This window comes from Neolamprologus multifasciatus, chromosome 4 (assembly GCF_963576455.1).
Source record: "Neolamprologus multifasciatus chromosome 4, fNeoMul1.2, whole genome shotgun sequence".
Taxonomy (NCBI): domain Eukaryota; kingdom Metazoa; phylum Chordata; class Actinopteri; order Cichliformes; family Cichlidae; genus Neolamprologus; species Neolamprologus multifasciatus.
The window spans coordinates 24,271,234-24,415,412 of record NC_140442.1 but is presented as its reverse complement, the minus strand read 5'-3'; the positions used below and the strand labels follow the sequence as shown (position 1 = coordinate 24,415,412).

At 41.8% G+C, this 144,179-nt stretch overlaps 5 protein-coding genes and 3 long non-coding RNA genes across 21 annotated transcripts; 3 read left to right on the top strand and 5 right to left on the bottom strand.

Moving 5' to 3' along the window:
• Window positions 1–31,339: 31,339 nt before the first annotated feature.
• Window positions 31,340–33,545, top strand: pde6hb (phosphodiesterase 6H, cGMP-specific, cone, gamma, paralog b). Its single transcript, XM_085157840.1, has 3 exons — window positions 31,340–31,462; window positions 32,376–32,533; window positions 32,622–33,545. Exons 2-3 carry the CDS (start codon window positions 32,391–32,393, stop codon window positions 32,737–32,739), a joined length of 261 nt encoding a protein of 86 aa, XP_085013966.1. The 5' UTR covers window positions 31,340–31,462; window positions 32,376–32,390; the 3' UTR covers window positions 32,740–33,545.
• On the bottom strand, window positions 33,216–95,651 carry LOC146520551 (RNA binding protein fox-1 homolog 2-like). 12 transcript variants are annotated; one of them, XM_085157805.1, is made up of 14 exons: window positions 94,550–95,649; window positions 83,861–83,911; window positions 69,854–70,057; window positions 67,667–67,840; window positions 67,222–67,275; window positions 66,883–66,975; window positions 56,720–56,807; window positions 55,652–55,708; window positions 55,186–55,336; window positions 54,042–54,084; window positions 49,939–50,039; window positions 48,919–48,994; window positions 47,854–47,937; window positions 33,216–47,197 (listed from the first exon to the last, which is right to left on the bottom strand). In XM_085157805.1, the coding sequence occupies exons 1-13, from the start codon at window positions 94,802–94,804 to the stop codon at window positions 47,902–47,904; spliced, it is 1,383 nt and encodes a 460-aa protein (XP_085013931.1). In that variant the 5' UTR covers window positions 94,805–95,649; the 3' UTR covers window positions 33,216–47,197; window positions 47,854–47,901. The 12 variants fall into 12 exon arrangements, with proteins under 12 accessions (XP_085013931.1, XP_085013933.1, XP_085013934.1 ...); XM_085157807.1 differs by lacking the exon at window positions 47,854–47,937 and having other exon boundaries at window positions 94,550–94,760; window positions 94,863–95,648; XM_085157808.1 differs by lacking the exon at window positions 47,854–47,937 and having other exon boundaries at window positions 94,550–94,760; window positions 95,380–95,648.
• Window positions 38,142–47,485, top strand: LOC146520552 (retinoic acid-induced protein 3). Its single transcript, XM_085157815.1, has 3 exons — window positions 38,142–39,261; window positions 40,181–40,236; window positions 40,379–47,485. Exons 1-3 carry the CDS (start codon window positions 38,142–38,144, stop codon window positions 40,466–40,468), a joined length of 1,266 nt encoding a protein of 421 aa, XP_085013941.1. The 3' UTR covers window positions 40,469–47,485.
• Window positions 95,652–99,734: 4,083 nt separating the features above from the next.
• On the bottom strand, window positions 99,735–111,399 carry LOC146520550 (dynein axonemal intermediate chain 2-like). 2 transcript variants are annotated; one of them, XM_085157501.1, is made up of 4 exons: window positions 111,191–111,399; window positions 108,875–109,036; window positions 106,993–107,114; window positions 99,735–99,976 (listed from the first exon to the last, which is right to left on the bottom strand). In XM_085157501.1, exons 1-3 carry the CDS (start codon window positions 111,371–111,373, stop codon window positions 107,010–107,012), a joined length of 450 nt encoding a protein of 149 aa, XP_085013627.1. In that variant the 5' UTR covers window positions 111,374–111,399; the 3' UTR covers window positions 99,735–99,976; window positions 106,993–107,009. The 2 variants fall into 2 exon arrangements, with proteins under 2 accessions (XP_085013627.1, XP_085013626.1); XM_085157500.1 differs by having other exon boundaries at window positions 99,736–99,973.
• A 1,290-nt stretch (window positions 111,400–112,689) lies between these two features.
• On the bottom strand, window positions 112,690–143,322 carry LOC146520546 (uncharacterized). Its single transcript, XR_014873778.1, has 2 exons — window positions 143,018–143,322; window positions 112,690–114,190 (listed from the first exon to the last, which is right to left on the bottom strand). It is a non-coding gene; the product is annotated as an uncharacterized LOC146520546 (long non-coding RNA).
• On the top strand, window positions 126,199–128,047 carry LOC146520549 (uncharacterized). Its single transcript, XR_014873630.1, has 3 exons — window positions 126,199–126,338; window positions 126,595–126,711; window positions 127,956–128,047. It is a non-coding gene; the product is annotated as an uncharacterized LOC146520549 (long non-coding RNA).
• Window positions 130,818–140,347, bottom strand: LOC146520547 (dynein axonemal intermediate chain 2-like). Of its 2 annotated transcripts, XR_014873865.1 has the most exons (4): window positions 140,152–140,347; window positions 137,836–137,997; window positions 135,549–136,075; window positions 130,818–130,877 (listed from the first exon to the last, which is right to left on the bottom strand). XR_014873865.1 is itself a non-coding variant. In XM_085157955.1 (3 exons), exons 1-3 carry the CDS (start codon window positions 140,332–140,334, stop codon window positions 135,971–135,973), a joined length of 450 nt encoding a protein of 149 aa, XP_085014081.1. In that variant the 5' UTR covers window positions 140,335–140,347; the 3' UTR covers window positions 135,456–135,970. The 2 variants fall into 2 exon arrangements, 1 of the variants encoding a protein (XP_085014081.1); XM_085157955.1 differs by lacking the exon at window positions 130,818–130,877 and having other exon boundaries at window positions 135,456–136,075.
• Window positions 139,627–140,017, bottom strand: LOC146520548 (uncharacterized). The gene is made up of 2 exons (XR_014873579.1): window positions 139,759–140,017; window positions 139,627–139,694 (listed from the first exon to the last, which is right to left on the bottom strand). It is a non-coding gene; the product is annotated as an uncharacterized LOC146520548 (long non-coding RNA).
• Window positions 143,323–144,179: the final 857 nt, after the last annotated feature.

Genomic DNA, 144,179 nt, shown 5'->3' with positions numbered 1-144,179 from the left:
CCATCAGAAGGAGAACATGTCACAGCTCTGGGTTAGTGCGAGAGTGTAAGGTATCACACATAAATTTAGAAGAAGTTAAAGACCCTGAGTTTTAAGAAAACATAATTAACTGTGTTTTTGTCTTCAGCCCCTGTCTAAGAATGCTATGGATGTTCCCTTTCATTGTTATGAAAACGGTGCAAAGCATTTTGCTGAAAAAGGACACCAACACAGATTTGCCAAAACTGCAGTTTCTCAAATGCCCACTTGACGGTGGCTCCAGTGTTAAAATGCTAACCTTCACTGCAGAAAAAAGCATGTTCATGAAAACATGTCTTGGTCTCTATATTCAGTTTTACCCTGCTAACAAGTGTGCATTAATTTATTTTATATATCGCCTGTTTTAATATTGTTAAAACTCAAGTTTTGCATCATTATATTCAGTCACTCAAACAGACTTGTATATAAAAGATGGACAACTGTGCCGTGACCCACTGGTTTTGAACTCTGGATTTTGAAGGTTCTCTTCCCATCACGATGTTGGAGTTTTGAAGACAGAAATTCCATATTTGAAAACTGGAATGTTTGGGGGTGTCAAATTCATAGGCTGCATCCTCCTGAGGACCCAGTCTTCACCGTGTATGTGAGCCAAAAGCCGGGTTGGCTGGAAGTGAGCGGCTGTGAAAATGGACGGTCTAGCATTCAGTTTTGCGTTACCAGCTGTCTCACTGGAGTTTAATAAACTCAGCTGCCTGCTCCTTGCTATCTAAAATATAACAGGAAAGTGGCGTAATACTTGATCATCTCACAGTTCTGTTTAATCAGTTTTCTGTTTGACATTTATTCAGCTGTGATCTCAGCCAAACCGATTTACTCTTGAGCAAATAAAACACTGAAAAAAAGCCAAACAATGACATTTTTAAGGTATCGGAGTGACTTATATATCATGTTTAACCTGAGTAGCAAAAGAGGTCTGAAAACAATGTGCCGGGAGTTCGCTGTTCTAGCTATCGAGCTGGTGGGTAACAGACATCTCCAAAAACGTCAGAGCACTTTTGCAAATATGTGATGTCTTGATAAATCGAACAGATATTTGACGTTTACACATCGACATTCTCGCCTGAAATATCTTAAAAGTTTATTTTGTGACCCAGAAAGAGTAATAAGAGTAATATTAAAACTAAGTAGCTGCCGCCATTGTTGGAAACTGGAATTGGCTGGCCCACGCTATGAATTCTGGGATATGGTGGGCTACGAAGGATACACCCGACCCAGCCTTTGAATCTGGGGAAAAGGAGGACGCAATTGTTGACTGCATTTGAAGGAGTCTAGGAATTTGGAGAGCCTTTGTTGCATTGCTGTGACGTAATCAGCCTACAAATGAGGCCTCAGGACGATGCAGCCTATGAATTTGGACACCCCCTTCGTGTATTAGCTAATGCTAGCAAGCTAGGTTAGCATGCTGCATGTCGCACAGATGTAAACAAATTGTTGCTATGTAACAGATGAATGAAGCACTTTCACTCATCAAAACTAACACACAATAATCTGTGATGGTCTGCATCATGCAGTCAGCCATGATACTAAACACAGTCGTGACAAAGAGATTCAGTTCAGCGATTAGCTGAGGTGCAGCTTAGCACCACTGATTAGCTCTATCTTTAAACACTGGGAGACTTGTCCGTCCAAATAGCTGCGACCCTAAATCCAGAATCCAAATAGATGAATCAGTTGTTGTGAAGGAGCAAACTATCCACACAGGTAAACCTTTTTTGTAGGCTGAAAACAAGATTATTAATTTTCTAAAGTTGGACATTTTCACATGGGAGTCAATTGGATTTGACTCATTTTAGGGATCAGAAGCTTTTTTTTGGCACTTCTGCAATTACTTTATTTTTCAGCCACACAGGCAGCCACTTGACTGGACCTATCCACTGGGCTTGTGGTATTGGCACCTTTTGGAGTATTTTTAATGCAATTATCTGGTAAAGAATGTGGCCTACTGTGAGGATAATTACACTAGCAGCCCATCCGAAAAGCTGTTGCTTCAGTTTCAGTGGGTGAAAATTTAGTATTTAAGTATTTTATAGCAGTTTGTTTGAACACGCCAAACTAATCAGTAGGTATCTTTGTTAATTTGATGTACCTGTACAGCTCGCAGTGCCGCTTCTAACCAGCCTTTTTGTCTGGCTCCAAAAAGACACCAAGGGCCAATGGAGACCACTAGCTAATGGGTGACTTCACTGTGGCATCACATTGCATCTTTTATATAGTGTATGATCATATAGTTAACACCTGCTCAAGTTCAGCTCAGGTGTATTTAAAGCAGGAGCAAGATTTAAATTGATATATAGTGGGCTGGCCAATCTATTAAGAACGGATCATATCTACCGAAGCATGCGTGCATAAGTCGCACTTCATCAGACAGCTCTCCAAAGGCACCAACATTAAAGTTAACATTGCAGTTACACAATACCCCTATAGTGCCTATCTGAGAGTTATGTAACACCACCATCACATTTGACTCAGCCAGAGCTCTCTGTGAATAGCTGAGGTAGAATCCGCCTTCACCAATGATAAACAAATCCAAACAGGAGGTCAGCCTATGCCAGGAACCAGTGCGGCTCAGACAGACAGATAAACATTAAGATAGACATAACGATAGAGATAAGAAGAGGAAGGGTGCTTGGGTTCAAAAAGCAGAAAGAGAGAAACTGAGTCAGATGGTGCAGGGACAGAGAAAGCACATGTTGCTGTGGTTGGATGTTTTTGGCACTTCGTCTGCAGACACATTCAGTGATGTGGTCATATTAGGCTGTTAACTGTGGAACCGCTGAGCTGCTGCTCCGATCTCTTTCCAAAGAGAGGGGAACAAAAGTGAATGAGAGGGATTTCTCCATAGTCTCCATATTTTTAGTTGTTTGCATGTTAAGAGGGGGATTTGGAGATTTTGGAGGTTTGCTAGTTAACAGCTCTAAATTTGCTCTTAAATTTGGAGACGGGCAAAAGGGGATCAGATGGGTGATTGAGATGAGGCGGAGAGGAAAAAAGCTGTCAGATGTTCTCTGTTTTATTCCAGTCATGCTACCCCAGTGTTTTCTCTCTGACAATTGATAATCCTTTGATAATCTTGTGGTACATTTCCCTCTTCTTATCTCACTCTCTTTTCTGCAAGTTCCTGTCCTGACCTGTCACCTCCTTGGTCACACCATGGCACAACAACAACAACATCAACAACAAAACACACACTATCTATCTCCAGAGAAATATTTAAATTGCACGTTAGGAGAGCCAGAATCATGTTTTTGTAAGCAGCGAAGTGTGCCAGAGTCCCAGACGCACAAAAACTGGAAAAACAGGATGGGAGTCAACTGGTGGGACTGGTGCATGACTGCTGTGAGTAACACGGTTCACCTGTATGGCACATCTGTGCTTGAACTGGCGATAGATGGAATTAAATGTGGTTTTAATGAAATCGAGTAGGAGGGAGACACAGAACAAGCTTGAGGGAGGAAAATTACTGCATCAGACTCAGTTGATTCTGAACATATGATAGCAAGAGACATGTCTGTGCAAGGCGTGCAGGAAACTGGTGGGAGGAAGGAGGAAAGAATGAAAGCTCGGCCGAAGGAAATTGAAATGAAAAAAAAAATAGATTAAATGAAAGAATGAGCGTGGAGTTCTGAATTAAGAGAAGGCCACAAATGTGTACGCTAACCAGTCATGTCTGCATAAACACATATTGTAACCTAATTGGGCAGGGTTGCATTTCCCTCAGTGGGCGAGCAGGTGAACCTCAGGCTGCTCTGCGGCTCGTTCGGTCAGAGCGGGCAGAGCGCAGGCAAACACTCGCTCCATATTTTTGTTCCTGCTATTTTTACCCTTTCCTTCCTTAACGGGCATTGCTGTGATTCACTTTACGTTCTGTTTGAAAACAGTAGACACATTAAGGAGTGAGTGACTCACATTGAGTCAATGAAAACATCATGTGATGTAAGCTCATTCCCCGGCCCTACCCGTGGGATGGCCAAGGGATCCGGCCAGACTGGATGAAGGACAGACATTAGTCAGGGCTGTCCTCCTCTGATGGCTGTGAATTTTGCCATGTGAATGTCAACAAAACTTTCAACGGATTTATTGATGTTGCATAATACCGACATCCAGCAGGGCACACACATCTTCAGGTGCGTCAGTTTTTACTGATGATATTATATCTCAGAATCACAACATATTTACAACATATTTACAAAATACAGTGCACATATACAGTTCAGGATCCTGACCCAGCCTCAGAGATCTTGATCCACCAGCATGCCCTGCCTCTATATGCGGCAAAAAAAGAAGAAGTCATTAATATAATATTTTCCTTGCAGCACTGACTGAATTTAGGTTTAGTACATTGCTGTCATAAAAAATAGGGGAATCCCAAAGCAATAAAAAATACAGAAAAATAAGGCACTGGTGGAGAAAGCTGACTTCTTAAAGTCATAGGATAGTCATAGTGCTGGCTGGTTTTTCAGCTTTTTTGGAAAAGCCCTTGCATGTTTTGGTGCATCTGAATGTCTGTATGGAGAGTAAAGTAGCAGGTTATGATGGGTGGGTGTGTGTGTGTGTGTGTGTGTGTTTGTTTTAAAGGACTTACTCCTGCCTTTCCATTACTATACATTCAGTGGGCACTTCATTAGGTACACTTTGCAGGTAGAGGTTGGACCCACTTTGGCTTCAGTCGGACAGCTGTGATTATAAAGGGATGGACATAACAAGCCTGAGGGGGGCTGTGGTGATGGCACTATGGGGTTCAAAGTGTGACAAGTAAACATTCTCCTCATCATTATGTCACCTCCAGGCTGAACCACAAGGCAGGCTGGATCCATGCTTTCATGTCGTTTGTGCAAAATGACTCCATCCGAATGTTCATCACACCAGGCAGGTTACAACCTGCTTATTGTCCAATTTTGGTGTGCCTTTTTTGAATTATAGCCTCAGTTTCTTGTTCTTAGGTGGCAGGAGCATCACCCAGGGTGGCCTTCTGCTGCTGTAGCTCATCTGCCCTCGAGGTTCAAAAGGCCTAAATGCACTGAGTTGTTGCCATGTGACTGGCTGATTAGCCCTTACCCTCCATGCAACAGCCCTGCTCCCCTCCTGAAAGCTGAAGTAGAAAAACTATATAAACCAGCTGCTTTCTTGAACCTCTGTCAGCGTGCTTCATGGGATATTTACAGTAGACTGCTGTTTTTACTCATATTAATGCTTAACAAAGAACCAAATGAGCATATTCCCCTAAATGTCTTTGAATTTCACCTTTGCATCTCTAAAAATTACACATCCGCTAAAAAGCTAATCATATGTTCTGACTTTCCTTTCCTGCACCTGCCTATATCTATGATGCCAACCAGTGCTAATGATGAAGACAGTGTAATCGAAGATGTATGATGCCTTTCTCTGTCTAAATCAGTATTTAAGGTGGGCTTCAGGGTTGCAAACTGCAAATGAGGCATTATATTTATGCTCTCATAATCAGGATGTCCTTCTGTCAAACACTGGAATCACAGTTGAACTCCAAAACAAAAATCATGTTTCCTGCTTCAAGCTAAAGGGTGGAGAAATGAGAGACAGCATGGGGAATGCTGGTGTCCTAGCTCTTGCTCTTCATCTCCTGTAACCTCTCTTATTGCAGGCAGATCCCATAAGTACACACAACTCCACTTAGGAAATAGTTTACCTTGATACCAGAGCATAGCATCAGGTTGAGTCCTGCATAATTTGGGCTTTAATCTCTGGTGAGGAGTCGGTTTCACAGATAGTTGCATAACATAACACTTGGGAAAAAAGGCTATATGTTAGCTTTGGTGTTACATTTATTGCACACAGGCTAAATTGTTTAAATAAGTCTTGTTAATAAAGGGGGTCAAATAAGGACACTTTGCTGCATGCTTGTGTGCATCTAACTGTGTGGGAGCGCATGTTTCTGTTTCTGCATAGCTGTGCATCGTCTGGGTCTATTTCTCATAAGAGCACCATCCAGCTTTTTCCCTTTTATGTGCTGTTTACTTTAGTATCCCACTCCACCAGAGACACACACTCTGCCGTGGAGCCAAGTCCAACAAACAGACCTGCAGGGTTTGTGACCAGCATCCACCCAGCCTGCGAAGAAGTTCACACGTAAATCCACCGAACGACAGACACCACAAAGCGATCGCAGACTGTGGCTCTGTAAACAATGTGAGAGAATGCCATGAGCATTTTGCCCTAAGCCCATGGAGGAATTTTCTCAACCAAGATGAGACAGTGATTGTTATGCATGACCACAAACGCCCTAACTGCAACAATCTGCTCGGTATCTCTTAAGTAACAAGCAACTGCTCTTGTCTCATCTTTCTGCCTCTTTCCTCCTGCTTCTACCTGCCTTTCTTGCAGTCACACATTCCACTTCTCTTACACACTTTTCTTATCAGGTTGTCTGCCTTTTTTTTTTTTTTTAGAAAAATGTCAAACGGTCCCAGTTGCCACTGTTGCCCTGCATCCTTCCCTCTTGGCTCTGTGTTCCTGCTAATTATCCAAAGCTGAATTCTTGGACTGTACATTGGTACATGGGGGTTCTTTACACATGACCTTCAAGCTGTCCCCATCAATCAAAGTATATAACTATGCAGAAACATTCATATGAAATGTTTGGGAATGTTTGTTGGCCTAGAGACCTGTTGGTGATCCCTGGACAACCTCCCGTTGTTAGGGAAAAATGGGTTCCCGACTTGGTTGGTGAGTGATTGCTCGCTGTCTCAGGGTGAAAACATCATCATCATCATCATCAACTTTATTTATAAAGCACTTTAAAAACAACCACAGCTGACACAAAGTGCTGTACATTGGAACTGTAAAATAAAATTACATAAGATATAAGTAAAAACCAAATAAAATAAGAGTGAAATCATTAAATAACTACTTCAATTAAAAGAGAAACTAAGTCTCGCTGAGGTTAAAAGCCAAGGAATAAAAGTGGGTTTTAAGACGTGATTTAAAAGTCACAGTCACAAAAAGGTGCAGTTGCTTTTGTTGCTAGCAGACTGCTGCAGATATTTATTCATTTTAATGCACCACATAGACTATTTATTGTATTTTTTCGAACTAAGTTGGCTATTGCAGAAACGCTCAAACAGAGCTTCAGAAACCAGTGGATGGTTTCAAAGTAGTTACAGCCGTCTTTTACATTTGTTTCAAAACATACAACTTCTACTCTGAAAGGAAACGTCTCGGGTTCTGGTTTGCATCACGCTCTTCACAGTTTTACTACAGCTAAGTGAATTTTTGCTGCGTGTTTACAGACATGTTGGTATCTTCCAGGTAAATTATGATGGTGGCGATCTGCTACTCACCAAAGCAGTTGCAATTAGGTTTTTGGTACAGCACCATGTATGCAACCACTTTACATAGAAACAGCAAGCAACATCCCATAACCACTTGCCAAGGTAATGGTTACAGACTGGTCTCTAGACCTGCGTTACTGGGACTAACGTGCTTTTTAGGTGATCACAGATCAATCTCTATAATTAATCGCTGTTGCCTGTGTTCATGTGACGGCACCATACTACCATAGCAATTTGTTATCTTGCTTGCTTCTGTTGCTGTACTTTTTCTTTTATTCACCCTCTGATATTTCAGCTTCATTTAATCGCCTGATTTTGTTAGGCATGCTCTCTCATTCTCCTCGCCAGTAACTTTGTGTCTGCTCTCTTTATCTGTCCTTTTCACCCCAGCTTTCTATCTTTTCTCTTTCCCTTCGTGGCAGCAAGGCTCGGTTACTGTAATCACATGCATGCAGCCACTAACACAACAGGCCAAGCAGTAAACTGGTACTTCGTCTGCAAAGGACTTGTGACACGCATGCAGCTACTGGCACAAAGGGTCGAGGACCCATAGCTGGACTAATAACAGCTCCTTAAAACCAGAGTTTTTGTGATTTCAGATGCCGATTTAACTTGCTGCGCTTCAAAATGTTCTCATTCACCAAAGTAAGCAAATTGCAGAGTGTGTACTTTGGACTTTTACATTGTTAGAGGGCAGCTTCCTGTGAAGCACTTAAATAAATCCTTGGGATTTTTTAAAAATTATTATTATTTTTAATTGAAATAAATTGAAATAAATCATGACATCACAATGAGCCACAGATGTCTGAGTTTGGTGCCATCTGGCAAAGGTTAGTGTGCTCACAATCACAGTGAACTAATCTGGTAAACATGAGCTAGCAATCTAAAGTAATCCAGAGAGAGATTGTTCTAGCAAGCAGTGCCAAACCCACAAGCTCATCATTTTTCTGTCTGCGATAGGATAAGGGGGGAAAGTAATTTGTTCTAATAAACTGTTAACAAAAAAGCCTCTAAAAGTTTTATTTCCACCATCAAAGCTTAATGTACAAATATTCACCATGGATGTGTCAGGAGTCAGGATGTCTAGCATTACAAAATTACCTTCAAGCAGGGTCAGAGGTCTGAAATACGAAGCAAGAATAGGGGCTTGGCAAGGTAACTTCAGGTTTGACCCTGAGCTTTCAGCATTATGAAAGTAGTGAAAGATTATACTTCATCTTGGTAACTCATATGGCAGACCTAACTTGCTGCAGAGCTGATATATTTCATATAAGAGATCAGCCATTCTTGGAAGATCCCCCAGCAGGAGGGTCTAAAGCAGAGGTGGGCATATATCAGCCTCTGATACTCAACTAATCAAAGTGATGTCATGACAAAAATGATTGACCAACAAAACAAATTTCTCCTTCATTTATGTCAAACAAAGCTGTATGTCCCGTGTTTCACGGTTAGTATCATGGTTGCTAGGCAACCTGAACAGCGCGACGAAGCATATACCGTCCCATTTCACACGCCTCTCACTTCCGCACTTCTCGTACTTATAGTACGCACAGTACGTAGTACGCGTAGTGCGCGTACTTCAAGCGTGCAGACCCTGAAATGGGACACAGCCGTTGAGGAGGTAATTTAGCCATTTGAATCAGCTGTGTTGGATCAAGGACACATCGAAAACTTGCAGGACACCGGCCCTCGAGGCCCTGGAGTTGCCCACCCCTGAGTTAGAAAAACAGTGTGAGGAATGGCTGTTTGGGAAGTAGGGCTGTGGGCAGGGCCGTGCAGAGAGGTTTAAAGAGGCGGGTGCTCAAAGTTAAAAAGGGGCACATTGAGCCAGGCTGAATAACAACAACACACATTCATTAAGAATCTAATGTGGGCAACAAGGCAAAGAAAACGTAGCCGATGTTTTACCTGATGGGTACAATGTTGCTGTTGAGGGGTTGCTGTGGATACTGCTGGAGGGCAGGGCTGTGTTGATCTGAGACTGTAGACATTAAAAAGTCCATAGGAGAGATGGTAGCTGATTAAACAAGTGTCATGAGATAATAACAAAATGCAAAGATTGGTGACAGCGCTTGGAACCATAAGGACACAAAAACTGTGAGAAATAAACTCGGCTCTGCCTGTGAATCACTCTTTGCTTCTCTTCTTCCTTCCATCCCATCATTTCATATATCACTCTCCACTTGCTGTCTATCTGAGAACAAGGCACAACTTGCTATTGCAATAAACTATAATTTAATTATCCACACTTAACAACTCTTGCACTTAATCTATAATAAAATTATGACAGAAAAATGTTATAGCCCTGCCTTTAGTAGCCTCACACAGCTCCTACTGTTTCCTCCTCGTGTCCTTACCAGACATGTCTGGACAATGTTATATCATGAGTAATTTTTTTTTTTTTAAATCCATCTAAATAAAACACACACATGCACGCACACACAGGGACATTTTAGACCTTCTTCAGAATACTGTATATACTATGGGCATCACGGTGCTGATCCAGAATCCTTACATTATTATTTATTACTAGAGCTACAATAATAAAGCAATGAGGAGGGGGCAGTAATAAATATGAAATAATGTATTTATGATGATTCCATTTGTTTCACTATCCACTCTGTGCAGGGGCAAAGCTTATTAAACTGTAGATACAATAATTTTACTGCTGTAAAATCCAAATTTTGTCTTATGTAAAATATAAATCTAATATAATCTGCTTCTTAATGTATGTTCTTTAAAATACAGCGTGTGTTTTTAAATATATTATAATTATAATAATGCATAATTATGTGGACATGCATATTAGACCGTTTTTTAGTGAAATATAATCCCTCCAGAAAGGCAGGAAAAGCCCGGAAACTTACTTTAAAACTAAATATGTTCCCTAAAACGGTGACAGAGCTACAGACCCATGACAGCCTTACACAGGTAGCCAGCAGCTATGACCAGCACTACTTGTGCAGTTAATAAAAGGACAGGTAATGTTTGTCGCGCTGTTGCACACACAGCACGCTCGTTTGTTTCAGTTCGTCAGTTGCAACAAGACAACTTACCAACGTGTCCGTAATAAGCTAATACTCCTGTGTGCTACACACTACAGTGTACGCTGTACACCTACTTACTGGTTTTGTCGCATCAGTCTGTGTCTCTGAGTTAATTTGTGTTTCTCCTACAGCACCGCAAAAAATGCGCGTGCTCTTTGTGAGCTCGTTCCCGGCTCGTAACCAGCGCGTTCTGCCGTCAAGGGCGATCATTGGTTAAATGTGATCATGTGACTGATGCAAGCCAGATCCTTTTATTTAGCAAAACTGTGATTAATAGTCAAATATTATTGTTGAGGGGCACAGACAGGACTCCGCACGCACACACACATTAAAAAAATAAATAAATAATTTTTTTTAAAAAGTTGCCTCAACAAAAGGGCACTTTGGGCACCCATCAGGAAAGGGGCGGGTGCTCAAACCCCTCTAGCCCCCCCCTCTGCACGTGCCTGGCTGTGGGGGTCACAGCATAAACTCAAAATGCAACTTTATAGCTGTCAGATGAGAAAATAAACAAAGTCCAAAACACAACCTGAAAGCAAAAACCACCGAACCTGGAGCAGGTGAGCACACAGCACTGAGGGACAACACGACACGGAGACAGTTTATACACAAGATAATGAGGCTATGGGGAAAACAGGTGGAAGACACAGCAGGAACAAATCAGGGATAACAAAACAAGGGGAAGTTAAATAAAATACAAACCACAAGAGACCGCCAAAATAAAACTACTAATCAACTGCACCAAAACAAAGACTTAACAGACAAATTTAACATGGAAAGAGAGACAGACAACCAATCGCGAGCACAAGGAAATCCAAACAACATTAAGGGAAAACCATGAACATAAACTACTTCCCAAAACCCCAAAAGGTATAATCAACTCTCAAATCTCTGAATCCAAGACTGAGGGACCATAATAGAGATTTGTAGGAGGAGCTTTGGTGCAAGCAAGTTTTAATTTTTAAAAAATCTTTAATAGATACATTATGTTTAAACAGCAAATCTTTCTCTTTCCTTGCATTTAAGAGGCTGCAGCTGAAAGAACAAGACAAAAGTGATGTTATGCACATCAAATGACAGAACTTGTTCATTTAACATGCAGATCAGAGCAGATCCATTTACTTCATGTTCTAACAAAAGAGCTGCAACTGACAACTCTGTTAACACAGTCACAGCACTGGCAGTAGTAGTGCTTGGTTTAATTTGACCTGCTCATTTTTCAAATTTTTTATATTATTTTTTATTATGATTTGAATTTCTTTGTAAAAAGTGCCACTGTGCTGCCTTTAGATTTATCCGTGTCTGTGATTGGTCACATGCTGTCAACGCCTCCTCTTTCACACGAATGCAGTCGCAGCTTCATAGATCAGGAAACTCTGGGTTGAATTATTGACTTGAGAACAACCTTCGTGTGGCTGCTGAGCCAGATTACTGATATTAAGGTAAAGTCAGGAAAGGACGATACACACTGAGTGTGTAGCACTTGCTTTGTACTGCAGAAGTTGCAGGGGAAAAAAATGCAGCTCCTCCTGCAGCCACTTGAGGCCGGATCCAAAAGTGAGCTCAGTCCCCACAGACTCGACCAACTTTAGAGATGAAATTAACATGTTTGCACCATGTTATTAAAATCTGATTTGGGTTTCTACAGCTCATTTATTTCATTATAACATTTCATTATATGAGGGTGATTTTTAAAAAAAAGGAAAACAAAATACAAATTTAAACTTCATTAAGGCTTTAAGTTTTGTATTTTTAGTGGTGGAGGGCTTTGAGTGAAGGGAGGGTGCTCACTGTGCCGCTGGCTACCCGTCTGGCTTGAACTCAGTTAAACTTAAAGCACAGAAGTGGAACTTTTTAATGTGAATCAATCCGCAATAAAGTTATGTGACACATATGTCTGAGCTTTTCTGATGTAAAGAGAAAATGAATGGAAAACATTCATTTTTGAAAACTGGGATCGTAGTCAACATGAGCAATATTTGTCTATCTAACTATTCACATTGCTACAAGATGAGTCATGAGGTCCATACCCCTGGTTTCCTGTTTAGGTAGCACTCTCCGGTCTCTCTGAGCTGTGGCTGAATGTTAGGCTTCTTTTATAATAAACACCAACATGGGTGGACGGTGTGCACTTCACTTTATTTACTCTGTCCGAGGCACATGCAGTGTTCAGTACTCAGCCAAACCATAAACAGCAGCATGTAGAAACCAAACTTTTGCAAGAAGCTTTAACACGGAGCTGAAATGTTGCACATAAAATGATAAAGTGCCATAACTGATAATAAAATAATCACCCCTGATGCATCTATCAGCGTGTGGGTGATAGTAAAAAAAAGTACTTGGGGTCTTGTAGCCTTAAGAAGAGAATACACTTTCATAAGCACCAGTCCATTTACCATTTACAGTGCCACAGTACATATTATAATCCATATCAATGCACAGTTTTATCTATGCATGTATTTATAAGTAAAGTAAGCATAGCTCAGGTTTTAGCAGAAGATCCCCCGTGCACTGTTTACAAAGTGTAGATATTATTGTGCAGAAGAGTGCAAGTTCAGCTTGTCCACAAAACCACTTTATTTATTCATAGCTGACTGTGGTATGCATGAAAAATGTATAATGCTGAGCTTTGACCAAAAATGCAGCAGTGAGAAACTTTAGTAATCTGTCCTCTTTAACCTCCCCTGAAACTAGAAGTGGTTTTCACCTGCCTGCTGTGCTGAACGGAGGGACTCTCTGAGTGAAGTCCATACGCCTCCTACTGGTGGAAGAGAGTAATTACCGGTACACGAATGTGACTCTTATCTTCCTGTGTATTTTCAGAGCACATAAATAAAACAGATGTAATACAGAGAGCTAGCTGATTGAACTGCAGCTGAGTGAGTGAGCTCAGAGACTTTCTTCATTCTCACCTGCTGGTTCTGCAAATCCTCAGTTAAACCTTTATTTACTTATTGTGTCTCCAGTATTTCTTTTAAAATAAGGAAGCCACCAAGTGATCACCACGAGAATATTTATTTTAGACTGATTTGTGTGAGTGCTGCAAAAACCCAGTTCCCACACAGTGGCAATATGGACGTTTCTCCTTCTGAATTGTCTTCTGAGACTATTCCTCAGAGTCTTTGCATGTCTCTAGACTTTTATGCTATTAGACTCAATGAGTGCCTCGGTGTTAGTCTGTCTCCCCGGAGCTTTCCTGACCTCCGCCTGACTGCCTGAGAGCTGCCTGAGAGCTGCCTGCTAGTAATGAGATATTAGCACTGACAGCGGTATCTGGGGTGGGGTGGAAAGTGCTATTCCCTCTTCTGTTTTCTCTTCTCTTGGAGCACCATTGCAAAAAATTTTTACCTCTCCCTCTCAAAGGCAATCGCAGCATCTCTTTCTCATCTTTTCCTTTACACTTCTTTTCTTTGTTCAGTCTTTCCTTTGCTTCTCACAATATATTCTTTTTTCCCCTCATCCTTCTGCGTATTGCTGCAATTTGAGTGAAGATGAGGTTCTAATCTATATGTAACCTGTACATACTGGAGCAAAAAATGTGTCTGGCTCTTTGATGTGTGGTGTAAATATGCAAATAAATGTCCCCAGTGGACACATTTGTGGAATAGAGTAACACAGGATGGATGGCCTGATGTAAAAGGTCCCGGCATTTTAAAAATAATTTAATATTAGATTCTAGGAGTTGCATTTTTCACTTTCAATCAATAAATGGAAAATTAACCCTTTCATGCATAGTGGTCACTACAGTGGACAGCGATTTAAATGCTGTCTTCTTGTATTTGTGTCAATGTTGATAGTGTACTTGCACATAAACCACTACATTGGACTCTGATGTGTCACTCCATACCCTGCCACCCACTGGTCGTTTAATGTTACTGTAGATGTATGATGTGTTTCATTGTAATTATTGTTATTTAACCCTGTCATGCATGAATTATGACAACCTCAATCAGGATTTTTTTAAGTATTTTTATTCATCTTTAGGCATGAAAAGCTGAATAAAAATACTTAAGAAAAAAGTCCTGATTGAGGTTGTCGTAATTCATGCATGACAGAGTAACAAACACCATATGGGCAAACACCATATAAGTATTCGGACACATAAACATTACACCTGCAGCAGGTTTTATGACACCCTCACTCCACTGGTATTAATATAGATATGCTCTCCGTTCACGTTGCAGCTATAAAAGCTTCTACTCTTCTCAGAAGTCTTTCTACTAGATTTCCGAGTGCGGCTCCCCCCCATCCCCTCCCCTCCCCCCGATTCATCCAATCTCAGTTCTATTTCCTCACAAAGATCTTTGATGGAGCTGAGGTCAAGACTGTGTCAAGTTCTTCCATCAGCCTCATCCAATCTTTGTATTTCTACCCCATATTGAACCGGCGATTTTTCACATGTAAGGCAAATTTTTTAACCACCTTTAGGTTTTTTTAAAAAAAATATATAGTGCTAATATTGTTTTTGTGATTTCTTTCAGTCACATTAATCATGCCATGATAATGTAGTACTGTGACATGCCAGCTATAATAAATATCACAAAGAAATCCTTCAGAGCGTTTCAAGTTAAACGGTTTTATTAGCCATACTATATGTAAATGTAACGTTAAGGTATCCTCAGCTGTAATAAGAAGGGTAATTGATAGAAAATACCTGGCTGGATTTGGTTTTCAGATAGGATCCCCACTTTAAACAGCTTTATGACTTGACAACAAGAGATCTTAGCTGCTGAGTTAGAGAAGGACCATACCAAATGTGCTTTTCAGGGTCACTGGGTTTATTTTCCTGCAGCTCTGTTTTATAGCCACAGCATGGAGTTGATTTTATAATCTTGCAGCAGTTCACAACATATAGACTCTATAATGCGTATACCTCAGCCTCCTGGGTTTTAATTACTGCCTAAAAGCAACCATCACGGCCATCACATTGTTGCAGATTCGGTTAAGTATTAATGAGTACATTACAACACTGTGGGTTGGAAATGGGATGTTTAGCTAGCCGGGGGGCGAATACGGCCTTGCGCACACATGGGCCTGAATAATAAAAGTGAACAGATTGTGAATTTATGGGCTACAACTGAAGACATAAACATATAAATACTCTTCAGTCTCGTTCATTAGCACTGCATCAAGCTATGTGGCAGAAAGCAGCACTGTAAGCCATCCAAACGTGCACGGTTGTTGAGCATTCATGTGTGACCGAGAGCAAGAAGGCAGATGCAAGCTCATGCATGCAAACATGTGTGGAAATGATTATTAATGAATCAGACATCTGCTTACTCACGAACCCCCCTCAAAAAAAAAAAACTCCATATTTTTTTTCTATTCAATAAAAAAAAAGTGGCTTTAATAAATTCCTTTTCACTCCAACCCAGAAATGAGTGCCGCATTCATCAGGGCTGCAGGCAAAGAGGAAACACAGGAAGCATGTGATGTAAAACGAAGCCGCAGGAAAACAGCTCTTCACATTGTGTGTGATAAACTCGACCACGTGACGCTGCAGAATGTAAAATCACGTCAGCTCAGAGGGCTAATTTCCCCTCCGTTGGACTGCCATAGTAGTGTGAAGGCTCTGAACACTTGCTACACTGAGTGACCCCTGTTCAACTCGCCTCTGCTACTTTCATCTCTTATTCTACATTCAAACACACACAATCCATTTTCTGTCTGTTCTGCCCTTTTGCTCCCACCTTGCCCCCCTTCTCTCGGTTGCTTTCTGTAGCGCGTGAATTGATTTTCCAGGCAGTGTTGATCTTCGGTTTGAGATGTGTGTGATATGCAGGCAGTGAGGAATCCAATTACAGCAAAGGCATTCGTTCTCCTGATGTGCTGGGCCTCCTAACACACAGAGACACACGGTTTCCTTGAATGCAGCCCTTATATTTCTGCTGGGTGCAATGTGTGCATACTGAAATCGACTCACATGGTGTCTGCATTTCCTTAAAAAAAATCATGTGTTTGTGCTGAGGTATGGTAGCTTACATACACACTGTAACAGACTGCTTGGTGATGTTCTTATGCTGAATCTAACCAAGGGACAGCCGCGGGGGCTGAAAAATTAAGGCAATGGCCAAAATGGACATAGCTGTTCCACCTAATCTTATTTTATAATCAGGGTAGAGATCAGCCACATATGAAGTACAAAGGTGGAGGAGGAGAGAACTCAAAAGCCATGGAGGCACACGTTCATTTGTAATTGTACTTTCAGACTCCAAATATCAAGGTTCATACCTTTGTTTTATGGTCTGAGAATTGGTCGCCTTCACCAAAGAAACTCCATCTCCTGAATTGAAGTCACATTAAGATGTTAATAAACTTGCATTTATTCCTGATATTGTCACAATTACTTATTTTCAGCAGATTAGACATCCAACCCTCCTCCTCCTGGGAGTCAGCTAAGCAACAACAGCTGGTTATAAGCTACCATGCATTACGCTCAAGTGTTCTAATAGTCCTAAAACTGATGAACAGTTTGATTGCATTCGTGATTTCGTCAACATCTCACCTTAGTATTGTTGTTGTGGATGAAAAGTGAGCTTCACTGATTCATCGACTCGTATCGGACTCCTTTTACAACGTGTTTTAAGCCTCTTCCAGAGTAAAAAAATGTACCTAATTAGCTCGACTTGGTTTTTAGGGTGGTAGTACCTTTTAGTACCTACCTACCCTAACCCGTCTGAGTAAATCCAAAAATGTGACGTCAGCAGAGTGCATGCCACGGATTGCCCAGTCAGTGTCGTCACTCAATGAATCACGAGAGTGACTCCAGTTTGGCAAAAACTGTTATTGCCTGTTATTCAGTCTGTAATTACCTCAACATCATCTATTGTTGTTTTGTTGTTGAATAAAGTCAAGTCGAGCCGAGTAGGTACTAATGGAAAAGAGGCTATATTAACATCTGAGGTAAACAGCCCACACTCACTACAGATGAATGCTGACCACAGTCCTTTGTCCCACAGAGGACACCATAGGTAGGATTATGCATTTGAATTGGGAGAGGAAAAAAACACAGAACTCAGTTGGCTGCAGTCAACAAAATACTGACATCGAGTAGTGAGATTTTACACACGTTAAACCTCCATTCTTTTTTAATGGCCACCAGGGTGTGCAAACACACTCACAGTCCCCATATAACCTCCAAAAGTTGGTTCTGTTCATCTGGACCTAGCGTTTTGTGGGAGAAACATTTCGTCACTCATCCAGGTGACTTCTTCAGTCTCAGCTGACTGCAGGTTTCCCCAAATCTTATAAACAGTACATTTGCATAATGACTGAAACCAGCCCACTGAAGGGACAATGGGGTGGTAGGTCAGTTCCTTAATCTTAATTATGCAAATTCTCATGACCATTGATCAACAACCACTGATCAAAACCCACTAATCAATGGCCGTGAGTACCATTCACAGAGAGTTGGGGAATGGCTGCAATCGCAGCATTGTAAGATGGCGAAAGATGTACCCTTAGGCCCCCTCCTCGATTCAGAGATGGTCTTTCTCTTTTCACGTAAATGGCCTCCTTGACTCCGTGCTCAAACCAGCGTTCCTCCCTGAGGATTTACTTTCCTGGATGATTGAGAATGCATCAAGAAGTCCCCATAGAAGTTTACGGGATAACAGCTCTCTGACTTGACCCTTAACGTTTGGTGCTGACTTTATGGGCACAGTTGCTCCTTTTGCATCAGACTGGAAAAACACATTAAACCTTTGGAAAAGTTTAGTCATATTTCTCTATATGGACAAAAGTACTCAACTTACTACACAGAGTTGGCTTTTACAAATTGTGTGCCAGGTATTTGGTACCCAGGTCTGTATCTTTACATGACAGAGTTTCTAAAAGAAGAATGGGAGGAGTTTTCCGTTATCAGGCCCCTTCCCAGTTTGGATTCAGGTGACAGACACCCACTATACTTTTAAGACTCGGGTCAAAATGTGTTTATATACCACTGCAGCATGCATGCAATTTAAATTTTTTGTCTTCTCACTCCTATTGTCTTCACTCCTTGTGTTTTCTCCTATTTCCCTGTGCTCGCTTTCTCTTTTCTTTTTGTTCGATTGTTGCAGTTTTCTCCAGTAAGCAGTGGCATCTTTATCTTACACTATACAGTTCCTTGAGGCAACTGTTGGTGTGATTTGGCACTACCTGAACCTGAATTGAATTGAACACATCACACTAGGCATTGTAAGTAACAGTTTCCTGCTGGTAAATCTGGGTGCCAGCATTTTCCTGTAATTTAACCGTGTATAGGTGTGTGTTAGTGTGTGTCAGTGTGTGTGTGTGTTCCTGTTGCTGGGTTGCTTTAGCATCAGTAGCCTCTGTTAATTACCACTAATACTAATTTCCATTGCTTCTGAGCCACTAGAGGCGTCATCCACCTACACTGTCCTGTCCTCTGTCATGACAACGTCATGCTCTCCCATTTGGTGACATCCAATTAGCCTCTCCCTCTGAGGAGAAAATGCTCCAATCTAATAAGCGTCCTTTCTTAATACCAGTGGAAGCCTTAAAGCCCAGATTACAGCCCAGCTCCCTCTGTTAGTCCCTCCCCTTTCAAACCTACTGCGCCTCACTGTCACTGTTTTTGTCTCTCTATCTGGACCTCTCGCTTGTTTCTCTACGCTAACTCTGAGGAGTTGGCTCAACTAATATCACGTACGTGGGCATCCTGACGTGTGAAGGAAGATTTGTTTTTTTCCTTTTGCTTTTCAGAAGGATGAAAAAAGCAAATGTTTCCCAAATCAGGTTGGGTGTCTTCTTAGCTCATGTGGTTATCTGTCTTTTGCAGGATTCACATCAAATTTTGTTCTTAGGACTCATGTGCACAGTGCAGATGTGAAGCATAACATATAAATGGGCTTATATGCTTCTCACTACAGCTGAGTTACTCTGCTGTGCCCAGAGGGAGTAATCAATTAAAATGTAAGTAATGAGGAAATAAGATGAAATATTAGGCATTCAACATGGATATAGAGTGATGAAAAATGGCACAGGAGGCTGAAAAGCTTTTGAAGAAGACAAATGAAACAGGACGTTGGTATGTGCTCGTAAATTAAGGCCCGTCCATCAGTAACTGAAGCATTTCTTTAATTCCTGTTTCTTCTGCTGTAATAATGATTTCAGATTTCAAATAAAGAAGACGTCAGTGTAAAACTCAACATTTCTTCAATTTTGCATGCTCGCCCCGTTCTCCCACTCTGTTTCCTCCTGAATGAAACTGCAGCTTTCTGCAGTGTCATGTTGTTTTGCAGGTTGTATGTGCAGTTCAGTGAAAATGTATTTGGCTCCCTCAGTATTTCTTAGTTTTATGTTTGTCGTAGTTAAATGTTTCAGGTCATCAAACAAATTCTAACATTAGGCAAAAATAACACAAGTAAATATAAAATGCAGTTTTTACATGATGAGCTCATTATTTAAGGGAAAAATGAATTCAATCCTGCCTGGCTCTGCTTTCTAAACCTAATAACTAGTTGTTATTGAGGCGAGCATGTTTCCCATCAACGTGGAGGAATTTTGGCTCAGTCTTCTTTGCAGAATTGTTTTATTTAATTCACACTTGGAAGGTTTTCTAGCATGAACGTCCTGTTTAAGGTCATGCCAAAGCACCTCAATACTATTGAGTCCAGACGTTGACTGGACCACTCATCAAAAGCAATTTAAAGGTGGACTTGCTGGTTTGTTTCAGAACAAAGTCCTGCTGCATAACCCAAATACACTTGAGCAGTACACAAACTAATTGTCAGACATTCTCCTTCAGCATTTTCTGGTAGAGAGCAGAATTCATGGCTCCATCATTTACAGGAAGTCGTCCTGAAGAAGCAAAGCATCCTCAGTCCATCGCACTACCACCACCACGTTTCACTGTCGGTATGATGATCTTGTCATTAATTGTTCTTTATACTGTGTTCTCAGAATATCTTTGTAAAGTTTGCTTTCAAGACAAATTACACGGGTTTGCATAGGGCTGTTGTTGTGATGGCATGATATGGCTTCATACAGTATTGATCCACTTGTAGAGTACCCCTTAGAAAGGTCACAAATTAACAGAAAGTTGGTCTTATTGTCGTTATCAGATACAATATTGGAAAGGCATCAGTATCTATAAAATAGATAAAAAGCCATCACATGGCTACGACTTTTTATGCCATTGATATTTGCTGTAACTCACCTGAAGGTACCTGAAGTATTTTATAGATACTTGTTGTACCTTTATCAGATCAAATAAAACTGTAAAGCATGCACATGTATCTGTGAATTCCTTTCTCATAAAGATGTTATAACATTTAAGAGAAGTGAACAAAGCAAAATGTCATCTTTTTACAGCACCACTGCAGTATTTTCTCTTTTCTGTCAATTATTTCCAATTCATCTGACATCAAAGCCGAGGTCCTGTCTGCACTCGTTTCCTCTGCTCGTAGAGTGTGTGATACTCTGTGTTCAGTTTCTGCCAGTAATTTGCTTTTCCTTCACCAAGATTGCATCCAATCATCCTCAGTGTCAGATCTCACAGTGAGGGCCTGCACACGGAGAAAAAATATTAACCATTAATGTGTGAATGGCTTTTGAAGCAACAGTAATGCAGAGGAAAATAATCATAAACACATGAAATCAACTATTCATCCTTTTTTTCTTGCGCTCTATTGTAAGTAACAAACTGGAGGTCCTGCTTCAGAAAGCAGGAATCAACACATTTTATTGCAACATGAATCTTAATGTTTATTCATCTGTTTTACATTCTGCTTTTTCCCTAATGGCTGCAGGATAGCCAAGTCCTCTGCCCTTTTTCTTCCCTAAATGTTTTCATTACTGCCTCAGATAAAATATGGCACATTAATTGCAGCTCCACATACTTGCTCCTGCACGTGTCAGAGCTGCTAAGCCTGGCAGACAGAAATAACAGGAGTTTATGACAGGAAGGACCTTGACTCAGCTGTGAACTGTTCTGGATTTATGCACCGTCATTCCAATTTTAAGACTCACTGAAGGAGGAAAACAAGGAGACTTCTCTCATTGTGTTTACGATGCATGGGCACCAGAGAGTCAAAGGAAACACTGATTTTCCCCATAAGCCGGAAACACCATGCACCAATTTATAAACAACAAATTTCAGTATGTTGATGTCATAAAATCATAAAACTGCTTCATGGAGTAAAGCCTTTTTTCTTCACACAAATAGAAGTCATTCTGTTACCTGCAGCCTGTCTCATTTAATTGAGTCGATGAAAAAGGCCAAAGATACTGCAGTGTGACAGGCGTAAAATAACATTTTTGTGGCAACAAGGTGCAAAAAGCTATGAATGGTGTGCAATGGACAACAGGAAGACAAAAGAAGAAGTGTCAGGCCTAAAAAACTACCAACAGCAGATGAGCAGTGTTTGAAATTCATATTCCAAAGGCCCAATAATGGCCCTTCAGTTGGTCCATCTACTGTTCACTGAAGTCTCATCAGAAATGATCTGAATGGAAGGCAAGGAGAGAAGAAAGACTACATGACAAGAAAACCGCCTAAGAGTTCAGGCTGGAGGCTGGTGCTGAAGATTAAAGGTGGTCCTACCAAATATTGACTTTCAAGCTAGTCAGAATTGTACAAACTGTACAAACCATGTATGTTTGCACCCAACTCCCTTTTGTTTTTAGCAGAATATAAATAGATGAGGGCTTACTAAAGAGTTTCGTACTTCATTTGTACAAAGGAGAAATGGAAAACTTCAGGAATAGTTCTGGAAAATGTTTTCAGAAAGCTCTCATGACGACAAACCGATGTAAGCCCGAGTAATGAGATTCAGGTCAATCTGCCCATTAGAGATTTCTTCACAGTCTCCAATTAGTTCAGTACAGTGGCTTCTTAAAGCGTTACATAAGAGTGACACACAATGGAAACTTCTCAGTATCCTTGGAATAGACTCTAACAATCAACAGGTCGAACTCTGTGCTAAGTAGTGAAATAAAACCCGTGAATGTTCACTGAAAAAGCAGAAACGAAGATCTGAAAATGGCCCTAAGTGATCAAAATACAGGGAGAGAGCACGCAGACCGAAACATAAGTACAGACAAGTTGACATTAAAATACTTTGACTTGCAAAGGACACTGAAATATTCTTTGAACGTTTATCCGGGAGGAGATACTCAGCAGTTGGAGTCATTTAAATGGAAATATGAAAAGAAACTGATAATTATGCAGAAAGGAATTCATTTATTCACTATAGGCAATTCTTTGTACTAAAGAAATTTCTTTTTTGCAATGAACGTTTTAAAAAAAAAGAAGCTAAAACTGGAGGGATTCTGCTTCAAAGCTTATAGGAGCATAGCAGATAGAAAATTCAAATGCACGATGTGTTTGCATAAAAGAAAAGTCCTTGGTTGTGTTTTAAATGAATTACTGTAAGCCAAGCCGTGGAATTTTAATCTATAAAGAGCTGGAGACTGAACTGGAATTAAATGAATTATGCAAAAAACACAGGAGCAAGCACATTTGAAAACATTTTAATAAGTAATAATAAAACAAAGTGACCCTTTTCATGAATAATCCAACCAATGGCACATGTGAAAGCAGCACCAAAATGATAAACGTGGCGATAGGTAAAGAAAACACAAAGGTTGATGAGAATAAATGAAAACAAGAGAACAGAGGGAATAGATTTCAGTGTACGGAAGATATCAAAGGTGTGACAAATAAAACTGAATAACATGAATAAAATTAAACGGAAACACAATAAGGAAAAAAAAAACAGAGAAAGTAATTTCAAAAGAGAAAAGAGTGATAAGCACCGCTGGTTTCAGGTTGCAGAAAAATAATTGATTAACAGTTGGAATCAATCAAATTAAAAACTGAAATCAAACTTACTGCACATGTAAGTACCAACATCGAGGTTTTGCAAAGATATAATACAGAGATAATAAAGTTGAAGTCCAGGATTGTATGCATACTCTCATAGGACTGGTGTTTCACAGTGTTTTGCACAACCATTTCTGCAAAAGAAATGAACTTTAGCAACCTATATCAGTTGATGGTTGCATGCAGGAAGGTTATAATATCCCATAAAATAAGTAATGGCTCAGCCACCCCTACAACCCCCCCCCCCCCCCCCCCCCCCCAAAAAAAAAAAGAAAAGAAAAAAGTCAGGATTGCCCACCCGCCAGATACAAGTGATCCAGTCAGAATGTGTGAACACTGTGCAGCGGTATTGAGGTCAGAGGGCGCTGCTGCTGTCAATAATCAGCGTGAGCGAGTGCTGAGATGGGATTAAAAAGTGGTGCATGTGTAAAGTAGGTTATACTGAATCGGTTGCGCATTGCCGCCTTGGCTTGCTCTACAAGTGTCAACACCAATCCTGTGACCTCATATTCACCAGTAAACCACGGCCTCAGCTCTTTGCCCTTTTTCACATGAGCTCATGCTTGTTATGATGCGGTTCACGCACAAGTCTGTTATTTATCATGGAGAACTATTACACACAAGTTTAAACCTATTTTTCTATCTCTCCCCTTCAGGGCTTAAACGGCTGCTCTTTACACTTTCTGTTTTCGAGGCCAGTGAGGACATGTTTTTATAATAAAAGAAAAAACTTTTTGAATGAGCTGCTCCTGTGCTCTGTCACACCTTATGCCTGCGATGATACAAGCTCAGAGTACTTGATGAGCCTCTTTTTTGAGATGAGCCTTAGATTGCTCTACCTTTAAGGTTTTTAAAAAATCTAAATGGACGTACGGTGGCCCTGAAAGGTCAAATGCACTGCACCGTAGAAAAATGCTGCAAAAGCACACAAAACCTAAAGGAAGTGTGATTTGGGGAGACAATAATGTGACAGCCCAGCTATTTTTTAAAGGCACATATTCCACACAGCCTTTACTTCAGTGTCTTGATGACATTAGGGTTGGATGTCTCTTAATCTTTTAAAATTCAATGACAAAAAGACCGAGGTGATGGTTTTTGGTAGCCCCACTAAGACCCCTAATGTGTATTTAGATTCCTTGGCCCAGTATGTTAAGCCAACTGTCAAAAACGTGGGAGTCAAAGTGGACTGTGATCTGAAGCTTGACAGTCAGATTGAGGCAGCTGCTAAAATAAAGCCAATTCTTTCACGGCAGCACTTTGAGACAGTGATCCACGTCTTTGCTAGCACTCGGCTGGATTATTGTAATGCACTTCATACAGGGGTCAGTGCTTCATACATTACTCATTTACAGAGGGTGCAAAATGCTGCAGCTCATCTTTAAACTGGCACTCGAAAGGTTGAGCAGATTTCTCCTATTTTAGCTTCACTTCACTGGCTGTCTATTCCTTTTAGGATTCATTTAAAAACTCTTTTATTTGCTTTTAGAGCCCCCCTAGGGCCTAGCCCCATCTTATCCTTCTGAGCTGCTGCAGCGTTATACTCCCACCCGCTCTCTCAAGTCAGCTGATCAGCTGCTGAATGTACCCAGGACTGAGCGTAAACTTAGAGGAGATGAAGCTTTTGCTGCTGCAGCTTCAAAACTGTGGAACGATCTCTTCAGGCTTCTTCCCTACCTGTTTTTAAATCACTCCTGAACCCACCTCTTTACCCTGGCCTTTGACACCGTGTGAGATGTTGGTGTTAGTTTGGTTGTTTTAAGTAGATTCTATGCTGTTTTATCTTGTTTTTTTAATATAGGGCTGTTTTATTTTTTATGTTTTATGTGTTTTATTTATTTATTTTTGCTGTTTTCTTTTATTCTATTGTTTTTAACTTATTTTCTGTACAGCACTTTGGTCCTGTGCTGGGTATTTTAAAGTCCTTTATAAAGAAAATCGGATTTTTTTCTTCCTTACAATACACTCGGTTTCTTTTAAGTGCGTCTCAGTGTGATCTTTCACAGCTGTTCCGTCACGTATTGTGTAATCAAAAAGACATCAAAATATATAGTGAGATTTGTTTTTGTCTTCAATTGTGTTTTATTTAAATTCTATTGTGTTTTGTGTGTTTTTTCAGAATTTTTGTATTTGCTGGTATTTTCTTAATTTGCAGCGTGTTTGACCTTTCAAGGCCACCGTATGGATGGGTAAAAAAAACCCAAACCCCCAAATAAAAACATATTTAAAAAACACTGTATAATAATTGTTATGAAGGAAATTACTTTTTGTATCTATGAAGGCATTTTTACTTCCAGCGACTGACTCGCGTTTGGAGCCAGCCTCTTGTTGCCAGTCAATGAACTGAAGCTTCTGCACTTCAAGGTCGCTGTTTCTTAAATCTTACAGTTGGGTGTCAGTAGCTGCATTGCTGAGTGGGTTCTTGGAACATTTTTTAACTCTCCACATAAAATTCTGCAGATTTAACTTTCTCCATCTATCTGTAACCACAAAACTAAACCATAGCTGCCAACCAAGGCCGGATATATTTCAGCCACTAGCAGACAGAGAGAGTTGACTGGAAGCCAAATGAATGTTAATATAGAGTCTCTTCCCTATTTCTTTAATTCTGTCTTTTAAAATAACTCATATTAAAAATAATATTTGGGTTTTTTTTAGTGTAGAGGTGGTTCAAACTGTTTTGTTTTTTTTTGTCTGGAATTTAAACATAGAAATATGTCCTGGACACAAAGTGTAAGTTCAGCATTTCAGTGGCATTCAGACTGTGGTTTATTCCCGTCTAGACATTTTTGATTGGAATAGTTTGCCTGGAATAGTTACTCGGAGCTTTCTGTGTGGTGGGAACCAAACCTCCATAGATCCCAAAGATCACATGTACTGTACATCTGCGCTGTGTACATCCAAACTCGAGGCAGCCGAACACACACGGGAATTCAGAAGGATCATGAAAGAGCTGACCTGTCTGCTGAAGCCATAAATTTGACAACCTTTAAAACGCTGCCTGTAAAGTTTAACGCACTGCAAAGACACACACACAAGTATTGAGTCATAATGCTGCCCCAGAACTACTTTTCAGTTCCAAGCCTGTATGCTAATTTAATTAGTAGTCTCGGTATTAAGTGTTAGCAGTGAGTATTAGCATACAGACAAGAAAAGTGTGGACACTTGACACACTGACCTGTAAAAGAAATCAAAACTGTAGCTGCTCTGCGGTTCAGTCTGGGTCACTGTTATTGCCTTTAACTGAGGAGTGGCTTGTTAATACCTGCCCTGATAATATAACGAGGTCACAGGTAAACAAGCTTAGATAAATTAGCTGTACTCACAGCAAGGCAAGTGAAGAGCTGGTTACCAAATTATTTAACTTTGTGTGGAGAACAGGGATCACACCAACAAAATGGACATTAGGAATAATTAAACTTGTATAGAAAATCACAGAGGAATTGCACTCCTTATGTCTTTTGTTTATTTATGTAAATAATCAGTGTCTGACTTCTACTTTAACCACAGTGGGTTTTCTGGGAGAGCAGGCTGGTTACTCAACAATCTTTGTTTTACATAATGTAACTGGTTTGTATGTGCACTGTAAGAATGACTGCACTGTGCTTTTATTTATTACAAAAAGAGCTTTTAATTGAGTGGAAATAGGTTTATTAATAGGTTGTGTATAATTTATAAATAACAAAATACGTGATTGTCCGAATCACAATAAATGGTTTCATTAAGGTGATGATTTTATCACCTTTGCTTTCTGGAATTATTTAAAATATACAATAAGTGGACATCATAAGGGGCTGTCATTGCTGGCTGAGGAATTTAGAGTGGACACGAGTGATGGTGGTGTGGAGGTCTATCTAAGACTCTTTGGGCTTCTGTATGCAGATGATACGGTTTCATATTTTGAAGCTTTTCATGTTAAATTTCTGAAGAAGTTAAATAAAAAGTCTTTAAATTAGGAAACAAACCTGATCGCTCAACACAGTGTCAAGTTATTATTTATCCTAAAAGTTGGAAAGTTCCCATGATACAGCAGCCAACAGTAGGTAAATTAAAACTTTATTTGTATAGGACCTTTCAAGATAAACATCACAAGTGCAACAAAATACCAGAGCATGAAAAAAGAGAAAAAAACAAAACATTTATGAGAAATAAATAAGTATTATTTCTCATATTTTAACCTATTTTTAGCAAATTAGGTTATTAAAAAATAAAACAGAATAAACAAATCAAATCAAAATGTGGAATGAAAAACTGTGAAAAATTAAAAAGAAAAAAGTGACAAAAAAATCATCATCATTAAATACAAATATAAAAAGTAGAAGAAGACCTTTTAAAAGGTGGAATGGCATAAGGAAATCAACAAAAAAAAATCTAAATAAAATAAATACAGTTTGAAAAGCAATAAAAATAAAAAACAAAAATTAATCAACACCACAGAAGCAGATGTGTAATTCAAGCAAATCAAGTCCCTGGTAAAATAAAATAACTACCAAATTATCACTAAGAATAACCGAAGGGCAATGAAAAGAAACATCCAATACATGCACTGAATGTATGTGTAAAAAGTGTCTCAAAAGGGGGAATATTTTAAAGAATATTAGAATATTACAGAGTCTTTGATCAGTCCTTCAGAGGATCTAAAAGAGCTAACGTGGAGCAATGGAGGTGTGAAATGCATGGCTTCATAGACACATGAAAAGACCCCAAAATCAATCTTTAATGTCCTAAATGAAACAAACCACCTGTAGAGTAAGATCCACACTTACATTACACAGCACAGAAGTGCAGTCTGTGGTAAAGAGGCCAGGTCTGTCCTCCTTCCCTTCTACACCCTACATACATTTAAAGAGGCTTAGCCATTATCGTGTCCTCCTTTAGGAGCAGGTGCATGCATTGGTGCAACTGATCATTGCACAGGATGTGATCACCCCCATATTCAGACTATTTAAAAAAAATCCTGAGAGTGCCGTAAAGGGCACTCTCAGGATTTTTTTTTAAATAGTCTGAATACTAAATCTATTCTTTAATAATTTTTAAATCCAATCTTTAATAACTATGAGTAACTATTAATATTGAAAATGTGTCTGAGCTCTTTATTTACAAATGAAGGACAGTGTAATCTATAATCTTTTAATACATGAAATCTCTGTCTGTCTGTGAGTTAACTCATCAGTAGCTGAGCAATCAAATCTGGCACACCAATACACCTCACCCCCCTGGTTCTTATCTAGATGTAATGTCATAGTGTTGCAGAGCAACTAGAGACTAAAATGACCCATTTGTAGTTTTTGCGACTGTAAAAGTTTATAAAAGCCTCATATCACTTTAATTTCACCGCAATAACATCTAATTTTAATCTACAAATGTACACACCAGGTTTATAGTATCCATATTAGATTACATCATTTGACACATTTGTGAAATAAAAAAACCCTGTATACCTGCATATGTGCAAAAGTATTTGGATTTCAAACCATGTGAAACAGTCCAGACCACAAAAATCTGCTTTTTTCCAGCATTTTTGTGAGGTGCTTGTTATTAATATGTTCAGGTAAACTATAAGGCCTATGTTTCTCAGGGTGAGTAAGTATAACAGCTTGCTAATAGCATTCAACAGCCCAAACAATACTGTAGCATTAGTATTAAATGACTAGTGTTATTAATAACAGGCATATGATAAAAGATGAAGGCGTTAGCGAGAGAATGAGCGAGTGCCACTGTTCGCATAAAATTCCATTAATTGTTGATTTGAGGTAATCCATACAAAAGAACATATTGTCAATATTTTAGCATGCCTCAAGACTTCATAAATCATGTTCTCATTTCTTATTGAGAGCTCCTCTGGTTCCTCTGTAAGAGCACAGGATGAAAGGCTGGTCTGCTGAGCCGGCTCTCAGTTTACATGTTAAAATATACTTTTGCCTGCTCCATCAACCCTGTGAGGTTCATATTTGTGATTTGTTATGATGACTGAGACGACACCCTGATCTTCTGAGCTCAGTCAAAAACTGGTAACAACCGCACCTTTATTTCATGTTTAGGCTGATGTGACTCCACCGATAGGTTAAACTAGTAAACATACCTCCTTCACAACCCGACCACCTCAGAACTGCATCCTTGTTATTTATCTTATAGACGTTCAGCTTTATGTGTATTTGTGTAGCTTAAATGGTGCCATTTTGGCTCAGTTGTGTGAAGCGTGCACATTTTTCCCATGTCATGTTTGCTGTGATTAACAGAATCCTAGAAACATCTTTGAAATATTTCTGTAATAATCTACAGAAGGACCTGAACTCGTCAGAACGGCTTACAACAGGAGAATTTAAGTCCATTTTAAAGAATCAACAAGGTAGTTCTCCTGATCAGTGCGACTGCTCTTAAACACATCTTGATGACTGCTTATGATCTGGATGTTGTGTTCACTGTCCTGTATTGTGTATAGTTGTATCTTTGTTACAATTTCTACTGCCCTCTTTTCCAGGTCTCTCTCTTTTTTCCTTTTCTTAATGAAAAGATTTTCAGTTAAATCAGACTTTTACTTGTTTTTGGATAAATATAGGAGTGTATGTCTGTGTGGTTAAATTTGCAGTAAATGCCTCTTGATTTTATGTTAAATTAGCAGAAATTAGACGATTATGTTTTGAGTCAGCGTTATGTGGTTGAGTTGTGTCTTTCTCTTATTTTATCCCGCTTCCAAGCAGTCTAATCTGGGATCCGACCTTTAGATCAACACTTTCCACACACAGCCCGTATGGAAAAGACAGAGAAAGTTTTGCTCTCCCTCAAACAGTAAATATTTATATGTTATATAAGTCTCTCAAGACTTACACCTCTTGTGTTATGATTTATTCATGCAAGTTTTTTCTCATGTGAAAGTTTTCATGAGCAAATCTAAAGTATTAAATCCACTGTGGACGTTCTTTTCCAGATGAGTGAGGCTGAATTAATAAAGCGGACCATTTAAATGTTAATGGCTTAGAGAAGTGTCGATTAAGAATTGCAGTTTTTCCTGTCATTTTCCTCCCTTGGGATATTGGAATTTTAAAAAAAGCTATCAGGTAGCCACCCAGCGAGGCTCAGTTTAACATTTCCTCTTATTTCATCTCCACTCCGTAGAAGAAAATATTCAGAAGCATGAAGTCGAAGGTTGCTCATCTTGCTCTTCATCGAGTTCTAGATTTTTTTTATGTTCATTAAAAAGAACGGGACTGGCAGGAGGGAGGTCTTTTGGTTTTTTTTATTGGTGTTAATGAGTTCATTTACTGTTCAAGTGGACCTCCCACGCTGCTGCAGGTCTCTGAGAGTGAAGCTGCCAAACTCACGCTGTGAAGGTTCGGACCGAAACGGTTGTGTAGTTAACGCTGATTCCAGGAATACCTGTTAGACCAAACATGGCTACAGAAACTTCACGTGTAAACATGTTGTCATTTTCCAGGCTGCAAATGTGACATTATCAAATTCCCACTATAAAACTGAAATGCACTTTTATTTTTTTTGCTTAAATCTTCATGCATATATCATGTGTAATTAAAGGTAAATAGCCGAGTTTACTATGATACTTCTTGGTATCATAGAAGCATTATTGGAGAGTCTAGAAAGGCTGGATCTTTGACTTTGGGCCTGAACCTGAGTCAATAAGTGGTTTTAAACAACGTAAAGAAAAAAGCTGCTTATATAGAAATCATTTGTTGTTGTTTTTTCAAATTTCATACCTCTCATATTAAAGTTGCTTTTAATTGTATTTGAGCTGTTTGTATGGTTAAATTTCCTCAAGGTCGGGTTGCTCTTAGTTTACTGGTGTAGCTGCACAGACCCACATGTGAAGACAACGTCTCACATGGGCCTGAAACGCGACCGGCTGTCTTCTCACGACAAAGCTAAATGCAGGCATGCTGGGGTTTAGAGGGATAAGTGAGATAAAAGTCCTTCCAGATTGATCTTTGATTGATCTGTCCCAGCAGGCTGCACCGCCTCCATCCCATGGCAGGTAGGACAGCAGTAGGGCGGGGCCAATGGGAACAAGGGCGCTGAGAATCGGGGACAGAGGCGGGGAGGGCGGGGAGCAGAAGATCCTGGATGGGTGGAGAAGTTTGGCTGACCTTCTCTGGTGATCATGTGAATGGAAAAAGGCTGATGTGGGGATTAGAATTAATAGTATAAAAGTGCAACACAGACAACACACGTCACTTACTCAAGGAGCAGAGAGAAGCAGCTCTGAGCAGCGACTGGGAAATCTGTGACTGCAGGTAAGTGCAAACTCTGCGGCTGCAACTTTATTGACTTTGTTTAGTGATGAAACTACCAGGGTGGCGCTACAATGTAACATATAATAAGGATAAAAGTAGCAGTAGAGATTGTACGTGGATAACTGACAGCTGGAAAGATAACAATGATAATTTAGTGTGATGATAATGTATCTGCTAAAATTGTAAAGGATAAAAAAATAAAATCGACATCTATTCTGGGCTAACAAAGATGCACTGGATTTGCAAAACGTTCAATCAAAGCAAACAGATGGTCGTGAGCCTGCCGGGCAGCGTCTCTGCATCACAGTTCAGCTGAAAGATCAGGAGAGCCTCTGCATCCGCAGGCTGTCTGTATCTGCAGGTGGTGCATAACATCACAAGCCAGGGTGTTCTTCCACCTCTGTCAGAATGCCTTAACAGTGTTAGCAGTCAGAGGAAAGAGGGGCTCAGAAAGGACACGGCTTAAGACGAGAGCAAAGGGAACAGGCAGGGATGTTTTGGTCAAGGCGTTTTCAAGAAGATGCAGTGAAGACAACGCCGTAATGTGATTTGACAATAACAGCCTCACTTATTCAGCCAAAACAACAACGAGAAAAAAACCTTATATCAAGATTATCAAAGTTAAGACAAACTTGTTTTCGAGTCTAGTTTCCAAACTGTCAGGTGGATGAAAGAGCAAATGGAAAAGTTGGAGGTCAAGAATGAAGGTCTTCCCCTTATTGCACATGTCATTCTTGCTGTCCAAGAAGGGCAATTAGTCCACTGTGGATTACAGTGGGATTAGAGCTAATCTGTCTGTAAAGCTAATCTGTGTAATCTCCATGGATTGGCACTGAGCGCTGGAAGCAAACAGGATTAGCACGAGGGCAGCAGGAGGCAATGCGAGGCTTTATCGATGTCTTTCTGCCTTCAGAGATCCGCAGTAGAAATGAACGCCAGCCCCCCAGCAGGAAGCGCCCTGTCCCCCGGTGGAGCCACAGGCCCCACTACGCCCAAGAAGGGGCCTCCCAAGTTCAAGCAGAGGCAGACCCGCACATTCAAGAGCAAGGCCCCCAAGCCAGGCCAGAAGGGGTAAGCAGTTTTTGTGATATTTAAATGTATAGATTAGGGAACAGATCAGGACTTTGGACGCTCACCTCTTTGTTTCCTCTTTCTCCAGCTTTGGTGATGATATCCCTGGCATGGAGGGTCTAGGCACAGACTTCACAGTGGTGTGCCCATGGGAAGCCTTCGGCGACATGGAGCTCAGCGACTTGGCCAAATACGGCATCATTTAAACCCACTGCCTCCAGCCTTCCTCGCCTGCCTGCACCTCTCCTCTGTCTAATCCTTTCCACCTGGCCTTCTCTCCACCTCAGCTTGGCACGTCGTGATAAGGCTGCCAGCAAACCCCCTAATGCCCTCTCGTCTATCTACCTCTTGCTTTGCGCCACTAAGTGGACGGAAAGCGTAATGATGTTGTTATTTTTATATTATAATATGATACTGTTTACAGTATATATACTTGAAATGAAAAGACGAGAAAACCATCTCCACCTACCTTTTTCCTTTCCCCTTCATCCACCTAGCGTAGTCTCCTCCTGACTCCTCCCCCCTCCTCATGTGGACTTCCCTGCCTCCCTGTGCCACTCCCGACCCACGGCAATGGATGCAAGCAAAACACTAGTCAACGCTAGCTTGTATTTGCTTCTAGCTGCCTGTTGAAATGTAAATAATTTGTTCTAAGCGTTAAACCTTTTTACCTTATCTTCCATCTTCCTTTTGTACTTCCTCCCTCTTTTATTTTGCATTGTATTTTCTACTCCTTGTGCACAAGGTTGTTGTAAACACCAAGGGATGCAGTGTGGGTGTGCAACATGCTGTAATGGTGAAAAACTACAATGCTCTTTCACGCGATCATTGAGGAGGAATTCCTTTTTTGTCCTGCTTTCCATCTCTTTCTCTCCTTGCTGCTATCTGCACTTCCCTCCTTAGAGAAGTTAAAGGCACATAAGTTTTGTGTTTGCAAACACAATGTTACGGAAGATGTGTTGTGAACTGGTATGTCCTAATAGCTGAAATAAAAATCAGTTTATTTTCATTACTTTTACTACCCTCATCTTTTTTTCTGAAAGACATAAACAGAGTAACATGGCATTTTTTTTTAATCAGTAAAAGAAAAATTGGAAAAGTAATATCAAATCACTATTAAATCATAGACTGTACATAAGTGATGGACCTGGCAGCATGACATCACCCACTGTTTTGAGAACTACTGCGATGCAACCTAAAGTGTATCTTGCTTTATCACCCATTTCCTGCTAAATGGGAGCAACAATTTATAAAATGAATGACATGTTGTATAAAACCAGGTTTTAAACAAGCATTCATTGAAGAGATCAATTGAGGAGTGGGATTTTTTTCTCTTTTGTACTTGATAATCAGGCTTCTTTTTATCAGCCGATAAGAAAGAATGTACATCAATTTAAAACACTACAAAAGAAGGACGTAAAAAATGAGACATCCTGCTTTGAAGCCTCGAGATGAACATTTCTTTGTCACTATAATGGTTGCAAAAACACTGTGGTAAACAGGAAAGGTGGATCTGACTATAAACACCATGCACCCATTGGCTTATGATTTCTGATTGACAGGTCAATGATATGTCTTCCTGCTAAACGGTGTAAAGCGGTTACGGTGGTCCCTCGCTATAACGCGGTTCACCGTTCGCGGCCTTGCTGTTTCGCAGATTTTTTTTGTGCAATTTTGCAGATTTTTTTTTTGTTTTTTTGGGAAGTGCATTGTGTTCTGCGTCGTGATTGGCTGTAGACCACTATCAATCAATCTCCTCGTGTCTCCTGTACAGTACAGAATGAGTTCAGCTTATCAAATTTACATAAATCTTCGTTCGCTAGCAGTGTGACTCTGAAGTGCTGTACTGTATGTTTGTAAGGTTTCTCCCCAACAAACACAACAATGTCGATTAAACATTTTGCACCATCAAAGGCTAACATGGGGCCTTTGGTTTCATTCTATAATGCTGGACTTATTTTTCTACGAAGGTTTGAACTTTGAGAGTTTAAACAAGAGAGAAAAATGTGAAAATGTTGATGCTTGTCAGGTTATTTTTAGAACGTAACTCCCGCGATAAACGAGGGACCACTGTAGTACTTAAATTTTGTTATGCATAGATATCAAACCTTATCAAACACTGTCGATCACATCATTTTACAACAGTAACTAGAGTACACTCCTGGTATACGGTTTGAATCAGACCTATCTGACAGAGTCCTGTTTGCTCATGTAAACATGGAGTCAGGGTTCTGTGCTGGCACCTCTTTTTTTTTTAAACATTATACATGCTTTGTTTAAACAATATCATCAGGAAATGCTGCTTAAATTTTTATTGCTATCCAGGTGACACAAATTAATTAGTCAAACTACAGGAATGTCTTAAAGATACAAAGGCCTGAATTACCTCGAAATCCCTGCTTCTAAATTCTGACAAAACTGAGGTTTTTCTACTCAGCCTCCAGTAATGCTGTGAGGAATCTTGGAGTCATTTTTAATCAGGATATGCCCAACAATGTGCATATAAACAGGTATGTAGGACTGTGTTCTTTTATCTGTGCAGTATTTCTAAGATTAGAAACATCTTGTCTCAGAGTGATGCTGAAAAGCTAGTCCACCCATTTCTTCTAGGCTGGACTTTTTGTTTCCTTATTTTCAGGCTGTTCTAAAAGCTCACTAAAAAGCCTCTAGTTGATCCAGAATATTGAAGTACTGATGCATTAGTTTGTGTTTGTTCTTGCCTCTCTATGCTCTCTTTTTTCATCCCTTTTCTTCAATGTAACTGGTTGGAGCAGATGGCTGCCCCTCCCCCTCCCCGAGCCTGGTTCTACCGGAGGTTTGTTTCCTGTTTAAAGGGAGTTTTTCCTTCTCACTGTCTCCAAGTGCTTGCCCATAGGGATCTTCTGTAGGATCTTAACCTTAGAACGTAAAGCACCCCGATGCAACTGTTGCTTTGAGTTGGTGCTGTATAAATAATTAATATAAGTTAAAGAAAAATGTATTTATGAAAGATAAATTAATCTAAAACCTTCGTCTCGCTTCATTTGCTCTCCTTGCTACAGAAGATGATCACAATACTCATTAGACTATTTTAGAGATGCCTTTAAACACTTCATGTCCCATAGAGCAACTGATATGCTAAACATTATACAGTATACAAAATACACTGTATAACTAATGAAACTTCTTTGCAGGCTATTAAAAAGACTTCATGATGTTTTGCTTACAGACAGCAAGTCCCAATTTAAAAGCAAATATTTGTGCTCTCACATAAAAAATGGTGATTTTATTTGTGTTGAGGTTTTTATGTGCTCATTAGCACAGCTAGGAAGATTTTTGAGTCTGGTGTTACAATTGTATCAAAGTCTGCAGATTACAAAAAACTGGGGCACGAATCCACCAGCCATCATAGAATTTCAGTGTATTTAGATTTTTAAAAAAACACTAAATGAAACATTAAAAAAAGAGAAACTAATCAAAATAAATTAAAATTATCTACACTAAAAGACTTTAGTGTTAGGCTTTGGTGAATATGTTTATTGAGACTGGTTTCTGCTCTTTCACAGTGTGACTGACTGTTTGTGTTGTACTCCAAACGTCTTCAAACTTGCTCCTGGCAAACATTAGAAATCAAAATGCTACACCCAACAGACTCTAAAGTGAAACTCGCAAACCCGAGAGTGAAAAAACAACCGAAACACAACTGTGCTCAAAACAAACACTGTTGAGGATGTTGTGTAGAGTCTCAATGTAAACCTCGACAAGGTCTCAGTACAAGGAAACCATCGGGTCGCTAAACTTGGATTCGGATTCCTTGGACTAATAAAACTGGGAATATGCTCCATCATTGCTCTCCATCCAATGCGAGAGAGTTTAATCAGATCCAAGTTGGTGGCGCACCTAAAATACAAGTTTACCTTCTCAATGCAGCAAGAAAGGCCCCAAAAAGTCTTAAGGACACACTTTCTGTCAGCATCCTTCAACACTGTCGCTCTTCCCAGACAGCGGGGTTGCCGAGTGTCTAATATGCACACAGACACTCCATGTACAACATATTGGTGCCTTTGAAACATTTATTCGAAGGAGACGTTTACATTGGCCAACATCCGTGTGCACACACCCTGCTCCTGCAACAAACCAGCTTACAAATGGAAAAAGTCCCTCAGGGCTTTAGAGCAAAGTTTAGTTGAAGAGTGACTTAAGCTTCAGCTGAACACACCCTTAAACAATATGCGTGTGCAGGCATGAGTGGAGGTGTTACGTATGGGCTTGCAACGGTGAAAAGCGTTCTCTGTTCCTGATGCAACCCTACCTGTGGCAAACTCGCCAATTTCAAGTGTTATGGCTGTGATTTACTAGTAACCAAGGAGACTGCAGCTCCTGTTCTGTATCCAGGTGATGGCGGGATGAGTCAGGTGGGCTCGCCCTAACGCCCTTGATTCTTACTTCTGCTGAGCTGTGACCCTGCACCTCAGGTGAAACACATGACCACATTATCAACAAACGGGATGCAAATTCTTATGGGAAATGAGATTCATAAATCTGGGAGGTGTGACTTCTCATCGCTCCCAGGTGTGCGGGAGCCCCACCTTAATCACAGGGAGGGACGCAGCGAAGCACAGCACACGGGAGGGATCTAAAAGCCAAGAATTTGTGGAGGTACAGGTTTCCAACCTTCTAAGCAAGTTGAAAACAATCCTCTCTAGTGGTGCTTTTGGACCTCGTCCTTTTTCCCCCTTCTCCGTTGTGCTCATTTCTCTTGCTGGCAGAGAAATGAGCACATCATCAAGATAAGAGGTGCAGAACATCAACAAGAGTTTACCGCAGCTTCAACGTCAGACTGAGACTTGTTGAGTGTAATTCGGAGGAGGTGGAACTGCTTATACTTGCATCCCAGAGGATAAAAGGTAAGTGTATTCGATAAAGGTTGGGTCAGGCTTGTGAATCTATTTATATTTTGATTTGATGTCTAATAATAAACATCAAAATAATGTTCGGAATTGGTAAAAACCTCTGTAACCCCCCTGTGAGCAAGTGATGGGGCAAAGTTGAGGACCTGAGGCCTTTTATCCTGTGCTAAAACTGCCAAAAAGGTCATATTTAAATCTCTGGTGCTGGAACAAAGACTCCACTGTGTAATGCGGGAAGTGCTCCTCAGCTATCACAAGTGACTATCTGACTGTCTCTCACCTCTAATCTTAACTGGTTATAACCGGCAATCGTGTTGTGTGACGGCGCTCGCTACGTCTCCTTTTCTGTCCCGGCCTCGCCTCCATGTTGCACCTGGTTTTTCCTCCAAGCTTCGCAACGGCTCATTCATTTCCCTGCTTTGTTCTGGCATGTTTATACACTCCCTTCTCCTCCTGTGCTCTTCACACGAGCTACTGTCAAACCTCTTCTTCCTTTTGTCTCTTCCATGCTGTGACCTCTGTCATATTAGCTTCCATTTCGCCATGCTTGATTTGCAGACTTTTAATGCGTTCTGGACAAACTTCTCCTCCTGACAGACAGTTTTGCAGTCAAACATGCGTGAAATGTATTTTACTCTTTTTTGTTTCAGGATTAAAGACCTGCCACATCAAAGGACGGTTAAACAAAGGAGGACCGAATCCTCGTGTGGATTACTATAATGAATATGGCCCTTTCATCCAAGAACCTGAAATCCCTTTCTCCCCTCCTGTTCCTCTTTTATGCCCCTCTCACCTGTCTGTGCCAGTCAGCCAACAGCACCTCAACCACCACCACAACCGTTTCCTCAAATGTTACATCCCTGATCGGAGTCCGAGGCTGCGGCAACGGGCTGCATCCCATGTACAGGTATCTGTGTGACCGCCGGGAAGCATGGGGGATTGTGCTGGAGACCCTGGCCACTGCGGGCTTCCTGCTAAGTATAGGGCTCCTCTTAACCCTGCTGATCTGGTCCCTGTGTGTCTGCATCTCATCCCGCCATTATCGAAAAACCAACATCGGAGGCATGGTGGCCTCCATGTCCCTGTTCCTGTTGGCCACAGCGGGGATCTTCGGCATCACCTTCTCTTTCATCATCAGTCTCACCCCGCAGACGTGCCCCACTAGGCTGTTTCTCTTTGGCGTGCTCTTCTCGCTGGCCTTCTCCTGCCTGCTGGCTCGCTGCCTTGCTCTGTTGGGCTTTGCAGCAGCTCGAGGCTGGGGAGAGCCTGCTGTGGCTCTGGGGCTCTTCTCTGTGCAAGTTATCATTGCCACAGAGTGGCTGATCATCGTGTTGGTCCGCGATAACAAGCGCTGCGAGTACAGCCAGGGGGAATTCGTCATGCTACTGATCTACGTCCTGTGCTTACTGGCTATCAGCTTGATTCTTTCCCTGCACCTCCTGTGCCGCAACTATTGCACTTACAGCTACAGCTACACAGGACCCATCAACCAGCAAGGGAAGCTGCACAGTGGGCTGGTCTTCGTCACACTGCTTCTCTCTGCCTGCATCTGGGTGGTGTGGATCACTATGTTCACCAGGGGGAACCCCGAGCTGGGCCGTCGGCCAAATTGGGACGACCCAGTAATTAGCATTGCCTTGGTAGCAAATGGCTGGGTGTTACTGATTGGGCATGGGTTGTCCCAGGTCGCCTTCTTCTGCAATGGGAAGGTGAAGTCCAAGGATCTCCCTTTGAGCTTTGCAGGATGGACCAGCCCCAATGCTGATATGCCAGGACTAGGAAGCCAGAAGGAGGGGAAAGACAACGGAAGTTTTGAGAATGACTTGGAGAACAAGAGAGGTGAGATGCTGTTGTGTTGATTTAAAAAAGTGTGACTTACGGTTAGATGATTAGGGACATAAAGATAATATGATTATTGAAATTATCTTTTGAAATTGACTATTTAAATCCTCACCGCATTCCTAACCACACCTGGTTGACCAGCAATCCAAGAGATATCTCATTTTCTTTGACAAAGACCTAAAAATACCAGTAAATATTCACATATGTACAATAGAGCTAGTAAACTAGAATTTTCGCATTTAAGGATTTATACTAAGTCACGTGTACGGAAGAATTCAGGATCGACCTGACAGTTTAAAAGATGCTCATCAGTACAAGCCTTTTATTCTCAGGACTTTATAGGATGTGATGATTATTTAATAAAAGACCACCTGGGATCCACTCTAATCGGCAGTGATTATTTCTTTTTAATCAATTTAATGCCCCACTTTTTTTGCACGAGTCACTCCTCATCAGGCTTCCTCTGATCCAAACACAAAGGGCCACGAAGCAGGAGCTACTCATTCAAAATCAATTGCACCAGTTAGCATTACTCATTACTTAGTGTTAGGTGTAAGTACTTCATTATGTCTCCTTAAGTAACGTGATGTGTCCTAATCAAAATCTCACTGGTTCCTTATTACTTCCTCATTAGTTTACTACGACTCCTTAGATTAGGAGCCAAATCTACATCATCTAACTAAAGTTTGCGTGCACCACAGATCCATAAAGGATGTTGTTTCATTCTCATTTTAAGGCGTAAAACCAGGAAAAAAACAGAACAGACTAATTATGATCAATAAGGACACATTAGCCAAATGGCTGTCCTCAAACATGAGGTAAAATGAACCCAACCTTAGAAAATGACTCCTGCTATCCGTCAGTTTTCACTGTGCGCCTTTATGATGAACTGACTGTTTAACGCGTCTCCCTTCAGGCCGGAGAGCTGAGCAGTCGCTGCGATCGCCCTACGAGTCGGGATTCTCCATGACGGTGAGTACTGAAGGATAAACCATCCGACTCCTGCTGGTCCAACATTCAACAGTGTGACCTTTTAACTACGTGACTGAGCTATATTGTAGGATTAATTAGACTTTATCGAGGGTATTAATTGCAGCGACGTTTTGTGTTTCAGGAAATCGACACCGACAAAGATTACACCATTCCTCGCCCTCAGACCACCAACTACAACGAACCCTACGATGAATATTATGGACCTGAATAAAACCTTATCTGAATAAGGCCTTACACACACACGCGCGCGCGCGTACACAAAAGCTGAAGGTAGCCCACCTCATGGCCTAATTTGTACTTTAATGTGCAAAATGTAAATATTTTTAGTATTATAAGAAATGGTGTTTTAAGTGTGTTAGTAGGATTTAAAATCATATGTCGCCCCCAAAGAGAGCAGGCTCAGCAGCATGACTCATCTGCTTGAGTTTCATCATCGAGGCTGGACGGGTTCAGATAGTCCAGCCTTGTTCTGGCAAATCCACGGGACGAATTCTCAACAGTGGGGCGTCTCAGTCACGGTGTGTGTGTTGCTACTCGGAGATGGCAGATAATAGCCCCGAGGTGACAGGAGGCGTGAAAGTGTCGCTCTGAAGGTGCCAAACTGCTGAGCAGAGACATCCACGAAGGAACGAGAAGACAACTGAGAGGAACGAGAAGAGAGAACGAGGTGAGAAAGGAAAGGAAGGTGGGATCAGACGAAATGAGACAAGACAGGAGGAGATAGGACAGGAGATCCGTCAGCGCTGTGGGAGGGCTCGTGCCATCACTGATCAGCATCTTCATATTCAAAGTTACGTCACAGTTAAACGTTTCTGGAAATAAACTGGAGTGATGTAGAAATATACAACATAGGCATCTTTTTTACATAACACTTTAGAATACGGCCTGAGGCCAAGTGCGTAATTCCTCTGTGATTAAACGGAATGTCAATACTTTATTATAACGTAATTATATTTACCTACAAATACTTAAAGGTAGGCACACAGGAATAAGGGGGTAACAAATCAGGATTTTACAGAAAACAAAGAAAAACTAAGTAGTCTGTAAGTAATTTTAGTAAATTTAAGCAGTGCATAAGACATTATGAGTACTGCACAGATTCTGCAAATTTGATGGTATTTGTTTTTTCTTGTAAGGCAGAACAGTCCTCAACACATTTATATTGGTAAAAGAAAAGCACAGCTGAATAACAGAACATCCATCCTGTAAATCAACATAATGAATATTAAATAAACAGGCAAGAAAAGCAAGATTAATCCACTCCACAATACAGCCTGTGCTGAAAACTACAGTGTGTTTATGACATATGATTTTTGTTTTTTTCTGTAAAAACCCAACTTGTTCTCACCTTATTCTAGTGTGCCTACCTCTAAGTGTGTGTAACTAAATGTAATTACATTGTAACTTTAAAAAAAAATGCACTAAAAGTCCATTCAATTACAGGAGAATTACGCTCTTAGTCACATATTGTAAAGTGTAATCTTTATTTTACAAATGCTTGCATAATGTGTTCAATAAAAAAAAGACTTCTACATAAAGGATTTCGTTCTGTCAAAGCTCAGAGTTTTTTAATGTCCACTTAATAATTTGAATGCCTCCTTGCAGTAAACAAACACTTGTGTACAGGGAGCAGCCACCAGGGGGCAACGTCGTAACAAGTCATAGACGACTAGGTAGATGTAAAACCTTTTTAGTAGCAACTATCATAGTCACGGTTTCATTTACAAGAGGCAGAATGTGCAATAAGAAATTCATCCCTGTGTAATACACGGGAGAGAAGATGACTCAGTGTGCCATTTGTTTTTTTGCCCCCTCCCTTCCTCCCTCCGATGGCCTGTAGTGATTTGCCATCCACAAAAGGTCAGTCCCCCACTTCAAAAGATGCAATCTCTCACACACCTCCTCCTCTGTCAGGCTTCTGCCTATTCTTCCAATTAGCCCAACTTCAATTACTCAGCGAGAACATGCCATCAAATTGGCAATTGGCCTCTTGTGCATTAGTGCAATTAGCAGGGATATGAGGTTTCCTGCCACATCCAACCCATTTACGGCCATTAACTCTAGATGCAATTAAAGATTGTTCCAGTTTGTTTCCCCCTTGGCAGTGATGAGCAAGTTTGGAGGTGGTGGAAGAGCTTATCACACAGTAAATTTGGTCTGGAGGAGTAAAAACAAAAAGAAAATAAAACAAAAGTCAAGAGTTAACTGCAACGCAGCACCGCTGAGCTGCGTTAAACGGTGGGCATGTGGCGCCTCCATCAATCATCCGGCTCACGCCTCACAGAGGAGGCCACGTTTCTGGACTGTCTGAGCAGGGATTCTTTGGAAGCTTGTTATCTAAATATTGCAGCATTCAGTTGACTCCCCAACTTCTCATGTCTAATGAGAAACTCCCTTATCTCTGCTTGGTATAGGGTTTTGTTCTATTTAAAGCAAGCTCGCTCCTGATTGGATAACTTCACTTTAGACAAACACTGCAAAGAAAATGATAAGAATGACACAATCATGGGAAGGAAATAACATAATGGCTGCCAGCTCAACAAATCCAGAACCCTATCTGAGAATGTGCTCTATCACCTCCTGATAACCGTGAGGTAAGAGGGTCACTGCATCAAGAAGAAACGGGAGTCGGTGAGTGCCTTCAATTTCTGTGGATCCTTCAAAGTGTTTCTTTAGACAATGCCGGCCTTCTTCACTCATTCTCAGCTCAGTCCTTTTAAAAAACAGAATTTGTTTAGTTGAATCTATGAAAAATAGATAACATAGATAACAGTGTCCTTAAAAAATGGACAAGTGGAGGACCAAAGAAGTGGCAAGGCTTGTAAAAATATATACGCCAGATGAGCAGTATGTGAAAGTCAGGTCCTTTAGACATATGAATAAAGATCCAGACATGATGCAGGACCTGAGAGATGCATCTAGCCCTTCAGTTGATCAGTCTGCTGTTTGAGAAACGAGGGAGAAAAGGCTGAGGTCACCAAAATACACAAGAACCTGACTGGAAATCAGCGGCAACTGGTCTGATGGAGTGATGGATCCAAATTTGACATTACTGGTCCAAATTGTTAATATGCATTCTCAAATTTGGTTGTTTGGGGAAGAAAAAAGTTCCTGGCCTCAGATTGTGATGCAGAGTGGATGCAAAGTTGATTCGGTTGCAGTTTTTAAACAGAGCTTAAATGTGTTTTCAACCCTCAGCTTCACGCAGCTTTCTCCTGCACTTCAGAAATAATGCACAGCAAGCATCTCCAGTTTCCAACCCACCTCTGTGCACTTTAAGGAACTCGGAAATTACTCAGGATTTGCTTAGTTTCAATAAATACACTAAATTTACTGGAGGTCATGTGGGAGCAGAACTGGGTGATCGTTTACGGAGCGAGAGGCAGGTATGAGTGCAGGGCCTGTGACACTAAAGGCCAGAAAAGCTAATAACAAATCAAAGACGGGTATAAAAACCAAACAGTTTATTATTATATACATTCAATAATAATGAAGAGAATAAACAGAAGGCAGACACAAGAATGGCAAAATAAAACATTGTGAGAAAATACAAGTCACTTACTTAATTTTTTTAAAAAAATCACTTGGATAAATGAGCCTTTGAGAGCATGTGACAGGGAGGAGGAAAGGGAAAAAACTTCACATGCAATTTAAACCCATTTATTAAACTGCTGTACAAAAACTCCCACTGGGCTGACTTCTTGAGTGCAGTGCAGGGAGTCGGGGTGTGGGGTGGGGGGCATCGGCAGCCAGCAGCTGAGGATGACTTTTGTTTTCAGTCCGTGTCCCTCGAGCGCACCTGTGCGGTTACTTCGCAGCTTTTCAAAATAAGATTAACTCCCAATTAGAGGAGGCAAAAAACCAAAACAACAACAAACAAAGAAACAAACAAACCAAAAAAAGCGAGCGAAAAGCAGCTGCGCCGCGGTCGCTGCTCAACAACGGCGCCGTGACTGCAGCTTGTTGCCAGCTGGATGAGCGAGGCGGAGAGCTTTCTAAATGAGCATCTCTGTGGGCAGGTTCATAATAATAACACTAACACGGCTCTGCGCAGAAGCTTTTCACCGGGGTGGACTAATGCTGTTACTCTTAACATTTTAAGGGTTTTAATCTAAAAAAAAAAACCCACAGGGGGGACAGACAGGTGATTACCACGAGGACCACACAGCAGAGAGCATAGATAACCCAGGTGGACTGAAGTGGACTGGACTGCCCCCCCCACCCTCCCCCACAATCCAGACACTGTGCAGGGCCTGAACCGAGAGCAGCCGTCACTGCTGTCACCCCGCATCACGCATCATCCCAGGTTCTCTCTTTCTTACTCCCCCCGCTGTGTAAACACGCCACGCTCCACCTCGTCTTCCTCCTCCAGCACTGCGATTTGAGTTCATGCACAAAAAAGAAAAGAAAGACTCGACACCCTTCCTCTCTCGCAAAAAGCATGCATGCATAGCAACACTTGTGGTAATACTTGTAAGGAATAATAAGAAAAAAAAAACAAAAAAAACAAGGAGGTAATGCTCATCAAAAATACTCATTGGACCCACTGCACACAGTTTCACAATCATACAAAAACAAAATCCCCCCCCATCCTTGCACTGTACTACCCCGCCTTCCCCCAAAGAAAGGAGCAGAGTGAGAGGGAGAGACAGTGGGGGACGCTGTGATTCTGTCAGCTGATGATTAATGGCTCAGCTTCTCACCTTCACCATCACTGCCACAAAGTCCCTTCACTGACCGCCCACACATTGTTTCATTGTTCAAAAAAAAAAAAAAGAAAAGAAAAGGTGGACACTGCTGGGCCTCTGGACCCCTTTTGACATCGTGCCGCCCCCCACCCTCCCCTCCTAATTTACTTTTTAATTTGGCCCTTCAGGAAAATGCACTTTGAAATATCCTCTCGGCCTACCTGCCTCTCCGTGCATCCCTCATGACTCCATCTGCTCTGATTTCCCTTGTCTGCAGCAAACACCTCTGCATCTGCACTGTGTGCTCATGTGTTAGTGCAAAAAGAAAAAAAAAGAAAAAAGAAAAGCTAATAAATGACACTTAAGACCAAATTAAACCCAGCAGTGTCATCATATTCTGCAGGCTGGATTAAAGGTGTATTCCCTGTCTTGCAGACATTGCTTTTATGACATTTCCCAGGGGTGCTGCTACGACGCTGTACAGCTTCAACCCACACATTAAAAAAAAAAAAAAAATTACAGCTAAAGAATAAAGGCAGAAAAACACAAAAATAAAAACAAAATACACAAGGACACACAAAAAAAGAAATGTGCTTTCCTCTGAAAATCTTTGGAACTGAAAAAAAGGCAAATAATAGCAATAAAGACAACAACCACGTGAGAGTAAATGCAGATGCAACACATACAGGTCCTGCTGTGCCTTCAGGTGCACCAGGAAAGCTTTGAAACTATTCAAAGTGAACCATCCCAGAGAGCATGATGAGGGGCTTAAGAGTTACATAATGATGTGGAAACCTAGTGAGAACACTGCATATAAATAGAAACAAAACCGATAATGAATTCCGTCTCTGCGCTTCCCTGCACTCTCTCTGTTCTGCCGAGTCGAGATCACACACCATTTCCCGAACGATGGCCAGGAGGGATCGGCGTCCGTTCGACTGACAGGTTATTTGTTTCCCAACGCGGGTGGTGCGGGTGCTGAAGCTAGTTCCACTCGTGTCCTGTGGATCTTTTCGACGTGATCGGCAGGAACATCTGACGGTTTAGGAGATAGAAACGAGTCCTTTATTTCTCCTTTTGGAAGAAGCAGACTTGAGGACGAGGCCTTTAAAAAGACGGTCGTGATGTCTCCATGTTGGACTTGCACTTGCAGTAATGACTGGAGTATGTGCAGGCGAGCATTAAGGACAAAAACTCAAAATCACTGAGCCACGTGGCGTTTTTTGTTTGTTTTCTCCGACATGATGACACGTCTGCGGCAGGCAAAACAAACGAGGTACTGCAGAAAAAAAAAGACCTTTTTTTCCTTGTCTTTTTTAAACAGTCTCTTTGTGTTTCCTTTTACATTTGGCCAGGACGTTTTAAACGTTAGAAAAATGACCCCCCCCCCCCCCCAAAAAAAAGACATGCCATATAAGTTCGAAGTTATTAAGAGAACAAAAAAAAGTGGTTTCTGTCAGAAGTTTCCTCCAGCTGAAAGTTAGATGTTCCAGCGTGGCAAAAACAAGAATAGCTCCTACATCCTCTGCATTTGATTCTTTTTTTTTTTCAGTATTACATGATGCTAACATCAGAAGGATGTAGGGGGGAGCAGCTCTATATCAACGTAGTGTTTAAAAACAGAAGTACCTTTTTCTAGTATCATTTAGTGAAGTCTGACACTAAAGGAAAGTGTAGAGGAATCTATACTTGGTGTTTAATGTAAGAGTGTGTGTGTGTGGTTAGGTCTGACAGGGCAGTGGATAAACTGGAAGTTCGGATATTTTTAGGGACAAAAAAATAAAAAAAAAAGATTTTGTAGTGTGCAGGATGTCATAGGAACAACAGCAGTCTGTCTCCTTCCAGGTCCTGTAATGTTTTCTCTTAAAAAAACAAAAACAAATCAAACAAAAAAAGCATCCCAAACTGTGTCCTGTTGCTCCAGCTCTTTATACAAGGGATACACTCCTGGCAGTTTTTTTGTTTTGGGGGTTTTTGTCATCATTTCCATGTCAGTGACGGACACAAAAGTACAGGGACTGAGTTTGAGTAGATGATGTGGCAATGACTTCTCTCGCCACAAGACAAAAAAAGGGAAAAGAAAATAATAAAAGGGGTTGTTACTATAATCTGCCTGCAGAAAAAAATGTAGGGGAGCTCCTGCCAAGCAAAGAGCCTGAAAAAGGGTTTTGGACCGAAGTGAAATTCCTTGGATGTGATTTGTGGTTTTAGTAAGGAGCAAACCTACTGTATCCCGCCCGGTATAAACTGGCCTGAAAGACACAGAAGGGACAACAGAGTCATGAAAGTAGACATATACACATCATTTAAGAAGAAAAAAAAGTGCTGAATGCATCTATAAAAAGCTGCTATTACACCGCTTACAAGAAATGTACTGACTGAACTAGAATTCACCCAAGACCGCAAACGCCTCCATTTATTTGTTCTTTAAAAAAATTCAGTGACATAAATGCAGCGCAACATCTTGCAAAAAGATGGACGAGAAAAAGTCGAGTGAGGTCACGACGTAGGATTTTCAATTCATGATTAACACGGTCAAACCACACAATGCTATCATCAAAACTACAATATGTCACTGTCAACACATTTAGATGCTTGCTTTAAAAATAAAACCCATTTATGGTCTTGATGGGGCGGGGGGGGGGGGGGCAACACATTTTATAGCTGGTTTCAAATATCAAAATATTTTATTTAAAAAAATACAGCTTATGATTCTCCCAACCAATCACACCTCAGAGTCCCGGATTCAAGCTTCCTCATGGAGGCTTTCATCACACTCATAAGTGAAATAGTTAATAAATTAAATTGCAAAGTTTTATTAAAAAAAAGTCCACAATGACACCACAACGTACAGATTAAATATCTAACTCCTCATTTTTTCCCCCAAGAGTTTTTCTTGTTCACTTACACAGATGTTTGTCAAATATCTCAGAATCACTGCATCGTGATAACTTCGTTATCTTATCCAAAACCCTTCAGTTGATCCAAAACACTGCAGTGACAAGAAAAGGCACATAATATTTGTCCTTCTCCTGACACACAAAGTCTTTAACAGTCAGGACCCATCTTATTTTAAAGACATCATACTATTATGGCGTTATTTTGGTGCCACTATTCTGAGCGCATGTAAAAAAAAGTTTGCAGGTGCAAGTGTTGCATTTTGAGGAGAAATTTATTTTGAGCGAAGAAAAGCTGAATTTGAGTGAACAAAATTCATTGCTGCGTGCAAAAAATGTATTTCAGTGTTTGCTATTATCCACACACACACGCACATTAGCAGCTCCTCTCGCTCAGTTTTTGCATTTGTGCTCGCTCGCAATGTATTGCTTGTGCTGTCAACATTTCTGCCCGTGTGCGCTCAACTCTTTCTCTACACCGTTATATTTGTGCCACAAAACCAGCCAATCACAGATTGGATGCAAAAATATCTGATTGGCCGTTCTGGTCTCCAACCTTTTTTTACGTGCGCTCAAATTTCTTTTACGTGCGCTCAGAATAGTGGCACAAAAATAACGCCATATACTATCACATTTTCCCAGTACACCACATGACCTTCATGCTGCAGGCTAACTTGGTGTTTCTAGAGTTTCTAAAAGTAGAATTTGAGGCAAAGCTTCAGCTTTCAGGCCCCTCTGCTGCTGAACCAGCTCCTATTTTGGAGTTGGTAGACTCTATTGTTAAGATTAGTCTTCAAACTTTCAGCCATAGTGGATCAGGTGACCCTGAACCATCAGGGTCATGCTGCTGTAGGCTCAGACTGCTGGCTGACTGACTTCACCTTCATGTTCCCTCCACTTCCTTTAAACAGGGAGTTCTTTGTTCCAACAGTCACCCCATCAATAGATTGTTATGAGCTGATGCTACATAAACAAAACTGAACTAAACTGAACATAATGTGTCGCACACCCAGTTATTCCATTATTCCCTCCCTAGTGTTCTACTTATGTTGTAGAGCTTGTGTCCATTTACTCACCATGGCTCCCACGCCGTAAGCAGCAGCCGCCGGAGCTAAAGCGTGGTATGGATCTGTAGTGTACACCCGGCCATAACTGGCAACAAAAACACAAGAGATTACTTAACAAGGTCAAAATAAGTCGGGCAACTATGACCTTTGCTGTTGTCCTGCTTTGGAGAGCTTCCTTTCTAATCTCCCTTTGAACCCTAGCAGGCGGCCTAATTTTGAAACTTAAACGCAGGTTTAAAATCCACAGAAAGAATAAATGCACCTTTTGCAGTTGCTTCAGCACAAACAAAAGTGGACGATTACTTTTTTTACGCACAAAAATAAAACTGGTTGATGAGCATCTGTAGAAGAGCCCATTTTCAGTCATATATCGAAGTTATTTCCTCATTGTGCTACAACTCAGGCAACTGTAGCATTAATCCATCACACACTTATATATTATAATATTTATTAGCCTGCAGAAATATTTTATTTCTATCCAGTTAAAAGCTTCGCATAGGCCAACAGCACGTCAGCTAATGCAAATCAACGTCCTGCCAAGCAATACCTGTGTGCTGCCTGACATTAACCAGCCTGCAGAATTCGATTAACTCTAATAAAATTAAATGAATGAAAAGCGGATGAGGGGAAAGTCCTTGTACAGTCAAATGATAATTCTTCATGTCAACATTTTTATTCTTTCCCCTCTTTCATCTTTTCTGGCTCTCCTGCGCACATAAGGAGCCACACATTGTGCAAACATTGGCTTGAAAGTGCAAATGCTTCCCCCACTGCGTCCCAATGACAAAAACCCTGAGATACAAGATTACATACAACTCTTACTGTTATCTTATCAAACTGTTATCCAACAAAAGTGAACCTTAAATCCCCAAACTCGATTAAAAGTTTTCTCTCTTATCCAAAAAATAAAAAATAAATAAATAAAAGCCCCTAAAACACAATGAAGGATATTAACGCTTCACCTCGGGAGCTCTGCCGTACAGTTTAGCGTGTCTACGTGTATATTTGTGTGTCCTGCCTTGACCTCACCTGTCACTGTAGGCAGCAGCTGCAGCGGTTGCCCCGGTTACAGCTGCAGGCTGGGCGTAGCGATAGGCGGCGGCGGCGGCGGCAGCAGCCGGGTAGCCTCCCTGAGAGAGACACATACAGCAGAACTAACTCGCACGCCTCTGAGGAGGACGATACCTGAGCTACGGCGTGTCAAGGAGGAGGGGCGGGAGAGATGCAACAAACTGACATTTGGTTCAGAAGTTACGAATACTTTCTTCTGTGTATTCAGAGCACAATTACTTTCTGAGCGTGTACAATAAACATACAGTTTGTGTCAGTATATTGCATATGCATAGGGGGAAAAGGAGGAGGTGGTGGGGCGTGATGGAGGAAATGTTTTATCAGTGAGACAGGGAGAGGAAATTGGACTGTCGAAGTCGAGTTAGATTGTATTATTACCGCTACGGGAGAGGGGGAGGTAAAAAAAAAAAAAACAAGTAGTGGAAGACAAAATGCTCACACATCTGAGGCCGTATAGAAACCTCAGTGTCTTGGGAAGATTAAAGTAATGAACAGATACATCAAGAGGACTCCTACAGCTTTAAGGACACTAACGGATGCTAGTGTTGCATTTCCAGTGGTGATGGAGAGGATTTGCTTATGACAAAAACAATATTTGTTATTAGAAGTGTTTCTTTTGCATGGATTTAGAACAAAGACAACAGAGAGAAAGACTGAAAAAAGAAGGAAACAAAAAGGTCACACACACTGACACACCCACACAAGCCTAGACTGACACTAAAATCATCTCCTTGCACTGAGACTGCATGCATGACCCAAAATTACAATCCAGACTTCCTTAAAAAAAGAAAAACAAATAAAACGAAACAAAACAATCCCACTGCATTTGGACCTGATCAGAATGGAGAATATCCAAGCACAACAGAAACATCCCAGCATTCTCAGCGATGGCTACGAGACACGGAGCAGAGGGAGGCAGGTGGGGTACAAAATGTTTATTAGTGGGAGACAGCAAGGCTTTCTGGGTAAGTGGAGGGAAAGAAGGAGCAGTAAAACAGCACGCCGGCATGCAGCAGCTGATCAGCACATGCTTCAATAATCATCCTGGGGATGTGCAGTTAATTCAGGAAGAGACCATGTTCTCCATTTCAGCTTGAGCCCCCTCTGGGCAGAAGGCTTTCAGGGCACTGACTAACGTTCACGGGACACTGCTGTAAAATCACAGCCTCAGATTTAGAAACAAAAAGTTTACAACACAAGCGACTTCGAGTTTATGATAATCTGATAATAATAATATGGAGGCATCCAATTGGAAATATAGTTTGTGTTTTAGTTTTTGGAAAACGCAGTACAGTCAAAGGTTTAGATATACTTGTAAAAGACATCTATGGTATATTAAAGCAGTACTGGGGCAATTATTTCTGCAGCCAAGTTTAAATAAACCTGATTACGTGAAAGCACATATTAAAACAACATTTCTGAAAAAAAGTAGCACTAGAGTATCTGCATTCACCGCCTTATGGAAAAGGTGCAAAAATGGCTTACTTTCGATACAAAACATCAAATACTGAAACTGGGGAATGTTGCACCATGTTGCACCACCTCGTCCTGTAAAAAAACTGTTCTGTGTCTGGACTGCAGGCAGGTCAGTTTAGCACCAGAGGGGTGTACTATGAACCATAATTAGTGGCTTAGTGGGCCATGTCGAGCTCCGAGTATGCTTTAAACTACATTTTGCACCATATACTGAGTAATTACTTGACAGATGTTGTACTTACTAAGCCACTAATCTACCTCGTTAGCTGTGAGATATTCCTTTAGTTGGTTTTCTAGCGTTACACAATTTTTCCAATCATTTGTTGTACCTGCTCCAAAACAAAACAGAAAAGTTTCTTGCCTAAAATTCAAAACTACAAACTTTTCAAACTACATTTCTCTGTTTCCTTTTAAATCATTTACAAATCACTGCACTCTTTTATTTGCATTTTAGGTCAAACTTTCTAAAAAAAAACCCCAAAAAAACAAAACGAGTGGTGACAGGTCAAAAAACAGAAGCACAGGACAACCAGATGTCTGCTTGGTGGTGATGTGGAGGGGGAAATCTCAGCAAACCACTTCCTGCTGAGTTATGATCTGAATCACTAGATTCAGCATGATTTGCACTGAGTAAGTTAGAGGCCTCAGGAGATTAAAATAAACAATAAATAAAAGGGACATTGCTACCATATGAGCATGCTCAGTGCACGCCTCATCCCTTACCTCTGGTTTCAAAATAGCACGAGTCAGTCTCATGAGGTTAACCTGTACTGTACAGTCATGTGAAAAGCAACGTTGTTTACTGGACTCTATGCAGTGCTGTGACATGTTCAGTGTTATGCTTCCATTAAAGACTGGATTATAAGCCGCTGGCCGAGTAGTTTTACCTGTTATGCTTCTGGGCGCACGTGTAGTTGGTGTGTTGCGATGTAAATTATCCATGGACGAGTCTGCACAGGCCCTCACGCCAATCATGTGATGATATTCAAAGTTTGGGTCTATGCATTTGTGAAATAGTGTTACATCCCAGTTAGATTGCTTTGTATTTGTGTGTGGATTGAAACGTGCTTGTGAGTCCTCAACAGTTAAACACAAAACACTCGTTTGTGCACGTTTGTAAAACCTTTTGAGGCAACTTTGTCTCCATATAGATTTTTGGCCATAATCCACAGCACCACGTTTTGTGAATTGGGTTTCTTTGCACCGTGGAGTCACAGAGTCACTCATCACTCAGCAGGAAAAGGAGCAAATCAGCAGAATGGCTGAAAAAAAGAGAAGTATGAGCAAAACGCCTGCAAATCTAAACGAATAAAAGCAACGTTGTGAAGAAAAACAGGCCAAAATTCCTCCACGACGATGTGAGAGCCTGATCTCAGTAAACAGCTGAGGGCAAACAGAAAACGATCAAGTTATTGCTAAAGTTGGCGGATTTCTTCACAGGACTGCACCGAGTGAAAACTTCTCTTTTCTACATGACTGTAGGCCACTGACACTTACTAAAAATACAGTCAGCTTTTGTAGTTTATTTTTGACCAGTCTGAGTTTTCCTTGTATCTACTGAAGGATCTAAAAAAGAACATTAAAAAAAAACCCTCACTTGTTTTTCAAGTGACATAAAAAGTCGATTTCCTGCCGTCTCAAATAAAGAGCAGCTGTAGAAATAATTAAGGAGCCCAAACTGCAGTGATATAAGTGTGTCTGACAAGTGAATGCAAACATTTGACCAGAACTTTTACAACTGTATGCATACTGCCATCTTTTCCAACACGAGAACAAAATAAGGGCAGGTGTCATTTTCCACCAAAACTAGCCAACCAGACAAAAGAGACCAGGTTCTCTTTTGAGCAGGAAAAAAAGCACTCCATACAATTTAGTACTTTTAGTTAAAAAACAAAACAAAAACAAAGCTCTTTCCCACAACTGGAAAAGCAAGAACAAAAAAGAAAAATCAGTGAGTTAGTAAAAGAATAAAGCAAAATTCAAAGCAGCAGTAATTTTTAAAACAACTAAAAGACAACATGTTCCAGATCAGATCAGAAGATGATTCATAAGATCAGAGGAGGTAGTACAGTAAAACAATGCACACTCAGGGTTTGGTGTTGAGTTGACCCTACCTGAGGCAATCTGGGACTAAGGACTGAGTCCTGAAACACTAGTCTATAGAGAGAACAGAAACAACCGTTGTCAACCTGGATACACGCACGCACGCACACACTCATTCACTGACGCACGCTGCCGCATCCGCCTACAGAGCAGCCTTTGTAGTGGTGTTGTCATTGTTGTCATTTATTCAGTTTTATTATTTTTTTTAAATGAACACACCTGGTGCTCAGTTGTGTGATAACCAGCACGTTTGTCGACGAAAAATAACGCTCATGCACAAAAGACAAAGGATCTTGTGCAGGTATGTGGCATGTCGTGCTTCTAAAGAGTTCTCACCATTCACCATTATGGAGGCAGCTCTGTGCAGCGCATGACCGGACACACATGCAGAATCACCCCAAGAGGGAAAAAAAAAAAGAGCAGGAGAAAGCCGTGAGGGGAGGGACAGAGATGGTGTGTCGGTTGGAGGTGAATTTACTTACATATAAGTCTGCCGCTCCGTAAAACCCATCCTGATACACCACGCTGAGAGGAGGGAGGAGGAGAACATGGGAGGGGGAGAGAGAGGGGGGGGGGGACAGAGCGGAAGAAGAGCAGGAAGTGGAGGGTGCAGTGCGAACAGAGTGGTGCATGGTCCCAGAAACCCAGGGTGGATGGAGGTCACAACACAGCAAAATAGAGAAAAAGAGGGATTAGGAAGAGAGAGGGAGAAAAAGGAAGAAAGAGGGAGAGAGAGAGAGAGAGAAAAGTAGTTATTTCACACCCATGCAGCATGCAGAGGAAATACAAGTTCCATTTAAGCTCCACAACTGCATTTCAAAAACATTAAACAATACACTCGTGGGGCTAACACATAAAGGTTATCGAACTGAAATGAGACCATAAACGGCTATTGCTCCCCAGCTAGTAGAAAATCTGGCCAATAAAGGCCATTTTGAATAGATCGTTTTATGAGGAACGATGTAGTTTTCAGTGGAGCACGAGAAGGTATTTCCTGCATCCCTCACCCACCCCACGCACAATTTCATCTCGTTTTGCTTTATTTAAATGTCATGTACAGACAAGCCACCGGTCAATTTGGCTTTGAACTGAATACGATCGCAGTCGCAACCCCCATTAGCCAATCATCGCAGCACAGCAACAACATGCACGGTACACACACACCGAGGGAACAAAAAATGCAAAAACAAATCATGGTAAACGTGAATCATCTAAAGCAAATCTGTGCGCAAGGTGACTGCTGCTGTATAATGTCTGCATGTGGTCCGTGTGTGTTTATGCAAATCTGCTGACGGTAGGATCTATGTGTTTATTCAAATGAGGCTTCAATGGTGCAATCCCATCAGTGTGTCACACTCCACTGAATAGCTTGTAAACGGACTGACAATGTGCCAGTTGGACTGCTGAAGAGAGTGAAGTGTGAATAATGTTTGAGCATGAGGAGTGAATGAGCACAGCTGTGTTAAGCAGAGACCTGGTCAAACAGAATTTGGAAAATGACTCATGAGGTGATGCTCGGTGGATTTACCGAAGCACTAAACAAAACAGATCCTGATTTTTTTTCTATATCCAGAATGAGCTTCAACAGCAACAGCTCTCGTTTATAAAGAGGCAGGTTATCCTCACCCAGGATAGGCAGGGATGGCAGGCTGCGGCACAGCGGCCCGCACAGCACTGTAGACGGGCCGGCCTCGGCCCCGGAGGTGGGCACCGCGAAATGCCGCTGCCGCTGTTGTGGCTGCTGCTGCTGCTGCTGTAGGGTAGGGGAACCCTGGAACTGTAGGCGAGGAAGCAGATTAAGAGGACAGAAGAGGATTAAAGGAGGAAAGATGACAACCCAGGTAGGAAATGGGATGACAGTATATAAAACAAAGTGACACTCGGAATAAATTGAAAGAAAAGCAGAGAAACATTCCAACTATAACACAGAGGACTGTATCAATAAAACTGTCAGTGAGGAAGAATGCTGGGTGAGCAGTGCATTAATACAGATTAACGATCACAGTGTGACTAAAATGTAAAGTGGGGCTGTCACTCTAGAGCCAGACAGACCATTTTTAGTGTGGCTTGAAGAGACAGAGATGGGCCTTACCTGCGTAGATCTCTGGTCCATACATAGCTCCCACCACAGGACTCAACTTCCACCCTGCTGTCACACAGAGAAGGGAAAGAGCAAACGATAAACAGGGGCCGTCTTTAAAGTGTTAATGCCTGTCGCATGCATAGTGCTACCCCTCAGCGTCCTTGTAGAAGCACTTATGGTATGACAACAGTACCCCATCTGTTTTTACAGTAAAAATGGTTTATCCAGTATATTACATATGGTGTACTGTGGATATGTTCTGATATTCCCTTTTACTGCTGTCATCAGTTGCTTGCCATAAAGATCAGTTGCTGGTAACGGGCAACCAATCAAAACATAAAGAAAACAAGAAGAATTCTTGTGTTATTTGTTTTTTTGGATGAACTGACCGACTGCACCAGGACCGATTATGAAATAGATTTTGATTATTAAAGTTTCTTTTGTGAACTGTGAATGACGCAGAGCTCAGAGTGTTTTCACACCTGCAGTTTGTTTAGTTTGGTCTGAATCAGTTAATGAGTTTGTAAGTTTGTAGCTTTTTCCTTTAGTTTGGTTCCTTTTACAAAAAATGCATCACTACAAACCACGTTCAGTCAGATTATCAGGTGTGTCTGAGGCAGGAGCAACAAAAGTAAACGTGGGGATATAGAATCATTTTACAGCTTGTTGCTAGCTCGCACTGACTCTGTGCATTTGTGGTAGCTGCTGCATCCCAGAATGCAAAGCATACCTCACTATCACTCAAACCTGCAGGTTGTTGGTTCAGCTCGCTTTCACACTGTAAACAAACCACACAGACCACCACCTCTGATGCGTCTCGGTGCAGTTGTTTTGGTCTACACCCGAGTGCCAATTTGTTCGCATCTGCTCAAACGACCCCGCAACAAGTAAGAAAACTGTGCCAGAGTCCGATTCAAACGGACTAAAAACCACAGTGTGAACAAGAATAAGAACGCAGAGCTGGAAATGAACTTAATGGACTGCGAAGCTATAAACTATTCTCCGCGTGTACCTATGATGTTTGTATTTTTAGACAGGCTTGGGTTCATTGTTTGTGCACATCACAGTGTGTGTTACCATAGGGTAGTGTGCTGAGAGCTTCTCCATTAGGATAAGGGCTGACCATCTTCTTGTTAGTCATCACTCTGGCGGTAGCGTTATTCACCTGGGGGATGGAGGAGCCAACAGTCAGAGGCACAGACACAACAGCTCAGCAGAGGAAAAGTAGCACATAGTCTGAAATGTAAATCTCAAGGCCAGGGCTGATATGCGTGCTGTTTTGTACAGTAGATTGAAAAAGCCTGCTGCTGTGATGAGGTATTATAATAGTCTCTGCTCATCGTGTGGCTGACTTTGTTATTAAAAAGGAAATAGCGGTGTCATTTGGGATTATGGTTAAGCAATTTAGTTGTGCCAACATTGTAGCTTATCTTCTTCCCCCAATCAGCCTTTCCTAGTCTGCCACATTTCTTTATTACAATAATTATCATCAAAATGCACCCTTGAAGGTCAAACGATATTTTCTTCTGCTGGCAGCACATGTTAAATATTGTGCACACTATAGAGAAATCTGCCTCTGCAGAATAATGAAACACAACATCACAGGCTGGAAAATAAAAGTGAGTGCTGCTGCTTTTCATCAGCGACGAGGCTGCTGACTCTGTTTATGTAGCACGTGTATGTCTGTGTGTATAACTGGATGGAGATTGTTAGGGGACTTTTTAGTCATCATGCAATAAAAAGCAGGTTGCCCAGTAGAGATTTAGTGATTCGCTATGAACAGATACAAGGAGTGCCACTGGTGACACTGGTTGTATTGTTGATGTGCGCATAAACAGGGGTGGGGATACAGCAAAGGAAACTGAGCTGTACTTATTTTTTGGCAAGTACTGTGGCTTTTTCTTTTCTTTTTTTTTTAAAGGGGCGTGCGTGTTTATGTGCATGCTCGCTGACATTTCAGACTAATGCTCCGGCCTTTCAATCCAAGACGGCTGATAATCTCCTCTCTGAGCTTCAAAGGCTTCTACTCCGGTCCCTTGATCTATCCTCATCTTCCTTTGATGGGCTTTAAGAGAGGGAGATTGTAGCTCTCTGTAATAACCCATACTGTCCAAGTGTGCTGTTGAAGTTGCACATTTGACTGTGTGGCAAGCTAAAGATTAATGACCTTTTGCCCAGCGAAGAGCCTCTGCTTGTGTGTGTGAGAGAGAGAGCGAAAGAGCTTGAGGAATGAGAGTGCTTGTGTGCGCATGCACGCTTCACTCCAATTTATAAGACCATTAAGGCTGCCTTTCGCATCGCCCCTCTCAGTGAGTCATGTTCTTTATCTGCAGAGCTTCATTCAAATGGAAATGAGGTTTACCTCATTTTTCCCTCATTGCAAATGACAAGGTCAGTGGCAAATGATTCAATTAGCCAGGCCCGGCTACCTCTCTCACACAACTGTGTGCTGGTGTCTGAGTGGAAACATTCTGAAATCTCAGTTTAGTCAATGAATCAAATTTATGCAAACGTTTGTGTTACAAGAGGGAACATTTCCCAGAGGCTTTAAGCTTGAAGGTAACACTACACTTAAGGCCATTATGCAGCGAGCGCACTGCAAAAAAAAGCGACACAAAACTTTTTACTATATGTATATTCAGTATCAGTGTGCTTTTTGAGCTACAGCACTTTTTGCCAAATACAGTGATCTGATTGGTCACTGTTAGAAAAATGCTTCAAATTGATCCAGTGAAATCACGCAGTCGGTGTGAACGTTTCAATTATGAATAGACGAGTCTAAAAGATATCTAGCACAATATATTAGGATGGATATGCTGTGTGCAAAGGCCTTTACCCTGTAGCAACGGAACATTTAAGCTACTCGAATAATCTATTTGTTTACTGAGGTTTTGCAAGAAATGTGACCTCTAACCATGTGACGTTAACTTGTCCGCCATTTTGGACGTGTGACAATCACGTTGGCAGTGTAGGATCAGGCCAATAAAGCCTAGAGTTAGATCCACAACCGTCTCACAGCCACAACTCACAGGAGACAAATGAGCATTTCCCAGTTCAAAAAGTTTTGAACACCTTTTGAAACATGTTTGTTGCTGCATGAAGGCAAAAACTTTGCCATTTCCAATTAGCACTTTTTCAAGTTTAACTACCACATAGCTGGTCGTTAGCCAGCATTTGCAGACAACCATGAAAACCCGCCGAGAAATGCATCAATCTCCTAGCAACCAAAGCAATCACAAGGAGGTGTTTGCATCTGAAACCTAAAGGAAGCACAGCCAAATCAGTCGGGGAATACAAATACTGGTTGTATCACATCCAATAGGGTGGACAAATCTTCGTTTTTCCATTATGTGCATGACACTGCATGAGAAATCTAAATATATAGCTATTTTGTGTGTGTGTGTGTTTGTGTGGTTTGTGTCATGCGCAATTAATGAAACTGGGTAAACGATCGGCAGAAACACATGCAAATCAGCAGAGACCAATACGGAAGGCAAATCTTAAGTGTTAATGATTATTCAAACATTCATCCTTTCTCAGCCCACTTTTGCCCTCCCAGTCAGACCCGGACAGTAAAACCAGACAAAAACAAAGTCACATTTCCATATGAAACCAAACTTGTGGGGTTTACGTACCTAAAAAGAAAATAGTTTTAAAAATAAAATTCAAAAGAGAGGGGGAGAAAGAGTGGGGTAAAAAACATTTGTTCGACAAAATTAATAATCATATAACACAGAAATTACACGCAGCCAAATACGGGCGCATCACATGACCAAGAGTGAGTAACAAACTAAAAAAGAAAAGAATGAACAAAATTAAAATAAACATTTGAAAAAAGGAAAATTTCAGCCAATCAGCAAGCGTCGGATGCAGCATAGAGACCAATCAAAACAATCGCAGCACTCCCACACCAAACACGTACGAGACAAGGATGGAGGTTAAGAGTACGGGATGCAAAAGTGAGAAGTAAAGAGACAGAGCCAGTCCATGTACGAAATAAACAGGAGAACGAAAAGATGGAGTGAAGAAAAACGAGAACAAGGGAGAAATTTTTACATGAGCAACACACACACAGAAAAAAAACAAACTAAAAACAATTACTCTTTAAAATAAAACATATATATATATACCAAGGTGCATCATTCAAATAAAGCAATCAGTTTTGGTGACCATTCTCCTGAAAAATCTCACTGTATGTGGTGGGTTGAGAAACAGAGCACCAAAGGATGGAGGGAGGAGAGCGAGAGAGAGAGAGAGAGAAGGAGAGAGAGTGAGAGAGAGGAGGAGAGTGAGAGAGCAATCCTCATTCCCAAAAAAGGAGAGAAATAAAATAAACACGAGACACTATGCCAGGCATTAAAACTGTGTGTCACAAACTGAAAGACCAGTACACTACGACTACTACTACAACTACTAACACACAGACAGTCCACTACAAGAAAACCAAACCAAAGGAACAAAAAAGAAAAGTAAAAGAAAAGGCAGCATAATAGAGACCCAAAAAACAGCAAGGTAAACCCCATATCGGTTTAGAGATGCATATGGTTACACAAAACTCGCTGATTCAGTAAGTGATAACAAGCTGGGCGGCTGCATCAGCTTTTCATTCACTCGAACTTGTTGTTGTTAGTTTATTGTAGGCAGTCACTTTAAAATGAGTTGCACCAAATAAACTACTTCTTATTTAGGTTTCATTTAAAATCTAAATAGAATAAAACACTACATTCACAGCTAAACACTCCCAGGCTTTGCTGTTGTGTAACAGAACCGACCATTGACTGCATTTATAAGAGTGAAACCAAGTGCATCTTTCTAGTGGCCAGCAGGGGGCGATGCCTCCGGTCAGAATTTAATATGAGGAAATTAAGCTTACTTAATTATTAAGAAATAATTCACTTATGGTCCTATTTGGCCTTAATGGAATCTAACAAGCACTTAATGTATTTAGGCATAGTCACGGTTACCTGCTGATTCAACCTGAGCATCACAATGAGGTAGAAATGTGATATAAGTGTCTTCAAATATGGCATGCTTGTTAGTGCCAGGCAGGCTGAGGAATTCACAAAAACTGCTGATCTACTGGGATTTTACAACCCAAGCATCTCTAGAGTTTATACAGAATGGTGTGGAATGTCCTCAGTTTTTCAGTCTGATCCAGTTGCTGCTTTGGCAATTTTCGTCTGATATATAGTTTAACTGCAAAAACCCCTTCCAGCTACCTCGTGTGTGAACTGTTTACAAAAAAAACAACATACTGCAAACTTTAAAGGGTATACCACAAACATCTGTGAATTTTCTGTTGAAAAAGACTAATAGGTCTTAATTGGATAGTAACAAGTTTTAATGGTGCAACCCATTTTATTCGACTGCTGGACTGGAAATAAGAAACTTTGCAGCCAAACTTGTATGAAAAACTGGTGCAACTGTGTCTGGATGGTTCCTAACATCCCAATATATATATGTTTACTGTTCCAATTGTTTTTTTTAACGTCAAGGCAAAGCCAGTGTGCTTGCCTCGGTATGTACATTTGTGAAATCTTTGCCTTGGCAGTAAACACAGAAAGGGCTCTGCTGGCATAGCGACTGTCTGCAGTATGATATGCCAAGATCCTGCCTCGCCACATGTTCAGCATTAGGCCTCGGCCTGTGTGAGCGGCAAATCATTTTTCAAAACACCGCGTCCAATTGGCAAATATCTGATAAATGTGCTCTCCCCGAAAAGCAGACAGACCGGTGAAATTAAAAAAAAAGAAATTAAAGAAAAAGAAACAAAAACTTGAAAACCAGGGTAGCCTTAAATTGCCCTGCAAGTTCTGCATTCAGTCAAAGCGATCGTAGGCAGCACAGGGAGCAAAGCTTTGTTTCATTTCTGCTGATTTCTTTTTTATTAATCAAGAAAATGGATGCTATATGCATTGAGTCCAATGGAGAATTAATAAGATGGGATTGTAGATAGCCGTGTCATTGCAATAAAAGAGGAGGGTGATTACATTCGGTCATTCCCAGTGAGGTGTTAATGACGTGGTGGAGGAGGGAGCGAGGGGGTGGGGGACGGCCATGTGGAGGAAATATTACTGCTAAAAAAGATCAGATCTGTTGGAAGATGCTGTGTCAGTCTGTTTGTGTGAGTGTGTGTTTGTGATATTGCAGTGTGCACTGAAAAATGACACAATACCAATAAGGCCTCACACTGCATGGGCCTATCGCATTAAAAGCATCGGTATAGAGAAATGTAAAGATTAATAGTGTTAATGTAACAATAGATAAATACCCATTTGAAGGGTGGGTGGGTGGGAGAGGGGATCAATTTTAGTGATAGATGTTTGTACACAACTTACCGTTACCGTAGAAACAGCGAGTGGTTACCGTGGAGACTGACAACAACACACAGAAGTCGTCAGGGAAACAGAAAAAATATAATAAATAAAGGAACAAATAATCCCAGGAACAAAAGAAACCTAAATGCCCCTCCCCGCCCTCCCCACCAACCACCACCTGTTTTTCCCCCAAACCTGATAGCAGCATAGTTAGAGCTCAGAGCAGAGTACGAGAGAAAGAGGAAGGGAAAGGAGAGAGGATGCTAGCTCTCGATGCTTTCACCATTGTGACAACAAACACGTGGCAGCAAGGTGTTCGGCGCTCTAGAGAACATGGTCCAGAAGGATGGAGGTAACTGGGGAGGGGGACCTTAGCCACAAAATAACTGAGGAGCAAATGGAACACCTCCAAGGAAAAGAAAAGAAGACACCAAATAATACCACCCTCCATCGTTAGAGCAGAATAGCAAAAGTCAGTTTATCGCTGCCTGGGTCTATTCCAGTCAAAAGGGCAAGCGGGGACATTTATGGATAGAAATGGACTGATTCTTGTGTGGCAAAGTTACGCCACAGAAGGAAGAAATGTGTGTTTGGACACTGAGTGACTATAATTTCCACTTTTATCCAGTCACCACAAAAGAGCACACTGAAGGCCAATCAAACAAGAAAAACTAGATGGATGATAAAATAAAATAAGGCAAAAAACAAAGAAAACCGACCAAACATCTTTTCGTCTATTCCAAACTAATCGATACGAAATGACAGAAAGACAAACGTGACTGGCGAAAAGAGAATGAAGGGATATTGAAGAGAAAGAACAGAGCAGACACACAGCGACAGATCAAGGGTTGAAAAGGGCAAAGTGCAAACTCTCTTTCCCCGTTTCTTTCAACCGCTTTCTTCGTAAACACACACGGACACGCTCACATTTCATTCATTAATCTTGGCCGTGGTGACTCATGCAGTAACAGAAAGCTCAAATAACAGATCAAATACTGTGTGTGTGTGTGTGTGTGTGTGTGTGTGTGTGTGTGGATACGTGCAGGGTGGGGGGCCGTGGTCATCTATGACAGGTGAGCCTTCGAATCAGACCGTGGCTGATCCTGTGACTCGCATTCGAGTTCATTCAAATGAAATTCTCACCGGGAAACGACTGATTGAAGGCCCAACTGTGTCTGTTAGAGGAGCGTGTGGCAGCAGCACCGTTTGGTGAGAATATGCGTTGTCAGGCATGCAGAAACACAGACACAACTGCTTCTCCTCCCTTTTCACCCGCACACATCCATGCAGCGATGACGACACTCCTCGGGCTCGCTTGCACCCCCGACTCAAGTCCCTACTTTGCATGCAAAGCTGCACCGTTCGTGGCACAGAGAGACACACACACGTGTCGGCCATTCTGTGCTCTTGTGTTATATCTGACTAAAACTCTGCGCCGCGGAGGAGCCTTCACTTCCCATAACACTCCAGCAACACAGATCGATCGCAAACGCACAATTCTAGAGCGAGGGTTAGTGAATGGGAGTTTGCAGGGTCCAACATGGTCTCTGTCTCAATACCATTTCTTCTATGGATGTGTGAAGACCTGTAAAATATGATACTTGCAACAACTTAATTGTGTGTGTGCGATCAAAGTGTGCTTCGATCATGATTATTAGGATCTATCAAAAAGTTAATAGCCTAGCATCACACGTCTTCACCTTCAGACGGTCCCGTATAAATAAACAAAGAAGGAAACATTAAAACTTAGCTCCCTGAACAAATGAAAATTGCTCTGTGTGACCAGCAGCTGTTATTCACACAGAGCAGAATCCAATCATCAGCCAGAAGCACAGTTACGACAGCTGCATTGTTTCAAAATGTGCGAGGCGCACACCAGATGTGTACACCAGCCTAAATATAAAGTGGATCCATTATGTTCATTCCAAGCTCTACCAGAGTGGCTGTGTGATTTACATTAAAAAATATATTTTTATTTATTTTATTCCAGCCCTATCTTTATTCATCCTATCCCTGTAAGCTGACTTCCATCTGATTGGCTGCCCCTCCCAAACAGCAGTGGTCTGCTTGAGATGACCATATAAGGATATAAGCTCCTGGCTGACAACATACAAATCAAAGACAATAAAAAAAACAAAAACAAATATCTGAACAGTGAGCATTGAGAGGACTTTTATGCACAGGGATGACACTAAACCTTATTATTTGAAATTTTAGCTATGTTTAACATAAGCATCCACCTTCAGAGACAGAAAATAAGAAAATAATAATAGGCCCCCTTTAATTTTTCTGTAACTGGAACTGAGACTATGATTGGACCCGAATCAACTCCGCTTACAGCCACTAACTACAAGTAGAATAACTCTGTGATAGCACGTATAACATGTGACTAAAATGTAGATAAACCAACACGTTAATGACAGCCAAAATGGTACAGTCAGACAGATGCTTGGAGTGTGGGCTGCTTTATGTCAGGGCATACACACAATCAGAAAGACAGCCATGGATAGATGAAGATGTGCATGTTTGAAAGTGTGTACAAGATCCACATTGTCACAACTATATATAGGCCTATAGCACTCAATGGTCTATATATAGAGTAAATGGTGATGAGATGGGAAGAAGCAGGTATAGACAAAGAGAACTGTAGTTGGGCCACTTACATGGATACATTGGAAGCATACAGGAAACTGACTTCTTCAAAGCGCAGAGTTTTATTCCAGACAAAGAGAAGTACAGTGTAACTTTAAGTACAACAACTCTGTTTCTACTCTCTTTCATTTAATCCACATACATGCACACTATGGGGAGCTAGTAGGAAAACAAAAAAGAAATCAAATAAGACTATCCAATTCCACTTGCATGCACCAAGAATAAAAACAAGCCAGCACTCGAGTACAGTACAGCATTCCTTTATCAATCATTGAGTCAAAATCAGTCTAGGAGTTCAGCTATCAAGCCTTTTTCCCCCAGTAAGTGAAACAAGCTATAAGCACTCAGGTGTAACTCAGTTCATGCCAACCGAACAAGTAAATTAACAGCCCGTCACCACAACTAATTCGACAAAATAGCCATACATAATAAACATGCAAGAATAAACATCCAGCTGTCAGCAGTACTGCCTCAGCGAGGCTCCAAATTTCCAGATTAAAATATAAATCATGCACAACTAAATCTACGTCAGCTAAACCCAGGCCACTGGATAGCAGTAAACTCTAGTCACACACGTAATAGTGAAATATTTATGTCTAAACAGTCGCACAGGCCTATATTTCAGAGTTTCTGAATTATAAAAGAAACGTGAGATTTCACTGTTGCTCTTTTACCATATTTGTCTCTGAAAACAAACTTCAAAAAACTCTGAAATCTGCAGCGACATCTGCGAGAAAGGAGAACTGCCAGAGAGCATTGCCTGAAATAGAAATGTCCGGCCGTTTTTCCTTGGCTGGAAGAATGTATAAACACAAATCCACTGTTTGTCCTGCGCCAGCCTTTTGTCTCTTCAAGCCCATGCACCATAAACAGACAGAAAGAGAGAGGCTGCTCTACAGACTCCTGCTGCTGACCCACCATGCGGCTGATACGTGACTCACTACGAGGCCGTCGCTGCTACTGGAGTTCAACAAAACACATGCAGAGTGACGACTGAAAACAAAGATGTCTTGCTGTTTGACAAAAGTGACTTACATCATGCAAAAATCTGGGAAGAGTCACAGAATCAGGTTAAAGCGATGCCAGGAATGGCACAGGTTGTTGATATACAAAAGGAAAAACTGATGCATGATAAACTGGCTCCATCACTATCCATTCAGCTTGCTGACTGACTGAAGGTGGAGGTGGCGGAGGGGAATATAATGTTGTACCAGTGGATGCAGGTGGCTGTTTCTCATTCTCCACCACACTGCAGCAGAACTGAGAGTACATAACTAAAAAGGTTCCAGCCTCATCCATCATGCAGGAACTGCCTTGCACACACCCACACACAGACAGACACACACACACACACACACATACACGCATACTCGTCACAAGGAAATCACCACAGTAAGCCCATGCACAAATCCTGGCTTACGATGGCACAAGTCAAGTGATCCAATATGGATAACTGGCTGATTGAAACCCCAATTAAAATAAAGAGGGAAGGGAAAACAAAAGAAACTCAATTCAAAAACTAAGCACATGCTTCAGGTAAAACATGGGAAAGAATATGTCACACAAAAAACACACAACCTCAAACCACAAAAACCAAAAAATAAATAAAATCAAGTGTACATTTCATCAGAAAGAACCCAGACTTCCATAAAGTGAGCATGCGTCAGTGTTGCTGTGATTCCCAGCATGCTGCTGTTGCATCAGGAGCCAAAAGCTGTCACAACCACTTAGCCACAGCACCGGGAGAGGGGAACACGGAAGGATTTCTCTATGCTGGGGGAGAAAAATAAGAGCATCTGACAGCAATCTGCCATGCATCGTCCTTTCACTGCGTTCCACTTGTGCCCTCCGGTGCAAAATGCACAAATCTCATTCCAATTGTTGCACGAGAAGTTGTAACGTTAGCGTGGCTGCAAGTTGTGCATCGGTTGAAAGGGGCAGGTAAAAAGACAACAGGTTAATATACGGAGGGCAGGGGGGGAAACACTTCAGAGGAAAAGTACCCAGCATGCCTTAGTGTAGTGTTCTTGCACCCCTAATCATTCCCACCACAAAAACAAAACACCAAAATAATAAATCAAGTCTTTTGGGTTTTAAAAACAAGAAACATATTGCAGAGGACCGGTGTGGGATACCAGTGGGCTGCATCAGAGCATATCACTAAAGGGAGGATGGGAGCTAGCTAGCACGTCAGTGATCAAGCAGAATTATGGTGGGAGTAGAGAGAGGAGACAAGAAAAGGAGGAAGAGAAAGGGAGAGAGCAAAATTACCTCAATCTTACGACCTTCTACCAGTGTGCCGTGGAGCTTTTCCCTGGCTTTCTCTGCGTCTGCGCTGTTTTCAAATGTCACAAAGCCAAAACCCTGTGGTACGCAGCAGAGGTTAGAGAGGTTGATGGTGAGTGAGGGGCATGTCAGAAGGGATTGCCGACCGGTAGAGGACAATCTGCGGGACTCATTCTGACACTGTTAAACAGATGACTTTAGTTCTGGAACAGCGATTTCTCACGCGGACTAATACCACATGACAAATAGTCACAGTTACACAGGAAATCATTCAGCAGGAAGCCGGTCACAACATCGAGTATCGGATGCTTGATGCGCACTTACCTTTGAACCCCTCTCATTGAAAATAATCTCAACATCCAGGATCTTCCCAAATTGCTGCGAAGAAATTTGAGGAAAGAAATATTAGCCAACAATCTTACATCAATAAGGGATCTCACGATTCTGTGCTTAATTAATAAAAGTCATTCAGGGCCATGTAAAGCTATTTGAATTAAAGCTACTTTACACTAGGGGTCACTGTTACACAAAAGACAACATTTGCATTTTAATGTGCATTTCTTTGCGTTGAACTCTGCTCCATTTCTTTCCTCCTACTTTGACACTCATACAAACATGATGACACAGATAAGAGAACACCCATCCTTTCTTTATGACCGTTTCACTCTTTTGTCCTTCGCTCTGAGGCAGCCCCTTATATGGAGGACGCAGGGTGTCTAGACTGATTTATTGACCCCCGCCTTAAAAATGAGGCTCCAACAGTTCTTACCCCGAACATCTGCCTGAGGTCTGGGTCCCGGAAGCGGAAGGGGATGTTTGAAACATGGAGGCGTTTGGGGGTCCCTTTGGCCTCTGTCGAGTCTCCTGCTGAGCCTCCCGCTCCTGTGCCTCCTGCGCCGCACTGTACACCCGCCTCACCCTGAGACGTCTCCTCTGTCTTTACCTGTTTGTGGGAAGAAGAGGAGGGCGAGACAGATGGAGTCAAGTTATAGCGCTGTATAGATAGCAGGAGAAGAAGAAACAATGGAGAATAAACTGAAATGGAAAAAAAAAACAAGCAATTTATTTTTATTTTATTTAAATGCCTGTTGCCTCAACTCCTCTCTCCTTTCCTCTTCAGTACAGCAAGTCAAAGAACTCAAAAGTTACAAAAAAAATAAAATAAAGATATGACACTACGTATCTGGTCAAGCTGTGGTAACCAGAAAATACTGCCCTCCTATCCAGGTGTGAGCTGCATGGTGACTCAATTATTTAACTGTGCAAAAGTGTTTTTAACATATTGGTAAACAAAAAAGAAGACATGAATTTGAATAATGAAATAAAGATTCAATGAGTGTTGATACATTCTTATATTTAAATTAAAATCTACTCATTAGCTCAGTAGCGACATGTTAGACCGCTGCTATTTGATCATCATATCAATAGGTGTACTTAACATTATGTATTTAAAGTTAAAATTAACTGAGAGGTCAAAATGCCAGACATCATCATAAGAAAGCGTGTTCCTCAAAGAGGCAGTGGCTATGTTCAGAGGGACTGATGTGATCAGTGTGAAAAGCTCCTCCTACTTCTAAAAAAAAAATAATAATAAGAAGAAACAAAACAACTGATCAAAGTTTCTTAAAATAACATGGACAAGTCAACTATAGTGAAAATAAAGAGCGCCCGTTGCATTTTATGCCTGTTTTGTGATAAGATACACGCAAAATCCTTCAAAGTAAAAGCCCGTGGGGATCGTGAGTCCAACTTGACTGGCGGTTTCGCGTTTTGATCAAGCGTGATCAAACATAAGCGTTTGGGGTTTTTTAGCCTCAGCTAGTAAGCCAGATGGGAGGGACTAGGAATCAACAATGAAACGAGCTGAGAAATGAGAAGAGGTGCGTCCACACAGTTTTGCCGGCAGCCTCGCTCTTATGCCTGTCTACACAGGATGTGTTCAGGTTTGTTCGTAATTAAATGTTTGTAGAAAGCAGTCACCCAAATTCACATATCCCGCAGTCTAGAAGTTTAGACTCCAAGTAAAAGCACAGTTTTTTGCATCTGCATATAAAGCGAAAAAGATTAAAACAGAAATGTCTCAGTTTGATCAGATGAAGATGAGATGAATGCTCATTTCATGCCAGTATCTTTAGGGAGGCAATGTGATCATATTGACTTTTAGCAAATGCAGTGAGATGTTTTTATTTTATTAGATTTGGCTGTTAACATTCAAGCTAAGCTAATATAAACACAACATGGGAATTTAGATCCGTAGGTCCTTGCTATTAAAACTAAAATCACCTGACGATTATTTTACTGCTGTTAGAGGAAAGTCAGCTAACCGTCAGGTGTCGGTAATGAAGTCTGCTGAGGAATGCCAAAAACTGAGCAGGCAGCCACTGTTACCTCAGATTTGAGAGAGTTAATATTATTGTAGCAGCACAGCGTGTCGTGGTTTATGAGATGAATCATTATCAACTTGTAAATTCTGAACACATTTTAATGATCACTAAATCACTGTGTTTTTAATTTTCTATAATAATTAGTCAACAAAACACACCTCTCAGCTTTTCATGTATTCATGTATTTTGAAACTGGGGTTTTTTTGGAGACGTGAAGTATAAATGTGCCCGTCTCTAAAGCACTTTGGGTCAACGTCTGCTGTTTAAATGTGCTTTAGGGTATTAAAAAATAGACAACATAGAAAAAATAGGTTCAGACATTTTCCATGGATATTTAAGATATACGGTTTCATTTCCAAAAATGTTGTAATGCAGTTCAGTGGACTACACACTGAACTGAGGATAGTATCAATCGATCTGATACCAATACCAGTTTTTGCTATACAAACTATTCATATTTAAATCCGTCCGCCCACCTCTACCAGGTATCAAGTATATCTATCTATCTATCTATCTATCTATCTAGATATAGATATATAAAAAACAAAGGGAAATGAAATCGTGGTGCTTACATTGCTGCTGTTGTTGGTGGTGGAGGTGGGGGCTCCATTTGCACCAGCCCCTACCTCTGCTGCTCCTTGGCCTCCAGCACCAAACATGGCCCCAGGGCCAAACTCTGTTCCCGGTAGACCGTTTTGAGGAGGGGGTGGAGGTGGGAATGCTGTAAAGGGTGGGGCCACCAAACCCTCCTGTCCTCCTGTCGAATCCTGAGAGCCCTGCGGGAGCGGGGAAAAGAGGGGGAGGGGGGGAGACAGAGACAGCTTAACATATATTCTCAGTGAGCTTTTTACAGCGACTGCAGCTCCCTGACAGAGAGAGAATGAGGGGGTTAAAATCCTGCCTATCAAATTTCACTCTCTCTACCTCTCTCTCTCTCCTTTACCACGCAGCCACTGCTTCATTCCCTGCCTCGCTTTACCTCCATATCTCTGACAGGCATGTGTTTTTAGTCAGCCGACCATGAAATATTTACAGCAAACAGATCTATTATTAGGGCAGTATGGTGGCGCAGTGGTTAGCACTGCTGCCTCACAGCAACAATGTCCTGTGTTTGACTCCCAACATCTAGCTGCAGCCTTTCTATGTGGACTGTGGGTAGCCCTGCTTCCTTCCACAGTCCCAAGTCATTATTACTGGGGTCAGATTAATCCAAGTATGAATGTGAGTGCGAATGGTTGTCTCCCCAATAGACTGTTGACCTGCCTCTCGCCCTGTGCCTGCTGGAATAGCGACCCCGATAAAGAGGGGATCATCTATTATTAAGTTGCGAAATTTGATACAAGGTTTGAGATACAAAGATGCTTCTAGGATCGATCGACAAGTCGGTAGATAAATACTAACAGCGGCATGTAAACTGTGACATATTTACATACACTGCTGCATTGTGTGACTACTTGGGAAGATAAGCTGTACTTCAGATTAGATGCGGGAGCTTCACTGCCTATGGCTCTGTATCAGCAGCAGCATCACCTACAGATTCTTTAAAGCTGCTGCTGCTGCTCCAGCACGCTCACAAATACACACACATATATATCTTTAAGTTGTGTGTGTTTGGGTGTGTGGTGACTCTGCACTATTGCTTGCTTCAATCATTTCACACACTCAAGGGCATTTACAGCAAAGCCAGAGAAAAAGAAAGGTATAGGATGGACGGGGAGAAGCAGAATGAGTAGGTAGGCTGAAAGAAAAGATGGATTTATTTAAAAAAAAAAAAAAAAAAAAAAAAGACCATCAAGTTTGGGGTCAGGGCTGCTTTTTCTCTACCAAGCTAGGCAGGATGACACACCGCATCCAACACCATTAACCACTGGTCTGGTCTCTGCCATGGGCTGTATCTGGGCTGGGTGACGCCTAGAGACACTCTGTCTCCAGACAGCCTTTTTAATTAGGCAGAGTAACTAAGATGCCGCAAAGCAAATGGGCTCTTTCCCTTTCTCTAATCCTATAGCCCGACTGCTTACTGTTCTTCTGCAGTCACAGCCGCAGTGACTGTAAACAGTCAACCGAGGCTAAAAGGCCCATCTGCAACACAAGCAGCTTCCTGGAGTCTGAGCCCAGCTGATAGTGGAGGAATCAGAGGAGACTGCGTAATCCACAAACAGGCTGGAAAAATCTGGCCAACTCGTCCACTACTGTTCTGACTGCAGGAAATGCATGTTAGGGGAAAAGGAAAAAAGAAAACTGTGTGTTTTGCATCCAACTACGGTCTTTGTCACCTTGTGATAAAGACGGGCCATCAAAAACCTGTTCAAAAAGAGATAACGCGCCATTAAAATTCATTAGCTGGGCCTTAGCCTGGCTATGTTAAATCAAAGCTTAAGCGTTCTTGTTAGGGCATGTGAGCTCATAAACGTGCAGTAGCCTGTGTTAAGCCACCAAAGGGTGTGTTCTTCAGGCATATCCTGACCCATGGCTGAGTCACAAAAACACACTCATAGTGCAGAAACGAGGAAAGCTGAGTGAAGAAAGGAAAGAGTGACAACATAGCAAGGAGGAAAGGGGAATTAGATCGGGCCTGAAAAAATTGGACTACGTGCATTTATGCAATGCTAATAACTCAAGCTGCCGTAGTCAGCCAAAGACGGTCACACCTACTCGGCAACCAATGAACTGCTTTTGTGAGAGGGGGAGTAATTCTTTTTAGTCTACATTACTATAAATACTCATAAAAGCTATTGTTATTTTAAAGGGAATCCCTAACTATTTTTCCATGTTGTTAAGAAACCAAGCTTCACATCCAGTTTGGGCTGCTGTGGACCTGCTGCTACTAACAGACAGCGGGGCTCGGTGAAGCTGTGGCTGCATGCGAGAGTCCAAACACATTCAAATAAACCAATCCTGGTGTGTTTACACTGAAAGCCTTGAGCCTTTCACACAAACATTGGTAGAACAACACTGACAGGTTAGCTGAGTGCTTTTGCATGATAGGTTTTGTTGTTTGCTGAGCTGTGATGTGCAAAAGTTTGCACTTGACTTTTTGGTCATCTGTTCTCACAAAACACAGCCACACTGACTATTTCCAGCAGTAGCTACAGCGTAGATTTCCGGCTGAAGCATAAATCCACAGTAATGGCAGACCAATATTAATTTGGTCGGATGAGAGCATATCAACCAAACAATGGACCAGCTGACCTCTTCTAATGCCGCCGCCTGCTTGTAGCATAATTAGTCATACGAAAAAAAGCATCCCGAAGTATTGTACCATTCATCATCCTGCTGCTGAGGCTTAACAAAACAAACAGAGTGCTTATGACCATGTTTGTGGACTCAGATACCAAATTAAAAGATACAGTTTTTTTTAATGAATTATTGGATAAATAAATGACTAATAAGGACTAATAAACAGGACAAGGAATAAAGCTGTCACTGGATCCCGATCAGACTGGATAAGACTACAGTGTTAGGGTGACACAGGCATTCCCGACCCGCTGACTAAGGAGCAGTGCTGCCCTACATGGCAACGACACATACTGAAAAAAGGAGAGGGGGGGAAAGGAAAAAGAAAACCGTGGAAAAATGAAAGGGGGACTTAGCGGGGAGAGAGGAATTATAGGAAATAATGAGACACTGCATTAGAGTTACGTCTGGTTTCAAGAAAAACTTTCCAAAGGAAGAATTTTGACGCTGTAAGATAAGATTAAACAGGATATGCTTCTTATTAAAGTGTCATGAAAAGCAATCTGAGCAAAGGTGAAAACAGAGTAGCTGAAAAGCTCGCAAAATTAAAACCTGATATCGCAAATAAGAATGAAAACCATGACATATTCATCCCAAAACACACAGTGGGCGATCTACTCGAGGGACCTGAGACTGTGTTTTTACATACACACAGAGGATTCTGGCGGGGGGGGGGGGGGGGGGTCACCTTGGGTGTTGACACCAGCCACAGAGTCAACACTCAAATTGTGATGATGCTGAAAAATTCATGACAATTTGTCTATTGCAACTATCTACTAAGTTGTCTGGCTGAAGGCAGAAATACTACTCAGATTCTTCTCCAACTGTAGTCCATCTATTTTTCCTTTCCCTTCAGCTGAAGTCAATGTGCCTGTGTTTATCTCCCCCGTCCACCCACCCTTCCCTCTCTTCCCTCCCTTCATTCTTGCCTGCCACGCTTGATGAAAGCAAGAGGGCCATATTTTTTCGCCTTCTTTCAAACCCACTGGCTCTCTCTCCTCTCCAGTCACTCAAAGGCCCAACTGCACTGATATGTCCATCAAACAGGCCACAGCCCCATCTCCTTATACAGCTGCCTCTACGCAGACGCTGCCTCTCTCTCTTGAATGTGCGCCAGTTGTCATTTAGAGGTACATCCATAGTGCACTGGCTCACATCCAGAGGACACATAGATAGATATCTGGCAACAAAAGTGCCTCAACACAGAACCTTAAGTCGTAGCTCCTGTTCCAGATGCTGCAGCTATAACTGTAATCAGAAGCAGCTCGTGGGTTAGCCGTAACCACCGACTCCTGTTAAGGCTGTCAGGAGCTTCCGGAGTGATCAACGGCGAATATTTAATACTTTAGTTCATAGGTGTCAAACTCTGGCCCCAGCCTAATTACATTTGGCCCGCGAAGCCATACCAAATTATCAGAGCTGACCTACTGGTATTATACAGCTAATATATATATTGTTTAGTATTAAGCTTTGCTTGTTCCATATTCAGTTTTTCAGCAAAATGTGTTTGAGTCCATAAGAAAAGATTCATTCTTATATCTGGAGGAATAAATATATTTCAATAAATATTAACGTTAGCCCGCGACTTTGTTCAAGTTTTTAATTTTGGCCCACTGTGTATTTGAGTTTGACACCCCTGCTTTAGTTGGAGCCCTTGAGTGGGAGAGCAGTGGGTGGGGTGCTGCTGAAGACGATGAAAGCAGGACACGCAACTTTATTTTGAATTAAAAGGCATTTTCTCTTAAGGATTCTGGTTTTTATAACCACAACGTCGTCTGACAAAAATGACCACACGCAGCTTTGCTATTTTTACGACTGATTTAAAATTAGAGACAGCCTAAAAAAAAAAAAAAAAGTATTTTATTTTTTATTAATATCACAAATTGCACTGCCTCCATTTTGGTAACAAACTACTAGAACAACATTGCACATGTGCCTTTTTGCTTTTCTCTTCCAAAAACTGCACAGAGATGACTAACAGAGAGGTGCAGAGAGTGACCCCATGCTCGATGGCTAGTTGTTGCCAAGGAGGAAAAAATAACAAACTCCAAAGAGTTGTCAAGTTGGGAAAAACTCGGTGAGCTAAGTAACTGAGTAACGATGACGGTTGGGGATCAGGGAGATATCCAAGCTGAGGTGGTGTCGATTTCCACTCGTTTAAAATAAAAAATTAACATAAACCAAATCCAAATACCTAACCCGCTGTATGAACTACAGACTAACCCCACGCTGTCTGTCAGTGTCAGCGGCTCCGCAGCTCCGCTGAGATCTGTGACATGCAGCCTGTCGGTTTTTGACAGCTCTGATCAACATCACCATCAGTATCATTACCATAATCACACAGACTTCTCTCAAACACTCGCACTCACTTTGGGCGATGTGTCCTAAAAATAACCAACCAAAATTGTTTTCCTTTAGAAAAACTGCAACAGTCACACAAACAGAAATGAAATCATTTAAAACAGATATCGGCAGTGTGTTGTGCAGTAAGTTGGCCTGCGCATACAATAATGCATCACATGCAAGACTGTCAGTGTTTTTATGACAGTTGATAAAGAGCAGCTGGAGCACCATCGCTGTGCTGAAGTAAAACCATCACCGTCTGAGTATTTGGTCAATTATATGAAGTTCGAAAAATGAATCACAATAATTATCGTGATAATCAATTAGTCCTCAATCATAATAATAACAAGTTATTAGGTTCCATTTAATTAGATGACTGGATTTGATGCTTCAATTGTCAATAATGACAGCGAGTTGATATTAAAGGGTTTAGACTATTGATCAGAAAAAAATATATTTGCAAAACAACTTTTGGCTCGGATGAAATTATAACAGGGACTTCATTTATTTATTTATTTTTTTAAACAAAGCATCAACAGAACTGCAGAATAATTAATGATGAAAGCTATGTTAAAGTCCCACAGCAGTGACTGAGGCTATAATATGAGTTTATAATGATTTAATAATATTTTTCCAAAAATATTTAATATTATGAGCAATTTCAAGAGCAGTTTAAATTAAAATATACACCATAAAATTTCATTAAATCCCACATTGAGATATTCCAGTGAAACCCAGCCATGGAGGCCTCGAGCTGCATTGGTCCCAAGCTCAGATAAATTGGGAGGGTTACATCAGGGCGGGCATCCAGCTTAAAAATCTGTGCCAGATCAAAAATGCGGATCGTGAAGAATGACCTTTCCGTATCAAATCGGTTGAAGCAGCAGGTCAGTGGAAAATATGCCACTGTTGGGAAAAGACAAAGGATGGAAGAACAGGATGAGATGAAGGCAGATGAATTTACTGTGTGGACCCTTAAGAAAGAAGCCAAAAATGGAGAACAACACTGATGTATTTCAGTGAGGAACTTGGATGCCAATTTCAGGTTAATGTGTCCAAATTCGCTGCACAATCTTTAGCTAAAACACTGTCTGCAATCTTTCTACTGCATGATAATTCAGTCCAAACACTTAATCTGCCCATTTCTCAGCCTGACATGTGATCTGCTGCATTATGCATTTCACCAATTTCCAAATCATAATAACAATATTTCTAGGAAGTAAGCTGACTTTTATGTCATTATGGCACTCAGCTCATCGCTGCACTTAACACTTAAAAAATTAAAGCTTCCTGACTCGTTCATTTCAACCGATTTACAGAGCATTCAGCAGTAAAATCATCTGTTAAACCTCGATCACTGACAATTTGCAAACATTAAAAGGACCAATAAAAATCTAAAAATCACATACGTTCAGAAATCAAAAATCTTAATCTACTCTTGGGTAAATCTTAGATTGCCAACACTGAAAAATGCTACAAGATGGACCATTCGTTCCCTGCTGCCATTCCTTTTGCAGAAGATGATGAAATGTAAAAGCCCAGCAGCACTGACTTCCTGCTGCAGTGTAAGCTAGGGTATGGTGTGTGTGCAGACACCCAGTGTTACACTGCTGTTTATCATGCAGGGGAAGGTAACCTAGGAGATACAGTACCGCATACATTTCGGCTTCTTCTGCACAACGACACTCGTGGTGTTCTGTGTGCACGTATTTGCTGTGAGGTAACATGCGGAGTGCTTTCACACCTCAATCCGCATCGTACAGGCCTCGGGCAATGGCATTTAGAGCAGCAGCATTAGTGTCGGACAGCATCACGGTGGCTTTTACAGGCGGTGGGAGAACAGTTAACCCTCAGGTGGAGCAGTTTCACACAGTGCATTAGACCACCAATATGGAGGACTCTGGCTCAGTGTTTATTTTGGTAACATGCACGATGTGTGTCCCTCTGTAAAATTGGGAAATTAGTTTTCTCTAGAAGTTTCTATTTTGAGACTTGCAAAGCACAAAGAAACACCCATAATCAAAAAGGATAACAATAATGAATAAAGCTAAGCATGCAGCTACCTAGAATAAACTGTCTGCTGTTGTACTGTGATACTCTCAGCACACACACACAGGCAGCTGTCTCCCACAGACAAACATGCACACAGAACCCTGAGGATTAAAGACTTGGGTGTGAATCCCCTGCAATTTCCCTGAAGATCTGTCGCTGCATGACACTAACTGAGTACTCTCTTTCAAACAGAAGACGTTTTAGGACTGGCACATAAGCAGCCAAGTTGGGGGACCATGTGCTGCTGTGACAGAGCCTGCACAGTCACATGATCGTGTCCAGTGTGCAACGCAAAAACGGGCTGCCAATTAAATGCCTCGACTAACACGACGCACGGCCGGGCAATACAGCTGCAAACAAATCATCACCAAATTTAAATTTTGATTCAAGTTTGATCTTTTTCCCTGCATGCTCAATAAACTAAGAAATAAACATATTTTTGGGCCTACATGAGCAAAACAGCTGGAGAGCTTGGAAGCTTTTCATCATTTTGCACAGTTTTCAAATGCAGGCTCGTACAACTATAGACCAGTCTAGTTTTGACACAGTAAGAACAAAGTCTGCTGCCTAATTCATCTGCTCCTGCTGTTTGTGTTTGTTGACATCAGCCTCATATCTGCAGATACCTGCTGGCTAGCTCGCGTTAGCTGCCCAGCGGGTAGGGAACGAACAGACTGAACAAAGTCTAATCCACACGCTGATCAGTTGACTCTCGTGGCTCGAACCACCATCACCAGATAAGGTGCCCCGCTGGCAAAACAGAATCCAAGAAATGAAGCGTATTTTCCACCAAATGCACCGTCAAGCTAGTCAGATCCAGTCAGTGACAAGTTCTAACTGAAGCTAAGTCTCGCTATGGCAAACCTTTAGTATTTCATCAACTGCACTGCGGTCACTAGCTGATGTTTATGCACAGTATGCTATAGAGACGTGTCACCAAAAATAGAGAGCATTGCCATAAATTTTGCAGAAGCTGGTGTGACTGGTGATGTGTCACCTTCAAAGTCGATTTCCCACATGGGACTAAGGCACGGCCCCCCCTGCTCTCACACCCTTCAAGTCATTACCTCAATTCTCCATTTGGCAATACTCTCTTTAAAAGACGAATAACGTGTTTGCCTCACAGCTGCGCAAGCTTGCAAAGCAAAGATTTACAGAGGAGGGGGGAAAGAGGAAAACAGCAGAAACACGGGGGGGAGAAAGAGACGGCTCGTGTGGGAAAATGAGAGTTAATCATGACGTTTTGGAAGTCTGGAGGGAGAAGAACCTTCACTGGTTTTTGGAAGTCTTATATGCAGTCACTGTGTCATCATATGTGCACAGTAACACAGCAGAGGTCTGTATTTACATTCAGCCTCAATGACCATAAAAGGTTGGCTCTCGCACTGCCTTGGTGTGAACAGCAGCAGGGTTAGTAGTAGCGTCTTTACTGTAATGGGTTTTTTTTAAGAGCGTTTAAAGAAAAATGTATAGGTTAGCACAACTTTGCAGTCACTGAACAAATTTTGAAAAATAAATGTAAAAAACTACAACGTCAGTACAAATGAAATATTAACTGAGAGAAGGTCAGGGGAAAAGCAAGGGAAGGAAGTTTAGGAAGGAGTTTATCTTTATTTTGAATTTTGAGAATTAAGTTGAAATGTCAAAAATTTAATTTGACATTTGCAGACTGAAGTTGAACTAAAAAATTTTTTTTTTCATTTTGAAACAACAGAAAGAAGAAATGTCAAAATAAAAAGTTGACATTTTCAGACTAAAGTCACCTCAAACAAGTTGACCTCATTCTTAACATCTCCATGTTATTCTCATAATGCAAAATGACTTCCTCTGTGATTAAAAACAAAAGAAATGCTGCTTTTTCCCACACTACAAATGTCGTCCTACTCTATAAAGTTTTCAGTATTAACTCTGTAGTAGCTACTGATACTGTAGCTATTAAGAATATACAGATTATGGCGTGGACCTATGAAGGGTTAAAATGCATAGAGTTGAGTTTTGCCATTAGAAAAGGAGGGGGTGGTAGCAAAGTACTCCAGGAACTGCAGTGTGTGTGTGTGTGTGTGTGTGTGTGTGTGTGTGTGTGTGTGTGTGTGTGTGTGTGTGTGTGTGTGTGTGTGTGTATAAAGTAACAACTGTGCTTCAGCACCTGTCTTCCTCAATCCAAAGATGAAGTTTAAACCGCATGGACAGCTTGAAGAAAATCTCAGCCTCCACCCCTCTGCAAGTGACATGACACGACATGACACGACGCACACACAGACACACATCCATATGGAATATAATCTGACACTGTGTGCAGTCAGCATGGAGAAAGCTCGCAGTGCCCAATGTACATACATGTCAGCACAGGCAATCCAAGCAGCAGTTGCTACTTCGCGTCTGCACGCGTGTGCCTCACAGACATCTCCCCCAATTCCCGACACCCGCCTCGAGGCCCAAAGGAACCCAAGACCAGAGAGCAGGACATGCTAGAACAGAGCCAGAGAACAGCTCTCATCCTGAGGCTGTCTTTGAGCTAAAGTAGCACAGACACGCCCACCATATGTTAAGAGCAGCCTTGCGCACAACACATCAACTGTATAAACATTATAATCTGTGGTGTTAACTAACTATTAATGCAAGTGCGCTGATACCCTGCAAGCACACGCTTTGCTCCTGTGTATTGTCAGCACTTCAGTGTCACCAGGACAAAATGTTGTATGGTTAACAGAAAAAAAAAAAGCAAAACTAAAATTATTTAGTTTCTATCAAAACAATCACAGATGGGTGCAAAGAGTTAAAAAAAGTGAAATGAGCAGAGCTGCAGGGACAAGCCCTGCTGTCGGCCTGATGCTCTGCCAACTATCTGAAAAAAGGCCTTACCTGGGCCAAGACACAGCTAACCAGAGCAGGCCACACCATGAACAGCAAAGCAATTACTGCTTCATCACGCCAAATTAAAATAAATAAATAACAACAAAAAAATCATTTACATTGTATCTTGTTTTGCTAGTTTGGCCCTCGCGATACTAAAAAGCCACTTCAGAGAAAGAAGCTCTTGCTTGAGATGCGAACTCACCGGTAGCATAGCTTGGTAGTACAGCCCCATCATTGTCTGATCTAAAGGAACAACTGCTGACCAGCTTTCCACTTTCCCGTTCCTTCTCCTCTCCTTTTCCGTCTGTGTCTCTCGTTCTCCTCCTATTCCTCCTCTCCCGTGTCTGTGCTCCAGGACCATGAGCTGACAATGGCTTCAGTCCACGTCTGCCTCACACATTCAAATTCTCCCTCGTTCACTCCCTCTTCCTCCTCCTGCCGGTGTTGCTTCTTCTACCTCTCCAGCACACGAGCCTCGTCAGCCTGTCACTCTCTGCCTCGCTTTTGCTCGTCTCTCCGGCCCTGCTGCTCTGATCCCCCTCGGGCCTTTCCGTCTCTCTCCTCCTGCCAGCCCGAGTCTCTTCTCTTCTTCTCTCTTTGCTCTGCGTCTGTCATTCACACACTCGCCTTACACGTCCTCCTGCTCTTCTCCCCCCCTTTGCTTCCTCTTGTTCCCGCCCCTCTTTTTAAAACTTTCCCTCCCTTTCAGTCTCAATCCCTCCTATCCATCAAAGCATCCATCCTTCCATATAGCAATCTAACCCTGTGTCTGGATGGAGTCAGAAAGCTGCTGTCTTTGCCGTCTCCTAAAGCCCCCGGAGAGAGACAAGAAACGGGAAAGGAAGAAGATGCTGCCTTCTATCCACGCACTGGCTGCCTGAGAGTACAGAACACGAATGCGACCCCACTGCATTGCAGCTTTTTTTGATGATTTATTTATTGCGTGGCAGCCTGTCAGCTCCAAAAAAGCAGTGGTAGGTAGGCCAGCCGGTAGACAGCTAGGTAGCTAGCTGCGTGGGTAGGCTCCTAGATCACCATCTCTCTGCTGCAGCTGTCTTCCTCACACAGATGGAAGTCTCACAAAACTGAGCGAGCGCCAGCCCCGATTCCACTACCTAAACCTCAACCTGAACATTACGCTGCATTGCACCTTTTTCTTCTTGGCTCAGTTCCGTCACTTTCCAACACTGTATTGTTAGGAGGCGTTTAATTTGCAGGGATGAGAGTGCAGTTCCTTGCGCTGCATTTTCATATGGGAGGGACTGAACTCTGCAGGGGGAAAAAAGAAAAAAAGAAAAAAAAAAGCCCTGATGCCAAGCATTCAGACATCTGCTGAGTCTGGCTAGAACTGGGTCCAGAGGGATGGAGGGATGTTGGGAAGGAAAGATAAAGTGAATGGACGGAGGTGGTGGTGGTGATGATGGCAGAGAGAGGGGGTGAGACGGAAAAGGAGCTGGGATGAAGTAGAGGGGGACAGGGACTGAAGGGGGCAATGGATGTGAGCGAGAGATAACAGGATTGGGAGATAAATGGATAAAAACGTTGGGTGGAGGGGGAAAAAAAAGAGCGAGGGATGACAGGATTAGGGCTGTAAGTGAGGAGGATGAGAGGATGAATAGGGGATGATCCTGGGATTAAGTACACAGGCTGAAACACTGCGATAAACACATGCAGTCACACACAAACACATGCACCGAACGTACACACGCAGATGCGCTCTGATCATATCCATGCTGCTGCACCTTGGCTGGAAAACAGACACACATGGATTCAAACAAAGGGCTATATCCATCCAGCGCTCACCAGCTCGTCCAAACAAAGGCCTGTTCTCCAAACACGGTATCTACAGATGATCAGCAGCCCTGCTCAACTACTCTGCAGGACAACTGCACCTCGTGTGTGCAGGTTATTACATCTACTGCTAAATGCCAAAGAAACGCTTAGGTGTGCTGGTTCTGTCTTGTTTGTATGTGTGTCTTTAACTCTGATCATCAACTCTAAACATCAGGAAACCGCAGCCCCAGAGGACTGACCACCCCTCCCCCACCCCTTAGAGAACAGGAGACGTATGGCAGCGGCGTCCCCAGTTAAACGTGTTCGTGTTGACGTGGGCAGACCTGCGGGCAGTTCAAATGTGCATAAATAACATAAGACAGACGCATTACAGAGACAAATGCACTGCAGCGGTGAACAAGCCAATCTTGCAAAGCTAGGCTTGGCTAACTCCATTTGCATGATAACCAGCAGTGTGCTGGAGACTCCTAATGTGTGTGCTCAAGGGCAGAATACATTAGCAGGGACGACTTTTTAAATCATTTATAAAACAAATGCAGAGGTATGCCGTGGCTCTGAATTTAACACCGGGCGAGAGTTCACACACGCTGCAGATCAGAAGTGATCTCTCTGCCCAGGTGTTTGTCTTACAAACAGATGGACTCGGGCAGAGGAGAGCCGAGACTGGAATACAAGCTTGCTCTAACTAAGAAACTGATTGTGTGCCCCTGCGGGCAAGCCATCTTAAATAACTTGCTTCCATTTCAGTTTTAGCTCTGTGCCACTTCCCTGCTTTATTTCTCGTCTTCCTGTCTCGCCTTTAATCTCTTGCACAACATTTGTTTTTAATCGTCAGGTTGACATCCACCCAGAAATTGTAATAAATTTGATTTGAAGCCCGAAAGCCTGAAATTCTTTTGGTGTCTCCCCTCGCGTTCTCCGAGAGCTGCGCTCCCACGAGAGATGTCACCAGGGGTAGAGCAGGAGTGGAGTGCAGGGAGCAGAGGAGGGAGAGGAGACTAAATGAGAGGATGAGGTCTGTGAGAAGCTCCATATTGTGATGCGAGGAGGGAGGCTGGGGGGCGAGAAAGCTCACAGGCCAACACTTCCCTCCTGTGGCACTGCCAGAGAGCTGCACGTCCCAAAACACAGCCCTCAGATGCACAAACGCTCGCACGAAGACAAAAAGCGCACACACACCCATAAACATACTCAAATGGCACGTGTGCATGCACACACACGGGCACTGAGCTGGTTTGAGCTGCTCAATGCGATCTGCTGCTTGGAGGTAGATAAGAAAATAGTCAGCAACCCTGCCGCTGCACATATAAGTCACTCATTACTGAGAGCAATATGCTGGTGAGACATTCAGAATGAGAACGAAACAGAGAATATGAGAGAGAGGCATAAAGACAGAGAGAGAAGTGCGAAGGGGATGTGAACGGCGTTGTGAGAAAAGCCCCGCATACAGAGCGTGCAAGGCGAAGAAGGTGATAGCATAATTTCTCTCCACTCTCTAAGAATCAAGTTTTTGAAAGAGAAGCTCAGTCATCACTGGTTTCTCTTCCATTGATTCCTCGAAAAGAGATGAGCTACCAAAGGTGAGGCAAGGCTTTCATTACCGTCTAGATAATAATGTGGTCGTAAAAACAGACTGAATCCTGCTACATATGTGAGGATGGTGAGGACAACACTACTACACTTACTGTGCAAGAAGAATGACGTGAAAGTGGACTATCACAAGTGTAACTTTCAATTTAAAAGGGGGCTGAGCCAGTCCATCTATCCTTATCATATGCCACATATAGTATAAATTGATAAAAGAAGTTTAAAAGTAAGATCAGGCGTCATCCTACTCAGACAGTGTTTTCAACTCTTGCTCTGTGTGACGTCAGCGAGAGCGGCTATCGCTCATAGGGACACCAAAGGCGCACAGTCGTGTCCAACCTTGTCCCTGTGAGGTGCAGCCAATCAGACTAAAGCTGGAGATCAGCTTGTTTTAAAGGGGCTGCACCGAGTCCAGCGTCTAAGACGATCAGTTTTGTAAACAAAACTATTTTAGCAGTGAACAAGAATATGGAGGTCAACATAAACATAACAGGTCCCATTTGAAGAATACCAAAGTGCTTTATTTATCCCATGAACAAACAGTGTTTGATTCAAGTGGTCTTCACAAACTCACTTCCAGCTTTTTACCATCAGACGACTGAAAGCAGGCGTACTGTTGAGTAAGTCAGGGATTTTGTATTTCATTATTTTTTTTTTTTTTTTGGCAATTTATTGTAACAGAGATTTGCGAGCAGTCACTCGTCTCTTACCTGACTGTGAGGTTGGTATCCATGGAAACCGGGATTTAAAGGCTCATTGTTCTGCAAGAGACAACAGGAGGGATGAGAGCAGCGTAAGTGGCTGTGCTTTTGAGAAGTGAGTGGATGCAGCAATGGCGCTCCAAAGAAACTTGTGCGTTTTAGATGAGACGCGCTCTTGAACAAAAAATCTCAACCTAACTTGTGAAAGCAGGGGGATTTATACTGTCACACTGTCCTTTTCTGTAATCTAAAAGCACAGGTCAAAGTACTTCAAGCATTTTGAGACCTTAAATGACACCCGAACACTAGCAGGGGACTAAAGTTCAAACGAGCAAAGACGACGTTCTTGCGTGGGAAAACAACTGATGACTGAATGAAGTTAACAGTTAACAGTCTTGTGGAGGCCGTGACTGATGAACCATCACTGCAGCTTAGCAAACTTTTCTATCCAGTCCCACCAACCAATCAAAATCCACCGAGCCCATCCCTCATCACCCCTGTTCAGAAACCAGTGTTGTGGTTAATTGCTCTGTAATTACTTTTAATTCGATTATTTCTGTCTCTTTCGCTCTATTTTCTCTGTGACTATTATTTTCCCCCCTCTGTGTCATTTTGCCCCGGCAAGAGGAGCCATTGTTTGCTACAGAGCTCGGTGAAGAGGAGGGGGCAAAAATGAAAAGACAAAAAGGAGGCGGGAGATGGGGGAGGACTGGAACAATGGGGAAAGTTAACTAAACGATGATATTTTGACAGCAGTGAGAGAGATCACTCCGGTACAGTCTAGCCTGCTGGCATGCCTCGAAGAGCAAACATGACCGCCTAGCGAGACTCATGCCTCTGCTCTCGATAAGGAGCTGAGGCATGAGTCTCACTGGAGGGAGAAAGCGGGAAGGGAGGAGGATAAGGGGAAAGGCCTCCGAGGGGGGAAAGAAAGATGTGTATGTGTACACGTTAGAGGGTGGGGGTGAGTTTGAAGTCTTTTTTAGAACTGCTGATGTTTTCATTACATTTAATCAGCAAAATATTCCAAATCCATGTGCTGGTCATCACCCCCCTACACTTTGGCATGAACGCGCCCCTCAGTTCGGCCAGCACTTCGAGGGTGGGCCCCGTAATGCCGCAGCAATGAGAAGGGGCAGATTTGGCTTCTGAAGAGTGTCAACAGAGTTAACCTCCCGGCCCTGACCCCGATGCTGCCTGCCGCGGGAATCGCTCCATCGCTCCAAACGTTCATTCGGCCAATCGAGGGCAAGCCTGCGTGAGGAAGAAGGGCCCGGTAGGACCGCAGCAGATTGCGTAAACAGAAAGACAAACAGCTTTTAATCTGGAGAGGTTAGAGATATGAAGGCTAAGACCAAAACACAGATGGGATGATGATGATGATACACAAGAGAATGAAGAAATGGAAAGAAGTAGTGTCTAGACAGAGAGGGGGATAGAGGGAAGCCAAATGGGGAAAAGTGAGTATGATGTTTTGGTTTTTAAAAAAAAAAAAAATGGACCAGATGTAAAAAATGGAAATAAGAAACCATTCCTTTTTTTCTTTTGATGCATGAGCTGTAAACTCTTAACTCTGGGCGGGACTGTCCAGACTCGGGGCCCGTCCCCCTCTTGCTTGAAACAGCCTTTTCTTTGTCTCCTCTCCCCACTTCCTGTTTCATCTGGAACCAATTTCCCCCTCGTGCCTTGTCCCCAGGGGGATCATTCTCCTTGGTGCGCCGCGCTTACAGTGGGAATGGGCAGGCTTACATCGAACGACATACTGACTGCGTGGCGAGCTGCTGGTGCTCGATGCAGCGCATATGGAAATGCAGTAAAGGAGGGCCGTTCAGAGCAGAATTTAAAGTCCACAAAGCCCCAGGCCCAACAACCCCACACTGCAGTGTGTTTCAAAAAAGGCCTGAAGTGACGATGCGGTTTACAAAACTGGAGCTGCTTATTTATTCTTTAAATGGTGGTATGAGAAAAAAAATTACACTCAACTACTGGTGATTAATGGTGTAAATGTGCATTCTCATCACACTCCCAGTCAAAGTAAGGGTGTAGGCACTGCACTACCAAGGAGGACAACTGGAATGCCACTGAAATCCAAACCAAAATTACCCGTGACCATCAAATTGCAGAGTTGCTGCTGGTTCTACTTTGGGAAGAAAAAAAAAGCGAGAGAGAAAGAGAGAGGGGAGGAGGAGTTTACGTAGAAGAACAGAAGGCGGGGAGAAGAGGGGGAGGAAGTTTAGCAACATCTGGAATCAATCTGTCTGCAAGAGAGGAGGGACTGGAAGAGACGGATGGAGAGGAAAGAAAGAAGCAGAAGAAGAAGAAAAGAACCAGATGAAAATAAGGACAGACACACAGGAGAAAGAGGAATGTGGGTAATAAGAGAGCCAAAGCCAAGAAAGGGGAGAGAAATAAAGCAGTAAAGTATTCGCAAAATGGAGACAATGAGTCATAAGTGAAGAATGCCATGTGATTTATATTTTCTTAAAGCGGGGTGGGGGAAGGAGCTCGAGGGGTTGAATTTGATACCTAGTTTTTACAGACTCGTTTACCTACCCCCACACAAACCCAGGCACGCACAAACACACACTGCCTTTGCCATATGGCTTTACATCACGTGGCTGCTGAAAGGTATACAAAAGTTTATTCCCGACATCTTTTTATAAAATAAATAAAAATGAACGCAGCTGTGTTGCTTCACTCGGTCTGAGCCCGTGCAGGTTCAGAGCTGTGCTTTCATGCCTCACTTCTGTAACTTTCCATTAAGTTAATTCCATATAGTTTGCGAGCGAGGAGGAGCCTTTGAAGGCGCCGGCCGGCTAACTGTGGAGGGCTTCAGTCTGCGCTGGCAGGGATCAGCAAAAGCACAGAAAAACCAGTCACACGCTCATAAACACTGACTCGACAGAGGGTAAAAACTAAAGGGCGTCTCTCTTGTTTATTTTCTCTCTCTCTGTCTCTGACTTGCTATTTTAAGAGGAGAAGGAAAGAAGTTGGGAAGTTGCTGGAGCAAATGGGTAGAAGCAAGGGAGGAAGGGGGGGAAAAAAATGGAGCCGCAGTGGTGAAGGAAGACAAAATGACATGAGGTCAACAGATGGTGAGAGGGGAGGGAGACTGAGGGAGGAGGGGAGAGGGGTAATTAGGCAGGCCGCTGCAGGCTTCCAGCGGTCCCAAACAGAACAGCCTGAGGAGGTGGCTTTGTGGTCTCATATCACCAAATGTTAGGGGGAAAGAAAAAAAAACAAACAAAAAAAAACACACCTGCTCCCTCCAAATTATCATGAAAAATACTTTTTTGATATATCTGCTGCTGCATGCCTATGGTCTGAGGTGTGGCAAAATAATCTAGGAGGGGTGATTTGACAAATGTCAAATCACAGCTATGCTAACATCTGATCAGCTCCACAACCAGCTCTATCAAGTCAACAAAACCCAACCGTGGAGGAGGAAACGTAGACACCAGCGCACCATATTATAGAAACTGTTAAAGTAGGAACACAGAAAAAGATGTGGAGAAAAGTGCAGAAGAGCCACAAAGTGATGGATATGGTGGACTCGACACGGGTGTATTAAAGCCGAGAGACGACGCTCAGAATGACAAATGCATTGGAGGTAGTCAATATGTGAGGACATAAGGACAAAGACCGAGAGGAAGCGCAGAAAGACAAGATGAAACACAAGCTTTCCCGAGAACTGAAGGCTCATTTATCACAACGGCATCTTTTTCACTTTACAGACCAAACTGTGCCCACACAATGGCACCGCTACAACTACCCGAGTTTCTCTCTTTTAAGCGATGTATTTTCTAAAAGAGTAGGAGTCTTCAACACCTCTGATGTGAACTGGACATGTTGTTTTTTTTTTTTTTTTGGTGGTGGTGGTTCCGACTTTAATAAAATATAAAGCTTGAGGGCACTTCACTGGGTGGATTTATTGATGACTCCTCTGTACCGACTGTGTGGATTGCTAATAAAAACAGATGACCTAGGAATTAGGAATTATGCAGGTCCCTGTATGTCTCCGCATGAAGGTTCCTGCACAAGAAAACACTCATCTATAGCTGGACCACATTGTTATTTCACTGAGTTATATTATCCGTTTGCCCATCTGTCGATAAACCTGTCCTAATCTTGTAAACGTGTTCACACCTGCTCGCTTAAACTCAAGGAGAAACCAGTCAGATTTGGGTGGTTAAAGTTTAAGAAAGCATCGGCAAACTTTACCACCACATTTTTGACCAAAGAAAAATCTTATTATTTGGTACTTATTACAATACTATAAAGAATTCCAGTCCTTGTTTCAATTATAAAACCGTATAAATAAGAAACATAAAATGCAACTACTAAAAAGTGGAGGAAGAAAAATTCAATTAGCATGTTTAAGCCTCCTTTGAAACAGAGTAGCTCTAAAGCTCTGCAGGCCAGCTTTGAGTCAGCTTTCAAAAGCAGACTGAGAACGTATGATTCATTATCCTGTTTTTATGCAAATGAATCAAAAAAGTGGGCTACCCTGATAATAAACAAAACATTTAGGAGCCTCAAAGTTTTAAGAATAGCACAAGTTAAGCGAGAGAGGCCAGTTTCAGTTTAATTTTGGCTAAAGACCAGCCGCAGTTTGAGTATACCGGTAAGCTATTCTATTCTATTCTAAGCCAGCAGCGTTGGTGGTGAAAACAAACAAATCTGTGCACATACTGTTAAATTCTCCATTTTCCTCTTCAACATTTCTTTTTTTGGATTTGGAATCCATAAGTAGGGGGGGGGGGGGGGGGGGGGGCTCAGGACTTTTCATGTAAGTGTATAGACCCATGCTAACTACTCAAGACTACCTTTTTTTTTATTACAAAAAAGTCTGGCCCTTTGGAAGTGAAATATAAAGAAATGGCCCAAGACTTTTGGACAGTATCAAGAACACGTGAAGGTATTTTCACTACATCTAGAACAAGCGTCACCTTTGAACTCAAGGTGATTTAATTTTACCGCTCAATGGTCCTACACTGTACCTCATCACTGTTTGTCCATTCATTCCAAATTATGATGAGATTACAATCAAACATCTATTAGGTCAAAATGCTGGTGTTTAAAATAACCTTCTAAAGGCATTTACAATTTATTTGAAAAGGTCACATGTCAAGTTTGGACAGACAAGGCAGTTGTGTAACTATCTAAATATTGCAAGTGCCAAAAGTGTTTGCTGGACAAATGTCCAGTTAGTGATTTAACAGATGTGAACTCCTTGTTGCCTTTATCAGAAAGTAAAGCCGAGAATTTAAAAAAGATTTGATGAATGTTGTAAATGACACAACACAATAGCAAAAGGATCCACAACTGTTAATGTGGCACAACTTCAACGGTCAAACTGTGAATTAACTGGTACTGGACTAAGCCACCAAGTTATAAATAAAGTCATAAATTCACCATAAATTCCACCAATAACCTGCACAGGTTGCTTCACTCTTCTCTGTTAGATCTAATTATTGTTTCAGTCTGCCGAGGCAGAGCTCTTAGTGCACTGTGGACATGCTTTATGCTGTAAGGCCTCATTAATAAAAGCTTTATTTAATAAAAGAATTAAATAAAAATCAAAGAAATACAAAACTATCGCAGTGCATTCAGCTGAAGTTGGGAAAACTCACATAGCAAACTAGGGTATCATTCATAGACAGCTGTGATGGGTATTGTGGCAGCACATCGCAGATGACCCCCATGTAAGGGAAGCACTGAATTGACATTTGGCTGTATGTGTGGGAGGAGATGGGAGCACATGTGACAGTTTGGGGGCAGCCTTGGGGAGGAGCTATGCTGGGTGGGGGAGCAGTGGCATGATGACTATAAAGGGAGTGTTAGCATGAAAGTGCCATGTGTAGGAGCTGAAACCAGGAAATCAAGTGAGAGAGAAAGGGATCTCAAACCTATTCTGATCTCTTTATGAATGGTGGCGTCCTTCTTTTGTCTGCTGTCGATGCTTGTGTAATAATGCTGTTGCGTAGTGAGCTGAGCTGAACACAAGAAGGGAGGGAGAAAAGAGGAGTTGAGCAACTGCGTATGGGGAATTTTAGCTTATCGTTGCTGGTTCAAAAGTCAAGGGTGAGTCCACTGTGCCGTGGCTCAAAGTTTAACAGCAATCATTAACAGCTGCACAGCACCTAATGCGAGACCAGGTTGGGACTATGTGTGACCCTCTGCAACACATGTTAGCACATTAGTATGTGCCGAACACGCAACTGGTCCCACACCTCCCCATCCTCCTAACACTTTCCACTTCTGGGGATATTTCTTTTTAGCATAATGGCAGCTGCTGACTTCTGGCTGCTTGTGACTAATTATTTTTTTCATTATCATTGAATCTGAGTGTTATTGTTATCTCAAGTCATCATTTAAGGCTTTAATAGTCTTAAAATTGAAAAATGTGCATCGCAGTTAAACAAAAAAACTCTGTCCCTTTCAGTTACAATAATGTATGGAGGAGAAAGGCAGTAAATCAACCCAATTGGGTAAGATGGAAAAAAAGAGAAAACTACTGATAAATCATGATCAAACAAAAACGCAAATTAATCTTCTCTTCGCTTATTACTTGCCAACAAATCATTTTATTTCTTCCATACAGGGTTTCCTGTTGCCTCACTGACACTTCTCCCTGTCTTTGCATTTCTTTTTTCATCACTTTTACTAACCACTAATAAGTCTAGCTGTGCCAGTCAAATGAAGTCAGTGTTAAATCCAGGGATTACGCTCACGTGCAAACACGCAGGGATGAATAGTTATTGCACACTTTGGGGATGCATGCACAGAGGGTGTCTTAGTAGTGCCTGCAGAGCGTATGCGACAAAATTGAGGGCATGCAGATGTGCACATGGAGCCTCGTGTTTACCACATAATGACAACAATGCAATCACATGGACCCAGGCAGACCTTTGGATACATGCAACACACATGTAACTTGGCAGCACTTATAATAGATTTTAATAGCTAAAGGATTTGGGGTTGATCAGCTTTTACACAACTCGCTGGGGAATGCTTCAGCTGGAATATTTTGCTGTAGCTACGTCACAACCACAAACCCCTCCATAACCTACAGCGTAATCTGAAGCGTACCTACCCAGAAATGTCACTATAGGTTGGATTGGCCCATTATTGTGATTGGCCTGTTCAGCACAATTGATTCATCGTGTGCATTTTCGACTAGTCTTTTGCTGCAGTTGATGAATTTTTCAGCGAGAAAATAACAATCATCGTCTCACTATAAGGAATAATAATCATAGCACATCAAAATATATGGACTCACAAATGTCAGCAAAGGAAAGAAGATCACTGAAACTATTGGAATGGACATGAGGGAAATACACAAAGACCAATATTTTTGCCCATGATGCACAAAAAAAAGAAAAAGAAAAACAACAACAAGCACGGGGACTCTGGAGGGAATAAAGTCCACAACCACACTTTAATTAACAAATAATGAACCAACACAAGCATAAATGCGAGCAACAACGTTAGCCACTTACATGGTTTATGTTGTAGGTTTGACAAAGACCCCCCGCAGCAGTCTAAAGCAGGTCTTACAGTAAGCTCCAATCAGAACTTCTCACACATGCAGAGAGAAGCACAGAAACTACCGCCGGCAGAAATAACAGACGCAGTAAAATTTTACACTGCACTAAAATGAAACAAGGGCATATAAACTACTTAAACAAATTGTTAAATGTTCAGTTGTACATATTTTTAAAATATTTATGCATTTTTATTGTTTTTGTCCTGTGGCTTTGAGGGCCTAAGGGAAAAAAAGGAGGTGCAATTACGGTGGGTACATGTAATATTGTTGTGATATCCAAGGTTCATCAGACTTTAAAGTTCTTGTTGCAATTTACTTTCTTGCCTGGGCTGCGGGGGCATTCTTTAACGTCTCTTTTCTCAGGCAACCATCAGCTCTCATGTTCGCAGCACAATAAGTTCTGAAGCTGCTCAGCAGACTAAACTTTAACTTCACTTGTTCAACGAGAAGTAATGATTCTCAGTGCTATGGATGCTGCTCGTGGTGAACACTATGAATAAAAAAAACATGCGCTATCGGTGATAATCTTTTTCAGTGATCTGTTCATACATACCGCCCACACCCCCCACCCCAACTCCACCCTGGCCCCATTAAAGCGATCGCTCTGGTTAATGCCCTCTCCTAAATGAGCTTTGATCTCGTTAGCGCGACACAAAGCCTCTTTACTGCCAACGATAGGACAAATCGGCTCTCCGAGAAACGCGGAAAGAGGGAGAGTTGGATACTGTACTCCCACTACCTCAGCGCAGACAACGGTGCTGCCTCAAGGGGAAGCATCAATAAGACCAACAGAGCGTACCAAACATACAAAGAAAGATCGCATAGGGGGAGATGAAGCGGAGGGGAAAGGGGGAAAAAGGAGAGAGGAAAATAAGACAACACAGCTGGGAAAAAGAAATGGATATTCCACCGATTTGAGTGATGGGAGACGGGCTGAGAAATGAAGACATTATCAAAGATGGCAGTGGGGGAGATAAATGGGGCGGCACAGAGGAAAGAGTGAATCGGGGGGGGGGGGGGGGGGTGCTTGCCTCAGTGGCACGCTGAAAGCCTGTGAACCAGGAGTCAATTAGCAATCTGGAAATATGCCTGCGGGGAGGCAGGAGGGGGACAAATCAGAGGACAGATAAGGGTGGGGGTGGGAAGGGGTGCAGTTTGTATGAGGTGGAGCGGGGGAGGAGAGCAGCAACAACAAAAGAGGGGAGGCTGCACTCTCGTTTATTATTACAGTCCTGATTTACAGTCAGCCTGGAAGGTCAGAAGTATACCAGCTCGAGCTCACTGCGGGAGCCCTACAGTAATTGCTGGGTGCATTTAGTTCAAGGAACATCCACTGGAGTCATCATCTCCATCGCGAGCAGCCATGCAGCGCCCGAGAGCTACTCGATACATCCTCTCAATGTCATTTTCCAATTTATTTATCCTTTGCATAAAGTGTCACTGAGCTGATTATCATCATTCAGGCCCTGTCCTCATGCTTATCTCTCCCACAACTGATGGTGTCATGCCTGCCATCCATCACTTCCCTCGCATACTTTATCATGCCGCCTGATGGATGCAAACTAACGGCTCACATTTTCACTCTGCCCTCAGTCTCCTTTATCCCACCTCCCCGCCCCCACCCCAAAATCCCCACATCTATCCATCTATCAGTCCCCAGTCACACCTCTTTCTCTCTCCTCTAATCCACTCGCACACTGCGCCCAATTAAACCACGAGCCTCGCTTTCCCCTCTTTATCCTCCACGTGCAACCTTCGGCGCACTCTCTTTCTCTTGCTGTAGCCTCATCCTCCCTTTTATTCCATTTACACAACCCCACCCCGACCCCAACAATCAATACAACCGATGGGCAGCGAGAATCCACCACATGCCGCCCTGCTCATTGTCACATCATCTTTGCCAGCGGGCTATAACCTTTTCCCATCATCAACATCCATCCTCTGTGAGGCTCACTGAGCATCACAGCATCACACTTGGACCTTTCTGTCTTTGCAGCGGGTCAGCTGCACAGCCCATTGAAGCATTTTAACAGTTCCCCGGGATTCAATTACCTGCAGACGACCTCAAGTCGTGTCCGCCTGCCCTTCGACTACCGTTAGAGCAGTTTCCCTCGTCTTAAAAAAAACAAACAAAAAAACCCCCACCAGACATCAGCTGAAATTTTTCTCTTGTACTATTGCATCACAGGGGCACTTCAAAGCATGTGTGTGTAGGTGTAGGAATGATGCGTGCTGTGTGTTTGCAAGAGAGAAATAAATAGCAAGAGATCCAGGCAGAACAAGTGAGAGGTGCACCCTGCGCCTCGGCAGTTCTCTAGTTTACTGTAACATACACAGGTTGGTCCGGGGAGGCAGGAACGGTCGCTGATGCTTTGCTGTCTCAGCAGTCGAGTCATAAAAGCAAGGGAAGACCCGTGTTAAGGAGGGGCCCCCAGAGACCCTTCGCTCCTTCAAGCTAAAAAAAAAAAAAGGCTCTGTTCTTTGTCTTTCTCTGTGGTGACCCCTCCCCCAATCCTTGTCTGCCTCTCTCTTTTAACACCTAGCGACAATCATGGGGGGGCACGGAGCCATTAAATGCCCTGCATGTGTGTGTCAGGATTTCTGAAGACTCACTGACAAATTATCCGCACAGTTCAAAGTAATTTCATCCACATAAGTATAAAAATACAAAATCCCTCGCAACATGTGACAAAGCACTGGTTTACCTTCTGTGAGGCAGGCATGATGAATGGCTCTGATCTTTGCCGTGGTGTCTGGGACTGTCATAGCAATGGAGCCTGGATCATATTACCTTTGTCTGGTTTGGTAAGAGCAGCACCAAGAGGAACAAACAGCAAGCCTCGATAATCACAGCAAGCGACGCGTTTACTACTGAGACACTTTTCCTGCGTTTCGCTTGTTATAATTAAAGGATTTGCTGTTGCAACGATGCATGATTATCAAGAGGGGAAAATGCGCGCGTGGAGGGGGGGCTGTCAAAAACATCATCATCCTTCCTAGCTGATGCTTAGAAACAAACAGAAAAAACAGCGAAGAAGGAAAAGGAGGGCGGATGATACTGAGTTCAGTGAGCAGCATTTGTAACAGATGGAAACAAAAAAGACACAGATGTGAGAAACATATCTTTTGTGTTTACACTGCATTCATACCTGGCCAATGTCACCGACAACACTCCCGGTCCCGTCTATCCTTGGTCTTTTGCACTCCGCCCCGGACAAGTCAGTGAGGGCAGCGGCAGTCTGAGCGTCGGGCTCCGGATCTCCTCTCTTCATCCCTCGGACCACGGCTGGACCCCCGGCCGCGTTTGCATGGGGTCCGGCTGCTGTATCAATGTCCCTTTCCCGGTCCATTATTCCCCGACTAACGGGTAGCATAATAGATGCAACGTCGGTCGACATTAACATTGGACGGGAGACAGTCACCAGTCAAAAGTCTCTTTGGCTTTTTCTTTTCTTTTGTTACCTTTGCCTTCTCCTTTGGGTTTGTCCACGGCTCGATATTCACAATGGATTTGGCTTTTCCCAGACAGATAATATTGAACGGATTTTCATCAATATACACAAGCTTGCACTGTTTATTGTCTAACTTAGCCTTAGCTATGCGAGACACCCCTTTAAAACCATGGCAGAATCCAACACAAAGCACATTAAGTACAGTTGTCCCTCTCTTTCTTTTTTCCCCCTGAAAAAAGAAAAACGACGACAGTGTCCTATTTTAATAAAGATCACACGTCCGACTCTCGGATGCCTGACAAGCTAATTAGCTAGCTAACATCGGCTAGCCTGCTAGCATTACATTCCGCTAGCTCTCTTTATAAATGTGGCTCGGAGAGCACACTCTCGCTGCCAAGAATAGAAAATGTTGGAAATTAGCTTCGCGTAATACTACTCCTTCTGCGGGGCCAGCCAGTCACCCTCTCCTCTCGCCCCTAAACGTGTGGGTTTTTTTCTTTTGCAGTGAACTCCTCTGTGGTTCCTACCAGCTTTCCCCTTGAATTCTCTCCCTTCTTGTCCGTTCCCTCGCCTCGGTCTGCTATGGATGAGTCTTGGCGTGCGTACCTTGGCTACCGACGAACACGATTTCCTCTGGTCTCAGTCCCAGTTGGTGTAACTCGTAGTGTGGAGGGAGCCCGAGTGCGCTGATCTGCGGTCAGATTTGCCCGTGAACACCGGGCTCGCGGACAGGGGGGAGTGAGGTAAGGCGGGCTGGTCTGAGGTCTGCCTTTCTTCGGTCTCCTTCTCCTCCTTTTTTCCCTCCTGATCCCACCACCTCACAGCTCCCTCCTCCTCAACCCTCAGTTATTTATTTATTTCTTCCCAGTTAATATGAAAATTGCACTTTTTTGCAGGTCGTGACGATGCCCAAAAAAATATTATTTTTGCGCCTAAAATGACCTAAAATGTTAAGCAGAAAATAAATAAATAATAATAATAATAATAATAATAATGAATAATAGTAAAATATATAAATATTAATGAAATATCTCAAAAACATAAAAGCCACATTTTGCTTTTGAACAACACATGATTATTATTATTTTTATTTAGTTAGTTAGTTAGTTATTTAGTTATTTTTATTGGGAGTCAGCTACTCTCATTGTAACAGTTTTGTAGCAAAATACGCCTCCAATATTTGCAAAAGGGAAACCTGTTTAACCACATAAATGAAAATACGCAGCTAATAGCCAAAGGCCTAAAGTACTTAAATAAAATGGGGAGGGAGGATTAAACAAATCAATCAATCAAAGGAGCACCTTTCCACTTTCGGTTTTTAAGCAACGCTTCACAGCACAGTCGTGTTTCTTAATGTTGTTGCGCCCCCTTGTGGGTCTTTAGTCACAAAGCGTCCGAAAGGAAACCGCTTTCATCCTGACTGCCGGGCTTTTGATGTTATATAATTCATACAAAAAGTAACACTTATCAAATACAGTTGCTGATGTGAGGAAATGTTTACAGTAACCAACCAACAGAAAAAATAAATAAAAATACTTGAGCCATAAATCCTGCACCTCACCTGACTGCCTTAAAACAGATGATCGCAGTCACTTTCTGCTCAGCTGTCTGTCTCTAAATGTGTGTCATGATGGAGGTATTGTATGTTTATGTGTGTGTGTTTCCCTTCATCTCTGTGACTCACTCTAATGACACCCTTGTCTCTACCTGTCTCCCTGCCACCCACTGAACATGCAGTGATTGACGGCAGTGAGGTCACATCACTCCTCCCTGCTGCCTGTTTCCTATCAGAGGAAGAGGGAGCCATTACTCAGCTATTACTACCAACACGGACTTCATGGGTTGTGGAAAATAGAGCAAAATATCTGTTACGGGAAATGACACTTTACTGAGATCATTCTTCTTGAACTTTTGATGTCCTCTGACCTGTGTTTAATCCAGCTGGTTAAGAGGTCACAGGGCATTTCAGGAGGAGGATTCATTACTCATTTAACAGATAAGAGTTTTTTGTTTGACTTTGTCTGAATCCTGCCTACTGCTATTTATTCTATATTGATGTCACTTGCTGAGGGTAGTAGTAGGCATAGTTTATTTGCAGATTATTTGTTCAACTGTTTGTTAACAAGAGTACCTGCGTAGCCAGTCACATGGCAGCATTTCAATGCATTTAAACATTTAAACAGGTGGGTACATTATGTCACTCAAGAATGTGAGTTTGATTGATGGTGACCCTTGATCTCAGGACTTTCCCTTTGACCTTTTGACCTTTCTGGAAGCTTGTCAGGTGTGAGAAGCGTGACCAATTGCCATCACAAATTTCCTACCACACAGAAAGGAGCACAGTTAATGATTGAAAAGCAAACATACAAGAAAGGAATTACTTTCATCTTTTATACTTTTTCTTTTATCCACACTTTGGAGAATTAAGCCTTATAGAAAGACCTACTTGTTAAAGCAAATTTAGAGTTACGACTGTTGTTCACTACAGGGAATCGAAGCATATTCTTTGTTAACATGTATCGCTGTCAGGGTGTGGGTTCAGGAAGCAGACCCGAACGCATGACTCTTCCGAGACAAAGCAGTGAATCTTCAGCATTGTGGCTTTCCAAGGTGATCTTCTCGATTCTCCCCACACAGTGCGAGTGTTTGTGACAGTGAATAAAGAGTTTCCATATCTGTGCTCTAATCCGTGTCTTTAATAAACAATCAGCTGCAGCTGGTGACGGCTTATGAGCGGCAGTTGAGGCTGTCTCCAGCGTGGGAACACTTCCAGCTCGAATGATCACCCGCGTCCAAAACTTCTGGGAGTGCTCGCCAGAACTTCAAGTACTTCAGCTGCCAATTTTTATACTCGTGAGTCTAGTATATTTTTCTCTCTGTCTCTCTCTCTCAGACACAGACACACTCAGACACCACCGTTGTCATTATATAGCTTGTTGTTCAAACTGACGCTCAAATTTCCAAGCACCTCCTGAACACCTCATCCTTTTTTTAACCCATGGCAGCTGTACTTTATTACCTTTACACATATGACTGGAGCAGAATTGAATTTTCTTTGGTTTCTATAAGCAATAAAAACCTAAGATTTTAAGAATTATTCAGTCAGTATAGTATTTTGTTAAACTTTATGGCATCATTGTGATATCCAAGTAACCTCTGAAAAAATAAGTAACTGAAAAAGTCACTTAGATGAGTGATGAAACAGTTCTCCCACTCAAAACACCATGTCCAGATGAACAAAATCCACTTTTTGGGAAGTATGTTTTTAATTTTAATGCGAGCAGTCCTGTCCTGTGTGGAGCTTCACTACATTGAAGCTCCACACAGCGTCATGCAGGATACGAAAGCTGTGGTTTGTCCAGCAGAATGATGCTGCTGAACCCAAAATGTTTCTAATGCTTGTTCTTCCATACTCTGGGATTTTGTCCAGAATAAGTGAAAGTGACTATACAAAACATTTTCTAAAATCAGTCATCAGACCTTTAACTTTGTTTAAATAGTAATAGGATTCCTCACATCATTTTCAATGTTTTCATGGTGCAGGAAGTGGAGTGATCCAGACTGGATGTGCCCAGGATCATCCTACATACAGCTCCAGCACAAAAACCAAACTCCCAAAATGAAGACATCCAGGGTGAAAGGCAGCAGGCAGCAGTGGGGATACTCATGAGTCTACTGTTGGAGCTTACCAAACTGAATCAAACACGTTCGGTAATAATGATGTAGTTGAAGCTGCATAACAGAGAACTGTTTCCTAAATCCTAAAAACAGAAGTACCTCTCACCACGGTGGCCTCAAACTCAAACTCCAGACAGGCACCTCCTGTTCGGATTCCCTGTAACACAAAACATTCTGCAGTGAACATACTGACCCTGATGTGGTGTTAAGTCAGCCTGTGGACAGGTTGGTGACGGTACGTTTGACCTCATTAGGATCTCTGAGGACATAAGAAGTACAGCAATTACCAGTCAGGATGCTGATTGGCTAGAGATCGGACCAGGGTTGAGAATTAGAGGAGTATGCTGACCATCGCTGACGGGTCAATTCCATAACCAGTAGTTTTTAGACCCATTGGTCATTTTGTGTGTGGCTTACAGGCCTAGCATGAAACACTGTGATTTTGCTCCAGTTTTTTTGCTCCCTCTCCTGCCTTTGTGTGCAGCTGTTTGTCCTATGCAGTTAGGAAGAGACAGCAGAACTCCAGTTAGCTTGCCTTTGCTGTTTGGTGGCTGTATATGTTTTGATGATTTTGATGATTTACTCCTGCTCCGCGGAGAGGAGTGTATCTGCTTTCATCTAACCTTCTTGACATTTGTTTAGCTTCTAAGTTTTGTCTTTTTCTCTTGATGATGAAAGGGGCTTGTGTCTCTTTTAGTTAAGATTCACTTTGTTTTCAGCTACTTCCCCAGATAACCTTGGACACCATGAGTTAGCACATCTGGAGGGATATTATGTACCTTATGTCAAAACAGTGATTTATAACCCTGGTTTATAACTGAGGAAATAATAAGGGAAGTAGTAAGAGTTAATGACAGTTATAACTTTTTATGAAAATCATCACATTATGATATTTCTGAACTTGGTACTAATCAATAATCATATGTCTGAAAATAATAAATAAAATAATAAATTAAGACAACTGCTTTTCAGGGGCTGTGTGTCTGTGTGGAAATGTGTTGAACAACAATAAAAAGGTTTTTCTTAATTAAATCGGTGCTTTTGTAACAACAGAGGCCTGTGAGGATGGAGGGAGCTGGAGGCTGCGTGCCGCACTGGCATTGGAAGGCTTTAATTCATTTTACTTGTTTTTTTTGATTCAAAAAAGGAAAATCTGTCACTGCCGAGCAGCCAAACACAGGTAAATGGACTCAGGTGAACACAACACTCGGAGTTGCAAGGTGTGGATGTTACGCAACTGTTTATTACGGCAAATACAGTGACACAAACTGTGGGGTGAACAACAAAATGCAAATGACCTAAAACTATGAACTAAGAGAAAACACAAAAACTGTTGCAAGCTGGGCAGAGAGGCAGGCAGGCGCGTGGAACAAAGAAGCTGCGAGCAGACCGGCATCGAACTGAGGTCAGGAATATGGAGGTGAAGAGCTGGCATCCAGCAGGCTGCTGAGAGCAGAGGGAAAAACAGAATTAAAAACAGAGTTTAACTATGACGAGGTTCTATGACTGTGAAGCCTTCACTAACGAGGGTTAGTCGACATCCTGGCACTGAATGTTTGAGACCACCGAAAAATCCAGAACTCCCCCAGACCATGACAAAATCTGAATTAGTCAGTCTACACATGCTCCAACACATTGTGAGGTGATTGTATTGGAGTGAGAATCCCCAAGAGAGTCAGGTGCATCTTCACACATCGGCCAGTGTAGGTAAAAATGACAATCTCGTTGACTCACGAAGCAAACCCTGAGCTGTGGCTCCTCCTCCCGATCCAGCGATAAAGCAATTTAAACTAGAGGTGGCCCTACCCTTTACCATTGAAAAAAACAACAGTGATCAATAGAGCAATTTCAGATAGGCAGACTCTTGCTTTGACCAATCAGAGAGATTGGGTTTAACCTGAACTGGAAGTTATTGCCTGTCAGAGTTTGAGGTAATGTCAGACCAGTAGAAAAAAGTTATGTTTTTACTGTAACACCACAAATATTTTTAACAAAATATCTTCATAACTTGAAATGCAAATAGAAATTCTTTTACCTAAAAATGCAGTAAAGGCTTTTTATATAAGCATTTAAAACTATTTACAGAACAATCAGGTGTTCTGCATTAAATAAGAAGGTACACACTAGGGCTGGGCGATATGACCCAAAATTCATATCTCGATATATTTTACCTGGACGGCGATATAAGTTATATATCTCAATTTTTTTTTTTTAAGCCATAAAGTAAGAACAAAAAGAGAGTTCTTAGTCAAAGCTGTGTCCCAGATGTCACACAGGCACTTTTATTAACATAGAGCATAGATGTACAAAAAATGTACTCAAAAATAAATTATGAGCATTTATTAAATAATAATGCTCCATAAATAAAAGAAAACAATGTTGTTTTTGTGCATAACAAAAAGCTCACAATTGTGCAGTCAAAATGTAAACTAAAAGATGCAGAGTAGTAACAAAGACAGATTTCACAGCTGCTCTGTTCCCAACTTCTACTGTGTGACTGACAGCATTGAGTTTGAAATCCTCTTCATAACCACGTCTCTTAACAGGTGCCATTTATGGTCCTTATACACAGTAGGGTAATATTACGTTGAAGCACAGTACGTATCACTCCGCGAGGCTCCTCGGTAGCCGTAATGCTCTGACAATCCATCAACCGGTGCAGCACCGTAGCCTACCAAAGTCGTACTAAAACATTTTTTGACAGATTGCTGAGCGCTGTGTACCACATAAAATCGCTTCGCGGCCATCAAGCACAACCAGAATTCATACATAAGGCGCGCTGTCAACTTTTGAGAAAATGAAAGGATTTTAGGCTGTGTAGCGCCTCTGGGCTGCATGGCGTTAGCGTGGTTAGCTAGCTAACACGTTGACGGCGTCCAGCCCCACGCACGGGGCGATGCGCAGTAACTCGTTAACGGAGATTTGCCGTGTCCATCTTGTCGCTTCCTGTAGGTGAAGCGATGGGGGAGGAGGGGGAGTTGTGTTCAGTGAAGGAGGGGCGAGGCCGAGTAAAGACAAAAGTGGACGAAAGAGAGGCAAACTTGCGGCTCCACAAGTATAGTTATAACGTAACATAGACTATATCGATATAAAGGATATTGTCACATCTTATATCTCGTATAAAAATATATCGATATTTTTTAAAAACTCGATATATCGCCCAGCTCTAGTACACACATTATTTGTGCCACTCCAAAAAACTGTTTCTGTCCAGTATAAGACAGAGGAGAACACCACAGGCCTAAACACTGCACACCTGACAACAGGAGGTGTATCACTTCTCCTGTTTTTCACCTGGAGACAGCGTTTACACTGCAATCCTTCGTCGGTGGCTCTTTTGCGACAACTGTGACATTCACTAGTATTGTTAACTTGTTATTTTCTGTTTTATCGCGAGAGTACTGTGGCCCGCGAAAAGTATTGTTTTTGTTCGTATGTAAAATGGCGGAACGAATAAAGCGCTGTGAATGAGAGTACGACGTCGTGTCTTTTGAGTTAACATTGGTAGCAGAGGATGGTTTCCAATTACAAAGTACCACCAAAGCTTGATGAAGCCAGGCCATACGAGTGCTGGAAGAATGAAGTCAATATCTGGAGACGAGTTACGGAGCTGGATAAAAAGAAACAGGCACTCGCGGTGGCGCTGGGGCTCGAGGGAAGAGCCAGAGAAATGGCCATGGAGATACTCGCGGAAGATTTGGACAAAGATGACGGTATGGAAATACTACTTGCAAAACTTGACGCGGTGTTTCAGAGAGAAGAGAAAGACCACACTTATGCAGCCTACTCGTGTTTTGACTCCATTGCAAAGAACCACAGCGTGTCCATGGCAGACTACATTATAGACTTTGAACAGCGTTATAACCGGATGAAAAAGTACAACATGACGCTGCCTGACGCTGTGCTAGCATTTAAGCTTCTAGATACAGCTTGTCTTGATGAGAAAAGTCGACAGCTTGCACTGACAGCGTGCACGGACTTAACGTTTGCGTCTATGAAGTCTGCACTGAAACGGATTTTCGGAGGGAAAGTAACCGGAGTTTTCAGCGGAATTCAACTGAACCAAGATGCAGTTTTCCTTACGGAACAAAGAGGTCCTAAATACAAACGAAACAACGGTACTTCGTCGCGGAGTGGACAGCGACAACCACTACAAGGTACCAATCCACTTGACAAGTTTGGCAAGCGAACAAGATGTGCTATTTGTCAGAGCACTTACCACTGGGCAAAAGACTGTCCTCATCATAATGGTGACCAAGTAAAGCTAACTGAAGATGGGAAAGTGGAGGAGTGTAACATTACTTTGTACACTAAAGCCTCAATGACAGACTCTGAAATCTTCCTGACTGAGGCACTGGGGTCAGCCATTATTGATACTGCATGTACACGTACAGTTTGTGGTCAGAAGTGGCTAGATAGTTACATGTGTGACCTCAGCCAAGGCCAAGTAAACAAGTTGTTGCAATCAGAAACCCCCAGCTCCAGACTATTTCGCTTTGGGGATGGTATTGTAGTGTATTCCAGCAGAAAAGTGAAACTTCCAGCCAAAATTGGACAAACAAAATGTGACATTGAAAGTGAAGTAGTTCCTGTTGACATTCCACTACTACTGAGCAAAACGTCTCTCAAGAAAGCAGGGACTGTTCTAGACATGGAGAATGACAGTGTTGTCATGTTCAAGCAGCCTGTTCCCCTAGAGCTCACTAGTTCGGGACACTATTGTGTGGACATTAGAGATGAAAATACTACAGAAAGCTGCAATGAAAATGAAGTTCTCATGGTAACCGCTGAAATGTCTACAAAAGAGAAACAGAAAGTCCTTGTGAAGTTTCATATGCAGTTTGGTCATGCATCTGCAGAGAGGTTATTGAGGCTTATCCAAAGCTCTGGCAATACAGATAAACAATGTGCAGTTATTCTACAAGAGATAGTTCGTGACTGTGACATTTGTCAGAAATATTGCAAAACCAAGCCGAGACCTGCTGTTGGTCTACCCCTGGCTTCTGAGTATAATGAGACAGTAGCGATGGATCTACATGAGCTGGAGCCCAATGTGTGGTACCTTCACATCATCGACCACTTCACACGCTTCAATGCCGGCAGCATCGTAAAGACAAAGAAAGCTCCAGAGATTGTCAACTCCTTCATTTACACCTGGATAAGCATTCACGGTGCCCCCAGACGGCTCTACACAGACAACGGCGGAGAGTTCAACAACACAGAGATTCGGGACATGGCTGAAAACTTCAACATTGAGGTAAAAACAACGGCGGGGTATAGTCCCTGGAGCAACGGACTACTGGAGAGACATAAAATGACACTTACAGAAATCCTCCTGAAGGTAAAAAAGGAACGAGGATGTGACTGGTACACTGCGCTAGACTGGGCCCTTATGGCCAAAAACAGTATGCTTAATGTACATGGTTATAGTCCACATCAACTTGTGTTTGGCCAAAACCCCAACCTTCCTTCTGTGTTGATGGATAAGCCACCTGCCTTAGAGGGCACAACTGTAAGTGCAAGAGTAGCTGAACATATATCAGCATTACATGCTTCCAGGAAAGCATTTACTGAGGCAGAGTGTTCAGAAAGGATCAGGAGAGCACTACGCAAACAACTTAGGCCTACAGATGACAAATATGAGGCAGGAGATAAAGTATACTACATACGAGTCGACTGTACAGAGTGGAAGGGTCCAAGTGTAGTTATTGGGCAGGATGGAACTGTTGTATTTGTAAGACATGGGGGGACTCTTGTAAGAGTACACCAGTCAAGGTTGAGTAAAGTGGATTCACAGACTGGAGATAAACAAATACCACACAGTACTACTGATGATGACAACAAAGACGCAGTTGAAAATGATGACACTGACACACCCGATGGTGAGTATTAGTGAGGAAGAAGACATCACTATTGACAGAGAAACTAACACTACAGAAAACATGTCTGGCACACACACTACAGAAAACAGGTCTGTCACACAAACTGCAAAATGAGCCCTCTACACCCGCTGATCATGTCTCTGCAAATTTAAAGTTAAGATCAGGACAGCTGATCACTTTTACCAACAGAGACAACGGTGTTCAACACATAGCCAGAGTGCTAGGCAGAGCGGGAAAAGCAAAAGGGCAATACAAAAACTGGTACAATGTGCAATATCTTCAGCATGATGGTAGTGAAGGTGAAAAGAAAGCTGTAGACATGTCACTTGTTGATGGTCTTTGCACTGAAGCTGAAAACAGAGATGCAGATGTACTCATAACAAAAGATATTTCCTTTGATTCTGCTAAGCAGCAGGAGATTGAGAGCTGGCAAAGTAATGGTGTGTTTGATGAAGTGAAAGACCTGGGTCAAAAATGTGTGTCTACTAGATGGGTCTGTACACTCAAAGAAACTACTAATGGTCTTGTCCCAAAGGCTCGACTTGTGGCACGGGGGTTTGAAGAGGTAAATACTAAAGAACTACAGAAAGACTCTCCAACATGTGCGTCTGAGTCCCTCAGACTGGTGCTAGCTGTGATATGTCAAAACAAGTGGAGAGTAAATTCAATGGACATTAAATCTGCCTTCTTGCAGGGAATGGAACTGTCAAGAGACATTTATCTTCGTCCCCCACCTGAAGCTGGCAAGGATAATGTTCTATGGAAACTGAAAAAGTGTGTTTATGGACTTGCAGATGCTTCACTTTATTGGTACAATAAGGTCAACGACATTATGCTCAAAACCAGTGGTAAAAAATCACAGGTTGATCCTGCAGTGTTCTATTGGCAGAATGAACAATCTGAGGTTACAGGAGTGCTTGCATGTCACGTTGATGATTTCCTTTGGGCTGGTTCAAGTCACTTTGCAACTCATATCATTCCTGTACTGAAATCTACCTTCCTTGTGGGCCGTGAAGAACATGACAGCTTTTCTTATGTTGGTATGGACATTTGTACAGTTAATGATGTAATAGAGGTGCAGCAACAACTTTACATTGACAACCTACAACCGGTTCAGTTACAAGCAGCACGGGCTGTACAGAGGGAGGCTTCCTTAAGTGAAACAGAACGTGAGCAACTCAAGTCAAAAATAGGACAGATTTTGTGGGTTGCCAAACAAACGAGGCCTGATGTTATGTTTGACACATGTAGCCTTGGATCTAATATCAAAGATGCAACTGTACAGTCTATTCATGAAGTGAACAAAGTTATCCGTAAACTTAAGGCAGAGAAAGTGACTCTTAAGTTTCAGCACTTGGGTAGCAGTGAGGATCTGGCATTGGTTGTTTTCAGTGATGCTTCATTTGGCAACCTTCCTGATGGCGGTACTCAAGGAGGGGCATTAATCCTCCTTATGGGTAAAGGAGGAAAGTTTTGTCCTCTCTTCTGGCAGTCTAAAAAAATCAGGCGCGTGGTCAGAAGTACACTGGCAGGAGAAACTCTTGCCATGTCAGATGGAATAGACAGTGCTGTCTTCCTGGCAACACTTTTTTCTGAGCTTACAACTGGTAACACTGGTCTGAACGCTCTTCCTTTGATCTGTGTGACTGACAATCATTCCTTGTTTGATGCACTCAAATCTACTAAGCAGGTTACAGAGAAGAGACTGAGGCTAGAAATGAGCAGCATTAAAGAGCTCATACAAGCCAAGAAAATCAGACAGGTTTGTTGGTCAGATTCAAAATCCCAACTTGCTGATTGTCTGACAAAAAAGGGAGTTTCACCTTTAACCCTTCTAAAGGCGCTAGATGAAGGACTCTGGATACTGTAATCCTTTGTTTACAAAGTTGTCTTTGCATTAAAATGCACCATTGTTTATTGTGTGCAATGATAGTATGCTTTAAGTAAAGCAAAGCACTTTTGAAATGTTTTTTTGTTTATATATATACATATATGTATACAAATGTTTACAGGGGTGTGTTTATACTTTTATTTTATTTTATTTTTTAAAGAAAGAGGGAGATTGTTAACTTGTTATTTTCTGTTTTATCGCGAGAGTACTGTGGCCCGCGAAAAGTATTGTTGTTGTTCGTATGTTAAATGGCAGAACGAATAAAGCGCTGTGAATGAGAGTACGACGTCGTGTCTTTTGAGTTAACAAGTATAACTGACACACAAAACAAAACAACAGCTACACTACACACTAACTACACAAGACATCAAACTACCTAAAGACACCAAACACGCTAAACGTCACACACCTCTCACATCTCAAAACTTGCTCTCTCCTTCTTTCACTTACTCGCTCTCTCACTCCTAAAACTTCCCCCTCTTCCTAAACAACCAAATGCCATGTTTCCATATAATTGTTTGATTGGTTGACATGGTACAGTGATGCTTATTAACTCAATATGTACATGTAATTTTCTGCGCAAAAAACAAGAAGCTTCAGGTTATCCATCATCCGCATGTCATAAACGAGGAGGACAGAATGCTTTAATTAATGACTATGATGCTAAACACCCCTCATGTCAGCCATACCTGAAGACATTGATGACCTAGGCTGATGGTGACTCCTGAATTTCCTCCACTTCCTCCTCATCCTTGAAATACTCCTGATGGATGTCCACAGCATTGTTCAGTCTGATGGCGTCCTCCATGACCTGGACAACATGATACCATTAGAATGACATCATAGAATGAGGGGTGTGACCAGAGCCAGAAATGCACTCATTGATCCTTTTGTTGATTTATTGCTATCATCATACACTACTAATCAACTAATCGAAGTGCAAGTATCACAGTCTGTTATTTATTCTCCCTCCGTGCAAGGCCACATCCAGGGATGGTGCTGTGGGTTCAGCATGGCTGGCAGCCATTGTTCAATCATGCCTCCCCTGTTTCAGTTGGAACACTGGGGCCTGGAGGAGAGAGCTGCGGACTGCCATGCACCATGAGCAGCCAATGGGAGCGAGAACAGTCGCAATTCTTGCTTTTTCTGTTGGGGGAGGCCCAAATAGTGCCATTCAACCTTCAGCAGCAGCAAGGGGCTGTTTTTACAATGTCTGCCAGGTAATTCTACACCGACTGGGTAGAGGGCATCAGAGGGCCACTACCGCCATTTGTGAGGAGGACGGATGAAGCTGGGGGACAGACCCTTTGCATATGCTAATGCACAATGCAGTAGCCAGAGATGAAGCCTCGGCCAACAAAGAAGAAGCTCCGCTGCTGAACCTCCTCGTACTGCAGCAATTTGTGGAGGCGCTCCCAGCAGGAACAGCGAAGTGGGTCCACTACCATCAGCAAGCGAGCCTCAAACTTGCTATAACACTGGCCAAAGACCACTGGAAATTAAACAAAGGGGCAAAATATACAGCCTAAGGCTGCGGTTAGCTCCTGCATGACACACACCTTGACTTTGGGAACAGATTGATGTGATTGCTGTGATTGATGCGATATTTGGCCACATTGCTATAACGACACCACTCGATTACTTCACACACATGCTACCAATTATCTATAAATTGCTGCTTAAGGAACTAAGGACCAACGGAAACTTTTAAATGCAAGTTCTTTTTTCTAATGTGTTGTACAACTATCAAATTCATTTTTTTATGTTACATAGTAATATGGTCCTTACCAATTGTGAAACTAAATTAATTAGTTTCATAGATCTAATCCATACTGCTCCTTTAAGGCAGCAAACTCGCTATATTCTATTCATTATACCAATTAATAACACCAGTGGTAAACAAAAACACTACTTTAAAACAACTCAGTGCAAATAGGCATGCATGTTCATTTTCTTTCAACTCACAACAACAACTCAACTTCCAAACCAAAACACCAACACAAAGGAGTGTGTGTTTAGACAGCACCAGTTAGCTAATCACAGAGAACTGTAATCTTTGACATTTGTTTACCAAGTGAACAGCTTTAACATTTAACCAGCTGCAACTGTTAGTGCAAAGACTGTGTATTTACAAGGTGAGAGCTTCAGGTCTCCAGATCTACTAGCTAACAAAAGACACATTACGCTTTCACCTGCTTCTCTGCTTCAACGGCAACAATGTTCCTCTTACGTCAGAGGCACAGCTACAGCAAGTGTAGAGCTAAGCAGCCTCACCAGCGTAACCAGTGTTGCTCTTTTAGCTTTGAATGTTTTAACTTAAATGCATTAACAACTTGTGTAATAATTCTAACAAAAGGTTTCTACTTTTATCTGTTTGTAACCCTGGGCTACACAACATCCATAAACAACATGTATCCATTCAGTATCAATCCAACCAACAAACCTGCATTAACCCAACCATCCATAAAGCCAGCAACCATCCCGCCAACATGCATCAACCCAAAACTCCAACCAGACAGCATGCATCACAGTAAGACTAGGTGGACTGCTGTGGATTTAGTTGGATCTTACTCTGCACAGCTGCAGAACACTGTTGCTATAGCTCTCGTCCTTTTCCACTTTATTCCTGAAAAGGCTTGTTTGTTTCTTGTCAGCAGAGTCGATGTCCTTGGGCCACCCCCCCTCCACGTGGTTTACTCCACAGCTTCTTGTCTCATGAAGTTCTGTGTTCACCTGAAAACAACAAGTAGCACCTGAGATTCACACAGACAGGCAATTCACGCAGTGTACTGTTACTCAGGAGGTAGAGCAGGTCACTAATCAGAAGGTTGGTGGTTCAGTCCTTGGCTGCATCCCTTGGGCAAGATACTGAACCCTGAATTGCATTCTGATGCATTCATCAGAGTGTGATAAAAAGCACAGAAAAGTTGCTTTTATGAATGGGTGAATGAGGCATGTTCTGTATATAAGAACCAGTCTCTTTACTATGTATGTAATTTCAACCCTTTTGGCAATCCAGTTCAAGCTGTGTAGTTGATCAGTTACTGCAGGAGCGTCACACTCAGTTATGTCCTCAGTTAGAAGCATGGACTGCTTCTAACTTGATTTCTCCTAGCCCGATACTAATAAGATAATAACATATACTGTATTGATCCCCGAGGGAAAATCCCTCTCTGCATTTAACCCATTCACTCAGAGAAGGAGTGGGAAGCCACTGGGCACCCAAAGAGCAGTGCGTAGAGACAGCACCTTGCTCAGGGGTACCTCGGGGAGCTGTTCAGTGGATTCGAACCCCCAACATTCCAATCATAGGGCCACCACTCTACCTACTGAGCTATCCCTACCCATAACGCTAGAGTATTCACATTTCTCTGTGTAAAGGCGGCTGATCTGACAGTGTCCACAACTCATAAATAATTTCTAAAACTCATCAATAGCCTGAGATGTCTTCAGAAAAATAAAACATCTCCATTTCTACAAACTACAAAGAAACGCTGCAGTAAAAATTAGAGAAAACCATCAGCATGGCTCCTCAGGCTCACAGTCTATGATGGGGCAGGCAATTAATTCTCCCAAGGGCCCACATAAGAAACTGGGACTGGGATGTTCTGGCAGATCACGGTCACATATTCTAGTCTTGTATCTCTATTCAAACTAGAGCTGGGAGATATAAGATTTTTCCATATCACGATATGTTTTTTTCATTTCAGGCGATAACGATATATATCACGATATAAGCCAAATGACTATATTTGTAAGATTTAAATGTGCCGTTGCTCACAAGTAAAATGTGAAATAATCAGCAGCTTGTTTTGATTTAAATATTTAACAGGGTAGATGTACTTAAGGAACATGAGACTTTTTCAGATAAATAAAGGCAAATATCGCAAACTATACAAAAGGCAGCCGCTCAAGCGTTTAAGTTTCAAAATAGAACAAACGAAACAGGCTACCAAATTGTCAATTCCACTTAGAAACAAAATATTAATTCTAAAAATAAATCTTAGTTTGTGTTACAGAAGAACAGACAAAATTGACTAACTTTTGTCAATATCAAATAAACTGAGAACTAAAAGGAAATTCTCAATCTCTCCTTGTTGTATAGCTTAGCTTTTCAAACAGTTTTAACAGTTACTTTAGTCTGGCAAAAGCCGAATGACGAATTAGCGCTTTCAGTCAGAAAGCGATTTATCGTATTTCCAGACTTGCTTTCGGCACAATTTACAGTGCGCACTACTCTGTTTTTTGTCAGACTTGAAATAGCCGAAATACCTTCACACTACGGAACTTCTATGGCTCTTCCGTTCGACAATCTCTCCGGCATTGGAACCATCATCTGTTTTCTCTTCGGTAACCTTCGGTCACGCTCTCGGTTGATTTTTCTCTAGTCGGCACACTCATTTCCTCCATTACCCGGGCGGCACGGCGGCTGGCTGCTTCCCAAACAAATACACATGTGCGGTTTGGCACTTGTGCTGTACGTAATAAGTCACCTGACGTGACGCTGCGGCTGTGATTGGTTCGGCTCTGCGCTAGTTAATTTGGATTGGCTGTTCTTCTTCTTTTCTTTTTTTTAAGAGGACAAGCGAGATGAGGGTTATCGCAATAGTTTAACTTTTCTATCGAGAAAAAGTTATTTCGCAATACATATCATTATCATTCTATCGCCCAGCTCTAATTCAAACTTTTTGGAATGAAGTTTAAGTAATAAGTTACTTAAGTGGCAGGTAATTTCAGACTGACATAAGTCATTTCAGTCTGCATGCATCAAGACCCTTCAGATTCATACAATTTTGTTTTTAACGTTTTCTGTAATAATTATTTTATTATTTGATTTTGATAATTTAGTTGATAATTATCCCATGATCTCTTGGGCGTGAGGCTCACCTCGTGCTCTGACATCTCCACACCTGTCTGCGTGGCCACGTCCCGGTGGCTCTTCTGGATGAAGTTGAGGGCCAGGCTTGGGTCCGGGAGGATGTCCACCAGCAGCTCAGTAGGCGAATCCGAAAACTGACACTGACGGCCAAACTCGCAGCGCTTCTTGGAGTAAACATAAGTGTTTTCCATGCTGCCATGAAAACACAGAAGAGCCTGCTCTGTACTTGATTCTCTTAAGATTCTCTTAACAGAGAGAGAGAGAGAGAGAAAGAAAATACACTAGACTCATGAGTGTACAAATTGGCAGCTGGAATACTTTTAAGTTCTCTTTATGGTTTTTTGTTTTAAAATTCTGTCTTACTTCCAATAGTTTATATTGAAATACATGCAGATTGAAATTAAATTTGAAACATGATTAAATTAAAATCTGTGTGTGTGAGTGTGTGTGTGTGTGTGTGGGGGGGGGGGGGTTGCAAGACAGAAAAAGAAGTAATGAGTTGACAGTTAGTATCAGCGAGTGAGTGACATACAGAGAGAGTGGGACTGGCATCAAATGAACTGTTTTGTAGTCTATTCCATGTATCTACTGAGAAAGCTCAAATCTCAAATACTGTATCGAATCATTGGTTTACTTTGTGGTAATAGTGGTAGTAGTGCCCAGTGTTGGGACTAACGCGTTATTTAGTAACGCGTTACAGTAACTACGTTATTATTCTGGTAACAAGCACGGTAACTAGTTATTATGCCAAAATCAGGAACGCGTTAGTCGTTACTGGGATTTAGATAGGGTCGTTACTCGTTACTTCGTGTGGTGGCTATCGCGGAGCTTCCACAGATTCAGTAACATTAGCAAGTGGTGGAGGCAGCAGGTGGATGAGGGAAAGGGGACGCAGAAGGAAAAGAGACCCGAGGCGGCCGCCGGTCCAAGTGTGAACTGAACTTCAGGTAAGAAGTTATGACCTGCAGGCTATCCGAGTCAGATATAAACCAAGTTTAGGTGGAGTTTATTTTCGTTATTCTGACTTTTTTGAATATCTTTAAAATGATAGCAGCACAAACGAAAATTTTTGCAGCACAAACGTAGCACAAATGTTTGATACCACTTTTGTTGGATTTGAAGAAGGTGGGGGGCCAACTTCACTCACATGCAGTGTTGGGTAAGTTACTTTAAAATAGTAACTTAGTTACATTACTAGTTACTTCTATCAAAAGTAACTCAGTTACTTCAAGTTACTCGTTACTTTCAAAGTAACTAGTTACTAGGGAAAGTAACTTTGGTTTTACTCAGAATTCTCTTGTTAATGTGTTGCTTCCATAACTTTGCCAGTCTTCTAGCTTGCTTACTTGCCACAAGTGCACTGTGCCACCTACCAATAGAAAGGAAAAGATAATACATATTTCCACGAGAGAAATCCCACGCCTGAACCGTCATTGACTGCTGCCATGATTCTAGCCTACGTCACAGCGTCATGTGCGCCTTTTACATCCAACACAAAAAACTGCAGTCGTGGTGCTTTGATTGTACTCAGAACTCGGAAATTCTGCCTTCTGAATAGGAAGATGTAGGTAACACCAGACTGCAGATGAGCTGCATACAGGGCTGGACGGGGACAAAAAATCGGCCCGGGCATTTTGACTAGAGACCGGCCATTATAGGAAAAATCATAAAGCCTTTGAATGAAAACAAACGCTGTTGTGACAGTGATGTTCACTGTTTTGATGGTATATATGCATCAATCGTTTGTTGTAAGATTCAGATAATTATTTTTTAAAAGCTAGACATTTTAAATGAGAATAAGAAAGAAAAGTATTTCTTTGTGCCCACCTCTCCCTGTTAATGCCCTACCTGGCCCCCCTGGCAAAACTTTGCTAGATCCGCACCTGCACAGTTACCAGCTGTCAGCTACCTAAAAAGGATCCTTTTTAGGTAGCTGGTTTCCTCTTTCTGGCGCAAAGTGGGCGATCAGCTGATCATTGATCAGTTTTCATGATTGAAGTAGAAACGGGAGAGGGAGGGGGGAGAAAGGGAGAAGAAGAGACAGCTGTGCAGCAAAGACACAAAATAACTCCAGCTTTGTGCCTTTTTCAATGTAGCCGAATTACGGGACAAACTGTTCCTTTTCACCTCAATAAGAAACGCGTAATATTTTCTCTGAATACCAGACGGGACGGTTGGCAACTCTAATAACTTATGAACAAAATAAAGTTCAACATCATTAACTTCATAGCACCCACCCAGCTGTATAGAAACTCTGTCATGCTAGCTAGTACGCAGTACGGAAAAAGTCAGAATAACGAAAATAAACTCCACCTAAACTTGGTTTATATCTGACCCAGATAGACTGCAGGTCATAACTTCTTACCTGAAGTTCAGTTCACACTTGGACCGGCGGCTGCCTCGGGTCTCTTTTCCTTCTCTTCCACCTGCTGGCCTCCAACACTTGCTAATGTTATTGAATCTGTGGAAGCTCCGCGATAGCCACCACACGAAGTAACGAGTAACGACCCTATCTAAATCTCAGTAACGACTAACGCGTTCCTGATTTTGGCATAATAACTAGTTACCGTGCTCGTTACCAGAATAATAACGTAGTTACTGTAACGCGTTACTTAATAACGCGTTAGTCCCAACACTGCTCACATGCGAGCATCAAGGGAGGACTTTTTTAAAGTGCTAAAGTTAGCACTGCAGCTAACAGTAATCTTTCATAAAACTACTAAGGTAAAAGCAAGGTTATTCTTTTTTTCCTCTCTTTTTTCTTTGAAATCAGTTTAACTTTAAAAGGACTTGTCATGTCAAAGCTTGTATTTTTATGGTCATAAAAATAAAACAGTACAGCACTGAGAGTTTTTTACTCACCACAGTAGTCAGCTAAGTGGAATGAGGGCGGTTGGCCGTTGGCGCGCAATGGGTTAAAAAAAAGATGAGGTGTTCAGGAGGTGCTCGAAAATTTGACTTATAAAATGATAATGCGTGAGCGCGCATGCGTCTGAATGTGTCTGCGTCTGAGAGAGAGAGAGAGAGAGAGAGACAGAGAGAGCGAGAGAGAGAGAGAGAGAAAGAAAATACACTAGACTCATGAGTGTACAAATTGGCAGCTGGAATACTTTTAAGTTCTCTTTATGGTTTTTTGTTTTAAAATTCTGTCTTACTTCCAATAGTTTATATTGAAATACATGCAGATTGAAATTAAATTTGAAACATGATTAAATTAAAATCTGTGTGTGTGAGTGTGTGTGTGTGGGGGGGGGGGGGGGTTGCAAGACAGAAAAAGAAGTAATGAGTTGACAGTTAGTATCAGCGAGTGAGTGACATACAGAGAGAGTGGGACTGGCATCAAATGAACTGTTTTGTAGTCTATTCCATGTATCTACTGAGAAAGCTCAAATCTCAAATACTGTATCGAATCATTGGTTTACTTTGTGGTAATAGTGGTAGTAGTGCCCAGTGTTGGGACTAACGCGTTATTTAGTAACGCGTTACAGTAACTACGTTATTATTCTGGTAACGAGCACGGTAACTAGTTATTATGCCAAAATCAGGAACGCGTTAGTCGTTACTGGGATTTAGATAGGGTCGTTACTCGTTACTTCGTGTGGTGGCTATCGCGGAGCTTCCACAGATTCAGTAACATTAGCAAGTGGTGGAGGCAGCAGGTGGATGAGGGAAAGGGGACGCAGAAGGAAAAGAGACCCGAGGCGGCCGCCGGTCCAAGTGTGAACTGAACTTCAGGTAAGAAGTTATGACCTGCAGGCTATCCGAGTCAGATATAAACCAAGTTTAGGTGGAGTTTATTTTCGTTATTCTGACTTTTTCCGTACTGCGTACTAGCTAGCATGACAGAGTTTCTATACAGCTGGGTGGGTGCTATGAAGTTAATGATGTTGAACTTTATTTTGTTCATAAGTTATTAGAGTTGCCAACTGTCCCGTCTGGTATTCAGATAAAATATTACGCGTTTCTTATTGAGGTGAAAAAGAACAGTTTGTCCCGTAATTCAGCTACAATGAAAAAGACACAAAGCTGGAGTTATTCTGTGTCTTTGCTGCACAGCTGCCTCTTCTTCTTTCATTCTCCCCCCTCCCTCTCCCGTTTCTACTTCAATCATGAAAACTGATCAATGATCAGCTGATCGGCTCTCTTGTTTGTTTATCGCCCACTTTGCGCCAGAAAGAGGAAACCAGCCAATGTCACGTTAAACAACAGCAGCACGTTTAAGCTTGATCAGCAGTTGTTAGAATATATTTAATATTAATTTCTAGTATCAGCTGATGTTTGCTGGAGCCACAGCTGCAAAAAAGCTGCTGGTCATGATGTCGGTTTGGTTATCTGGTGAGAGGGAAACATGAAGATGAAACCAGGAGATGTCCTTACTGAATCATCAGAGCTGAACAGGTGATGGAGAAACAGGTTTACCTTTTAGGTGACATGAATGAGTTGAAGGGAAGTTATGAACTGTTTCTGAGAGACAGATAACCCCAGGATCCTTTTTTATGAAGCTGACAGCTGGTAACTGTGCAGGTGCGGATCTAGCAAAGTTTTGCCAGGGGGGCCAGGTAGGGCATTAACAGGGAGAGGTGGGCACAAAGAAATACTTTTCTTTCTTATTCTCATTTAAAATGTCTAGCTTTTAAAAAATAATTATCTGAATCTTACAACAAACGATTGATAGATTGATGCATATATACCATCAAGACAGTGTACATCACTGTCACAACAGCGTTTGTTTTCATTCAAAGGCTTTATGAGTTTTCCTATAATGGCGGGCCGGTCTCTAGTCAAAACGCCCCGGCCGATTTTTTGTCCCAGTCCAGCCCTGTATGCAGCTCATCTGCAGTCTGGTGTTACCTATATCTTCCTATTTAGAAGGCAGAATTTCCGAGTTCTGAGTACAATCAAAGCACCACGACTGCAGTTTTTGTGTTGGATGTAAAAGGCGCACATGACGCTGTGACGTAGGCTAGAATCATGGCAGCGGTCAATGATGGTCCAGGCGTGGGATTTCTCTCGTGGAAATATGCACATTATCTTTTCCTTTCTATTGGTAGGTGGCACAGTGCACTTGTGGCAAGTAAGCAAGCTAGAAGACTGGCAAAGTTATGGAAGCAACACATTGATAAGAGAATTCTGAGTAAAACCAAAGTTACTTTCCCTAGTAACTAGTTACTTTGAAAGTAACGAGTAACTTGAAGTAACTGAGTTACTTTTGATAGAAGTAACTAGTAATGTAACTAAGTTACTATTTTAAAGTAACTTACCCAACACTGGTAGTGCCACCCGCTTTACAAATGACACTAAAGTTTATTATGTGATTTAAAAAAATGTAATTCCTTTTTTAGAAAAGAAATTAATCCAAAAAGTTTAAGACACCACTTACAACAGATACAAAAACCTGGCTAGGTCTCACGTTGATTAAAAAATTCCCTTTTACAATTGTCTACTTGTTGTATCTCTAGCTCTGTTGTGCTGAGCATGTGCCACTCCTGCATAAAAAAAAAGTTTTTTGACTGACTGTAACTTTTTACTGGGGAAAATAACTTTGTACCTACAATGAAACTTGTAAGATTATGATGTGAAATTTCTTAGAAAGGGCCCTGCAAGGGAGAGATCATTGCCACTATCTGCACTAGTGATGTGTCGGTCGTGAACGAAACAGATCTTAGAGCCGGATATTTGAAGTGAATTTCCCCATACCTCCCTGCATATCTGTTTCTGGTTAGTTTCTGTTAGTTTTTCCCAGTTTAGGTTTTCTTACTTTCATGTTCACCCTCGCCATCCCTGTTGTATCCTCTTTTGGTTTAATAAACTCACTTGCACCACAGCTGCTGCATTTTGGGTCCTAAATAATTCTCACACGGCTTGCCCCGGCAACCCGTGACAGAAAGCTGAAAATTTAAATAGTTAAAAGTTAAAATGTAAATAGTTTTTGTATTTTTTGTATTGTAGGTTTTGTAACACTGCTCATGTAAAAAAAAAAAGTGGAACAACTAAGGTTTTAAAACCTGTAGAAGCTTTACAGTTATATTTTATTACATTGGTTGAACACAGAAACATAAAAAACAACCCTAATGAGACTCATTTTTCATTTATATTAAGAACAAAGGAATTTCACTGATTATTACTCTGAGGACAGCCTGCGTTCCCCCTAGCTGCACAGAAAATGGACAAAAACTTTTATCTTGTAGGACCAGCGACTTTAAAAAGCCACAAGCCTCTTTATTAAGCTGCAGAACATTTTGTTTATCATTAAAGCTTTAAATGCAGGTCAATTTGTGGCACAACAAAAACCGGTTCACATGACCACTCCACATTCTTATAAGCCTCTTAAGAATTAAACTAATGTCTCAATATTGTGCATTTTTTAATTGTCTCCTTTCTATCCTCTATCTTCAGCAGAGTGTCGTTCTTCAGTCATAAATAATGAAGAGATACTGCTCTCGCCAAACTACCCAATGAACTATAACAACCATAAGTGCATCTACAGCATCAAGGTCATAGATCTTAACACTTCAGAATATGCATGACATGAGTTTTTATTGAGAAAAATAATGGCTATTGATCATTGCAAGTATTTAAGAGATGTCAAATGTATTACCAGTCTTCAAACCTTTGTGAGGGCTTGTCACCTGCTATGTGGGTCATTAGTGCTAATTTCGATTTGATGTTGATCTGAGGTTCAAGCTGGGAAAGGAATCAACATCTCTGCAAGAACCTTTCATTTTGCCCAGAGTGATATACTCAAAGTAAACTCACTCACACATGCACACATTTGGTCTTTGCCCTTGACAGAAGGATACAAACTGGTGTACTCAAGTAAGTTTGCAGTGAACAACACCGTTAGTATAGAGTATAGAGCGAAGGCCTAATCTGTTTCTCCAAGACTTCATTGAAGATTCATTCACGAGGTGACAAAAACCCCCACAACAACATTTCAGGTTCCAGAAGGTCAGAGTTCATGAAATGGAAGTCTTAGAGCGGCCTAGCATATTTTGTATTGACTCTGCCAGTATCTTTGTCTAATCTTTGAATTTTTTTGGATTATCTGGGGCAGATACATTCTAGCAGTATGCCTCAAATTATTCACCAGTTAGATGCCTCATGACAACTGCTGATTTCTGACAAATGCAACAGGCTCACTAGAACAGTTTAACTCTAAATGGATGGATGGATCACAGAAGAAAATATGAAATTTTCCACTGAACCAATCACAAGAAACGTCACGTTTGATTAACAAAGCTTTCAGCGTAGGACGACGTGGTAAAGATGTGTTTTGATGTTCACCAAAGCACACCCACATTTGGCAGTGCCCTTTTAGACGCACAGTTGGAATTCTAATTGTTTAAATGGTGTCATGAAGGGTGATCGCTTAGTATTATTCACTTTGAAGTGTCAGGATCCTGGGTCCCCTGACCCAGTGTTGAGTTTCTTGTATCTCAGTGTTTTTGTACTATGATGTATGTTCTAAGTTCTCTTTGTTGCCCCAGTTTATTCTATAGAGTCTAGTGTCTTGGGTTTCTTGTATTCTGTTTAGTTTTCTGAGTATTTAGTAGCTGCCCAAGGGACACGATAATAATTGGTGATACTTTTTTTCCATACAAATGACTGGCCAGTAGGTGGCAGTTTTGTACACATCATTACTTATCCTGACCATAACCTGCTAAGAGACATGTTGGCCTAGGTCTGGGGCACATAACCGTGTTGATGTGAACCCCCTCTGCAAACCTGTAAATCCAGGTTAACCCTCAGGATATCTCACTAAACCTCTGCCCTGTAGCACAGCTCTCTGCACGTACTGCATTCAATTCAGCTTTATTGATATAGCGTCCTCTTTTCGAGATTTTCGAGGTAGATGAAAAAATTCTTATTTTCTTTAAGAATACGGTATTATTAAAGTTTATTATGACTGGGCCGAATGTCCTCTTTTTTTGGAAATCAAAATATGGTCATCCTACGTGTGTGTGTTTATTTCGTGTAAACTGCACATTTCTAATTTATTAATGCACAGATAAACTACTTCATCTAAACACTAATCAAAACTAGCTAAAATTATTAAAAGTGTCGAACATAAGCAGCTTGTACATTGCTGTTTTCGTAAAGATACCTTTGTCTCACACGGAACATACATGTTCTACATTATTAATCTGGCAGCTCTCAGTCTCCATACAGACAGGACACGTTGCAGCGTAATTGCAGACAGGTGCGTGGGCCTGAGCTCCGCCCAGGCAGAATGACGAGTGGAAGAAAGCAGCAACACGATAAACATATGTAGCCGACCGGGCAGACACCGGGACCATGACAGAGTGCAAAAATTTTATACTTGACAACAACAACAACACAAAAAAACCACAACAAAAATCAGAATGTGTTTGTGATTTGGATTTTTATTTAAAGGTGAAACCTTTTTTTCTTTTTCTTTTTTTTTTTTTGCCAGATTAGACATTTTGATTAATTTCATTGAAGTATACTTTAGTTTTTTTGTTTTACTTTGATGCTATAATAGATGTATTTACTCTACTTTTAAGGTTAGGCTTAAAACTTTCCTTTTTGCTAAAGCATATAGTTAGGGCTAGACCAGGTGACCCTGAATCCTCCCTTAGTTATGCTGCAATAGTAGGCTGCCGGGGGATTCCCATGATGCATTGAGTTTTTCCTTTCCAGTCACCTTTCTCACTCACTATGTATTAATAAACTTCTCTGCATTGAATCATATCTGTTATTAACCTCTGGCTCTCTTCCACAGCATGTCTTTTATCCTGTCTTCCTTCTCTCACCCCAAACGGTCGCAGCAGATGGCCGCCCCTCCCTGAGCCTGGTTCTGCCGGAGGTTTCTTCCTGTTAAAAGGGAGTTTTTCCTTCCCACTGTCGCCAAAGTGCTTGCTCATAGGGGGTCATATGATTGTTGGGTTTTTCTCTGTATCTATGAAGCGCCTTGAGGCAACTTTTGTTGTGATTTGGCACTATATAAATAAAATTGAATTGAAATTGAATTGAATTGAATGTATTTAAAATTCAGTAATATTTAATACTATATTGCATCATGGCAAAACAACAGTCTCCTGCGTTATACTGTAAGGTGAAAACACTACAAAGCCAGAAAACCCCAACAATCCAATGATCCCCTTTGAGCAAGCACTGGGCGACAGTGGGGAGGAAAAACTCACTCACTGTTCAGATCTTCAGACAGGATAAGGTCTGGATGAGCAGGGTCCAGAATGAGAGGAGTGTAGGAGACATGTCCTTCATGTTGTTCCAGATGTTGAAGGTCAGGTTGCCCAGGTGTTTGGCTCAGTCTATCAGAGCTCCTGAGGGCAGCTGTGGATCATCCAGCAGGGGGCAGCACTGGACTTTTTCCACTGCAGCCTTGTAGTTGTGCAGGAATGAGCCGCCTTCAGCTCTCAGCTCCTCTCCTGTGGCTCTGTGTCTAAACAAGCTGCTATCGCTCTGCCCAGAGCCTCCATCTTCTCCTTCATCATCCCACTCTTCTGCTCCTCTTCCTCCCTCAGTGCGGCCTCCTCTTCCTCTGCTAGAAACCGGTGAAGCTTCTTAAACTGCTCCTTAATCTGCTTCTCTGTGTGCCGGGCCTGGACCTTAATGTGTTCTGCTGTTTGATCAAACTTCACTTGAACTTCTTCACAAGCCTTTAACTTCTTCTTTAAGGCCTCCAGAGTTTCCTTAAATTCCTTCTTGTGTTGTTGTGCAGCTTCATCGATGGGTCTGAATCTGTGCTTGGTGTGTTTTTCTGAGTCTCTGCAGACGAGACACGCTGGCTGCTGATGGTCCAGACAGAACAGTTTGAGTTTCTCAGACAGCAGAGAGCCTCTGAAGTCAGTCCTGGCTCCCCTCCCTCCTCTGCTACCTTCACTGAGTCGTGTTTTTTGCTCAAACTCACATTCAGTGTGTGGAGCCTCAGCAGCTTGAAGCAGCAGTGTTGGAGTTTTCCACTTTTCTCTCCTGTAGCTGACTCACAGGAAGAAGCTAGTTTGTTCTGAACTCTGTCTGATCGTCTGTGCGTCTGTCTTTAATAAAGAAGTTTAACAGCCACATTCCTCGTTTCTCTCAGAAGTGTGACATTAGGGGGTGGAGCTTCATTCAACTTCCACTTATTTCACTCAAGTGCGCCCACATCCTCATTTTAGTTTTGACAGTGTTTTAAGTAGACAGAGGTAAATGGCTTAGACATAAATTGAGCTGCAATTTGGGGAAAGCTTCCGAGAGGACTGACGGCGGCTCCTGGGCCTGGCAGATCCCCATGTACTTATGAGAGGTGAAGAAGTGAAAAGAGTGAAAAGACTGAAGAGGGGGAGGGCAGGAAAACGACAACAAATCTTTCCTATAAATAGAAAAAAAATTAAAAATAAACAGAGTGTTAGCATTTATTTGACATGATGTAGCACTGCTACAATTCAACTCAGAAGACTACAAGTCTAAATCTTTGATAGACGCCTTCTTCGACTGACATCCAACAAAAACGGTTTTAGCCTTTCATTCTTTGGCATTAAAGCAAAGCCCAGTTAAAACAGTATTTTGTTACATTTCATTCTACACTGACCGGCCACGTTGTAAGGTGCACTTGTCTAACTCTTATTAATATTATTTAATGATGTATTTGTCATGGTCCTGGGTCATTTTGAGCCAGCGTTTTGTGTTAATTCTGATTTTGTATTTGTTTTTAGGGTTGGTTTTGGTGTTTAGTGTTTTATCATCCCTACCTCTGTCTTTCCTATGTGCTCTGTTCGTGTCCCCGGGTTTTGTGTTGTAAAACAGTCTGTGAGTTTCCTGTTTTACTTTGTAGGTCTGTGTCTCGTTATGCCCTGAGCCTGGTTCTGTCGGAGGTTTCTTCCTGTTAAAAGGGAATTTTTTTCTTCCCACTGTCATCAAAGTGCTTGCTCATAGGGGGTCATATGATTGTTGTTTTTTTCTCTGTATGGAGTATTGTAGGGTCTGCGTTACAATATAAAGCGCCTTGAGGCGACTGTTGCTGTGATTTGGCGCTTTATAAATAAAATTGAATTGAATTGAACTTTTACGTTTTCTCAATCACTTTGGCACACTCCTCACAGCAGAAAACAGATTCACTTGTGCAAAAGACACAACAACAATCAAAGCCTTTTTCACATTTGGCAAAACATGAGTAGTCAGTCAATAATTCAATTCTGTGATGAATGAATAGAAACTTTTCAGCACCCTTTAAAGACTCATTGAGTCATCTAAATATTTAGTGATTTCCTCAAAAACTTACTGACTTGGGAAAGAGTTCTTGAAAAACGAAGACCTGATGTAGAGTAAACAGTGTTCAGACACAAAAATGAAATGTAAAGCATTATTTTGGAAACAAAATACAAAACAAAATGACCTTAATGGAGAAAACGAAATGATACCTGTGAAACTATACGCGTCAGAAAACAGACAAAGAAAATGCATACAGTCTGAGACCATAGCACCATCTACTGTATAGTCCGGTATAGTCACGCTGTACAATCAGCATCTATTTTATTAGGCACAGCCTGTTCCACTGCTCGCTACAGTAATGCAAATATTAAATTAGCCAATCATGAGTCAGAAACTCAAAGCATTACAGGATACAGACATTGTCAAAAATAATAAACCTCTGACAGCATGTTACTGTATTTACTCTTTCGTCCATATTTGAAAAAAGTTTGAAGTAATTTGATTTAAAACACAAATGCAATGCTGGGCACTATTCAGCAAGGTGGGTGGTTAAGAGTGAAAACAGAAGGTAGCACCCCCCAATATCTGAGGGTGCGGGCACAGCTGCTACTTCATACATCAGTTTTATGGTGTCAACAATCCAGAGAGGATGCTGTTGTTTGGAGAGCGTTTCCCTTGTTCTACCCAAGGAGCTGCTCTGTGCGCCTGAAGCTCTGTATTGCCGTTATGTGCAGCCGCAGTGATCCGACCGGCAAATGAGCCCTTTTGTCCCACTCTGATTGAAATGGATGCTCTATGGGCTCATTTCCTGACAAGGCCTTGGGGAAAACAACTTTTGTACGCATACGGCTGACAAAGACGACACACAGCTCATTCACCAGCTTATTATCCATAACTGCCAAAAGAAAAGCACTATGCTTGGACCTCTCTCTCTGGGGCATTCCTGTCCTGGTCTCAAAGGCTGACTTTTCTAAGGCTTGCTAAACCAATGGGAGGCCACATGTTGCAGCACGCCTCACCCTGAGCCTCATACAATCTGTGTCACCAAGAAATGTGCATTGACTAACTTGTCATCAGTTTGGTAATAATATACAAATACAGCTATCACATGAACCTTTAGTGTTGAAGTTGCTCGGCTGGCCTCAACAGGGTTCCCTCAAATGCCACAGTGTGTCATGCGAAGGGGAAGAAACTTTCCCTGTACCATGAAGAGAATCAAACTCAACACCTCTGATTCAGCATCCTTGCTCAAGGACTTCAAAGTCCTTGCATTTTACAGAGTATTAAAATCAGTCTGTAACAGCTAGTACAAAAAGTCCATTCTTCTCTGGGTCTCCATTCAGCAGACAGAGAAGAGTCCAAAACCAGATCACTGACTGCCACTTGGCAGTAAGAGGACCCTGTGATCTGACTGTCTTAGTGGGCCATTTGTTGTGGATTCTGAACTGAGAACGTTTACATGGGCATACTGATCCCCGAACGTCGTGCAGCCCCCACAGAGCTAGCTGCTACAGTGTGCGGCTCTCAGGTAGGTAAACAAAGGACAGGCTCAAGTCTAGAACCTCTGGGCTTCTCTAAAAGACCCGATTGACCTGGTCCTGGAGTTTAAAAAGGCTTGCTAACTGTGCTCAAACCAGCACAGAACATATCAGATGGCATCAAAGTGGTTCAGAAGAAGGGATAATGAAATGCTACACATATAAAGGCTAATTTACGTCATGGAGACCTCCTCTCAAAAACTGGCACCGATGTAGCCACTGACATGTCATGTAACTGGTTGGTTGTGGGTAATAGACTTACACTGCATGAAGTTCATTGTGTGGAGGAGTCCTCCACACAATGAACCACCTGTCTCAAACACGCTCTCCTCCACACAGTCCTCATTTATAAAGTGCTTTATATGTGTAGCCTTTCATGTCCTCTTTAATGAAGCAGGTTGAGATTTCTTTAGAGTAGGACAAATGTAACACAGCCATATGCCAATCTTTATTACTGGATAACTGAGAACTGACACAGGAGGCATAAAGCAATAAAATCTGGAGTACACAATTGTCAAATATTTGGCATTATTTTTGGTATTTGCTGTGTGCACAGAACGGAAGCCACACGTGTGCTGTGTGGGACTCCTCCTCCCACCCCACCCAAAAAAAACAAAAACAAAAAACAAGAAAAAAGAAAGAAATAAGAAAGATTATAACTGTAATAGACAAAAAAAGGCTTAGATCCCTATTTTTCGTTTTTTTTTTTTATGTTTATGCAATATTAGAACATTTTAAATGACGCAAACAGTCACGGTAGTAGTAGTAGTAGTAGTATCTTTATTTCAGACATATACAAAAAAAACCCAAAAACAATATATACACAAGTACACATACTTGCATTTACTCTGTGTACATACACACATGTATGTGCTCAGATAAAACAAAGAAAATAAAATAAAAAAATAAAATAAAAATAAAATAAATAAATAAATAAATCAAACAGAATCTCAATTACATGAAATGACAATTATTAGGTCTGAAATGGAGTAGGAAGAAGTATAACATACTTATTAATCCCTACCCCATGCTTAACATTCTATTGAATCCCACTATTCACCTAATTCCCATCATCACTTACCCCACACAATAAACAAGGAGAACATGTATAAACATAGCTACAGTGATAGATATAATTTAGATACAATTTAGCATAGTTATATATACAATGGGTGATCAACTTTATCAGTTTCATATTCTTCCAAAATCAGTTTTCGAAACATCTTTATAAACTGACTAATGCTTGAACATTGCTGTAGGGCCACAGTAAAACTGTTCCACAGTTTTACCCCATAAATAGTAACACAAAAGGTTTTAACCTGTGTCCGTGCTTTAAGAGTCTTCAGATTTAATTTTCCCCTCAATGCATAGTCCCGTCTCTGTCAAAAAACATCCTCTGTACATTTCCTGGTAACATATTGTATCTGGCGTTGTACATAATTTTTGCAGTTTATATTTTATAAGATCCATAAACTTCAGAATTTTTAATTTCAAGAACATGATGTTAGTGTGGTCTCTAAATCCTGCTTTAGTAATAATCCTGATTGCTTTTTTCTGAGTTTTACATAGTGGTTGAAGTGAAGTTTTGTATGTATTTCCCCAGATTTCCACACAGTATTCTAAATATGGCAATATAAGTGAACAGTAAAGTACCCGGAGTGATTTGGAAGGCAAAAAATGTTTAACTTTACTCAGTACAGAGATGCTTCTTGACAGTTTAGCTTGTATATGCTTTATGTGAGGTTTCCAGCAGATTTTGTTATCTATTATCACACCCAGAAATTTTGTTTCAGAAACTTGCTCTACTTCAACATTGTTTATTAACAATTTTGCTCCGACATCTTTTTTACAATTTCCAAATAACATAAATGTAGTTTTTTTTTCAAATTTAGTGATAACTTGTTTCTGTCAAACCATGTTTTTAGTTTAATCATTTCTTGTGTGACAATTTCCAAAAGCTGCTGTGAATTCTCTCCAGCACAAAAAATATTTGTATCATCTGCAAATAAAATAAACTGCAATATATCAGATGTTTACATATATCATTGATATAGAGGATAAACAGCTTTGGTCCCAATACTGACCCCTGTGGAACTCCGCAAACAATGTCCAGGCACTCTGATTGATATTCACCAATCACGGTCTGTCTGCTGGTATACGTAAAATCACACTATCACTGTCTTTTTAACTCTCGTTTCTCCTTAAGTTTCCTTTTCTTTCTTCTTCTTCTACAAACGATCCGTTGCTGCACCTTCCCATGGGTCAAAGCATGTATCACTCACGTGGTTTTCCCAATGAGAAGACCGAGCGAGGACGAGGAGGCGGAGCGCGACGCAGATCGAGGCTTGGAAAAGCACACGCAGCAGCGTTCAAGATTTAGTTGTTTCGTTTCCCACCTGGTGAGCTGACCGAGGGCCGCTGATCAGACAGACAAACATCGATAAAGGTATTGATCGATTGGTTTGGGAGATGATTTCGCAGCGAGCGTTTCTGCCACGCTGTAATCTATTTGAAATCCAAAAGACTACTAAACCTTTTAAGCGCAATACTGGCTGCTTAATGCGCGATTAACGGATTAAATAGAGTGAAATAGTAGAAACTAACACAGCAGTACAGAAAACGTTTGTATTGTATTTTTAAATGCGCATAATCTGCCAGCCTGCTCGGAGTGGTGAGGGAATTCTGCTTTTTGCACTTTACAGACTTTCACCGTGTGTTCAGCTCAACGATCCGCTGATCATCATCATCATCATCATGGCTCTGGATGGATGTGGCTTGCTCTGCAAATATATCCCTCATATTTCAACATCATCTTCGCGGTAAGTCCGGCTCGATTTTAATACTGCGTGGTTAATTACGGGAGGAAAGGCCAAGCATGGCTTTCGTTTTCTTTCGCCTGTTTTGTGATCAATTCGTGAGATAAACGGGCAGAAAAAAGGCTTTTTTTTTCTTTTTTGTTTTTTTACATGAAGGATTAAAAGTTGTTCCATTTTGCGATGAAACAGGGGTGTTGTGCCAAAAGTGGTTTCTGGTATTTGCCAAACAATTTTAACTTCTATTAATGAACTGTTGGACTCTAATCTGTAAAACATATTTCAAGTTGCAATAAATATAACAATAGTTCTCGAAAGATATTACAGGTGGTCTGGACTGGAATGGTTACAATGTGGGTACAATAAAAGAGCTCTTACAGATACTTACAAAACAGGTCATTTCTTTTATTTATAATCCCATAAATCTCATTGGCTACAGTTAGTTTACCGATATAAGCAAAGACATTACACAAATAAAAAAAAACAAACAACCCACGTAGAAACGTAGACTGTTTTGCACACGATCACTTTTTGGAACAATACCAGGTTACCTTGTGGTTTTGTTTCTTAGGATACCAAGAGAGGTTACTTTCATTTTCAGGAATCACGTTACCATCAGTGTAAACTGTGTGCTTGGCACATCTATAAGCCGATAGGAACCCAACAGTATTTAATTTTTGAAATATATGTGTGTGTGTGTGTGTGTGTTATATAGTCACACAAATAACAAAATAGGAGTTGTATGGGATGTGATCAAATTAAGACCCACCAATTCATTTTTGTTCTTAGCTATTTAGTGGGAATTCAGAAATGTGAGGTTAAATTGTACAGACTCTTTAAAATAAGGCAGTATCTCCAATGAGTGGAAGAAGAATAAAGCCATCTGGAAAGAAGAAGTTATAGCTTTCTTAAACAGCATGAACAATGCTGCCACGGATAGATGATTACCCTTCACACCTCAGTGTTTTGTACAGCAGCTGAGAAACCAAATGCCACCACATCCGAGTCTTAGCTTACACTATACTTCAAAGTCCCAAAATAGACTGAATCAAAGCTGTGGTTTGTCCAGCAGAATGATGCTGCTGAACCCAAACTGTTTCTAATGCTTGTTGTTCCATACTCTGGGATTTTGTCCAGAATAAGTGAAAGTGACTATACAAAACATTTTCTAAAATCAGTCATCAGACCTTTAACTTTGTTTAAATAGTAATAGGATTCCTCACATCATTTTCAATGTTTTCATGGTGCAGGAAGTGGAGTGATCCAGACTGGATGTGCCCAGGATCATCCTACATACAGCTCCAGCACAAAAACCAAACTCCCAAAATGAAGACATCCAGGGTGAAAAGGCAGCAGGCAGCAGTGGGGATACTCATAAGTCTACTGTTGGAGCTTACCAAACTGAATCAAACACGTTCGGTAATAATGATGTAGTTGAAGCTGCATAACAGAGAACTGTTTCCTAAATCCCAAAAACGGAAGTACCTCTCACCACGGTGGCCTCAAACTCAAACTCCAGGACAGGCACCTCCTGTTCGGATTTCCTGTAACACAAAACATTCTGCAGTGAACATACTGACCCTGATGTGGTGTTAAGTCAGCCTGTGGACAGGTGGTGACGGTTACGTTTGACCTCATTAGGATCTCTGAGGACATAAGAAGTACAGCAATTACCAGTCAGGATGCTTATTGGCTAGAGATCGGACCAGGGTTGAGAATTAGAGGAGTATGCTGACCATCGCTGACGGGTCAATTCCATAACCAGTAGTTTTTAGACCCATTGGTCATTTTGTGGTGGCTTACAGGCCTAGCATGAAACACTGTGATTTTGCTCCAGTTTTTTTGCTCCCTCTCCTGCCTTTGTGTGCAGCTGTTTGTCCTATGCAGTTAAAAGAGACAGCAGAACTCCAGTGTTAGCTTGCCTTTGCTGTGTGGTGGCTGTATATGTTTTGATGATTTACTCCTGCTCCGTGGAGAGGAGTGTATCTGCTTTCATCTAACCTTCTTGACATTTGTTTAGCTTCTAAGTTTGTCTTTTTCTCTTGATGATGAAAGGGGCTTGTGTGTCTCTTTTAGTTAAGATTTACTTTGTTTTCAGCTACTTCCCCAGATAACCTTGGACACCATGAGTTAGCACATCTGGAGGGATATTATGTACCTTATGTCAAACCAGTGGTTTATAAACTGAGGAAATAATAAGGGAAGTAGTAAGAGTTAATGACAGTTATAACTTTTTATGAAAATCATCACATTATGATATTTCTGAACTTGGTACTAATCAATAATCATATGTCCAAAAATAATAAATAAAATAATAAATTAAGACAACTGCTTTTGGGGTCTGTGTGTCTGTGTGAAAATGTGTTGAACGACAATAAAAAGGTTTTTCTTAATTAAATTGGTGCTTTTGTAACAACAGAGGCCTGTGAGGATGGAGGAGCTGGAGGCTGCGTGCCGCACTGGCATTGGAAGGCTTTAATTCATTTTACTTGTTTTTTTTTTTATTCAAAAAAGGCAAATCTGTCACTGCCGAGCGGCCCAAACACAGGTAAATGGACTCAGGTGCAGACAACACTCGGAGTTGCAAGGTGTGGATGTTACGCAACTGTTTATTACTGCAAATAGAGTGACACAAACTGTGGGGGTGAACAACAAAATGCAAATGACCTAAAACTATGAACTAAGAGCGAGAAGCAGAAAAATCCTCTGGAAGGGAAACAACCACTAAGAAAGAACTATTAACTAAAGCAATACTAGTGGGCACAGGCCACGAAAGTACAATATGAGGTAATTCATACAAAACTTCTTGAACAGTATCAACACTCGGTCCAATGAAACAAGGTAAAATTTCTGTGGTAAGTTATGAGCTTATATATACACACTATGGCACAGCTAGACATCACTAAAGAATCACACAACAAAAACATGACCATGAACTAGACGTACGCTTTATGTGCCGTGAAAAGGTCCTGGGAATTAGTCTCTTGCTGTAAGGGGAGCAGCTAAGGAACCCGACACTGGGTAAAATCCAGAGCGTGAACCCTATGCTGCAGGGGAAGGGAGGAATGCAAGTGGGGTCAGGTATTAAAATGTGATGGGCAGTAATTAGTAACAGTCTTAGTTGTGCAGGCGGCGGCGAGACGTAGATGGGAAAGGAGAGGGGTCCGGGTGAGGCGTGAACGGAGTCCAAAACACAAAAACTGTTGCAAGCTGGGCAGAGAGGCAGGCAGGCGCGTGGAACAAAGAACCTGCGAGCAGACCGGCATCGGACTGAGGTCAGGAATATGGAGGTGAAGAGCTGGCATCCAGCAGGCGGCTGAGAGCAGAGGGAAAAACAGAATTAAAAACAGAGTTTAACTATGATGAGGTTCTATGACTGTGAAGCCTTCACTAACGAGGGTTAGTCGACATCCTGGCACTGAATGTTTGAGACCACCTTTCTGGAAAAATCCAGAACTCCCCGGACCATGACAAAATCTGAATTAGTCAGTCTACACATGCTCCAACACATTGTGAGGTGATTGTATTGGAGTGAGAATCCCCAAGAAAGTCAGGTGCATCTTCACACATCGGCCAGTGTAGGTAAAAATGACAATCTCGTTGACTCACGAAGCAAACCCTGAGCTGTGGCTCCTCCTCCCGATCAACGATAAAGCAATTTAAACTAGAGGTGGCCCTACCCTTACCATTGAAAAAAACAACAGTGATCAATAGAGCAATTTCAGATAGGCAGACTCTTGCTTTGACCAATCAGAGAGATTGGGTTTAACCTGAACTGGAAGTTATTGCCTGTCAGAGTTTGAGGTAATGTCAGACCAGTAGAAAAAAGTTACGTTTTTACTGTAACACCACAAATATTTTTAACAAAATATCTTCATAACTTGAAATGCAAATAGAAATTCTTTTACCTAAAAATGCAGTAAAGGCTTTTTATATAAGCATTTAAAACTATTTACAGAACAATCAGGTGTTCTGCATTAAATAAGAAGGTACACACATTATTTGTGCCACTCCAAAAAACTGTTTCTGTCCAGTATAAGACAGAGGAGAACACCACAGGCCTAAACACTGCACACCTGACAACAGGAGGTGTATCACTTCTCCTGTTTTACACTGCAATCCTTCGTCGGTGGCTCTTTTGCGACAACTGTGACATTCACTAGTATTGTTAACTTGTTATTTTCTGTTTTATCGCGAGAGTACTGTGGCCCGCGAAAAGTATTGTTTTTGTTCGTATGTAAAATGGCGGAACGAATAAAGCGCTGTGAATGAGAGTACGACGTCGTGTCTTTTGAGTTAACATTGGTAGCAGAGGATGGTTTCCAATTACAAAGTACCACCAAAGCTTGATGAAGCCAGGCCATACGAGTGCTGGAAGAATGAAGTCAATATCTGGAGACGAGTTACGGAGCTGGATAAAAAGAAACAGGCACTCGCGGTGGCGCTGGGGCTCGAGGGAAGAGCCAGAGAAACGGCCATGGAGATACCCGCGGAAGATTTGGACAAAGATGACGGTATGGAAATACTACTTGCAAAACTTGACGCGGTGTTTCAGAGAGAAGAGAAAGACCACACTTATGCAGCCTACTCGTGTTTTGACTCCATTGCAAAGAACCACAGCGTGTCCATGGCAGACTACATTATAGACTTTGAACAGCGTTATAACCAGATGAAAAAGTACAACATGACGCTGCCTGACGCTGTGCTAGCATTTAAGCTTCTAGATACAGCTTGTCTTGATGAGAAAAGTCGACAGCTTGCACGGACAGCGTGCACGGACTTAACGTTTGCGTCTATGAAGTCTGCACTGAAACGGATTTTCGGAGGGAAAGTAACCGGAGTTTTCAGCGGAATTCAACTGAACCAAGATGCAGTTTTCCTTACGGAACAAAGAGGTCCCAAATACAAACGAAACAATGGTACTTCGTCGCGGAGTGGACAGCGACAACCACTACAAGGTACCAATTCACTTGACAAGTTTGGCAAGCGAACAAGATGTGCTATTTGTCAGAGCACTTACCACTGGGCAAAAGACTGTCCTCATCATAATGGTGACCAAGTAAAGCTAACTGAAGATGGGAAAGTGGAGGAGTGTAACATTACTTTGTACACTAAAGCCTCAATGACAGACTCTGAAATCTTCCTGACTGAGGCACTGGGGTCAGCCATTATTGATACTGCATGTACACGTACAGTTTGTGGTCAGAAGTGGCTAGATAGTTACATGTGTGACCTCAGCCAAGGCCAAGTAAACAAGTTGTTGCAATCAGAAACCCCCAGCTCCAGACCATTTCGCTTTGGGGATGGTATTGTAGTGTATTCCAGCAGAAAAGTGAAACTTCCAGCCAAAATTGGACAAACAAAATGTGACATTGAAAGTGAAGTAGTTCCTGTTGACATTCCACTACTACGGAGCAAAACGTCTCTCAAGAAAGCAGGGACTGTTCTAGACATGGAGAATGACAGTGTTGTCATGTTCAAGCAGCCTGTTCCCCTAGAGCTCACTAGTTCGGGACACTATTGTGTGGACATTAGAGATGAAAATACTACAGAAAGCTGCAATGAAAATGAAGTTCTCATGGTAACGCTGAAATGTCTACAAAAGAGAAACAGAAAGTCCTTGTGAAGCTTCATAAGCAGTTTGGTCATGCATCTGCAGAGAGGTTATTGAGGCTATCCAAAGCTCTGGCAATACAGATAAACAATGTGCAGTTATTCTACAAGAGATAGTTCGTGACTGTGACATTTGTCAGAAATATTGCAAAACCAAGCCGAGACCTGCTGTTGGTCTACCCCTGGCTTCTGAGTATAATGAGACAGTAGCGATGGATCTACATGAGCTGGAGCCCAATGTGTGGTACCTTCACATCATCGACCACTTCACACACTTCAATGCCGGCAGCATCGTAAAGACAAAGAAAGCTCCAGAGATTGTCAACTCCTTCATTCACACCTGGATAAGCATTCACGGTGCCCCCAGACGGCTCTACACAGACAACGGCGGAGAGTTCAACAACACAGAGATTCGGGACATGGCTGAAAACTTCAACATTGAGGTAAAAACAACGGGGGGTATAGTCCCTGGAGCAACGGACTACTGGAGAGACATAAATGACACTTACAGAAATCCTCCTGAAGGTAAAAAAGGAACGAGGATGTGACTGGTACACTGCGCTAGACTGGGCCCTTATGGCCAAAAACAGTATGCTTAATGTACATGGTTATAGTCCACATCAACTTGTGTTTGGCCAAAACCCCAACCTTCCTTCTGTGTTGATGGATAAGCCACCTGCCTTAGAGGGCACAACTGTAAGTGCAAGAGTAGCTGAACATATATCAGCATTACATGCTTCCAGGAAAGCATTTACTGAGGCAGAGTGTTCAGAAAGGATCAGGAGAGCACTACGCAAACAACTTAGGCCTACAGATGACAAATATGAGGCAGGAGATAAAGTATACTACAACGAGTCGACTGTACAGAGTGGAAGGGTCCAGTGTAGTTATTGGGCAGGATGGAACTGTTGTATTTGTAAGACATGGGGGGACTCTTGTAAGAGTACACCAGTCAAGGTTGAGTAAAGTGGATTCACAGACTGGAGATAAACAAATACCACACAGTACTACTGATGATGACAACAAAGACGCAGTTGAAAATGATGACACTGACACACCCGATGGTGAGTATTAGTGAGGAAGAAGACATCACTATTGACAGAGAAACTAACACTACAGAAAACATGTCTGCACACAACTACAGAAAACAGGTCTGTCACACAAACTGCAAATGAGCCCTCTACACCCACTGATCATGTCTCTGCAAATGTAAAGTTAAGATCAGGACAGCTGATCACTTTTACCAACAGAGACAACGGTGTTCAACACATAGCCAGAGTGCTAGGCAGAGCGGGAAAAGCAAAAGGGCAATACAAAAACTGGTACAATGTGCAATATCTTCAGCATGATGGTAGTGAAGGTGAAAAGAAAGCTGTAGACATGTCACTTGTTGATGGTCTTTGCACTGAAGCTGAAAACAGAGATGCAGATGTACTCATAACAAAAGATATTTCCTTTGATTCTGCTAAGCAGCAGGAGATTGAGAGCTGGCAAAGTAATGGTGTGTTTGATGAAGTGAAAGACCTGGGTCAAAAATGTGTGTCTACTAGATGGGTCTGTACACTCAAAGAAACTACTAATGGTTTGTCCAAAGGCTCGACTTGTGGCACGGGGGTTTGAAGAGGTAAATACTAAAGAACTACAGAAAGACTCTCCAACATGTGCGTCTGAGTCCCTCAGACTGGTGCTAGCTGTGATATGTCAAAACAAGTGGAGAGTAAATTCAATGGACATTAAATCTGCCTTCTTGCAGGGAATGGAACTGTCAAGAGACATTTATCTTCGTCCCCCACCTGAAGCTGGCAAGGACAATGTTCTATGGAAACTGAAAAAGTGTGTTTATGGACTTGCAGATGCTTCACTTTATTGGTACAATAAGGTCAAAGACATTATGCTCAAAACCGGTGGTAAAATATCACAGGTTGATCCTGCAGTGTTCTATTGGCAGAATGAACAATCTGAGATTACAGGAGTGCTTGCATGTCACGTTGATGATTTCCTTTGGGCTGATTCAAGTCACTTTGCAACTCATATCATTCCTGTACTGAAATCTACCTTCCTTGTGGGCCGTGAAGAACATGACAGCTTTTCTTATGTTGGTATGGACATTTGTACAGTTAATGATGTAATAGAGGTGCATCAACAACTTTACATTGACAACCTACAACCGGTTCAGTTACAAGCAGCACGGGCTGTACAGAGGGAGGCTTCCTTAAGTGAAACAGAACGTGAGCAACTCAGGTCAAAAATAGGACAGATTTTGTGGGTTGCCAAACAAACGAGGCCTGATGTTATGTTTGACACATGTAGCCTTGGATCTAATATCAAAGATGCAACTGTACAGTCTATTCATGAAGTGAACAAAGTTATCCGTAAACTTAAGGCAGAGAAAGTGACTCTTAAGTTTCAGCACTTGGGTAACAGTGAGGATCTGGCATTGGTTGTTTTCAGTGATGCTTCATTTGGCAACCTTCCTGATGGCGGTACTCAAGGAGGGGCATTAATCCTCCTTATGGGTAAAGGAGGAAAGTTTTGTCCTCTCTTCTGGCAGTCTAAAAAAATCAGCGCGTGGTCAGAAGTACACTGGCAGGAGAAACTCTTGCCATGTCAGATGGAATAGACAGTGCTGTCTTCCTGGCAACACTTTTTTCTGAGCTTACAACTGGTAACACTGGTCTGAACGCTCTTCCTTTGATCTGTGTGACTGACAATCATTCCTTGTTTGATGCACTCAAATCTACTAAGCAGGTTACAGAGAAGAGACTGAGGCTAGAAATGAGCAGCATTAAAGAGCTCATACAAGCCAAGAAAATCAGACAGGTTTGTTGGTCAGATTCAAAATCCCAACTTGCTGATTGTCTGACAAAAAAGGGAGTTTCACCTTTAACCCTTCTAAAGGCGCTAGATGAAGGACTCTGGATACTGTAATCCTTTGTTTACAAAGTTGTCTTTGCATTAAAATGCACCATTGTTTATTGTGTGCAATGATAGTATGCTTTAAGTAAAGCAAAGCACTTTTGAAATGTTTTTTTGTTTATATATACATATATGTATACAAATGTTTACAGGGGTGTGTTTATACTTTTATTTTATTTTATTTTTAAAGAAAGAGGGAGATTGTTAACTTGTTATTTTCTGTTTTATCGCGAGAGTACTGTGGCCCGCGAAAAGTATTGTTGTTGTTCGTATGTTAAATGGCAGAACGAATAAAGCGCTGTGAATGAGAGTACGACGTCGTGTCTTTTGAGTTAACAAGTATAACTGACACACAAAACAAAACAACAGCTACACTACACACTAACTACACAAGACATCAAACTACCTAAAGACACCAAACACGCTAAACGTCACACACCTCTCACATCTCAAAACTTGCTCTCTCCTTCTTTCACTTACTCGCTCTCTCACTCCTAAAACTTCCCCCTCTTCCTAAACAACCAAATGCCATGTTTCCATATAATTGTTTGATTGGTTGACATGGTACAGTGATGCTTATTAACTCAATATGTACATGTAATTTTCTGCGCAAAAAACAAGAAGCTTCAGGTTATCCATCATCCGCATGTCATAAACGAGGAGGACAGAATGCTTTAATTAATGACTATGATGCTAAACACCCCTCATGTCAGCCATACCTGAAGACATTGATGACCTAGGCTGATGGTGACTCCTGAATTTCCTCCACTTCCTCCTCATCCTTGAAATACTCCTGATGGATGTCCACAGCATTGTTCAGTCTGATGGCGTCCTCCATGACCTGGACAACATGATACCATTAGAATGACATCATAGAATGAGGGGTGTGACCAGAGCCAGAAATGCACTCATTGATCCTTTTGTTGATTTATTGCTATCATCATACACTACTAATCAACTAATCGAAGTGCAAGTATCACAGTCTGTTATTTATTCTCCCTCCGTGCAAGGCCACATCCAGGGATGGTGCTGTGGGTTCAGCATGGCTGGCAGCCATTGTTCAATCATGCCTCCCCTGTTTCAGTTGGAACACTGGGGCCTGGAGGAGAGAGCTGCGGACTGCCATGCACCATGAGCAGCCAATGGGAGCGAGAACAGTCGCAATTCTTGCTTTTTCTGTTGGGGGAGGCCCAAATAGTGCCATTCAACCTTCAGCAGCAGCAAGGGGCTGTTTTTACAATGTCTGCCAGGTAATTCTACACCGACTGGGTAGAGGGCATCAGAGGGCCACTACCGCCATTTGTGAGGAGGACGGATGAAGCTGGGGGACAGACCCTTTGCATATGCTAATGCACAATGCAGTAGCCAGAGATGAAGCCTCGGCCAACAAAGAAGAAGCTCCGCTGCTGAACCTCCTCGTACTGCAGCAATTTGTGGAGGCGCTCCCAGCAGGAACAGCGAAGTGGGTCCACTACCATCAGCAAGCGAGCCTCAAACTTGCTATAACACTGGCCAAAGACCACTGGAAATTAAACAAAGGGGCAAAATATACAGCCTAAGGCTGCGGTTAGCTCCTGCATGACACACACCTTGACTTTGGGAACAGATTGATGTGATTGCTGTGATTGATGCGATATTTGGCCACATTGCTATAACGACACCACTCGATTACTTCACACACATGCTACCAATTATCTATAAATTTCTGCTTAAGGAACTAAGGACCAACGGAAACTTTTAAATGCAAGTTCTTTTTTCTAATGTGTTGTACAACTATCAAATTCATTTTTTTATGTTACATAGTAATATGGTCCTTACCAATTGTGAAACTAAATTAATTAGTTTCATAGATCTAATCCATACTGCTCCTTTAAGGCAGCAAACTCGCTATATTCTATTCATTATACCAATTAATAACACCAGTGGTAAACAAAAACACTACTTTAAAACAACTCAGTGCAAATAGGCATGCATGTTCATTTTCTTTCAACTCACAACAACAACTCAACTTCCAAACCAAAACACCAACACAAAGGAGTGTGTGTTTAGACAGCACCAGTTAGCTAATCACAGAGAACTGTAATCTTTGACATTTGTTTACCAAGTGAACAGCTTTAACATTTAACCAGCTGCAACTGTTAGTGCAAAGACTGTGTATTTACAAGGTGAGAGCTTCAGGTCTCCAGATCTACTAGCTAACAAAAGACACATTACGCTTTCACCTGCTTCTCTGCTTCAACGGCAACAATGTTCCTCTTACGTCAGAGGCACAGCTACAGCAAGTGTAGAGCTAAGCAGCCTCACCAGCGTAACCAGTGTTGCTCTTTTAGCTTTGAATGTTTTAACTTAAATGCATTAACAACTTGTGTAATAATTCTAACAAAAGGTTTCTACTTTTATCTGTTTGTAACCCTGGGCTACACAACATCCATAAACAACATGTATCCATTCAGTATCAATCCAACCAACAAACCTGCATTAACCCAACCATCCATAAAGCCAGCAACCATCCCGCCAACATGCATCAACCCAAAACTCCAACCAGACAGCATGCATCACAGTAAGACTAGGTGGACTGCTGTGGATTTAGTTGGATCTTACTCTGCACAGCTGCAGAACACTGTTGCTATAGCTCTCGTCCTTTTCCACTTTATTCCTGAAAAGGCTTGTTTGTTTCTTGTCAGCAGAGTCGATGTCCTTGGGCCACCCCCCCTCCACGTGGTTTACTCCACAGCTTCTTGTCTCATGAAGTTCTGTGTTCACCTGAAAACAACAAGTAGCACCTGAGATTCACACAGACAGGCAATTCACGCAGTGTACTGTTACTCAGGAGGTAGAGCAGGTCACTAATCAGAAGGTTGGTGGTTCAGTCCTTGGCTGCATCCCTTGGGCAAGATACTGAACCCTGAATTGCATTCTGATGCATTCATCAGAGTGTGATAAAAAGCACAGAAAAGTTGCTTTTATGAATGGGTGAATGAGGCATGTTCTGTATATAAGAACCAGTCTCTTTACTATGTATGTAATTTCAACCCTTTTGGCAATCCAGTTCAAGCTGTGTAGTTGATCAGTTACTGCAGGAGCGTCACACTCAGTTATGTCCTCAGTTAGAAGCATGGACTGCTTCTAACTTGATTTCTCCTAGCCCGATACTAATAAGATAATAACATATACTGTATTGATCCCCGAGGGAAAATCCCTCTCTGCATTTAACCCATTCACTCAGAGAAGGAGTGGGAAGCCACTGGGCACCCAAAGAGCAGTGCGTAGAGACAGCACCTTGCTCAGGGGTACCTCGGGGAGCCGTTCAGTGGATTCGAACCCCCAACATTCCAATCATAGGGCCACCACTCTACCTACTGAGCTATCCCTACCCATAACGCTAGAGTATTCACATTTCTCTGTGTAAAGGCGGCTGATCTGACAGTGTCCACAACTCATAAATAATTTCTAAAACTCATCAATAGCCTGAGATGTCTTCAGAAAAATAAAACATCTCCATTTCTACAAACTACAAAGAAACGCTGCAGTAAAAATTAGAGAAAACCATCAGCATGGCTCCTCAGGCTCACAGTCTATGATGGGGCAGGCAATTAATTCTCCCAAGGGCCCACATAAGAAACTGGGACTGGGATGTTCTGGCAGATCACGGTCACATATTCTAGTCTTGTATCTCTATTCAAACTAGAGCTGGGAGATATAAGATTTTCCATATCACGATATGTTTTTTTCATTTCAGGCGATAACGATATATATCACGATATACGCCAACTGACTATATTTGTAAGATTTAAATGTGACGCGTTGCTCACAAGTCAATGTGAAATAATCAGCAGCTTGTTTTGATTTTAAATATTTAACAGGGTAGATGTACTTAAGGAACATGAGACTTTTTCAGATAATAAGGCAAATATCGCAAACTATACAAAGGCAGCCGCTCAAGCGTTTAAGTTTCAAAATAGAACAAACGAAACAGGCTTACCAAATTGTTCAATTCCACTTAGAAACAAAATATTAATTCTAAAAATAAATCTTAGTTTGTGTTACAGAAGAACAGACAAAATTGACTAACTTTTGTCAATATCAAATAAACTGAGAACTAAAAGGAAATTCTCAATCTCTCCTTGTTGTATAGCTTAGCTTTTCAAACAGTTTTAAACAGTTACTTTAGTCTGGCAAAAGCCGAATGACGAATTAGCGCTTTCAGTCAGAAAGCGATTATCGTATTTCCAGACTTGCTTTCGGCACAATTTACAGTGCGCACTACTCTGTTTTTTGTCAGACTTGAAATAGCCGAAATTACCTTCACACTACGGAACTTCTATGGCTCTTCCGTTCGGACAATCTCTCCGGAATTGGAACCATCATCTGTTTCTCTTCGGTAACCTTCGGTCACGCTCTCGGTTGATTTTTCTCTAGTCGGCACACTCATTTCCTCCATTACCCGGGCGGCACGGCGGCTGGCTGCTTCCCAAACAAATACACATGTGCGGTTTGGCACTTGTGCTGTACGTAATAAGTCACCTGACGTGACGCTGCGGCTGTGATTGGTTCGGCTCTGCGCTAGTTAATTTGGATTGGCTGTTCTTCTTCTTTTCTTTTTTTTAAGAGGACAAGCGAGATGAGGGTTATCGCAATAGTTTAACTTTTCTATCGAGAAAAAGTTATTTCGCAATACATATCATTATCGTTCTATCGCCCAGCTCTAATTCAAACTTTTTGGAATGAAGTTTAAGTAATAAGTTACTTAAGTGGCAGGTAATTTCAGACTGACATAAGTCATTTCAGTCCTGCATGCATCAAGACCCTTCAGATTCATACAATTTTGTTTTAACGTTTTCTGTAATAATTATTTATTATTTGATTTTGATAATTTAGTTGATAATTATCCCATGATCTCTTGGGCGTGAGGCTCACCTCGTGCTCTGACATCTCCACACCTGTCTGCGTGGCCACGTCCCGGTGGCTCTTCTGGATGAAGTTGAGGGCCAGGCTTGGGTCCGGGAGGATGTCCACCAGCAGCTCAGTAGGCGAATCCGAAAACTGACACTGACGGCCAAACTCGCAGCGCTTCTTGGAGTAAACATAAGTGTTTTCCATGCTGCCATGAAAACACAGAGAGCCTGCTCTGTACTTGATTCTCTTAAGATTCTCTTAACAGAGAGAGAGAGAGAGAGAAAGGAAAATACACTAGACTCATGAGTGTACAAATTGGCAGCTGGAATACTTTTAAGTTCTCTTTATGGTTTTTTGTTTTAAATTCTGTCTTACTTCCAATAGTTTATATTGAAATACATGCAGATTGAAATTAAATTTGAAACATGATTAAATTAAAATCTGTGTGTGTGAGTGTGTGTGTGTGTGTGTGGGGGGGGGGGGGGGTTGCAAGACAGAAAAAGAAGGAATGAGTTGACAGTTAGTATCAGCGAGTGAGGACATACAGAGAGAGTGGGACTGGCATCAAATGAACTGTTTTTTGTAGTCTATTCCATGTATCTACTGAGAAAGCTCAAATCTCAAATACTGTATCGAATCATTGGGTTTACTTTGTGGGTAATAGTGGTAGTAGTGCCCAGGTTGGGACTAACCGACGCGTTATTTAGTAACGCGTTACAGTAACTACGTTATTATTCTGGTAACAAGCACGGTAACTAGTTATTATGCCAAAATCAGGAACGGCGTTAGTCGTTACTGGGATTTAGATAGGGTCGTTACTCGTTACTTTCGTGTGGTTGGCTATCGCGGAGCTTCCACAGATTCAGCTAACATTAGCAAGTGGTGGAGGCCAGCAGGTGGTATGAGGGGAAAGGGGACGCAGAAGGAAAAGAGACCCGAGGCGGCCGCCGGTCCAAGTGTGAACTGAACTTCAGGTAAGAAGTTATGACCTTGCAGGCTATCCGAGTCAGATATAAACCAAGTTTAGGTGGAGTTTATTTTCGTTATTCTGACTTTTTTGAATATCTTTAAAATGATAGCAGCACAAACGAAAATTTTTTGCAGCACAAACGTAGCACAAATGTTTGATACCACTTTTGTTGGATTTGAAGAAGGTGGGGGGCCAACTTCACTCACATGCAGTGTTGGGTAAGTTACTTTAAAATAGTAACTTAGTTACATTACTAGTTACTTCTATCAAAAGTAACTCAGTTACTTCAAGTTACTCGTTACTTTCAAAGTAACTAGTTACTAGGGAAAGTAACTTTGGTTTTACTCAGAATTCTCTTGTTAATGTGTTGCTTCCATAACTTTGCCAGTCTTCTAGCTTGCTTACTTGCCACAAGTGCACTGTGCCACCTACCAATAGAAAGGAAAAGATAATACATATTTCCACGAGAGAAATCCCACGCCTGAACCGTCATTGACTGCTGCCATGATTCTAGCCTACGTCACAGCGTCATGTGCGCCTTTTACATCCAACACAAAAAACTGCAGTCGTGGTGCTTTGATTGTACTCAGAACTCGGAAATTCTGCCTTCTGAATAGGAAGATGTAGGTAACACCAGACTGCAGATGAGCTGCATACAGGGCTGGACGGGGACAAAAAATCGGCCCGGGCATTTTGACTAGAGACCGGCCATTATAGGAAAAATCATAAAGCCTTTGAATGAAAACAAACGCTGTTGTGACAGTGATGTTCACTGTTTTGATGGTATATATGCATCAATCGTTTGTTGTAAGATTCAGATAATATTTTTTAAAAGCTAGACATTTTAAATGAGAATAAGAAAGAAAAGTATTTCTTTGTGCCCACCTCTCCTGTTAATGCCCTACCTGGCCCCCTGGCAAAACTTTGCTAGATCCGCACCTGCACAGTTACCAGCTGTCAGCTACCTAAAAAGGATCCTTTTTAGGTAGCTGGTTTCCTCTTTCTGGCGCAAAGTGGGCGATCAGCTGATCATTGATCAGTTTTCATGATTGAAGTAGAAACGGGAGAGGGAGGGGGGAGAAAGGGAGAAGAAGAGACAGCTGTGCAGCAAAGACACAAATAACTCCAGCTTTGTGCCTTTTTCAATGTAGCCGAATTACGGGACAAACTGTTCCTTTTCACCTCAATAAGAAACGCGTAATATTTTCTCTGAATACCAGACGGGACGGTTGGCAACTCTAATAACTTATGAACAAAATAAAGTTCAACATCATTAACTTCATAGCACCCACCCAGCTGTATAGAAACTCTGTCATGCTAGCTAGTACGCAGTACGGAAAAAGTCAGAATAACGAAAATAAACTCCACCTAAACTTGGTTTATATCTGACCCAGATAGACTGCAGGTCATAACTTCTTACCTGAAGTTCAGTTCACACTTGGACCGGCGGCTGCCTCGGGTCTCTTTTCCTTCTCTTCCACCTGCTGGCCTCCAACACTTGCTAATGTTATTGAATCTGTGGAAGCTCCGCGATAGCCACCACACGAAGTAACGAGTAACGACCCTATCTAAATCCCAGTAACGACTAACGCGTTCCTGATTTTGGCATAATAACTAGTTACCGTGCTCGTTACCAGAATAATAACGTAGTTACTGTAATGCGTTACTTAATAACGCGTTAGTCCCAACACTGCTCACATGCGAGCATCAAGGGAGGACTTTTTTAAAGTGCTAAAGTTAGCACTGCAGCTAACAGTAATCTTTCATAAAACTACTAAGGTAAAAGCAAGGTTATTCTTTTTTTCCTCTCTTTTTTCTTTGAAATCAGTTTAACTTTAAAAGGACTTGTCATGTCAAAGCTTGTATTTTTATGACCATAAAAATAAAACAGTACAGCACTGAGAGTTTTTTACTCACCACAGTAGTCAGCTAAGTGGAATGAGGGCGGTTGGCCGTTGGCGCGCAATGGGTTAAAAAAAAGATGAGGTGTTCAGGAGGTGCTCGAAAATTTGACTTATAAAATGATAATGCGTGAGCGCGCATGCGTCTGAATGTGTCTGCGTCTGAGAGAGAGAGAGAGAGAGAGACAGAGAGAGCGAGAGAGAGAGAGAGAGAAAGAAAATACACTAGACTCATGAGTGTACAAATTGGCAGCTGGAATACTTTTAAGTTCTCTTTATGGTTTTTTGTTTTAAAATTCTGTCTTACTTCCAATAGTTTATATTGAAATACATGCAGATTGAAATTAAATTTGAAACAGGATTAAATTAAAATCTGTGTGTGTGAGTGTTGTGTGTGTGGGGGGGGGGGGGTTGCAAGACAGAAAAAGAAGTAATGAGTTGACAGTTAGTATCAGCGAGTGAGTGACATACAGAGAGAGTGGGACTGGCATCAAATGAACTGTTTTGTAGTCTATTCCATGTATCTACTGAGAAAGCTCAAATCTCAAATACTGTATCGAATCATTGGTTTACTTTGTGGTAATAGTGGTAGTAGTGCCCAGTGTTGGGACTAACGCGTTATTTAGTAACGCGTTACAGTAACTACGTTATTATTCTGGTAACGAGCACGGTAACTAGTTATTATGCCAAAATCAGGAACGCGTTAGTCGTTACTGGGATTTAGATAGGGTCGTTACTCGTTACTTCGTGTGGTGGCTATCGCGGAGCTTCCACAGATTCAGTAACATTAGCAAGTGGTGGAGGCAGCAGGTGGATGAGGGAAAGGGGACGCAGAAGGAAAAGAGACCCGAGGCGGCCGCCGGTCCAAGTGTGAACTGAACTTCAGGTAAGAAGTTATGACCTGCAGGCTATCCGAGTCAGATATAAACCAAGTTTAGGTGGAGTTTATTTTCGTTATTCTGACTTTTTCCGTACTGCGTACTAGCTAGCATGACAGAGTTTCTATACAGCTGGGTGGGTGCTATGAAGTTAATGATGTTGAACTTTATTTTGTTCATAAGTTATTAGAGTTGCCAACTGTCCCGTCTGGTATTCAGATAAAATATTACGCGTTTCTTATTGAGGTGAAAAAGAACAGTTTGTCCCGTAATTCAGCTACAATGAAAAAGACACAAAGC

Bases quoted from the DNA above. Each gene is read 5' to 3' on its own strand.
- pde6hb (XM_085157840.1), top strand. From the start codon at position 32,391: ATGAACGCCAGCCCCCCAGCAGGAAGCGCCCTGTCCCCCGGTGGAGCC. The intron at 32,534-32,621 runs GTAAGCAGTTTT...CTCTTTCTCCAG, and splicing joins CCCAAGCCAGGCCAGAAGGG to CTTTGGTGATGATATCCCTG.
- LOC146520552 (XM_085157815.1), top strand. From the start codon at position 38,142: ATGAATATGGCCCTTTCATCCAAGAACCTGAAATCCCTTTCTCCCCTC. The intron at 39,262-40,180 runs GTGAGATGCTGT...GTCTCCCTTCAG, and splicing joins TGACTTGGAGAACAAGAGAG to GCCGGAGAGCTGAGCAGTCG. The intron at 40,237-40,378 runs GTGAGTACTGAA...TTTGTGTTTCAG, and splicing joins AGTCGGGATTCTCCATGACG to GAAATCGACACCGACAAAGA.
- LOC146520551 (XM_085157801.1), bottom strand. From the start codon at position 94,804: ATGTTAATGTCGACCGACGTTGCATCTATTATGCTACCCGTTAGTCGG. The intron at 70,058-83,860 runs GTAAGAGACGAG...CCGCTCCCGCAG, and splicing joins GATACCAACCTCACAGTCAG to GGCTCTCAGGATTCGACAGG. The intron at 56,808-66,882 runs GTAATTTTGCTC...TCCATCCCCCAG, and splicing joins TAGAAGGTCGTAAGATTGAG to GTGAATAACGCTACCGCCAG.
- LOC146520550 (XM_085157501.1), bottom strand. From the start codon at position 111,373: ATGGAAAACACTTATGTTTACTCCAAGAAGCGCTGCGAGTTTGGCCGT. The intron at 109,037-111,190 runs GTGAGCCTCACG...TGTTGTTTTCAG, and splicing joins TGGAGATGTCAGAGCACGAG to GTGAACACAGAACTTCATGA. The intron at 107,115-108,874 runs GTAAGATCCAAC...CATGTTGTCCAG, and splicing joins GTGTTCTGCAGCTGTGCAGA to GTCATGGAGGACGCCATCAG.
- LOC146520547 (XM_085157955.1), bottom strand. From the start codon at position 140,334: ATGGAAAACACTTATGTTTACTCCAAGAAGCGCTGCGAGTTTGGCCGT. The intron at 137,998-140,151 runs GTGAGCCTCACG...TGTTGTTTTCAG, and splicing joins TGGAGATGTCAGAGCACGAG to GTGAACACAGAACTTCATGA. The intron at 136,076-137,835 runs GTAAGATCCAAC...CATGTTGTCCAG, and splicing joins GTGTTCTGCAGCTGTGCAGA to GTCATGGAGGACGCCATCAG.